Here is a 144,179-nt window from a genome sequence, read left to right as displayed (position 1 = left end):
ACTCAGCACCCTGTCCAATAGCTCAATTTCTGGTGCTGAACACATGCATGCACCAAGAGGAAGTAGATCTTAGTGAGGCTCTAGGGATGTTTTCTGTGGTGAGGAAAAATATGCTGAGCTGTTGGGTCAATGTGTTTTGTTTATCTTGATAAAAGTAGGCAGTGAGTTGTAGGGATGGGAGTTTTTAATCTGCCGTATGGCAGCTTTTCAAAACCATCAATGGCCATTTTGTTCTTTTATCACAACGGAAACAAGGACAGTTACAAGATAGTTTAAAGGTGGCTTTAATCTCCTCTATTAGTTAAGCCACTTTATTACACTGCTTGCTGAAATACTTTATTCTGATTGGACAATAACAGCATTCAGCGGTCAAATATAACTGTCAAACTGTACATTTAAATGTTGTCCCTGGGAACCAATCTCTGTTGTAGTTTCATGTCTGTGATATTCATAAGCATGAATAAATATGTAGTTTCATGTCTGTGATATTCATAAGCATGAATAAATATGGACGTACTGACAGCATTTAAAACTTTAAGTATGCAAAGCTTCAGAAATGTGAAAATCTGGGCTGACTTACAATATCGCTTTGGATCCAGACCCTGTGACCTCTCTTCATCCCTCATATCAAGTTGCTCTTATCTACAGACTAGTGCAGAGAGGATGAAAGGAGAGAGGGATCATTTAAATCAACAGCAGCTGATCACTGAGCAAATTCACATTTTTCTCATTCTCTGTGCTATTCAGAGCTTACAGACAACAGATTTTCCACATAGGCAGATAGCAGATAGAACAGATAGCAAAACAGTTAAAGGCCAGTGTAGAGGTTGGAGTAAAACACTCACTTTATTTATGATTTATTTATACAATTATGACAACATGTTATGACAATAACATTATTAGCATATATGCATTAAAATGAATAGAATATCATATGCATGATATTCTAAGTTGTTTTCATGATAAGAGGCACTAATATTCAGGAGATAACAAGATTTATCTGTTTGTGAACACACAATACCATGCACACTTTAAAAGAACATATGAATACTAATCTAAAGAACACAGCCTAAAGGCAAGACAATTTAATTGACTTAAGACTGTACATATGTGATGAGCCATATGGATCCCGCTGCTGTGCATGCTAATTCATTCTTATACAATTATAGGGAGGGGGGGGGGGGGGGGGAATCTTTGAAAATGCCCCTGCCCTTGCCTCAAGAAAAATGAAATGATCTTGAAATTATGATAGCTAGGCTAGTATTCTCACAACATATCTCCATATGTTATATTGCTAACCAGAATGATGATTAATTGCCTTGTGCAGTTTTCAGGCAATGTAAATGATGTAGCTGCCACTGAACTCTCATCAGCTTTTAAATCACTTCATAGGCCTGAATCTCTTCAAAGAAACAAAGCAGCAGACACGTAACAAAATGTCGCTATGTGTTGTTGTGCGAGACTCTTATGATCTCCCACATCTCTCTTTGCAGTGAAGTCTTCCTCAGAGATTTGCATTGAGCATTAAGATTCCAGAGGCGTCTCCCAATCTCTTCACTCCTTGTTGGGTCAGAGAAATCAAAGCGGCATACATCAGACGAATATCAGAGCAGGACTCAAGGATTAGTGCCCATGGGGTCCGGGCACTAATTAAAAAGAAGTGGGAAAAGGTTCCCATCGGCTCCTGGTGGACACGGTACGGAATGATTAGCTGTAGGTGATCGATACATCCCATCAGCCCATCACAGGTGTACTACAGGGAGTCGGAGAGCGTAGACCAGGCTCATCTAGATTCTAAATAAAAACAAGCAAGTGTGCTTGGCAGCGAGGAAGGATAAATTATCAAACTTTTGCAGGGGAATGGAAAGAATGAAATCTGAAACAAACAGAGAAGCCTTGAGATGGGCCGTACAGACAGATCAGATAGAGTGCTGCTGTAAATAGGCCTTTAAGCTGCCTGATGCCGCTGATGTTTCTGTCTGTAGATACACAAGTATTAATGGGAAGCTCAAGTAGAATCCATTAGACCAGTTTCCTGTGCAAACATTATAGACAGCTCTCCTGTGATGCAGTTAGGCGGCTTAGTTTAACCCTCATGGGAATACTTCCAGAATTTCTTCCAGTCATGTAACACAACTCCAGACAATCAAGCATATGTCATAACCAAAACTAATATATAAATATATAAATATATAAATATTATATATATATATATATATATATATATATATATATATATATATATATATATATATATATAAATATATATAACTGTATTTATTTATATATATATATATATATAAATAAATACATATATTTATTTATTTGTATATATATATATATATATAACTATATATATAACTATATATATATATATATATATATATATATATATATATAACTATATGTATATATATATATATATATATATATATATAAAACTATATATATATATATATATAAAACTATATATATATATATATAACTATATATATATATATATATATATATATATATATAAAACTATATATATATATATAACTATATATATATATAACTATACACACGCACACACACACACACACACAACAATATTATTTAATTATATTATATACAGTATCTCACAAAAGTGAGTACACCCCTCACATTAAAGCAACATTTTTTGTATATCTACTCAAGGGACAATACTATAGAAATTAAACTTGGAAATATTTTAGAGTAGTCAGTGTGCTGCTTGTATAGCAGTATATATTTACTGTCCTCTGAAAATAACTAAACATACAGCCATTATTGTTAAAATAGCTGGCAACAAAAGTGAGTACACCCTAAGTGATAATAGCTGTGCGTCGTTTAACCCTGCAAAGCCACATGTCCTATTCATCATGTTCATGTTTTTGTCTGCTTGACAGGACCGTACAAATTGTTGTATCTTGTATTTGAGCAGTTAAAATTAGGTTTTCCAAGATGGGTTCCATTCGGAACAGGCTTTGCAAGGGTCAATCAAAGAAGTTGAGTCCTCGTGCTGTGCGTCCAGTGCAGAACCTGGCTTCAATAACAGATGCATGAGTGCTGCCAGCATTCCTTTAGAGGTTGCAGAAGCGGAAGGTCAGCGGAAATGCTCAGACCATACGCCACACACTGCAACAAGTCGGTTTGCATGGCCGACGTCCCAGAAGGAAGCCTCTTCTGAAGCTGGCTCACAAGAAAGCCCGCAAACAGTTTGCTGAAAGCAAACCTGTCTAAGAGCATGAATTACTGGAACCATGTCCTGTGGCCTGATGAGACTAAGATAAACTTGTTTGGCTCAGATGGTGTCCAGCATGTGTGGCGACACCCTGGTAAGGAATACCAAGAACATTGTGTCTTGCCTACAGTCAAGCATGGTGGTGGTAGCATCATGGTCTAGGGCTGCATGGGTGCTGCTGGTCCTGAGGAACTGTGCTTCATTGAGTAAAACATGGATTCCAACATGTACTGTGACATTCTGAAGCAGAACATGATGCTTCAGAAACTGGTCTGAACGGCATGATAACGACCCCAAACCATCGCCAAGATGACAGCTGCCTTGCTGAAGGTGAAGGTGAAGGTGATGGACTGGCCAAGTATTTCTCCAGACCTGAAACCTATTGAACACCTGTGGGTCATCCTCAAGCGGAAGGTGGAGAAGCGCCATCCAGCAGCTCCATGATGTCATTATGGAGGAGTGGAAGAGGATCCCAGCAACAACCTGTGCAGCTCTGGTGAACTCCATGCCTAGGAGGAATAAGGCAATGCTAGATAACAATGACGCTCACACAAAATATTGACACTTTGGACACAGTTTTGACATGTTCACTTAGGGTATACTCACTTTTGTTGCCAGCTATTTTGACAATAATGGCTGTATGTTTAGTTATTTTCAGAGGACAGTAAATATATACTGCTATACAAGCAGCACACTGACTACTCTAAAATCTATCCAAGTTTCATTTCTATAGTATTGTCCCTTGAGAAGATATACTAAAATGTTTGCTGAAATGTGAGGGATGTACTCACTTTTGTGATGTACTTTTACACACACACCATTTAAAGGGTTAGTTCATCCAAAAAGGAAAATTATCACACAATTTACTCACCCTCAAGCCATAGGTGTATATGACTTTCTTCTTTCAGTCAAACACAATCTGAGATATATTTAAAAATATCCTGGCTCTTTCAAGCTTTATAATGGGAGTGAAGAGTACCTGAGATTTTGAAGCCACAAAAAAGTGCATCCATCCCTCATAAAAGAAATCCATACGGCTCGAGGGGGTTAATAAAGGCCTTCTGATGCGAAGCGATGTGTATTTGTAAGAAAAATATCCATATTTATAACTTTATAAACTATAATCACTAGCTTTCGGTTACGGCTGTACGCAAGTCGAGTTCCGGCCGAAGAGTGACCTCAGACCCGACGCATGACGTAAAATGTAGGCGTAGCGTAAGCTTAGGTACGAGCATCCTACGTTGTACATGCAAAATCTTCTTCATAGAAAAGCACAGGGCTGTAGGTTACCGTGGTAACATGCCAGGGTTTAGATGCTCCCCCCTGTTGTTAACAGCATGGATCTTCTGAGCAGACAACAATGAGGCAGGTAATTTCCTCTGGCCCCCTGGAGTGCCTATCATCTCTCTTTACTGCCTCCTACACATCTCAATACAAACCTGAGCTTCTGCGCTTACACTGAAAACCAAAGAACACCTGCAATCTCAAGCACAGCACAGTGCTCATTAGCTAACAGGCATTTTACAGGGAACGATACCAGAGGAGTCAACATGTCATAGAGCGACGTTAGAAAAAACAGCGGTCTGTTACAGCCCGTGCTAAAAGTGTTTCCAGAGACATCAGGCCTAATTTGCCTGTAAATAATTGATTTGCTATCGTTCGGGTCCCATCGGAGACCCTCACTTTGTCAGTAGACTGCAAAGCGACATCCACCGAAAATTAGCCTTTCAAATGTGTCTAACCCACCAGTTCATGGACATCACACACAAATACACATTCACACAAGCACACAGCATGCACAGCAAACATAGCTCCTTTCTCTTTTCATAGCTTCCCGTCAGAAATAACCTTCAACTAACCTTTAAACCATTCTGAATAATTTAGATCTCATTTTCATATCAATGCAGGAGTCAAGCCAGGCAATTATCTTTTATCTGTATATTTCTCTGTCAGACCAAAGCATAATAAAGTTTTCCCAAGTGGGCCTGGAGAGAGAGAGAGAGAGAGAGAGAGAGAGAGAGAGAGAGAGAGAGAGAGAGAGAGAGAGAGAGGAAAACGAAGAGGAAGAAAGCATAGTGCGCTCCACTGTTATCTTAAGACATTAATGATTGATAAATAATGCTATAATACCTCTAAAACCTTTTGTGAAACACATACCCCACCTGCAGTTAAAAGAAGAGAGAGAGTGAGCATCCTGAGTGCAAAGATAAACAAGAGAAATTGTCAGATCACATATTCAATTAGGCTAGAGGAGCAGGTGTGTGTATGCACCAAGAGAGAGTTTCACCATTAATAGACAGTGACACACTTACAAGCCAATCCAAGAGCATAATGAGAAACACACTATTTAATTGACAGTGTTGAGGGGAACAGTATTTAGGCATCTAAAATAAATCAATTGATTTCAAAAAGAAAGAAATGGATGTTCTAAGGTGATTTGATTCCAGCGGAAATTGACTGCAATGTCCAGTCACATAGACTTTGTCTAAGAATGATCAATGATGATGACAATTTATTTAGCGGTGTCTGAGCTGTGGCCTAGTGATCAGCACACATGATCTGACATTACGGTGCTTATGAGAGCAAACATAAGGTCAAATCTAGCTTGCATGATTGTTCTAATGCTGCTCTTCTCCCTATCATCTCATGGAGTCTATACTCTCCTATAGATAAAACTGGCTGCAGGAGCCAAATTAAGAGTTTGGCCCTTTAATGGCCCTGGGAGGAAGTGGATATTGGCGTCAATGGCTTTGCCAGTGTTAGACAAGAGCACGTTACTTGAGGACGCCAAGCCAATAGTTTGCCTAAAGTATCACCTTTCATCATTACTTATTTGATCTTACTTGGAATACCTTGTTTTGAAATGTTAAAATGTTAAATGTTAAAATCCTTTGTTTTGATCTTTATTTATTTCCATTTTGTTTATATCACATTTGTGGATATAATCACATGTCAAACAGACAACAACTTCAAAATACAACTTCATATTCACCAATAACTTCAAGCAAGTTTTTAAAGAGTCAACAGAATCAATGGCGCTGTAAGTAAACCACCCTTGTTATAACTCGCATGCTTGGCTGATAAAAATATGGCAGATAGAACAACCAATGTCATAACACTGGCAAACGGTCAAATCATGCCATATCATGGAAAACTGGATTTACACACAAAGATCTCTCCTCAGTCCACCAAGTCCAAAAAGGGCTGCAAAAACAGGGCATTTAGAAATCATTATGGTTACAACATCACAACCATGAGATTGCCCAAATTGCATTGATGACTTGGAGCATCTTTCACTTGTCACTTTTGCACTCACTATAGTTTTATTATCACCATTATTGTTCTATGTGTAATGTGGATGGTATTTGACTGTATACATGCATGTAGATAGAAACAATATACCAACTTGACTTTAATGCACTGATACTTGAGAACAAGTATCAACTCAACCCAAAGAACATTTAGGTGAGGGTGAGAAAACATGCTTTGTGTTGAAATTCCTTTTAAAAAAGCTTTGCATGAATGTGGCGCTTGGCAAATTAATGTGTCAATTTTTTTCATGATGGAGCTCAACATTACGTTACTGGGAACAATTTTTTCTCCCGTTTGACAGGACCACCTGAATGGTACTCTGAGGTCTTTCTTTCTCCACTGTGCAGTGCTCTCTGGATAAGGAAGCGAGTAATGATATAGCATTTCCTTAGCCTTATGTGTGCTGTGCGTTCACGGCACTGTTAATTACAGAGGTGCATATAATATGCATACACAAAGGAACAAAGCCAATAACATGCCCACAGTCAAACAAACACACACACAAAGCTCATAAAAAAATAAAAAATAAAAAACATATATACTTTAGTAGAGAAGTATAAATATCATCATGTGGTATTGTGGGTAATTCATTCACTTGAATAAGGGAATATGGTTGCATATAAAAGATGAATCAGAAAGGCTTGCTGTAGTGTTTGACTGTAGCTCCCTGCTGAGAGAGTTATAAAAACCTCAGCCTAGCATTTTCTTGCCATAATAACACAATCTCTCTCTCTAATTATGGAAATTGGGACCGACATTAGCATATCGAGCGGAGAGATGCTTAAGAGAATCTGGCAGCTGAATATAGTTGAAACTGGCGAAAAACAAGTGTATGTGTTTGGCTTTCTACAAAGAACAAATAAAGATGTAAAAATATCTTTATCTCATTATCTAATCCATCAGAGTGGAATTATTGAGTGCTTGTGAGTAAACGGCATATTACTGGAATTGTTAGCAGATATTTTAAAATGGTAATGGCGGCAGCAGTGCAAATTCAACCTTCTTCGAACAGTCATTACCATCAGTTTTTTTTCATGATTTTTTCAAGGATTAAATTCAGCCATCTGTTCATAAACGCAAAGCTAATTCAGAGGGTCCAAGCTGTGCTGTTTCAGCAAGTAAGGATCAAAGTATGGTGGTGGCATTGTGGAAAGTGTAAAGATAAATGACTGCAGTGTTTAGCAGGCCTGTAGACCACACACATACACATGTGTCGACGGAGAAATAACAAAAGAAGATAAATAGACAGAAACATAAATAAAGTTCAAAATGTCTGATAGCCATGTGCACACGCAAAAACTTTACAAAGATACAGTAAAAACCCAGAGTGACACAGACTTGTATTTTGTTTAGTTCCTGTTTCTCTGCTTTTAGTTTTGGTTACTGATTATCTCCTTGTTTGTTTCTATAGTTACGTATGATTTCACCTGCAGTCATTTGGTTCGTCTTTTATTTAAACTCCCTGTTTTGTTCAGTCCCTTGTCAGTTATTTTCTAATGTAAATTAATGTGTTACTCTCGTGTTCATCGTTAAAGTCTATTTAGAGAATTCCTAGAAATTCCAGAAATTTTACAGAATAACGATCCTCAAAACGAGTAAGATTAAAAAAATGGTCTTACCAGTGTGGTGCCTTCTCCTCCTCCCAGAACACCAGAATGTCCTGAAGCACCCACCAAGCTCATCCCAGAACCATCAAAGCATCGGAGTCTACACGCGTGCTGCTCAGTCCATCACAGAGCCAGGAGTGGACCTCTGCCTAATCGATCTGTGGTCCACAGATCCAGTTCCCTCCTGAGTCCACGACCTCGAGTTTTCACCTTTTTCGCCAGTCCCCGTCCAATATTTTTGCCCGACGTCCTGGTCCCATCCGTTTCCAGTGTTCCGTCCAGTCCTCTGGATCCGCCAGTTTCACTGGTGTCGTTCAGCTCCTCGGCTCTGCCCCTGCCACTATTTCCGTGCGGCTCGTCAGCTCCGCCTTCCCCTCCACCAGCTCAGCGTGAGGCTGAGTCCCCGGCTGCACCTCGGGCTTCCAAGACCATGTCTCCACCACGGCCTGTCAGCCCATTGGCTCCGCTCCAGCTCTGTGTTTCCTGGCCCGTTTTCCTTCAGCTTCCACCACGGACTTCCAGGTCCCTCCATCCCTTCAGATCCTCCTTCCTTCGGCTTCCCCGTCGTCCTCGCTCACTCCATCGTCACCCCGGTTAGTCCCGTGAGCCAGCAGCTCCACCTTGGGCCTCCGGGCCAAGGATGTTGCCCTGTTCTGTCGGCCTCTCTGCTCTGGTGGATACTCCATGCACCCTGGTTCTGCCAAGCCCTTCAGCCAAAGCTTCACCCTGGCTCCTACCGTCAGCTCCACCATGGTGTCTGTCTACACCGACTCCTCTTCATCCAAAACTAGTGCCAAAGCAAGTGCGTCACATTGTGTCAACATTTTTATATTTAGAAACAAACTATTTGTGGAATCAGATAGTAGTAACAGTTTTTCGGATATTCCGTATCAGCACTTATAACGTGTCAACTGCACCCACAGCAAGGCGTTTTGAGAAAAGCACAGGTGGACTCCAGTCTTCAATGACACATGATCCTTCAGAAATCATTCGAATATGCTGATTTGGAGCTCAAAAGGCATTTTTTATTATCACAGTTTAAAACAGGTTTGCTGCTTAGTTTTTTTGTGGAAATTGAGATACATTTTTTTCAGGATTATTTGATGAATAGAAAGTTCAAAAGAACAGCATTTATTTGAAATAAAAATATTTTGTAACTTTATGTCTTTACTGTCACTTTGAAGTAAAAAATAAATAAATCTTATTGACCCCAAATTTTTTAACTGTAGTATATATAAACATATTCAAACATTTGGGGTCAATAAGATTTTTTTATTTTTTTTATCTGTGAGCCAGCCAGAATGATCTTTCCTGCCTAAAACACCTATTCTTTTGAATGAATAGAAAAAAAGGAATATGTATCTGAATAAATGTAGGATCTGTGCACAACAACCACACACCTCTACATATCTAATGATACACATTAACACCTTTGACACGCTCTTTCCACCTCACATCCCCATATTATCACAGGTGAAGTAATGAGCAGTGGGAAATTCATTTATTTCTCTCTCTATCTCTCAGTTGCCGCAGGCAGTCAGTGAGGGTTAGCATTTCTCTAATGTGTTCATAATTTAAATGGCAATGCTGTCTGTTGGCAGAGCGTGCCATGAATTATGCAACAAGACGTCTCAGTCTTCAAGCTGACAAATAGAACAGGCTCATACCTCTGCAAAACAAACAATATTCCAATCAAAATGCCACTATTAATTAGCTAATTAGGGACCTCAAACAAGTGTGAGCTCGTGACAGATAAAGAAACAGCGTTAACCAGTGATCATAAATTAAAAAGATATATTAGCGCGTGTTAATTACAAAAGAGCATTCAAACAAATGTGAAAATTAGTTTTCAGTAAAAAATTATTCCCTCTTTGCTAACTTCTGGTCTTGATCTCACTCTATGCGGAGCCTATGATGACACACACACAACAGGACATAGAGAGGGGGAAAGGCAGAAGGCATTTGTTATGAAGAGACGCTGATTTTGAAAACCCTCGTGTCGTAGTGAAAAAGGAATCATTACTAATGAATGAAGGGAAGATAAAAAAGAAAAGATTTCCCTCAAATCTTTCAGTGTTATGTGAATCTTTAATGCAAATGGAATTTCAAATGAGCTGAAGCTATCTTCAGAGACCTCTATGGTTTTCCACCAGCCCTCGATTAAAATTTATATCACCAATGATTTATAAATTGCATTAATAGCCAAGCTTTGAGGAAACAGGAGAGACAGCACGCATGCTTACATGCTCTTTCTCTCTCTCTCTATCCCTCGGTACGGAGTCTGACGTCTCTTGCACCCATTCTCCTCCAAAAGTCGTACTCTCCCTCAGTCTCCCAATCTCCAATTTAATATTCCATTTTCCTCACACATTATAGAAAAATCTAGTCTTGCACTGTCGTCTCCTTCCCTGATGTCAAAATCAGAGTGATTTTATAATTGGGCCCTTGCTCATTGTTATTCAAAACCCAGTAGAGCCAATTAGTTTTACCCTTTCTGACCTGTTCATGCTTTGCATGAGCGCTAACTAAAGACTCTAAGTGAGGGAGCTGCAATGGAGGTCTTATCTTCCCCCCCATTCTGATTAATAATCCTGTCACAGCCATCTCACTCTTTAAAAAGAAAAGCCTGGTTAAGGCCCAGCCTTTCTCCATCACTCCCTTCCCTTTAATGCCTTTCTATTAATCTTTAATGGTGGCTGGGTCACTCACTCCCTTTTGTCTTGTTAGATAAATGTAGTGTTAACAAGATAATGAGCGTTCTGGAGGATGGGGAAGAGAGGAGCTAAGCTAGCTGGGTGACGTGACCCCCGTTCTAGCTGAGATGGGTGGGATTGGGGGGAACAGAACAGGGAGTGTGGATCAGGTTCTGTAGTATCATGAAATCTGCATGGTTTCATCATCTTGATCATTTCATAAGATGAGCGAGAAGACAGCAACGAATAGCCCCGTGAATGCACAATCATTTCAATACAGCTCAGTATACAGTATGTAGCTCAGTGGTAAGAGCATTGCGTTAACAACGCAAGGTTGTGGGTTCGATCCCAGGGGATTGCACATACCTATGTATAAATGTATAGGATAACACAATGTAAGTCGCTTTGGATAAAAGCGTCTGCCAAATGCGTAAATGGTAAAAATAGAGCTTCCCCAATGGATACTGATGCAATCATGTGCATTGCTTTGCATTCAAACAATGAATTTAAATTTATGCATTTGGCATAAATTTGGCCTATACATTTATACATAGGCATGTGCAATCCCCTGGGATCGAACCCACAACCTTGCGTTGTTAACGCAACGCTCTTACGCAATGCTCTGAGCTACAGGAAAGCTACTGCATCTTACTGCATGAATTCAATGCAGTAAGATGGTATCTAAATTATGGTGTGGGGGCGATCTGACACAGATGAAGCTTGGTGATGCACCAAAATATTTAATTTATGAAACCAAACTTTTCATTAAGCTGAAAACTGACACCAAAAAAAAAAATGTTTTAATAATTGAACTCCTTACGCTTTTCAGTAGGGTTGTCACGGTACCAAAATTTCAGTAGTCGGTACCGATATCAGTAAAATTACGCAGTTTTTGGTACCAATTTTCTGTACCATGCAGAGCAAAAACTATTGAATTAAGTACTTTTTTTAAAAAGTTGTCCCATTTTCTCTGGTCCGTTGGATATCACAGTTTCCAATTCAATCATGCATTTAAATACAGTTCTGTCATGACAACTCTCGGAGTCATTGGCATGGTGATGGGCATGACAATGTTGTTTGTTTGGTCTTGGCAGAATAGATCTGCTACGCTGCTGCTGCTGTGACAGAGTAAGTACAGGACTTGCTACTGCAATACATACACGACACGATTCTGTGAGCAAGTAAGACATACAGCTGCTGTACAATATAACGTACATGAATTATCCGTAGCGAATCTATTCAGGTGGAGCTGGGGAAGGTGGAGGGTTTCTGAAAGCATGCAGCACTGTGCTAAGGCAAATGCTACCCAAGTATTTGAAGGTTGAGCAGCGAGCTCATTGGCTACTGATACAGCAGGAACCAATCAGCTGTGCCCTATAGATAACAAAGGACCCATTAGCCTGCACTATCTAGAGTTTCATGCCAGAACTTTGTATTTGTCAATCCAGAAACTTTGCAGTGTAGCAGCATGAAAAACTAAACTTGTATTCAGATTGTGAATGGGTAATAAACAGAAAGCAAGAGAAGAGCCTTCCCTTTATAATCACTAATGGCGCTTTTCCACTGCATGGTACGGCTCGGCTCGGTTCGGCTCGGTACGGTTCGACTTGGCGCGGAACGGTTCGGCTCGCTTCGCTTTTCCACTGTGTGGTACGACTCGACTCGGTACGGCACGGTTCGGTTCGCTTTAGCTCGGTTGCTTTTCCACTGTACCGCTTCAAAGTGGGTGGGACTGATCGTCTCTATTGCCATTACATCATCATATTAAATGCGAATTTTTCATTCCGTGTTTCCCCATAATCCGCTCCTCGGCAACCAACGAGAGGAACGTCTGCACCTCGTTCACTGACCACGATTCAGCCATTTCTTTTTTTTTTAAGTTTATACTATTTTTTTTAAGCAAATACTTTTAAAACAGGCGCTACAGCGTTGGCTGTTGTCTACTGTAGGGATGGGACGGTATGAAAATTTCATATCATGATAGTAGTGACCAAAATTATCGTGATTATCAATATTATCACGGTTTTGTTAAAACGAGATGAAAGGTTAAAAAATAACTGCTCACACTGAAAACATTTCAACAAGTTTTATATTTGAAAATCAACAAACAACAAATAAAACAAGCAGCTCTATGCACTTTTTTAAGCAAGATTATATTCTGTGGCATTTCCTTCCTTAAAATGACCGTCGTCAATAACAACGCATTATAACACAGCGCACATTTATCACAATGGATGCGCACGCGCTCTCTCGTTTCATTCAAATACAACTTGCCGTCTTGCGTCTCCGTTTTCGATTGTATTGAAAATGAAATCAGAGTTGATTTATTGTTTACTGCACAAAAAAATGAACTAGGAAGGTTGTGCACTTTACATGATATATTTATATTTAGTTTACTTATAATAATTGTGTTTGTTGACTTGAAATGTTTTTTTCTATTAAGGTCCACATAATTATGTCTCAACTTAACAGTACAAAATCCTAACGTGTTGTCTAAACACAAACCATTTATGTTAAGTAAAAAAATTCTTACATCCAGCGGGTGGCAGTATAGTGCGACGCCAACTGCCATTTTGCCCTAACTTAATTTGATTGTGTTCAATCTGCTTAATATGTCAAATTTAAGTTTACTTAATCCGTTTGTGTTGGATTACATGAATGATTTGTGTTGCATTAACTGAAACTGGGCAGTGCTTGTTAGTTCCCAGCATGCTTTGCATATGGTTGAATTAAGAGAGAATAAATGTTAAAATTAAGTGTTATTTTATGTTTTTTTGAGAAAATGAGAAAAGGGGAAGACTTAATAGTGTGTAATTGTGTTTAATGTTCAATTACATTGGAATTATTAGAACCATTTAAATTACAGTGGGTTACCCTTGTGGAGAAGTGTGGCGCATTTTGATTGGGTGTGCTTTGGTTGAAGGAGCATGTAAATCTTAGTGTTTAAGATGCTAATATGTGCTACTGCTAGCAAATAACTAGCTATAGTCTATCAATTTAATTATGTGTCATTATAATAAATGAAATATTAATGGATGAATGAAAATAACAAACACATACAGTAAGTTGGATGCAAATTAAAGAGGCTATATGCAACTTTTTCCCCAAAATAAACGTAACAATAGCCTTTTTATTTTACCATTTATGACTCAAACATCTCCTGATGAGCATACTGACACCTTGTCCGCTCACAGTGGGTGCACCTATAAGCCTGTATCCTATTTTTCCTATTTTCTGTCGGGTCGGATTTTCGCGCGCTGTCTGCGGATGTGACGTCATGTTAAACGTTTCAGATCACTCTGCCACCACCGCTAGTCAGCAAACAAACTTAGTTTCTCAAACAATATATGTATTTGACTGTTCTTACCTCTGTAAACATAATGTTGACTTCTTTGTAGCGGATGACTTGTGAAGTGTGCACGTACGAGAGCGAGCAGAAAGGAAGAGCAGTTCCGTTTTTTGGCCACAGGTGTCAGTCGCGAGTTTAAATTTCAGAAAATCGCATGTAGCCTCTTTAAGTAAATTAGTTGGGCTGACACTATTAAATTAAGCTGTGTCCAACCATAGTAAATAAGTTGAATCAACCTTAATAAATTAAGTTGACCCAACGTAAGTACATTAAATTGGAATAACAGAATTGCATAATGCTGAAATAAAGCAAGTTAATCATGTGGAAATCATTTCCATGATTTTTTATGTTCATTCAAAGAGTAATTTTTTTGAGTGTGAGTTTGATAATATTTTTTGTGATTATCTTGTCTGGACGATTGTTTTGTACGCTGTACAACATTAATTTATAAACGGGTAAGATTTAAAACATTAATCTGCCTTCCGCCATTCCTTCTCGAATAAAAAAACAACAACATTGCGCGCTGCGCCTGCTTCAGCCTGTTGCTGGCTGGACATGATTTACAGTGAGTTATTAAAATCACGATAATCAAACACGGTTTTAAAGATAATTCAATTTTAAACCATAATACTAACCGTCGGTACATTTTATCGTGGTTTATAGTGAAACCGGTAATCGTCCCCTCCCTAGTCTACTGGCTATTTAAATCTAGCGGGTTTAGTGTCTCGTGTTGTAAATACAATGACACTGGTAGTGATGATTCTGTCTGACCAATCAGTGATCTGCAGTGTTTTCACGTCACATTTTAGTATCGGTACGGTACACTCGGAACCTCAACAGAGGTGGTACCATTTAAAGCGAGCCGTACCGTACCGTGCAGTGGAAATGCGTCATAAGTGAGCCGTACTGAACCGAGTCGTACCGTACCATGCAGTGGAATAGTGCCAAAGCGTGCCGTACCGAACCGAGCCGTACCGTACCATGCAGTGGAAAAGCGCCATAAGGCTGTCAATTTCTAAAGCGCAAGCTCACTGAATTCTGCACTCTCGCAAAAACTCACGTCATAATAAAAAAAGGCTGTCTTAATTGTACAATGAATCTCTTATTTACATCATGTTTACACTGTTGGTTATAATCAAATGATTCTGCGTTGAACAAAACAAAACCTTGTTTTCAACTTTTTCAGCTGTGTTAAGCTGACTAACTGTAGCCTGGTTAAAACCAGACCATTCTCAGTAGTAACTGAGTTATGGTCTGGCAAAGCTTCATTAATAACTCATTTCCAAAGGGGCGTCACCAACGGACGTCGCTCAAATGCCTCTGGGTGCAATTGGATAGACCTAAAACCAATCAGAGCGATCGTCATCGTGTAAAGCCATATGCTGCGCCCCAATTCGCCTAAGTTACACTACGCCATAAAAGTATGTACTCTTTTTGTGAAGAAAAGGTATTTACTTTTGAATGTGTAGCAAAAAGTAGGCCAGCTTTGGGACATACTACTTCGCCATCTTCATCGAACGGATCTGTTGCGTGCATTCTGTCACTTAAACTGCCCTGTCAATCATCTTGTCACAGTTAAAATCCTCTATTAAAGGTCCCGTTCTTCGTGATCCCATGTTTCAAACTTTAGTTAGTGTGTAATGTTGTTGTTAAGAGTATAAATAATATCTGTGAAATTATAAAGCTCAAAGTTCAATGCCAAGCGAGATATTTTATTTAACAGAAGTCGCCTACATCGAACGGCCCGTTTGGACTACATCCCTCTATTTCCTTCTTTAATGACGTCAGTAGAACAGTGTTTTGACTAACCTCCGCCCACAGGAATGCTCCCTCAACTCTACCGAAATTCGTTTATGTACTTGTGCACTTCTTATAACTTACTGTGTTTACTCAGCTCTTACGGTGATTTTCTTAAGTAAAACTGACGCTTCATCTTTTGTGTGATGTACAAAACTCATCAGTGTTTGATCATCATTCGGACCTGGTCCGAAACAGCAGACTTGTAGCCTATTAATAAATAATGGATACATACAAGCAGATGACAAATACGTTATAATAACCGTAATTAAACTACTAAACTATACCTGTTCCATCTCTATACAGCACTTTGACTCTATAGGCATTATTGTCCGACTCGAAATGAACACAGTTACTGAGAGTTTATGATATTATCATCATTCCGTGAGATGAAATTGTCCTGAGAGCGCGAGCTCGTGAAGCTCCGCCCCCTGTGCCGTGCAGCAGCAGCTTATTTGCATTTAAAGGGCACACACTAAAACAGCGCGTTTTTCTGAGCCCCAAAAAATGACAATTTAAACATGCTGTAAAAAATTATCTGTTGGGTATTTTGAGCTAAAACTTCACATACACACTCTGGGGACATCAAAGACTTATTTTACATCTTGTGAAAAGGGGCATAAAACGGGACCTTTAAATCTAATTTAATTTCCTACCGTTTCGGAGAGAAATGTAGTGGCACGTTCATCTGCCAGTGGGTCTTTCATGGAGACTGTCCTCATGTGTTTGCAATTGAATATAATAATGTGCGCTTCACCAACGGAAGTCGCTCAAATGCCTCTGGGTGCAATTGGATAGACCTAAAACCAATCAGAGCGATCGTCATTGTGTAAAGCCCACCCCAACGTTTCTGATTGGTGCCGCGATTTCGACGGATTAGAAATAGGCTTGAATGAGCTCTTTGCCAGACTACTTGTAGAGCAAATCTAAATTTGCCGGAAGTTGTTCTGGTTTTCCCAGGCTAGACTAGCACTTCTGATTTCACATTCACACGCTCAACAGATATGATTGTGATTGGCTACAATGCTCAACATTGATGAAACCCTTGATGTTCAGAGAACGCTCGAACAAATTCGTACGAGAGCGGTTAAAAGCAGCGTCTATCGGCAGGTTCTGAATATCCCCTGTACTATTGGTGCTGCAGAAATACTGGCACGTCAATTTTTTTTATTTTATTTTTCGCACAACCCTTTCTCAAACTGTCGTTCCCTCAGATGATGCATTAAAACAGTTGTGATCAAATTCTTCTGCAACAAGCCGGCTCTCAATAGTTCAGCTGAACAAATTTCACATAGCCTATTGCTATAATCCAATCATCATTTTTGGTCATGTTGAAGTGCATCAACACTGCTTTTTTTTTTATTTATTTTTTTATCTTTTAAATGTATCTTTGTTTGCTAACATTTCAGTGCATCACAAGTGGATCTAAGGGATACAGTTAAAAGCAGAACATCAACAGAATTGATCCAGATCAAAAGCATTCAATTTCACAAATATCCTTTTCATCAAAACCAGATGGTGGACAAACTTTTATCCTGTCAGTGTATAGTAATATTTAAAGGAAATGAGAAATGCATCCTATCTACCAGTAAGATGCAACACAGGTGTTTTTCATTGTGCATTTTCATTAAAAGTGCATAGAAAAACTCAGTGAAACTTCAGTCTGGGCTGATCACTGTAGGAACAATAACTCTGAGAGACTGAAAGGAAACGAATATTATGTCCAGGTAGGATGACTGACATCCCCAAAATAAGTCTGTTTGGCTAAAATCTTACATATAAACCAAAAAAAAAAAAAAAAAAAATTCTGATTAATTTAGTATATTTACACTCTCACAGAATTTTAAGGCTGAGATTCAGAGCAAAAAATCTGAGTAAATTTGTTTTCTGACATCAAAAGCAATGCCACTGGTTCTGATTTTATCATGCCTGTGTCCCATTTAAAACAGGCCTTCCTGAGCCATTGCTCATCTTACAACTACATGTTTGTCTATCTGTATCGTTTTAAGCAACAGCCCTTTGTTCATCTCTTCTATAGGAACAGAAGAGGGGAATGTAAAAGCAATATGTTGCAAGAATGGGAAATGAGGGACTTGATCCTTTCCTGTTTTTCTTTTCTCCTTCGCTCTCCCTCCCTTTTGCAGGATATTGCAATGAAGGGATTGTGGCTAGAGGGGAGAGAGGGATGTTAAATGATGAACACTCATGGTCTGGCCTTGTCTTTCAATGACAACATATTCCACACATTTGTCCATTATTCAGTCTCTTATACTCATATATACTCTTGTATGGATATATATTATAAATGAACTATTTATACACACAAACACTCACATAATGCATTTGCCCTCAGGAAAATCAGGCTGAGATGGGGCCAGTCTAATTGTCTCCCCTGCCTGGGCTGGTCACCTAGAGGCCTCCTACACAAGCCATTACATTAAATCTGTTATCCAACCAGCCGAAAGTGCGCCGTGGGGGCATCTTTAAACACATCCTCCATTTCCGCATGTACGCAGACCTACTGCTGCTTCTTACAAACCACATAACAGTCAGGCTGACTGACCCAAACCAATCAGTACAACCAGACCAAACGCTGTTCTGAAAATTAATACAACAACATTGATTTTCTGGGACGTTAATGGCCAACATGGTATGAGGTTCTGTCCGCAAAACATCTCTGGCTTGGACTGCAAGTGTTATGTTAACTGTGCTGTGTCACAAGACTAGTAGAGGTTGGTGTGGTTTCGTAAAGAGGAAATGGTGCTTTAGCTTTGAGGGTGGTTACTGTGGCCAGCACTCTTGGGTCTGACCACGGGCCAGTGAAAAGAGAACTTGGGGCTTTCAGAGCAGTGAAGAAGTCAAGGGTGAGAGTGTAATGGTGGAAGGAAAAGAGGAATGAGTAGAGGAAGGGAAGATGACAGAGAGGGGAAGAGAACAGCATGCTACAGCAAACAGAGAAGCAGGAAATGTCATTGAAAACAAATGTCTGTGGTCTGCCTAAAGTTCAGGGTGGGGCAGAGTTTGTGGCTATGGCCATTGTCAACAACATGCGCAGACATAGTTCTCATACGGTTCCAGAACAACATGCCGATTGAGTCACATGAAAATGAGAGGGCTGAAATTAATGTCAAACCTTCTGGTCCAATAATCTGCATAAAACGCATCTCTCTTTCTCTCCCGCCCACGTGATTTTCTCCCAAACTAGTTCAGCGGAAATCCCGCCCTGCAGATCATTTCATTGGTTAAGGTTACGGGTAGGTTTAGGGATCGGGGGGAGGGGGGGGGGGGGGGGATCACTCCGCCCCCGCACGCACTGAGAGCATGCGCAGAAAGTTCTTCCAATAAAATAAAGTGAACTATTCTAAAAACTTAAGACACAATAAACAGTTATTAAATTGACATTGACTACACTCGATCGTATATATAGAATACATTTAGTTCAAATGCATTGATGAATTATGATTTCTCTGTGAAAAGATAGCAGATTTTATGCACAAATCGCTGGGCGCGGGAAGATGTTTTCAGTTGGGGGTGCTGTGGGATTGGCGAGGATGCTATTCACCACATTGAATTAAGGAACAATAATGAGTTTATAAAACACGTTTAAAACTCAACGAAGCACAACAAGCGAAAACCTTGAGGTGAAAACCTCCTTAAAACAGCATTTCACACTGTTCATGTGATAATGCTTGTAACAAAGTCCAACTGAAGTGCCTTGAAACAGCGTTATCCAATGTGTTGATGTAATTTCCAATGAAACAGGAAGATTGGGCGGGACAAACTGAGCAACTCCTTCCCTTTTTTAGCTAAAAGACTTTAGTTTATCACAGCTCGACCAGAGCCGTTGCCGCATTTGACTGCTTATGACAGCCACAGTCTAATACATTCTTCTTAATATGAAACTGTTATTTAACCAAACCCATCATATCAGAATTTTACCGGAAATACTGTAGGGCACTCGGGTACTTTTTGCCTACACTTTTATGAGTACTGGAAATTCGGACATTCGGACAAACACATAAATACGAGTCTGATCCATGAACAGCTCCGGGTAGAACCTCACGGGCTGCCATCTCATAATTACAGTTACGACATGGCGTGAACTCGGCATAAGCTTGTTGTTTTGGTTCAGGAGGAACTGTAAAAGGTGACTGCTGTTTCTTTCTGGCGCTCAGAGACTGTCTGTCTACAACTCTGCATAGCCTTACAGAACACACTGATGATGTGTGATGTCTACGCAAGCAGGGAGTGCGGAGGAAATATATATATATATGTTGACATAGATTCGGACCGAATGCAATGATTGGACGAACATTGTTAAGTCTTGAGACTTATGTAAGATATATGTTCATGTTTTAATATTCCGTCTACTTATTGATTGCTATCAGAATGAGAAAATAATTTAAACCATCATTACAAAAAGTGTTTATAAAACAAATCGCCTACCCTACCTTTAAAATATAGCATTCTGTGTAAAATTCAAATTGGTCCGATACATTCTGTTGTCTGCGTCGACTCGCACACATGACCCACTATAGTGTCTCTGGCCCGGAGCTGGCTGTGTGTGCACTGCGGCAGTTTGCGTGACACTAATGCGAAACCAAACTTTCACCCCCAATGGAAAGCATATTTACACTGTCTGAATCGTTCCCTATCCCCTATATAGTGCATTAAGCATCATGTGTGTGTGCGTTAATTAAAATTCAAAAAGGAAAGATATGATAGGCTAATCCCGTTTCGAGAAATAAAACATCAAATGTAAAATGAATCCTATTAAAAAGAACATAGCTTAAAATTCACTTACAATTTACATTTAAAGTGTTTATTTAAATAAATAAATGTAAGTGGACAAACATTTGCACTGCATTAACAATCCTGTGAAATGGGGGTGCTGCACCCTACTCCTCGCACTCCGAGATACATGCATGCAACTGTTAGTGAAAGTGACCCATTGCTTGTATAATTGTGAGCTCCTTTTTTTTTTTTTTATGAAATAACGTTTTATAAAGATGCAAATGTTCATTGGTTGGTCAAAGCCTGAACAAAATATGTGCACAATAGATAAAAAAATAAATAAAAAAATCTATGCTTACATTTAAAAAAAAAAATTGTGTAGAAAATGGGCAAGGAGTCAGGAAGTTTTACAGCCCAGCTCTTTTCAGTGAGTGCTAAGTGAATCATAATTAACTGGGAGTTAGTTACAAAAATCAGCTTGTGACCTTTTTCCCAGTTAATAGTGTCTGTCTGTCTCTGTCTCAGTCATGATTTTCAGAATAGCAAGCATTGCTAATAAACAGCATTTCTTTAAAACAGGAGTGTTGAAAGAGAAGCTTGAGTCAATGAATTCAGCGTTCTTTGTACTCATGACAACCCTGACATAGCCAAACACTCACCCTTGACCAGAACAATCCAATACGGTATCTTATTTTGCCAATGAACACATCCTTTAAAACCAAAGGCCATAGCTAAATTGTGTCCAAACATGCATTCAAAACTAGTTAAAACATTTCTCTGGAGCTGTCTTTTTTTTAAATTATTATTATTTTTTTTTTATATATATGGTGGTCTGAAATTGCAATACTTTTGATGTCCTTAAGCTGACCAATTTTTAAACCCATGCTTGCAGTACCCATCAAAAATAAATGAGTTGTCTCAAAATATTTTTATTGTAATCCAGAAGAGCCACTTTTATATAGTCAATTGTGACATCATGATACCACAGGACATCTGAGAACTACAATTGCCCAAGTGCATGGTACCAAAAAGGTTGACTTTTTTTTTTTGTAGCACAGTGATATTGTGGTTTTTGCAACCATTTCCTCTTTCTCCGCACAATCCACTTGCACAGGGGCTTCTTTCACTTCTAGCTAGATGTTAAACTAGACCCCCACTTGCCTTTAGATGATACTCCACTACTCAGGTCATAAATATTTCATCCTTCAAACTACATAAAAGTCTTTTAGTATTGGAAATTTCTACATTTCTGCTGGTCTGTGTCCTACCAGTCTGAAGCATTATAGCATTAGGATCAATCTGGATGGACCTGCCTGGTGGGTTGGTCTGAGGACAGGGAACATAATTAAAATATACAGTTCAGTAGTGTAGCTGCTGTCAGACCTATACGAATGGAGCAAGGAGAGCCAAGAATGACAAGAGATGGAAGTACCCTAGATTAAAATTAGGTTTTTACATAATTTTCCTTCTGCTAGAAAAAGACTGCCAACAGGATCATACATATACGTATGCCAGTGCTCACCAAACAAACTCACATTTGAATAATCATTGTCATCCCCTGAGGCTGACAAGACTTTGGAGTGGTTGCATAAGCATCATATTTTAATACTGCTTCAGTCAATGTTCAGTCATGTTCTCATATAAACTTAGATATTGAATACAGTCACTTGTACTGACCCTCCACTATACTGAAAATAAATCACTGTTAAATGAATAGAGGGTGATACACTGACAAAGTTGTGAGCCTGTTATGACTGAATGAAACCTCTTCATTCTCATATTAACAAGAGAGCTAAATTACCTCAATGACTATGTTTACCCAATATAATTGAAATAGACAGATAAACGACTCAATCGGGCTCAACTGTCCATAAAACCTTTGAATCGGGTGCTGGCTGCTAATGGCTTGATAGACAGGGCAAAGAGTAAATAGTCTTGTGTGGCCAAGGACGCCCACTTAGTCAGGAAAAGGCTGTTTGACTGACATGTACAGTGACCAATCAGAGTTTTGTTTTGTTCTATGCTCTGAAGCATTCATTGCCAATCAGATTCAGACTTTTGCCCTTGTGAAAGTGTGTCCAGTTTTGTGCGTCATATAGCATACTATCTTAACATACTCATACTGTATGGTGACCAATTACATTCACAGTGCACAGCAGAACACACTGCAATGAATACTGAATTCCACAATGCAATGCATTTGACTTTATCCTCCATTGCCAACATAAATTAACTAAAAGCAACATCTATCATGCTTTTTCCAACAAAAAAATATTACTGTAACAATGTGGTCAATAAAATAGCTGTATTCCTGTAAAACTATTTCACATACAAAAATAAAAAAAGCTATAGTATGCATGGTATAGTATCCAACGTATATTACAGTCAGTAGTACACTATTATTCCACATACAATACCAACATATTTATTGATTCCACTTTCTAAAAACAACCTACTGGAATAATTGTTTCCTCCAATCCCTATCTATAGCACAGAAGTCCTGTCAAGATGGACAACCTGGGAAACAGGGAATTTGTCTCGTCACATTAACATGAAGGAAGTAGACACTGAGAGGGAAACAAAGCACAGTGCATGAGAAGAAAAGGTCGAAGAACATTCAATAAGGTTAGCAGCTATTACACAGGAACACTCAATAAGATTAGCTTTAATTGATTGGTTCCATTTAGTTAATTATATGGGGTTAATCAAGTTAATTTTATGAACTGCACTGATGGCGCAGTTGTAACCATGTATATGCTGAGACCATTTCCACTGGAAACACAAACTTTCAACTGTGCACCCAGGAGAGAATAAAACTGAATGCAGCTTTTGAACTATTCCATAATGTTGAAGAATGTGAACACTGACATTTTTACCAAAAATAGGAAATTGGTCCATTCCTGAACAAAGCACAAATGTAAGCTTTGGTATATGCAGCAACATCAAAGAGAGTCTAAATGAACAATGAAATTCCAAACACTGGAGGCAGGTTGACCCAGGTTCTTCTCCCTTGAGAAGGAAAATATCAGGTGGGGTCAGGATCTAACAACCACCTGGGATTCATTAGGGTCTCCATTATATCTGGGCTTCTATTACTTTCCCAGCTCGCAAAGCCTCTGAAGTGCGAGTGAGCACTGAGATTGCACGGCTGCCAAGGTTGTTAACCTGCAGGCATTTGTAATGTCGAGCGGGAGTTGCTTTATTAGCGGAGTGAAATAATCTCTACCAAAGTGGTTGAGATGATGACAGATCCAGATTTATGACCCCTGTAAAAGCCCCGGCATTGCAGCTGCTCCAGCATGCATCATGAAAACTAATAAGTGGGACTCACTGCCAATGGCATAAATTCATGCAGATTTTGATCTCAGAACATCTGCAAGGCTAGAATAATTTATGTCATACTCTCCACGAAGGGGCTTACAAGCCCTCTGATAACTTGTTTTGGTCTATTTTGTGAGGAGGCCTCAGGTAATCCTTCGCCTCAGGGACAATACCTGTCAGAACCGCATCCAAAACCACAGAAAGTGCACATCAAAAGCCACAAATTCAGAAGCAGATTCTCTCTGCTCTCCACAGCATCTGAAAAGCCAGCATTTATCTACCGTTGGTGTAGCAGAAAGAATCTAATAATGAATTCTCCTAATATGATTTGAATGAAAATCCAATCCAGTTTATGCAAATGACAGAGACTGACAAGCAGGCAGTACTTATATACATATGCATTCTTATACGCTCACATGCATAGCTCTCTTTTTATGCAGACATATTGAGTTTTGACATCTAACTGGTTATGAAACGGCTCAATTACTTCTTTGTACACAAACACACTTCTCTGCATGTGGGATCTCTAGTTTCACTGCAATGTGGCTGGTTGGGAATCTCTGCAGGCAAAGGGAATAGTTTGGGATTGGCACTCAAGTCTGAAGGCAGCCAACAGCCAAATGCTGATCATTTAAGCATTGTTGTTTTCATATGATGATAATAGCTACCATATACATCCACTGCCTTTATAATATATATACAATTTTTTTTTTGCCATGCAGATTAAAACAAAACAGCAGCAGCTCTGTATATGCTCAGATGCCTCGATCCCCACCTCACATCTCTACGGACCCTTTACAATCATTTTAGCAGATGTGGCAGCAGGTGAGCCTGGGTAAATATTCACAGAGGCATTATGATGAGAGCTGGCATGTTATTGCCCATCTAGAATGGGAACGAGTGGCCATGACACACCAGCAAATTTAGTAGATCACCTGCCAACACCTCAGCAAATGAAAATCAAGCATTAACTCACACAAATATTTGATGATAGACCATCTCACCTGTGTAAACGGATACAGGGCCAAAATATTCACTGCAGATGAAGCATGAGCTCAACTTGTACATTGCAAGAACAGAGATTTATATCCAAGTATTTCCAAGGTACTCTGCTGAACTAGTTGGCTTGTATTTAAAGACACTGGATTGTTTCATGTTGCTGGACAGGAGCGCAGTAGCTGGATCCTCAGGGATGAATCTATTTATCTATCTATCCATCTATCATTTCAATCGATCATATCATCCATTCTTATCGTATCTTATCTTTTCTATCTATCTGCCAATTTAATGGCAGACTAATCAGATCCTGGATTCTAAAAGCATCAGTGATCATTCCTGCTAGATCTCTTGAATCCAAACCAGTCTTAAAACTTAATGTAGGTATGCCCTCTGGATGATGGGAGTGGAACTACATCACACTCCTGTCTGACTGCACAGTCAGTAACTCCTGAGGGAAAGTCTTAAAATTCAGATATAAAAACTGGGGAACCATTCTGAGCCCTGATTCATGATTATGACCCCAGACAGTGATTCAGAGAGGACAACGCTTACTACCAATAAAATGCACATCTCTTGACCATTTAGCCTGCAGAAGCTAATGAGGCATTAGCAGGAGAATATTTAATGGACTCTGCTGGCGTGGTAATTAAGGGCAAATGACAGAACTGAGGAGCGGAGCAATGGGGCCTGTGCAGTTATAACCACTTAACATGATAGAGTCTGTTAGGCACAATATCTTAATTCTAAAGAATAACTTTTTTTTTTTTTTTAAGCAAAAAACTGGATTGAAACTAGGCCATTAAAAGAAAAGCATATGCTTATGCAATGTATTTACATAAATGGCTATTAGTTGTAGGTCTTTAAATTGTCATCCCGAACACATTACACTTGCAGAATAGTGCAAAAATAGTACCTAGGGACATCTTTGTATCTTATTTACCTCTAAAAGGTTCCTAGTAGTACGTTAAGGGTACATATTACTTCTGTAAGGTACTGATATTCATATTTCATAGATTTTTCCCTTTAAGGATACTGGATACTGCCCTAGTGACTAGCTGTTGTACCCCTAAAGGTACACATTTTTCACATATTTTCAGACAGTGGCAAATTTGAATTTGTGATGTCATGATCTTAATTGTTCATTAGCACATCTGACTGGACCATTCCTGTGCAGCGAACCCATGTAATGTGCCATACATGATTTGTTAGACATTTGTCTCTCTCTGTGGGCACTGACACTCAGGATTCAGTCGTTTGTTGTGTAGATGACTAAAAAATATTTCTTTGGGTTTTATGAAGCAGGTGTGAAAGGTAGAAACTGGCTGAGTGAAAGTCAGAGGCATCAAAGGCTGGACGCAGCAGCCACTGTTCCCAACAGGATCCTACTAACTAGCACCTGCAAGCATCCGGAAACTGTTATTCGAGGGATCTGCATTACGATCCAGGGCGTGCTGCAATCTTTGCGGTGGAATCAAAGGCAGGCGACGCAAGCAAATCACAGCAACACAAACCTGCAAAAGCTACAGATGAAAGGGGGAAGATTAGAGAGATTTAAAGGACATTTAAAGCCATTAATCCAATACCTTGCCTTATAAGAAGAGTGAAAAGCAATTTAATTAACATCTAGAAAAAAGCGAGATGAAGGCTACTTACACACTTCATTCCAACATCAAAAGAGCCTGGTCTTGATTAAAGACATTTTATAGTAAATATCTGTTAAAAAAGCAGGTAAGACAGTTTTTATGGAAAGATCTTTAAATCTGACATTACAAGGTAAATTTGGTTATAAAAAACAACAAAAAACACAATTCAAAGTGATTAGAATGTTCTTGCTTGTTAAAATCTTCCAAACTCTCACTTTAGGCAAGCTTGTCCCTTTAACTTAACACTACAATAAAGCCTTGTGTAGCTCTCAAAACACATGGTATTAATTTAGCTATCCTTTTTTTTTCCTTCCAAATTGTTCAACAAGGGTTTGTTAAAGTTGACCAAATGTGGCTGAATTTCAAGAAAAGAAACAAATGCAGATGTAACTTTCCACTTTACAGCCTGTTTATGTATTGCAAATTCCTTCCTATGAGACGGGGGCTTTCATGTCTTAATTGGATTGTGTGACTGCGGCTTTGTCTAACAAATGCACATTTTCAACGCTAATGATCGACAGTCACAACCCTGATTTTTGCCTAAAGCACTTTGACTGTGAGCCTAATGAGTAATGAATAAACTAATACCTTATGTTCTGCTAGCAGGAAACTCTCCAGGAACATTAACCATTTCAAACACCTCTATAACCGCACCTTCACCCTGCCGGAGGTATTAAATGAAGGAAGTAAACACTGAGAGCTGGGTGCAAAGGACTGCAAAATGAAAAGACAAGCTAACGCAAATCAGTAGATGGATGATCAGCAAGAAAGTGTCTTGGTTCATTAGTTCAATGACAATAAAAGTCATTGGCAGTATATGGTTAACACAACCAATATACAAGTATACAGTATACTATAGATGCACAATATATCAGAAGCATTTTGGTTATAAAACTATTATTAGAAACTTTTTTAATTTAATCAATAGATAATATGTGTGTATACATATATTTATATAAACTCACTGTTCAAAAATTAGAATGATTTTTAATAATATTTTTTATTTAGTGAGAACACATTTAATTGATCAAACGTGTTAGTAAAGAAATGTATGTTTTTGATAAAAGATTTATCCATTTCGAATGAATTCTGTTCTATAAAATTTTCTTTTCAACAAAGAATAAAGCAACTGTTTACAACATTGATAATAATAATAAATATTAATAAGAAATAAAATAAGAAATCTCCTTCAATATTACATACTGTTTAATAGTGCAAGCTCAATTATCCTGTTTTCATATTTACAATCTCAGAAAAATGGTACCACCCTGTCTCCTGTGGATTATTGAATTTTTAGAGCATTTCCTTGCATTCTTCATTTTCATGCGCTCTATATAAAGCCACCTGTTACAAGTACAAAATGTATATTTTACACTTGCAAGTATAAATATTAATATCTACTATTTATCAGTTTTCAGCTTATTAGTATATAATATATTTAATATTGGTGCTTTTCTATTATAAAGACTCTCACAAATGAGTTCCTAGACCATTATGTATAAATTATTTAAAAGTCTGCATTAATAAAAATTTTCTTCTGTGACTTCAGACTGTCAACCAGTTGAGGTCCTTAATAAAATGAAAATATAGCAAAGACAGGCAAAAAGGGAAGACATAACGCTCTCCTCACCTTTCCCCTCAATTTACCTCTTAACAAGCTTGTAGAGTACCACAGCCCTGCACCACAGAGCAAGAAAAGCAGACAAAACCAAATGCTTAAAAAAAAAAGAAAAAAGAAAAAGTCTAGAAAGTACATTAGTTGCAGCACTATTTCCAAGCAGCCAACCATCAATTCCGCATGCTTATTCTGTTAAACCACGGACACAGCCCCATGTGTCAGCTCTTAGCAGACATGTGAATGCAGTCGATTTTCCATCGAGGCCTGGGGATTATTAAGAGGTTGAGCTTGGAAGAGAGGACGACCACATGTTTCTTGTTTGACCGGAAAAGGGGGAGAAAGTAAAAATGAGTTGATACACAAGGCATTAGTGGTTAACCGAGAGCTAATGAGGGAAAAAGAACAACAATGAGCTCAGATGTAACCGTTTAAATGGGCAGTTTAAAATTTCAACTTTGGAGTACAACACCCCTGCACAATTACCTCGCGGTTTAAGAGTCTGTTTGAAATGTGCTCAACAGTATCAAGTTTTTGTACCTGTGTGATCTAAACAAACCCACCTCACCCTCAAACAATTTTATGGAGGCAAAACTTGTTCAGAAGGAAGATCTGGAGGCCAAAATGTGCAGAACACAACTCTATGGTCTTCCCTCGTGCATGAAAACCCAACCACGGATGGAGAGAGCCGCGGCCTGGCGATGGTAGTGGGACTCTCCTGTGGCCAGCCAATAAATCCTACAAAATAAAAGCGTCTCTTATTTTTTCAACCATTTTTTCCCCTCATCCCAGGTGTTAGATGATGGATGATGAGGTCAGGGAGGCACGGATCACATGGCAAGGATCAGAGAGGAGCTGGGCAGGAGACATGTTGAATCCATCTAGTCGAAATCAGCCCCATGTGTCCTCCAGAGCCCTGTTATCCTATAAATGAACTTTATTGAGGCAACAAAGTGCAGGGACCTCTGCAAAAACATTAAAGGGGTGAGCGGAGGTGACCGATCCAGGGTGGCTAATGAGAAAAGATGGGGTTTTTTTTCCATGACATTCTTTTAAAAGGTACTAATACAGAAAGCACAGCCAGCACAACCTAGGAGACCCAGGGTGAGAGACCAAAACGGGATGTTGTGCACATCTGCATTTGTTAAACTATTAAAAGGGAAGGTAAAAAAAAAAAAAAAAAAAAAAAAAAAACTTCAGATCCACATATCAAAAAGAAAAAGAAAAAGGACAGAAAAGACGTGCAAGAAAGATAAAAAAGGAGAAAATCATTCATGACAAGTGGAGGGCTCTGCAGTAAAAGCAAGCTTGAATCACGACACAGAGACTACCAAGTGAACAACTAACCACATTAAAGCAACCCCCCACCCCACCACCACCACCTACCAGGGGGCCAGCTAAACGACAGGGTTACACTGTGATCCTTATGGACATGATTAATGGTAGAGAGAAAGGGAAAGAGAGAGGAGTGATGGGAGGATGTCTGGTTCTGCTTATGGTCCTGGAAATGAGATTAAAGGGAAAGCTCCGAACAGATTGAATTGTATTTGCCATAATTGCTGAGAACAGCTTATGCAGGGCAGGCCACAAATAACAGACTCATAAAAACTATACACTGCTAAGGAAGGGGGAGAGTCATTTAAGCAATCAAATATACAAAAATGTGAAATTAATTAGGTGTGGGATGAGTTTAGAGCTTTAGAAAATGACATTGTTACATAAGTGACTGAGACTACATAAAATGACAGGCACATTGTAGAAACTAAGAGAGGAAAAAAAAAATTGATTATGTTAGAGTGATAAAATGTTTACTCTGACCTTAATTTATTAAGAAAAACTATGACCTTTATAAAAAAAAAAAAAAAAGTAGTATTTTCTTTGTCTTTGTAAATCTCATTTTAAAGGCAAGTTAAACACTAAGGTACAAATCAATGCAAACCACATGAGGAAAAAAACTCTCAATCTTGATCTGATTGGATTTAAAGTAACAACATGTGCGTTCACTTCAAGGAGAGCGAGCGGGGCTGGAAAGGCCTGCCAAAGGCAAGGTTCACCTCATGACACTACGAGACTGCTTGGATTAATCTTTTTCATTTGCACAGAGACAGTTTAGTCTAAAAGAGGCACTTTTATTGACGTTAGACTCAAAATTCTGCAAAACAAAAAGGGAAAAAAAGGAGAGAAAATGTCCATGAAGGAAATGCACAGACTAACTGATAATCATAAGAGCAGTTAGAATGTAATACTAATAAATAATGAAACCATTACAATTAGTCATTCCCGACAAAGAGAACCAACAGCATCAGTTAATTCCAATCAAACCAAACGGCACTACAGTGGTGTTTTTAAAATAAATCAAATGAATACTGAAAAGCCATGATTGGGAACTCTAATTCATTTTAGAATATCTGATTGGAAACTCAAAGGATAATTTGACTTAAAAATGACAGTTTAGAAGGGAAAAAAACAGATGCACAAAGTATAAAGTGTGTCAGTCTACAGTCATGTTCTGAAACCTGAGCAGATTATTGTGCCTTTCCATTCCAGTCCTGCTGAATTCTGTAATAGTTACCACAAACATGGTGTTCATTAATCAAAAGTAGTACAAAGCCATGTAAAAGGTGATATATCAGATTTGGAAAGCATCAAAAGGGAGAATTCCTAAATGCATCACATTCTCCTACAACAAAAGCACACATCAAACTTGGCCAGCCAAGTCACACCACTAGATGGCGATATCTGCCAGGATACAGGAACATGAAGGATGGAGTGTTATGAAAGTCCTCAGTGTTAAATGCTTTGCTCATTGGATCATCCATGAGATGTGGTCTGCTGTTGTCACTGCAGAAGCAAAGCAATTTTACATAAACACTTTATTAAAGACCTACTCCATCCTATATCACCCAACCCAATAGACACTCACTGACTCAAATACATCACACGCATTTGAAACAAATGATCCAGTTTATGGACATATGCTCGGTCAAAACTGCAAAAGATACGTGTAAGATGAAGCTGCAGTAATGTGCTCTGATCTTTCATGATGTCTTTGGACTATAACAATTTTGGGACCCTCCAAAACAAGTGTACCAATGATTTTTACTGTGGTACTGTGCTGTTACTGTACACTGTATGAGCATAAGCTTACATGTGATCATTTAATATTATTACTGTGCAGGATTGCAGGATATTCAACCACTATGCCACTGGCATTTCATAAAACACAGACGGCCCAGGAAATGCCTCTGTGCCCACCACTCCACTAAAGCCTTAAAGCTAATTTCCCTAGTGTTGAAAGATATATTTCCCCTAACCAGATCATTACTTTAACCATTACAGTGGACACAGTAATGCTGGCCTGAAACAGCATGTTAAAATCTCTCTAAAGGGATGCGTCCCTTATTAATACACCACACACGTAGCTTAGATCGAGGCTAAAATCGTGGAGGGAGGGAATGTTCTTCTTTAAACTGTAGTTAGGTTATTTCAACATGAAATAAGGAGGTACATGAGACTCAATCACTGAATGTGCAGTTTACATCTTCACTACATCCTGTACTTCTTGACTCTATAGCATGTAGCAATGACATACATAGTTGAGCCAATATGCTTAATTATGATTAAATAATTATCCATTGCCTCTCATGTTTATGATTTATGTGTTTTTTGATGAGTTTAGTTATCCCTAGTGCTATATTTAGTACTGTCACTAGGCAAATCAATAATACAGATACTATATTTCATACCGTTAGAACATACAACACCGAACCTAATCAGAAAATATCAAACATTACAAAACTTGACTTTCTGAGTGAAATGCTCCAGAGCAGTATAAAACTGCACTGAGCTGAATGGGAGGTTACTGTGTGAATGATGAATTGGAGTCAGTGTGGTCTCGGTGTGTTGACTTCAACACACAAAACCTTGTCTCATTCGAATGATCTGCAGTAAGGCAGCTTGGACATCTTCATCCATGTGACCCTGAAAGAAAACAAGTCACAGGTGTTCAGTCAGGATAAATCCATCTTCAGAATTGCATCCAGAAACTTCTATGCAACTACATGCTATGACCTGTACACTTTTATAATGTCTTACTATAATAGTACTGTTGATCTCTATGTCATCTGTGGTACACAGAAGACCATGCGCTATAATATACCTAAGAGGTATGAATGGCCTGTTATAGGAGCAAAATATGAGGAAATGCTACTGCAAAAGAAACCTTCACACTCAACACACATTCATATACAATTACCTGTGCTGCACTGAGAAGATGAGTTCGATAAATTGAAACAACTTCTCTGTGTTGCCTCTCAGCGTCCTGTTTAGATGGAAAAAGACAGGGCATATCAGGCAGTGTTTTACATGAATTATATAATAAGATCTTGCAAGGTTAGATGGTCAATATGTTTGTAAACACAATGCACCCTCAGTAACACAAAATTACAAAGCAACTGAGCTGTACACACACATGTACACAAACATAACATGAAAGTAAAGGAGGGGGGCTGGAACACATTGGGTTCATCTAAACCTACATCAGGGGTCGGAAACCTTTTTTCGTAATTTTTATGTATTTTTCGTTAATGTATTTTTTTCCTGTATTTAAGAGCCAATGCAATAACAATTACATGATTTAGGTCCATAGCCAACTCAATAGAGATAATAGAGAAAAATAGAGAAAAAGCAACAAACAATAGGTAATGGGTCATTTCAATTTCAATTTGGCCGAATATGAAAATAAGGTCAAACTTAAAAGTGGCGTTTCCATTCTAATTATGCTTTTAAACGAAAGTTTGCCTCGGGTAGATTAACAAAAAGACCCTAGGTTGCATTTTGGCGAGAGTTACGCTTTAAGTCCCTGTCTTCCATCGGAGATGCATAGTGTGTGGTCTGTGCGTGACTCAAATGCTTCGCTTCTCCACTCGGGTATAAAAGCTGCTGTTGGCTAATTAAGATGTGTCTGTAAACAACTTAAAGAGCGCTGACTTGTACCACCTGACTGCTGCGGATTCATTTCGGCATTGATAGAGTTGCAATAGAAACGCATACGTCCTCGGACGTTCAGTAATTACGACATGGCGTAAACTTGGCATAAGCTTGTTGTTTTGGTTCATGGGGAACTGTAAAAGGTGGATGCTGTTTCTTTCCGGCGCTCAGTGACTGTCTGTCTATAACTCTGCATAGCCTTACGGAACGCGCTGATGTCGACGTGTGATGTCTGCGAGATCAGGGAGCGTGGAGGTATGGAAATGCATATGTTGACCCCTTGTTAGAGGAAGAGAGTTTCAACAAGTATAACAAAAAGTGTTTATGCAAAGCATTGCCTACCCTAGCTATATGTAAAAGGAGACCATTTACTTCAGTATAACACCAAATCTTGGAAGACTTCATAATAATATAATTCAATTACTGCTGAAATCACCTGAGGGAGAAAGAAATCGGTCCCTCAGTCCATTCCATTACTCCCAGTTTTTTTTTTAAATATTATGATTATGATTTATATTATTATTTGTATTATATACGCAAGACAGTTAGTAAGTGGGTGTATTTTTCAGTCCAAGGTGATAGCATGTAATATTTGAGGGCAAACAAATCCATCGGTATGTGCATATGAACAGAGTTACTCACAGCCAGCTGCTGCTGGAGGCTCTTGACCTGGGCTTGGAGTGTGTCAATGTGTTGAGTCTGTCTCTTGTTGGGAGTGTTGCCAGCATAAGCCAGCTGGGATAAGCCATTCAGAGCCTGTTTCAGCCTTTCAACATCTGCCAACAGTTCTGTGATCTGAAACAGAGAACGCCTTGCTTATAATCAGACAAAATATCAGGCACTTATCGAAAAAACACTTCATTTATATCAAATGAGTATAACCTTCTCACCCTTTTGTCTTTAAGCTCAGTCTGCTCTGAAGACGCTTGAATCCTCTTCTGTAGTTCTCCAATGGTGCGGAGCGATTCCTCATATCTCTCTTTCAGATCTCTGATCTCCTTCTCAATGGAGGCGCTTTTCATCTGCAGGGCCTCGGTTTCAGCTCTTGCCCTCTTTTCACCCTCCCTGGCCTGGGTTGTTTCCCTGTACAGATCCTCATATTGCTCATCCAGTCCTGAAAGCCGGTCGCCAAGTTCACACACCTTCTCCTCAAGCTTGTGCTTTTCAGCTCTGAGCTCGGTCACCTGTTCTTCATAGCTGCGGACGTCATCGAGAGCGTGTGTGGCTCTGAGGAGCTCAGTCTGCAGAGTGGCTACATCCTCAGCCCTCTGTGCGCTGGTTTCTTCCTCGTCCTGCAGTGCCAAGCGAAGCTTGTTGACCTCATGCTCAAGAGCCTCTTTAACCTGGCTATACTGGGTCTCATCACAGCTCTGACTCTGGAGTTGTTTCTCTAGTTCATGAACACGCTGGACTTCTAGTTTATGAGCTTCCTGTAAGCCCTCGCACTCCTTTTGCGCCTCCTGCAGGCTCCCACTCAGAGAGCTCTGCATGGCCTCAAACTGATCCAGATGGATATACTCACTGTTCAGTTTCTTCTGGAGACTCTGGATCTCAGAGTTGCACAAGGCGTTTTGCTCCTCTAGTTCAGCTCTCTGGATCGTAACCTCTTTATATTGCTGCTCCAGCTCCACCAACTTTAGACTCAGCTCCTCCCCCTGGCTCTTGCAGCGGTCCTCCACTTCTTTGTACTTCTCGTGGGACACAAGCCCCATCTGAAGTTTTTGCTGCAGAGGCGCCATCTCTTCTTTCAATTTTTCATTCTCTAGCCTTTGGCTTTCCCCTTTGGTCTTTTCGTCATTGTACATCCCCTGCAGTTCAGCAAATTTATCTGCTAAGTCCTTCAAAGTGCTGTTAAAATACATCTCTTTTTCCTCCATAGCAGTCAATGGCACAAACTTCAACTGCAATGCCTCATGAATAGTATCCAACTCTTTCTTCTGTGCTTCGATTTCCTCGTGTAGTTTTGATGCGCTCTCTTGAGCACACTGGTACTTTGAGTAGGCATCTCTAGCTCGTCCCTCTGCTTCTGATAACGCTTTGCTCATTGTGCTTTTGAATATCTCATGTTCCACAAGGCTGATATAGTCATTTGCTAACTTGGTCTGCACATTCTCAAACTCTTCTTTCAACCTAGCATTTCCTTCTTTCACCTTCTGTAACTCCTCATCCCGAACTCTACAATAACCCTCCAACTTTGCGATTTCAATCTTAGCTTTCTCCAAAGCCTCATCTAACACCATCTGCACACTCTCATACTCCTTCTTTGTGACAAACTCAATGTCAAAGTTCTGCTTCAGTGTTGCTTTTTCAGCTGCCAAAATTTCAATTTCATTGACTTTCTCCTGGTACTGATCTTGAAGGTTATTAAGATCTCCTTCCAGATCTGTGTTGCGTTTTGTGAGTGCAGCTATCTCGCTCTCATAACGTTCACAGGGGATGTACGTGCTCTTCAGGTTGGTAATGTTCTCACAGAGAGAGGTCTTCTCCTCCTGCAGCCTCTGTAGCTGCTCCTCAGCATGCTTGCTCCTCTCCGTCTCCTCTGTTAACCTAATCCTCAACTCCTCCACAGCGAGTCCCATAGACCTCTTCACCTCCTCGTGGTTTTCTAAGGTCACAAACTTGGTCTTCAGATTGTTGCCGAGTTCCTGCAGCTCCTCTCTGAGTAGTTCTCTCTCATCTTCACCCTCCTCCACTTCACATATTAATGACTGACACTTTACAGTGACATCAGCAAGTTTCTTCTTCAGGGTTGAGCTTTGCTCCTCCAGAGCAGCCCGGACTCGCTCATGCTCTTGCAAGGGGACAGTTTGTCGGTCGTCCATTACACGGTGGAGCTCTGCCACTTCCTCCAGCACACGGTCATAATCTTCCCTTAACTCAGCCAACTGTAGCTCCTTCTCATCCACAGCATTGGTGAGGAGGTTCTTCATGTTGTCAAACTTCTCTCCGGGAACCATTGACGTCAACCTGACCTCTGAAGTCTTCACTTGACCCTCCATGTTTAAGAGCGTCTCCTCCATGACTTTATGGTCCTCTTGCATTGCACTCAGCTCTGCAGTGAGCCTCTCAACCTCCACAGCCAGAAGTCCTTCACTTTTTTTATACTCCTCCAATGCTTTCTCACTCTGCTTCAAATGGTTCCTGACCCGTCCAACCTCGGTAGAAGCTCCCTCATATTTTGCCTTCATCTCATTCAGCTGTGCTTTGAGGTCATCAACAACTTGGTTATTGAGATGATCCTTTACCGCCACCACATGAGCCTGAAGCTGTTTCACCTTTGCCTCAGAGTCTATCATTCGCTTCTGCACATCTCCCATGGCTTCCTCCAGCTCATGTACCTGCTGGTCTGACTCACGTTTGATGGCTTCACACTTCCTGGTCAGCTCCTCACACTCCTGGGACCTGCATGCTAGAGCCTTTTGGAGTCGGCTGACCTCCTCTTGTGCAGCCTCTTGCTGTCGGCGGACACATTCAAGCTCTTGCCGAGGTGACTCAGGATCACCAGCCACCGGCCGAGACAGCTCCAAAGGTCGAGCCACAGATCGAGATGGTCCTGTAGACTGCAAGATCTGAATTCAAACACAAGCGGGCATTAATTATTATGCACAAAAACAGAAGACTGAATGGATAGTAACTAAGCTAAATGGGAAAAGACTGGAAAGAGCCTACAATTTTTATTTTTCACAGCTTTCTTTCTCCTCATTACTATAAGAACAAGAAATTAGGGAAAAGAAATCTACTCTGTAAAAATACATGGCCGGCATTCTGTTGAGGAACAGAAGATGGAATGGCTCCCATCTTTTTTCTCACATGGGTTCATAACAAGGGGTTAAAACTTTCAAAGAAAACTTTATCTAGGCCACTTCCCAAGTCAAACATCTGATCCTACTTTAGCAGGTGAATATTTTCATATTTTTAAAACGTGTAGTGACCTCTAACGTAGGTGAGAGTAAAGTCGTCTCTGGTGCTATGTGACAACAAAATTGCATCCACCACATCTGCCCAAAAGCTGAAACCAGGTATATTATATCCCTTCAGAGAAAAGTGCTAATAAATCATAAACCCGTCTGACGCTGAAGGCTATGGAGGTTCCGAAATGAAATGAGAGAGAGCAACTTATCTGACTTCCTCTCCTAAGCTTAACACAGCTGACATAGACAGCCTGCTCGCTGCATTAGTGAACATAAGTAAAATTCCAAACCTTAGGAACCTTGTGCGTGCTCAGCAAACCTTTAGAATTATTTCTTGATTTTGCATTTAAGCATTTGCACTTGTAGTCTGATGTTGTTGTTGGACTTCATGAGGGAAATCAGACATATAAATGTCTGTGTATGTACACTGAACTGACTAGTTCCTGGGTATTAACCCAAGTACATACAGAGTAAAAACATTAAACTGTTTTTCACTGTGTAACCATTTTGTAGACCTGAATGTTACAGATTGTTATTTTATAGCAATTAATTATAATATTTTATTAGTAATTACTTAACAGTGCCCATGGAATATATGTTTCATGCATAAAAGTGTTACCCTCTTTCTTAATATCTCTATAAGTATATATTTACTTATGGACAATGTTTGATATACACACATATTATTTTATTACCAATTGACCAGGGTTGGAATATTGGAACAAGGTCAGCAATTTTAATATCAGTAGTTTCAGTAAAAAAAAAAAAAAAAAAAAAATTGTTTGTTTTGGAGGTGGTTTACACCAAGTTAATGATATATTAGTTATATAAATAGCTAATATATAATTTTATATAAATATAATTCGTTTTTAGCATCAGTAGATTTTTTTTTATATTTATGGTGATTAAGAAGAATTTAAAGAAATTTTTATTCACCTGAGCAGAGTCCAAGCTGTGTGACTGTCGAACAAGTACATTGTCTTTTCCTGCAGAAAATAAGAACCCAGAATGAAAACACACATGTGACTGTACTGTACTGTAGAAATATGACATTTTAGACTAGTTAATTAACATAATTTCAACATCAGCAGAGTTTATATTGATGTCTCTAACATCAAGGTCATACTGTACTTAATCACAGCCTAAAAACCCAGATTTTAAAAGACAAAATCACCTTTGATCACGGACTGACCAGGGTAATCTCCCTGTAAAATAAAAACATGCAGGTTTTTTCATCATTTCAACACTTTAATCATGAGTTCTGGATCTGGAGTTGACAAGCAGCAGCCCTTGATGAGCTTCTTGCAAAGATTTTCACTGACCAAATGGCTCCGCTGCTGGACTCTCACAGTCTCTATGGCCCGGGCTCCTTCTTCCTTCTCTTTGGCAGAAAGTAAAAGCTTCAGCTGCTCTCTCTGGTGTACAAAACAGATACACATGCATATTCAACAGCAACTCACACCCAACCTTTAAAAAACAAACAAATAAACCATTAAAACTTTGATAGGATGATCAGCCCTGCAAACTCAGAGGTGAAAAAGGTGACATGGTTACGAACTATATTGTTGTTGGGTGGTCAGGAGGCATTCTCCCCCAGGAGAATTTGTATTTATTTTTTGTGATTTTAACATGTAAACAAAGTATTCTGGTGCACTCTGACAAGAAAATAAAGGGAAAAGACAACATTTGCACAATATTTTTTTTACATAAATATTTATATGTTGGCTGTCATAAAACATAATCAAACATACATTAATTGAAGAACAGGTAAAAATACAACGAATGTGCAATATTGTGCATATATATGGCAAAATGCTCATCTCTTAAAGGAACACTCCACCGTTTTTTGAAATAGGGCTTATTCACCTTCTTTCCCACATTTAGATAGGTGGGCAAATGCATTTTTGTCTCAGTGCATGCATTGTTTTAGTTTGACAGGGTCGGCGTGAGCTTAGCTTAGCATAATGAATGGAATCCTTTGTTGCCAGCTAGCATGTCCTAAATAAAAGTGATAAAAAAAATATAAAAAAACCTACCTAATTACTTCTTGTGGCCTGCGTATTCACAACAAGTACAAATAGTGATGCAGATTAACACTAGGCGATTTCCTAGGCAGATATTGACTTATATTTTAAGGACTATATTAGGGGGAAGCACAGGCGAAGCACTGCTACTTGGGCGTGATATCTCTGCGCCCAAGTAGCAGTGCTTTGCCTGTGCTTCCCCCTAATATAGTCCTAAGTCAAAATCTGCATAGGAAATCGCCTAGTGTTAATCTGCATCGCTATTTGTACTTGTTATGAATACGCAGGCCACAAGAAGTAATTAGGTGGGGGTTTTTTTTTTTATATCACTTTTACTCAGGACATGCTAGCTGGCAACAAAGGATTCCATTCATTATGCTAAGCTAAGCTAGCGCCAACCCTGTCAAACTAAAACAATGCATGCACTGAGACAAAAATGCATTTGCCCACCTATCTAAATGTAGGAAAGAAGGTGAATAAGCCCTATTTCAAAAAACGGTGGAGTGTTCCTTTAAGTAATTTTTTTTTTGCTGACTAACGTTTTTGAACATCGAATTTTCTGAGGTAAATGTGACGTTATATGACATTGTTTAAGAGCTGTTTTATTGATGGCTTTCCGCGGTTGAAACTAATTGAGGGATTACATGTGACGTGATTTGGATTTCAGTAAGTCATACTGTATCTTTCAACATATACCTTCTGATGTTCATTCATGTTTATTTCGTCTTGTAACTAGTTAAGTGGAAGAGATGATCGGTTCATGTGCGCGCCGCACTGCCACTTCGCTTGAACTGAGGCGCCAGAGTGTTCCGTCACACCACAAAAGATTGTGGCAGCAAGAGAGAGACGTCTATGGTCTCACTCCAGTCTATGGGAATTGGGAAATTAGCCCATTTCCGACTCTTGTGAGGTTTATTGAGCTTGCAATCCAACCCAATCCAATTCAACAATGACACTAGGACAGAAGAAAGTCTCTTCCAGGGCAACACATACCTCCTTGTGAATGTCCTCCACTGTTGACTTTTCCTGAAAAAGGAAAGAAAGAGAGATAGAGAAAACATGCATTACAAAAGATGTCTGCAAAGCAACTGCAATATAAATACAAAACTGCCTGCTCAGATAAATACAGAAGAGTATTTTGGCTTCAATGCTGAAAACACCTGTGTAAGGCGCAGACTTGCAAATAAATTGGCCAATTATGAAAAGACTGAAGAAACACCTGGCTGAGTTGTTGCTGAAGCATATTAACTTTGTCAAGCAGCGTCCTCTGTTCCTGGTGGAACTTCTTTAGAGATTCCTGTTGGCTCTCATTCTTTTTCTCCAGGTCCTAAAACACATGTACACAATTCACACAGTCACTAAATGCCCACTCATTTGTAATAAATGTACCGCTCGCGATACAAAAAATATCTAGGATCGATGTCTTACAACCCTAAAAATGCAGGTAAAAGAATGTGTAAATTAACATGTAAATGGAATAATAAGACAAGTCCTGGTCTAATAATAACAACATCAAAAGGATGAACAATTTACTGGCAACAGTCATGGAGTTGAATGGCCCTCACCTGTATGATCTTCTCATGGTTAGAGGTTTCAGAGACCATCTCCACAGACTGCAACTGACACAGACAGAAAATAAAATTATAAATCCAACAAAAATGGTGAGGTATAATACATAATTTCAGTCCTTGGTAAGAGCAAAAAAGAAAAAATATATATATATTTGTAAATCAGTGGAGTGGTTAGGAGTCTGAGAAATGCAACTTACAACAATAAAATGTTGTATTGTTAAAATTTTAGTCCTAACAGATGGGCTAATGTTTTTTCTATACACTAGAGAAAACTATTATTCAGATGCAAAACTGTTCTGTGGGCTGAGGGCAGAAATAGCTGCTCTTCATACATTTCTGACAAATCCCAATGTTAGAAACGAGTGGCTGCAGTTTATTTCAACCATGATCCCTGATAATTACAGCTTGACCTCAAGTTTTTTGCAGCACATTTAAGGCATTTTTCAAATTATAACTGTTTAGTGCATAAAAAGTGGCTGAATTATAAAAATGACTGGATATGGTTTTAGAGAAAATATTATTTTGCCTTACTTTCATCGAACACTGGCTGGCAGTATTGTGTAAAAATTGCTACAGCACTGCAGCCGCTAATGCAGGTGGGGTCAGATTAGTGCGTCAAGACATTGAGATTTGGCATGTGATAAGGAATTATATTAGCCTGAAATAGTTACTTTCCAATTAATATGATAGATGCACAAGTGCTGAAATGACACAAAGAGAAACAAAGAGCCTCTCTGCTCATTAATCATAAATCCCATTTGTATAATTCCAGTTCCACTTCTCTAGACGGCATCAGTGAAATTACAATGAGAATGAAGGCAGCCTTTCTCTGTGCAATGTGTGGGGGAAAAACACTGTATATCAGTCCATTTGTGAGTCGGTGATAAAACAAAGACAGTAACAAAAGTGAATCAACAAGGGGGGAAACAGTTTTAACCTTGTGTGATTGAGTACAATCTGTAAAGTGTTTTTTAAAAATCTCATCCACAGGGTGATGCTCAGAATAAAACAAAGGTTAACATGTCTCTCATACCTGTCTCTTTTTCTGTTCTATTTTGGCAGCTTCTTTTGCTGTAAATACAAATGAGTAATCATTAAATAGCAATTCATGGAGCAACCAAAAAAAAAAAAAAAAAAAAAAGTGAACAGGAGGAGAATTGAGATGTTTTTTTTGTTTTTAAGCTATGACATGTATGAGTAGCTTTTTCTTTTCAGTTTCTAGACACAGGAGGTGGATTGAGATGTTTTTTTCCCCACTCATGAGCTATGACATGTATTAGATTTTTTCTTTTCAGTCTGGAAGCTGAAAAGACACTGCTCTACACCCTGCTTAAGAGAGTGTGCGTCATAAGCTCTTGGAGCTTTGATCTCTATAAACTTACTATATGTTAAGGTCTATTCACATCAAAAATGATGCAACAAAGTAACTGCAGGGGGAAGTAGAATTTAAAAACCTCACAAAAAAATGCATTCAACTGATTTACACCAAGAATGGCAGAAATTTTCATCAGCCTCTGTAAAAAGTTTCAAATGTGTGAGAGAAAGCATTCACATACTGGAAAATAAAAACCCATCACTTAAATGAAATGGATAATGGAATGGAACATTGGAAGTAATGAGGTGACATGTTACAATGATAACTGGTCTACTGTTCAAATATCGTCAGAAATTGCTTGGCATATTACTTCTTTTCGCTCTGCTCGTTTATTGCCATTATGGCTATTTAGACTGCTTATTCTGGACACATCACCCAAAAGGTTATCGGTCTGTAAATCTACAATGAAGGCCTACATTATAATCTTTTGTGCTTTCTCTCTCATTTACATCACTGACTGTCCAGCATATTAGATTTCAGACTACTATCTGTTCTGATGTGACAATACCTGATGCAAATAACAAAATACAACAACCATAAAATTGTACGTTCAATCTGACTTTACAATCTCTGGACACAGAATATTAATTCAATATGTGGTCCAGTGTTTGTTCTATGTCTTTGGTATGGTGAATCTTGTTGTTCATGCATTTACCAACATTCTCCATTTCAGTTTATGTCATGTTAGACATTTTGAATAGTGTTGGGGCAATTCAGTTGAGGCACATTTTAATTCCTTTCAATTTATGATTTTAAGCACTGCTTTACAGTGCTGCTCACATATGGGAGAGAGAGATTTCATAAAAACATGAAGCATAACAAAACCTTTTGTGGCACTGTCCAGGTAACTCTTGACAAGAGAGACAAGCTCCTGGTTTTTGCTGAGTCGAGTATAGTGATAACTGTCGTGGCCGAAACCATCCACAGCAGTGACATCAGCCCCATGTTTCAACAAAACGTCCACAGCATCCTTACACGCATATTCACAGCCCAGAATCAACGCTGTTCTGAGTGAACAAAGACACAAACACATCTTTAATAGGACTGACAATGACATCAAAATACTAAAAATGCATCTGTAATTTCTTTAATATCCCTCTATCCACTTTGTTTTGTCAACACAAAAGTAAGCCATTTCCTGTGAACGTGCGAGACTTCAGATTAATTAGCAGTGATAGGTAAATAACTGGATGAATAACAAGATGCCGTTAAAAGTAAAACTGCTTGCGCTATAAACCAATGTGTTTATGATTACGATAATAAATTAAAATAATATGATAAACAGCAGCATGAAATAACTGGTAGCGGATGACACCAGTAGTCTTGCACATTCATTTTAAATGGCTGTGTCACTGCCAACTACTGCATTAAAACTAAGTTAGATAAAGATAAAGAGAATTCAGAGAATTCAACATCTGAATAAAGCATGCATGGCAAGAATAACAAGAAAAGAGAAATATGAATGTGATAATATTTACTTATTCTGTTTGTCTCTGACTGTGATGTCACTTCCTCGTTCTAACAGCAGCTGACAGATGTGTGGATGACACATTTGAGTGGCAAGCACTAATGGGGTCCGACCATCCTACAAACACACACATATAAAAGCGTACATTTGCATAAACTCAAACAGAAAAATCTAATCAGAGAGAACATTTGAGGATAAAGTACATCTGAGGGGAAATAAATACAGAACATTTGTCCAGGAAAAAAAATAATAAAACAATATAAAAACGTTGTCAGTATATTAAATATCCCACAAGCCACATATTAACTCACAAAGTCGCTGGCATTAACTGATGCCCCGCTGTCACAGAGCAGCTTCACGCTGGAGGAGCAGCCGGCCATAACTGGAAAGACAAACAATAATAATATTCCTAACCATTTCCCCCAAGCATCTGAATTAGATTCAGTAGACTTATCTGACATCACACTAAAAAAAAAGGAAAAATAAAATAAAATAAATAAATAAACCCTCCACTGGGCAAGAGCTCTAAATCTTACATGAAAGCCTTCCGAGGAAAGGAAAATAATTCCATGAACTACATCTTATTGATTTCGACTGGTTCTGCCTCAAAGAATCCCTTTCAAACGTTCATCCACTACCCCTTGCCTCCATCCTCTGATTCCCTACTCACTGAAGGAGGCACTAAAATGAGCAATGGAGACGCAAGGAAAGTGGAAGGAGTGGGAAACCCCCAAATCAGGATGAATGGAGAGGACTGCAGAGTTCAATTCCAACAAAACCTCAAAATGTACAAAGCTTTTTGCTTACCAGCATCATGCAAGGCCGTCCTTCCCTGCAGGTCCACATTTCCCACTGGGCAATTGTGCTGAAACACAAAACACTGGTCACACGCTGTCAGGCCATTCAACACGTTATGGCTATTAAGCTTTAAAAGGTCAGAGGATGACCATTCAAAAACATCCCTGATGACTGATTTCTTTTAAAAATATGAACACAAAACCAAAGAATGGACCAGAAAGACACGGGTGCGTGAGACTCTTGTTTGAATCTTTGAAATGATTCAGAACCCAAGAAACCAGGTCAAGCAAAGGAGACTGTTGCTAAGATACTGGCCTCAGTGGTCTGTATCCCACCACTCTCTGTGCCCTCATTTCTAAAATCTTTTTTTTTTCTTCTCCATATTGCACTCTCTGTCCTACTTTCTCAAGCCCAATACTTTCTGTACTGCTTTTTGCTACCTATAACAAAAACAACTCCTCTGACTTCAGTCACTATAAAAACCCCTTATACTCTAGCAACAGCCTCCAAAACCAGTAGCAATGTCACATGGTCCTGCTGGCTAACTGTGTCCTGGGTAACTCTAGGAGCCAGGCTCAGATTGCACATGATGACGGCATTAGAAATATAGACTGCAGGTTATAGTATGGGCAGCCTGTCAACACTGCAGACACCCGGAAAATACTCTCATCCAGCCACTCAATCCTGTCTGCATAAGCATTACGCAGTCAGAACACTGGCAGAGCATTATTGTGGATTACACTTTAGCTGGCAGCTAAAGGTGTTGCACCAGTGATTTCAAAAACAAGAGTTACACAAACTTTTTAACTAAGATTTATTTTTAGTCAGACTTTTTCTTTTCTAGTTTTGCTCCCTGTGGTACAAGTAATTAACACCAACAAATCACTGCGACAAAGAGGCTGTTGTTGGAGTCATCAACAAGCAAGTGATAGGAATCATTTCCTATCTTAATTATCTTGAGTTGTACCCTCTTGCAAAACGTGTTTGTGGAATAATTGATTCAAATTTGCCCCGTGTCTGCAAACAAGCTCTACCCAATTTGCCTTAAAACAGCATAATTGTCCCATAATGACAATCTCAGGTTCAGCATTATGCAATTGAGTTCAGGTCATCATCAGTTGATTAGTTTGTGAAATAAGCACTGACTTTGTTTATGAGCATGTGGGCTTGAGTAGGCTTGCCAATAGCAATAAAGGTTTGCAAACTTTTTGCTGCCTTTCCATTGAAACACTTGACAATGAAGTAGGGCTGGATTGTCCTATGATACAATACATCATCAATTATAATACATACACTACAGTTCAAAAGTTAAAATTTGAATAGCATTTTTTTTAAAATAAATTAATATTTTTATTCTGCAAGGATGCATTTAATTGATCAGAAGTGATAGTAAAGACATTTACAATGTCACAAAAAATATGTTCCTTTGAAAAGCATATTCAAAGAATCCTAAAAAATATACATTATGGTTTCCACAAAAAATATTAAGCAGCACAGCTGTTTTTAACATTGATAACAATAAATGTTTCCTGAGCATCAAATCTGCATTTTAGAAAGATATCTGAAGGATCATGTGACACTGAAGACTGGAGTAATGATGCTGAAAATTCAGCTTTGCATCACAGAAATAAATTATATTTTAAAACATATTAAAATAAAAAAACTGTTATCTTAAATCATATTAATATTTCTCAAATGCACCGATGTACCAGTATGTTATGATTCAACATACTGCTATGTAACACAATATCAGAAAGAGTGTTTCTCTTGTATTGTTTGCTTTATTTTCAGCACTGCATCTCAAAAGGTACAGCTTTAACGGCACTGAATGATATAGTTTAGAAAGCGCTTGAAATTCGGGGAATGATACGAGTCAAAGTAAATCGTGCAAATATATAACTATACAAATTGTGACGTGAAATATTGACAATATAGTGAGAAAAAGAACCGGGACACATTAATATATGTTTGTATTGGCAAAGCCCTACAATGGAGACTGCAAATTATCCTTTCTGAAGTTCATATCACAGTCCTCAGAAAACCTCACTTACAAAATATGATTCAATATTTTTCCTCCACATCAAAAAGAGGATACAATAGAGCAGAAATTGTCTGGCTTAAAAAAAAAGAGTTTCATTGAGTTACATTGCTCTACTTTCAACTGTGTTGACTGTGAAAACCGCTTTACCTGGAGTAGTTTCTGCACGCACAATGACTGGGCATTTCTGGCTGCCAGGTGTAAGGCATTTTTTCCTACAGGAACAAAACAACAAATCAATAAATCACTAGGAGCCATTAGGTAACAAAAGTGTTTCAGATGAACCAATCGTAACTGCTTGTATTAATGTCAACAGTGAGAGTATACCAAAAACACACCACATTAATCCCATTTTACATAAAACAGTTCTTCTATAGATTTCAGTTGATAATGACATATTTATGGCTTGTTTGTCAATACAATTCTTCACTCTCTGGTTCTCTCTCACCATTTACATAAATTTTTTTTTTTAAATAAAACTGAAAATTCACTCACGTTGTTCCAAAAAAAAAAAAAAAAAATTCATCTCCGAAACACAAATGAAGATTTAAAAAAAAAAATGAAAACAGAGATTTATGTGGTCCATTCCACCAAAATGTTAAAAAAAAGAGACCGTAAAAGAAATCTATACAAATAAAAGATCAATCCAAGTCTTCTAAATAAGCAACCACTTTATATACCATGAACAGATTTATTATAGGCCTTTATTCACATATAAACACTGATCAATGCACTAACATGGAGCACATCAAATATGGCAAACGGAAGCTAAATTATATTTGCTTGACATGTGAGAACCTCATTGGTTCTTGCAGAAGCTCCTTTCAGCAAAAGCCATTTCAAACATTTGAATATCTGATAAATGTGGAATGCATTAATTAATTTAATGAACAAAAGACTCATTGGTAACTAAAACCCTCTAGCAGAAAATTTACTAGTGATATATATTCCTTACTGGTCGTGCATTTTGCATTAGTTTCCAATATAATAATAATAATAATAATAATAAAAGTCTTGGCCTTTGAGATATGGGGTAGTGGATATGGGGTAGTGTGTTACTCCCAAATCCTGTCATATAAAGAATTGTTGTGCTTCTATATGGACCTGGATGCCTGTTAATTTAGACTTTACTATTACAGCATTTATTTATTTTTAAATTGATTATATTTTCAGTTTTCATTTCAATATATTTGTGTATTATTGCAGTTAGTTACCAAGGCAGCATTTCTAATTTTAGTTTAAGTTTTTGAAATTTAACTTTTTCATCTTACATTTTATGTACAAATTTCAATGACCAAAATGACATTTTTAATAGTTTCAGGTTTAGTTAACAATAACACCACTGTTTTGAGTCCTGCTAGGGTCACGTTCCCACTCTCTCTTCCTGTACTTTTTTGTTGCTTGTGTGATACAAGAGAACAAACCTCATCCGCATATTTAAGCTTCAGTTTACCAAACTCGGTGTGTTCTATGCAGGTGTTTTTAACAATGTTTAAATGTGAATAAAAGCTTAAAACTTAAAAACTATTACGATCTCTTCACTAACTTTTTAAATCGTCAAAGTTTTGGTGGAACAGACTTTCAATGAAGAGACAAAAATCTTTCAGGTTTCATAAAAAATATCTTCAGTTGTGTTTTGAAGATGAATGAAAGCCTTATTGGTTTGGTACAACAACATTTTTGGGTGAACTATACCTTTAAGGAAATTCACACTCTTACACAAAATGACACTGATATGTTTTAGCATTATGCGTGTTCTCTGGTAAACCAACTCATGATCTAGGTGAGCACACTCATCTAGAGCAACATCCTCACCTGTGGCATCCGTGGCTGTGACATCCACACCATGATTGAGAATGATACTCAGGCAGTCGAGATGTCCTCTGGAGGCAGCAAGATGGAACCTGGAGAAAAAGAGAGAGAAAAACAGAAAATGCTGAAAATTGATGCCTGCTCTTACACCCGTCATCAGCATTATAGAGAAGGAAAGGAATACCATCAGAAGAGAAACTCTCTCTCCCCTTAAATGCATCTGCATGCAAAACTCTTCACTTTACATTACATAAGCATACTTCTTATTCATACATATCTCACATTAACATACTTCCATTATTGTAATGCTGGCCATGTAGCTTAAAGTGTCTATAACTGCTTTAGATGCAAGGTGATGTTTCTATTTAACTGATTCACATTCATGTAAGATTCAGAACGGATAAAAATCAGCACTTTGAGCTCAGTTTAAAGAGGCGAGAATGTCCTCTGAGACATGTTGTAAAGATAGATGTGCAGATGTTCACCTTTCTTTGAAAAGTGTTATTTAAGACCATGTTGATGGCGAGAAGTCAAACATGTAGACAGGGCCCTGACCTGAAGCTTGACGTGTGAAGTTGTAGATAACTCCACACACGGTCCCAAACAACCACCCATGGAGACATGGATGGGTGGCAATTGACTTATTATTAGAATTGAGGACATAAAATATGTCTTTTGTGTTTTTAATACTGTTTCAGCAATGGGGTGACTCAAACATGCCTAGTGCAAATGACTTTTTGAAACTTAGTAGTTATGATAGCTTTTTTGTAAGCCATCAAAACAACATTTGCCCAACTACTATAAACTTACATTTGATTCTTTCAAATTTAATCTAAATTTAAACATTTTTAAAAAAGCACACAATTTCCAGCCAAAAGGGAGCCACAGCTCATTGATCTTGCAGGTTCCTGCAAATATGATTTCAGAGCTAAAAACAACTCAATGCAATAACGTTAGGTATATGTAAAGAAGGTGGCTGTTATTACGGTAAGTGACCCTTGGCGATTAGAAGAGACTGAAGGGCTCAGATGGTCATGAAGACCCAGACATGTCATTCTAGCTTGGCTCCAACTCCTTGGCTGACTCGCATATCTACGGCTCCAAGATACATTATGTATTTTTAGAGGTGCCAGAGAGGTGTGGTGGGGGGCAGTTTGAATTCAAAACAAGACTTTTGCATGCTGCACCAGTCTCACCAGAATCTCTGCAGTTCAAAACAACTGAATATCTGATATATGTGGAACGCATTAGGAATTTGAATGCTTTAAATTAACACAAGACTCATTGGTACCTAAAAGCCTCTAGCAGCAGCAGAACATTAAGTAACTCCAAAAACAAAAACTGATCTTCCAGAGAAATTTCTGTGGATATTCAGGGTCCAAAATGAACTTTGAGAAAATGTACTAATGATATATATATTCCTTACTGGTCATGCATTAGGTTACCAATATAATATTCAAAGTAATAATAATAATAATAATAATATAAAAGTCTGGCCTGTGTTACTCCCAAATACGGTCAAATGTTGTACTTCTAGGGACCTGGAGGCCTGTTATTTTAGTATTATGTATAGACTGTACTATTACAGCATTTATACATTTTTTTACTGAAAGCTTTTCATTTAACATTTTGTGTACAAATTTCAATTCCCGAAAATGAAATGTTTAATAGTTTTAGGTTTAGTTAACTATAACACCACTGTTTTGAGTCAGGACTCAGGGCCACGTCCCAGACCCATTTCCCTTCCCCCTCTTTTCCTGTACTTATGTTGCTCTCAGCTGTCATATACAGTGTGTTAAAAGGCAAAAATTCCAATAAACAACAAATCAATCCCTTTACCTAAAAGAAATTATTTCATTGTTTTTCTATTGTAACATTTGTCTATTTTCTATTGTAATCTTTGACAAACTAGAAGATGTGTGAGCTGTAATAGACTGACACTTTACTAACATCAGCGAGGGGCATATTACCATTTTTGCGATGTGATTTATTCCATATACAGTATTATGTTTCAGTTCCTAATGAAGTTACTGGTCAGCTTATTTACTCATCAAAATCAATTGTGCTCTCATTTGGCACTTGTCAAGTTGAGGTCTGATCTCAGATCTCAGATCTTCAAAAGTGGGGGTGTTAAAGAAACAAAAGTCAAAACAAATGTTTCCTGCGAACTAACCATCGATTAGCAAGCTCTGTCAACCAGGTGTATTTCATGCCATACTCTTATCTATACATAAACACACAGATAAATCTGCTCATTTCCATCTGCCCACAAGGCAAAAATGCTGTACTAATGCAGGTTACCAATTTATCTACCCGAACTACTATATTACACCCTACAAGCCCTGTGGTCTGCCCTCCCTGTGAGCTATTCTGACTGGTGAGGAAAATAACAGGCTGGAGATGCAGTCTGCATGTGAGGTCCTGCTATATATGAACAGAGGATTTCCACAAATCCAAAGTCATGTGACCTGTGTATTCCACTACTAGACAAAAAGGCTACATACGCTCATGTTCAGGTCACTTGGCAGCCATTAGGATGCACAGACATCCACAAGCATGTTTCATATAACAGGCTGGTGTTTATTAATTGAGCTCTGTTACACTAAGGACGACTCGACGACTGTGACGGCGGCGAATGCACTTGATTTAGTCCTGAGAAATTCTAGCACCTTATTACAAGTCAAGCTCATCTCCACCCAACCGAGCAAGAAGAATCTCACACTATGACAAAAATACCCAAAGGGGAATCTTATGGACTAAATGAAACAAAGCTGTGGTTAAATCAAGCTGAAATGAGTCCATCTATGCCCTACATATACCATGTCAAAGCAGTAAAAACATAAGGGATGGACGGGAGGCCAGCTTGGCTTTCTAAAACAGGAAAAGACGCAATTGATCTGATAGTGTTGAAGTCTACTGTGTGGTCATTTAATAATGTGGAACATCAATCAGGGATACTGAATAAGAGGGTTCAGCGAATCACCTCTAACTTAAAATACTTTTCTTGCATTCATCCCAAAATAAAGAGGCATCATCTAAAGCTCTCTGGACTGGGAGCTTTCAGAAGATTACATAAGCAGTTAACATGCCAGTTTAGGAAGGAAAAAAACTCCTAGCTCCTAAATTTAGTCAGTGTACACAAGCATAGATTTACTCACTGAAGACCCATTTCCAGCCCAGGAGGCCCATGCTGTTCTGCGCCTGGTCAAGCTTCTCTGACCACATGTTTTCCAATCGTAACTTAAACCCTTGGTCAGGCACAAAATACCTCAGCCCAGAATGGACAAAAACATATCACCTATCAGTGCCAATCAATTTCTGTAAAAACCAAACCATTTCAAGTTGTTCACAATCACATGCTCTCAAGCACACCTCTACAACCAATATTGAAGAAAGTGCCAATTTGTTTTAAAGGATCTTATATGTACTCAAAGTTTTAATAATCATCATTACTAATAATAAAACAAAAGTGAAAAAATAAAAGCATGAATAAAAACAAACAACAGTATAAACAAATGCAAATATATGCATAAATAAATACCCTTGGGCAAGACATGCTAATGAAGTGACAATCAGCCTGCTGCATGATAAAGCAGTGTAATATTTTGAACGGGTTAGTTGAAGATCATATTCAAGACAAGAAATTATTTTTTTTTTTTTCCTATAATGAAAACTCTTGAACACAACTGTGTCTATACTATTACAGAAACTACTGTCTATACTATTACAGAAAACTTTATTACAGGTTTAAGAAATATGCAGACCTAAAGAGTGTGAAAGTATGTAAGATGAAAAAGTATTACAAATAATCCTGCAGTTTCTATACTGTATGTGACCGGCAGGGATGTGCAAAAAAACCCCCACATTTTTAAAAGCAGACTAATATGTATGCTGCCTAGTCGATTAATCTGTCTTAAGGATGCCCTGTACAATTAGGCTGATTTTGGGTTAATCCCACCAAGAGAGGCCACGTTTCTTAGGGACGTGTTCTTATGTTGAACAGTAAGACAGCACGCAAAGAAGTGGATCAGAATACAGGGTTCTAGAAAAAGGTTTTGAAATGTAGGACTGTTTAACTTACCACGCTTTCTTAAACGCACATACAAAAAATCTAGATAAACTAGTTGACCTTAACAATAGCCTAGTCAGTTGTTGGGTGACTAGTCGACAATCGTAACCCATCCCTAGTGACAGGAACTTACGCAGAGCGGCCCTCTACATCGAGTTTGGTAGGGATGATGCCCTTTTTGCCAAGCACTGCTGCAACCTTGTCCACCTCCCTCCTCTCCACTGCCTTCATCAGCCTGTCATCATATTTATTCCAGTCTGTGTTCTAAAGGAGAGAGAGAGAGAAAATCAGCACATTCATAACATCAGCATATATACAAAGACAGCAGTGTCATGTTCAATAAAACTGCAGAGGTGACACCTATTGTTCATGAGTCCTCTAATGATCAGGGTGGTGATCGCTAGTGTAATTAGCTGAATGAAGGAATGTGAACAACTGTACACCACATATTCAAATATTCAAAAGCACAACAGGAAATAAAACGCTTGAAGGAAATGGAAAGGCTTTATATCTTTGCAAAATAAAAAGGGATGACCGAATTAGTCAACCATGAACTGGAAAAATGGGTTCACTATTTACTAAATGGTGCAAGACCCCCATGGGCCTGATTTTATTTTGAAGTAAAGAAAGATCACTCCCTATTTCTACATAGTCATTCTTTTTCTTTTTGTGTGTGTGTTAATGTGCATACTTTCGATAAAGTACCATTTCGAGGAGTATGGTAAACATGAATATATGATATATAATATTTCTGAAATCTGCATCTGATGGAAAGGTTTATTTGATGTTGAATGTCAATAAACACCTGGGAATGATAAGAACTGGTATATCAAAACAACATCTGAGGAAATAAATAGCCTACTTTGTCTTACGTTTCGCAAACCAAATAATAATGTAAGGGAGAAAAAAAAAGAAAAGAAAAATTACAACTATTGAATAAAAAAATTTAAAAATGCTTTTAAGCCTGGCATGATCACACAAGTTGACACGCTGTTCAAAAGACCTCTAAGCTCCAAAGATCAAGCAACAATTCACTCTCCAAAGAATGCTGCAGCATTCCTGGATTCCTTGAATTTATGAAGATTGTCATTCTCTCACACGGAGACAAAACAAGCACACACACACACACAGACACAATGAAATAACAGCCTCTCTCCCTCCAGCCTTTGCATAGAAGACAAAAAGAACAGAGCACAGCAAAGTTTAAGGTAAAATCACTACTAATAATCTCTTGATACCTACAAAGTACATGGAGGTGCATTTGAGCCATCGACTCATCCTGGTGGTCCTTTTGCAGTGGTCTTGAGAAGTACAGAAATAAGAAAAAGTTCTTCTTTTGCCTGTCTGACAAAATGAACACTCAGCCAGCGAGTGTTTGTGTGTGTGTTTGTGGTCTTCAGAAGAATCCCCCTCTCCAGCAGGCAGCCAGCGCCTCGCAGGGGGACCAGAAACCTCGGCAGAGTCCTCCAACTTCACTCCAGGCCACAGCCTCTCCCCGAGACTTCATCACGGCATGAGAAACGATGCAAACACACAGAGAGAGAGCCGCTGTAGCGCAGGGACCAGCCCCGGGACAGCAGCTCCTCCTTTCGGGGTTGAGTCTATCTCTTCCCCTCTCTGTTAGACCGTCCTCCTGTCTGCACAGGCTCTATCTTCTAAAGCTGGGCTGCTTTCAGTTCCCTGCTCCTCTCCTTCTGACTCGATCTTCTTTGCTCATCTATGCCAAATGTTAAGGTTGTTCAACCTCTGGCGGTAAATATGTGAGCTCTTCAAGATCTAAAATATCCCTGTAAACAACACGCAGACAAGCCGTTACCTCTTTATTTTTGACCCTCGGACCTTCCTCCAATGACTGATTGAGGTAGAACTGCTAATAATAAACCATCCTAGCATATCTAGTCCATGAGTAACCATTACAGTGACACCCGTGAGCAACAAGGCCAGCCAAACGAGAGGAACCTCAGTGTTGCCGGCACATACTGCATCCCCCTCCGCAGCCATGGACGCACATAAAGCCACAACCATTAATCTCTGGGAGATTAAAGTCTCAGGTCCAGACCAGGTCATCATCTGGCGGTCTGACGAGACGCTTCCAGCCTTTCGCTGGGAGGGGTCTGAGTTGACGGATGAAGCACAGAGTAGCAGGATTAGGTGTCGGCTTTTTACAATCAACTGTCTGGCATATGGAGCATGGAAGCCTGTTTACTATCGCCCCCTGCCATCTCTGTATCTGCAAGACAAACACTAAACAAAATATCTTTTACCAAAGGCAAGATGTCAGATTTTAATTTGGTAGATGAGAGATTTGAAAGCTATTCAAAAGGCAGCAGGGACATGTTACATTTTCACACCAGCGCCAGTGAGGGAGTTCAGTTACTCCTTAAAATGCCCCACTACCCCCACCAATACAGCAGCATACATGTGAGAATACCCACACATATAGAATGTCATAAGGGGGTGCTGGGTAGGGTATCGACTCTCAAAACCTGCTCGGCCCCATAGAAACAATGAAACTGAAATGAATGCATATAGGGTCTAGTCCCTTAAATAGGCACAATAGAGAGTGTGTTGATGTGTAAGAGTGAGGACTATTTCGGTTTTGTCTTTTGCAGAGGACACTGGGTGAATAGACTATAAACATCTCGCAACTAATTCAGTGCCAAAAAAAATCTTAAAGAGCAAGACCATAGAAAATATACATTACATGTCTGTTTGGTTGGACACCATTGACTGAATATTATATTAATAAATATTTATCGTTTAAAACTTGAAATGAAGTTACTAAATGTTACTGATGTTTTGACAAAGAGATTACTTTGCGAAACTTTGAGGAAGTTTATAAAGTAGTGACAGAAAGGTCAAAAGAAAAAGTGGCCAACATACATAAATTGTGTGTAGAGCATTAATCTATTCTCAGCAAAGGGTGGCAAAAAGAAAGTTAAACTATGATAGATGTTTTTTATTAGTTCAACTGTCACAACATTATTCTCATACTTCCATTTGTGTCATTTCATGGTTTTGCTGAACTTACTATTGTTATAAAATGTAAAAAAAACTGGTGTGACTGTGTACGCACTATTATACATGTAAGACGCATACATAAACATTACTAATTCCAGTAATTTTAGCTAAATAAAACCATTTTTTGAATGTCACTGTACGATGTAGCACTATGTTGCAACAGTTTGGGGTGGGCCTTAATGAAAGCAACACCACTGTAGTGTCAAAAATAATTATAAATGTAATTCCATAATAATAATAATAATAATAATAATAATAAAAACCTTCCCTTCTGCTGTAGCTCTCAAATCAAACATGGCAACTTCTTTCAAATTACCTCAAGATAACTTGCATTAATAGCTTGAGTGGTCTATTATCAGTTGTGGTGGTTGTCATTGTAAAATAACAGACCACTAGATTGTGCGATTGAAGAAACAGAATTGAGTATTGCAGGGGGCAGTGTAAAAATATAAATGAATGATGCATGGACAAGTTTGTGAAAGGACTGCCAGTGCCAGGTAGACAAAGAAGACAATTAATCTACTGCAAACGACCACTACCAAAACAACGTGTCTACAACAGACAAAAGCAAATAGAAACCAATTATAATCAGTGATGCTTTCTACACTGGATGCGGTGCGGCATGACGACACATTCCTGAAGTTCTATTTCTGGCCAAGAGCTCACGCAACTTCTGACGCAAGAAACAAATGGATCTGCTACGTTTTCTTTGTCACGTCCGGTGTAGACAGTGATTTTATAGAAAAGGTAATATGATGAGGCATATCTTGCCCTCAGATTCTGGGTAATGAAGAGAGTGGGTCTCAAAATATTAGCTTCTGACAGAATGAAGCCGAGCAAATTAAGACGCCACTTATACTTTACATCACAAACGCAATGAGAAGCCCGTTAAAGTTGATTTGTTGTAGTGATGTATCATTTACGATGTTTCAAATAAATCCTGTAGAATTTTGCAAGCAAGGTCATGTTTGAGAATGTCTTTATGTGGGTGCATGTTGGTGGGGTGGAAAAAGTTTGGGAACCACTGCATTAAGAGAATAGTTCACCCCAAAATTAAAATCAAATCTACTAGGGCTGGGTATAAAATGTGTGTCAATGGTCAGCCCTATCATTTACTCACCCTCATGTCATTCTAAATCTGTATAACTTTTTTCTTTATGGACCACAAAAGAAGACATTTAAAATGTTTCCTGACTTTCATACATGAAAGAAAAAAAGAAAAATGAAAGTCATACAAGCTTGGAACAATATGAGGGTGATTCAAAGAAGTTTTATTTTTGGAATAAAATATTGCTTTAAAGGATACATCAAGAACTTTGACAAGCTTAGCATTCTCACTGTAATCATTACACCTGCGAAGATCAGTGCACTCATTTTCTGTTCCAGAAAAAGTAAAAAATGAACAAAATCATGACATCCCCTATTTGTATGCATTTACTCAAGAAGAGTCTTAACCTCTGGGGACAGTAAACGAATAGTGTGTGTGTGCAATGCATGATCAAAAACTATTTGCATACAAGGGGCAGGTGCAAGCAGGTTGGTTTTTTAGTTGAGCAACAGGGTGTGTCACATTTAGTGTTGATTTTACATGCACCTGTGAAATCTACACAAACACACACACACTCTATGGTGTGTTTTCAATGTGAACACGTTAATAAGACCAACGGGGAATGAAGTGATAAGCTCTCTGGTTGGACAATGTATCTAGGTTGAATCTTGGCTGCCGGGCAGTCTGGATGACTCCATGTGTTATAACTCATGTCAACACCTTGTAAAAATGAAACCCTATCCCTCATCCCAAATCACACCCACAAAGTCTTGCCTGGCAACAGCAAACGTACATGGCCATAAATCAAGACACACAGAAGAAAGCTATAGATACTTGTGTACAGATATACTAAGATAACACAGAGAGAGAATAAGAGACTGAACATAACCAAGCAGTTATTATGGGTGTGACATGTATGTATGAATTTATAATTTTTTTTAAAGAGTAGTCAGTGCTTTAAATACTACCTGCACTAGCCCAGGGCCATATGTTGACAACTATGAATTATTAAATGGCATAAGCTGAAATCTGCACAACAACTCACTCAACAAGCTCATCTTCTCTGCTGCTCCCACATAAGGACACCTGCAGCTATGACATCGCATGACATTTAAATCTGTTTGTCATTTTACCATAACTCTTACACAGAAAATCTCTCATCCCATCAGACATGTGACATGCCATCCAACATCAACAGGTCTGATTTAGTGCAGCACTGACCACAGATGGATGAGTTGCTGTTGAATTAGCCCCCCTGGAGTGGAGCAGAGAGCGGTCACGCTGTATTAGAAAGTTCTGGAGGCAGACGTAACCCTCTCATGTGACTGTAGAGGGTGGGATTGCTGAAGGTGGGAAAAGAGAGGGAGAAACGGTATTCTTGGATTTCAGCCTACCCCATCACTAATTCCACATCAAAAACACCGCACAGCTGGATATCACAATCCTTAAGCAGAGCATACTGATGGAATATACTCTTTTTTTTTTTTTCTTTTTTTTTTTAATGCAACCAATGTAAAATTATGCAAGAGGAAAAACATCTTGGGTCACATTTTCAATGCGATCCAAATCTTTAGTGCTGAGCATGACAAACTGGTTTAACGTTTTAATGGATACAACTACACACATCAGTGTTGTTGTTGTTGTTATAGGACAAGTTCGGTATTTTACACTTAAAGCCCTGTTTTCAGATCGTTTCTGATGAAATAGAACGGTTAAGATTGAAATTTGGACACATGCTGCTGGCCCGAGAATTTTCGGTTTCTGTGGTAGAAACGAAAGTTTAATGCGTTTTAGGAAGGATTGTTCCAGTGCACCTATGCAGCCATTGTGGAGGTGGGGGGGGGGGGGGGGGGGGGGGGGTGCTACCACAGAAACCGAAAATTCTCGGGACAGCAGCATGAGTCCAAATTTCAATCTTAACCGTTTCATCAGAAACGATCTGAAAACAGGGCTTTAAGTGTAAAATACTGACCTTGTCCTTTAACAAACTACTCAAATCATTAATTTATTGTATCATATATAAATAAAACACTGGCCCACAATCAAAGAAACGTATACCTTATGTTAAAAATATTTTTAAAATAATTTATTTCACAACAGCTACAGCTAACACATTCAGATTATATGCAATATCTTGATATTGTTTTATGAACTATTTAGTGAGTCACTGGTGGTTTTAAAGTTGTATTATGAGGGTCTAACCTGTATTACTGTGCTCACTGACTGTAGTTAACTAGAGACTATCTGAAGTTCTACGGCTATGCTAAGACCCAGTGTCTGTTGTTGAGTACTGGGATAAACAGATGCTTTAATTAGGGCCTCTATCTTCCCAAAAGGCATCTTGATGATCTCAGCGAAGTGTGTCGGTATGCTAAAGAAAGGCAGAGAGGAACTGTTGGAAGACGTTGTGTTTACATCTACAGTATAGCTAAACGCAGACAGCTACTGGCTGAGAGCAGTCTCGGGCCCACTGACGCGCCCGTTAATATGATTGACAAGGCATACTGCTGCCATGGCAACACCGAACATGGTTAATTGAGTTAGGGCGTATCGGTTTCTCACACATTATCTAATCTTCGGTTGTAACTATAGGCTAGTCGGCACTGACCCCACCAGTTAACATCAGTTATCTCCTATGGTGTCATTAGAGTCAGCGAAAAAATGCTACACTAGGGAGTAGAGATGCCAGAAATACAGGACAGTAGCAAGGTAATGATACCATGGTCATAATCATTTCTTGGTTCAAATGGCTGGTTGGCAAGGTATTAATTTAAACACTATGTCAAAAGTGAATGTAAACAAGAATAAATAAATACTATAATAAATAAATATATAAAAATACTTATAAAAAGTAGAATTAATAAATAAATAAAAATAAAAATGAATAGCCTATATAAAATACATTGGGGTCAAAACATCAGATCAGTGCAACACAGAGACACACTTGGGTCTCGTCCAGCTGTTTGATCACAATGTTCTGATTTGACCTTTGACCCAGTGCCCAGACCACTTCCTTGCTATTTTCCTCCACTTCCGACAGCTGAGTAAAGTGCAAGATCAGATTTCTGCTGACCTGTACAGTGTCATTCTCAGGTTTCATCCTTCTGCAGAGCAGAACCCCACTGCATAATTCTCAACACATTCTAAACCATCATGGGACAATCTAGCGAGATTTCAGCGACACTATTAAGAAACTTCATACATTTAAGTGTTGCCTCAGTCTCTTATAAATATTTTCTTATGAAGTCCTTGACCATCTGTCAAAAAAAGCTTCTCAATTAAAACTAAAAGAGAGTCATGTCTGAGAGCAGAGTGCTCATTATTCTGCAAACACTTGAGAGAATATCAACAGATAAGAGGGGAATGAAAAATTTACATCTCGACGGCATGCCAGTGCCTGTATTTGGGTAATGTGCGAGCATTTGGCAACAGTTCAAATAAAAAAAATGTCAGAGGGCAAGATACTTTCATTAATTAAAAGCAAACATATTCTCACTACTATTCTAATATGCTGATTTGGAGCTCAATGTTGTGCTATTATGTGGAAAGAAACTGGTCAGGATTATTTGATGAATCGAAAGATCAAACGAACAGCATTTATTTTGAAACAAATATTTTGTGTAACATTATAAATGTCTTCACTGTCACTTTTGGTCAATTTAAAGGGGTCATGAACTGAGAAATCCAATTTTCCTTGATATTTTGACATATAAGAGGTCATTGTACTATAAAAACATCCTGTAAGTTTCAGAACTCAAAACTTCCTTGTTAGTCCAAAAACAGCTTTTACTGAAACCTCTGTGAAAGCTCTGAAATCAACTTGTTTCGGAAATGTCTCGACGATCCTCTTTTGAAGAAATATTGTAGTATCGTGCCACAGTGCATTCTATCAGTTGCAGTTCTAGTGCCTCCGTCTCAACATACTCTATAATGCGATGTAGGCTACTTCACATCACATGTTAACGCAGAGGTACAAAAGTTCATTATTTGGATGTGCTTTGAAGCCTTACTGATTAAACAATTTAATTTGCGTGCTGATGCGCTGTTCTAACATGCGCTTTTCTGAGCGCATACACCCGAAACACACAGGCAATAAAAGCCTGTCAAACAGCACCTGGTTACTAAGTTATCTTTTGAGTCTTATTGAGCTAATACTGTCAAATACACACAAGGTTCACATAAACGCATAAACGTCTTAAGTTAAAGCAAACATTTGAGAGAAAATCGGGTGCGTGTCATATGTATGTTTATTAGATGCGTACTTAAAGTGACAGTAGCCAAGTAGTAAACATGCTGCCGCTTGTTCTTAAAGAGATAGTTCACCCAAAAGATTAAAATTCTGTCATTATTTACTCTATATGTTGTTCCAAACCTGAATTCATTTCTTTCTTATGTGCTGAACACAAAAGATGATATTTTGAAGAATGTGGCTCTCCAAACAGTTGCTGGTCCCCATTGACTTCCATAGTAGGAATAAACATGCTATGGACGTCAGATGGGACCAAGCGGCAACCTCCGTGTCTCTCTCTTGAAACCAACACGGAAGTGAATTCAACGGCAATTCATCGACTGGCCGCTTGAGGCTGGGTGCAGAAGTGAGTCAAATCTGTATGTCCCCCATGTTAAAATACCCAACTTTACAGCACAAAAAAAAAATACGTTTACAGCCTGGTGCAAAAAGTGGCTTTGGTCTATATAGCTTATTTTTCCCTTCATGACAACTGTGAGGGGGGTGAATTTTTTTATAACTCATCCGTTTACATTATATTAAGCCTATATTAAAGTTCTGCATAATTAAGGGTGTCCACTATTGAGTGACGGGTGAATTCCCGCTGCAGTGGTCATTAGTCATCATTAGCCGTTTGTCTGCTGTTTGTTAGCCGTCATGTTACCTCAGCTAATTGTCTGACTGTAAAAATAAATAAATTCGGGAGTGACGCACTACCAAGATGGCGACGGTCGCCACGCCCACTTTAGGCTTCAAAAACGGTCTTCAGAAACCTACGGGTGACGTCACGGACACTACGTCCATATTTTTTTACAGTCTATGGTTGGGACCAGCAACTGTTTGGTAACTCCCATTTTTCAAAATAACTTTCCTTTTCAACAGAAGAAAAAAAAAACTTCTAATAATGAAATAATAAAGAAATCTAATAATGTCAGTAGACATTACTGAAAAAAAAAAAAAAGTGTCCTATGTCTTCTGTAAATAAAACAAAAAAACCTGCACCCTTCTGCATAGCATAGATGTTTTATTTGTTTTGTTAAAGCATTGCTTTTTCTTTTGCTATAGATATTTATTTTACATTTCAAAATATAAAGCAATATTAATTATGTAAAAAAATATATTCCTTTTTTAATATAACAAAAAGAACCGATAAGAATACCGTTAAAGTACCGGATAGATAAGCAGTATCGGTAAGAGTAGTAATACCATTAAAATCTTAACGATACCCATCCCTAGCGATTTCTGATATGTAACGATTCATGTACAGTCAGACGTTCTTTGTCTCAAAATCATTTTATTGTGTTTATGAGTCAGTAATTCAAGCCTGTGGCTAAACGTCAACTTCACATTGTTTCTCTAGCATGAAAATAATCTGTTATTAAAATTGTGATTAAATTACATATAGAAAGTGATCAAAGAACCTTCCCTTTATAATCGCTAGAGCTGTCAATCACACAGCGCGAGTTTATCAGTGACTGAGTTCTGGACTCACACCAAAACTCCTGTTACAATCAATGACACAGTCTACACTCTTATTTACATCATGTTTGCACTGTTAGTTGTGATGAAAGCATATGTAAGAGTGCAGAAATCGAGTTGTAATGACGAGATCACTGCATTCATGTGCTCAACGGACATGTCTGTCATCGGCTCATCGTTGCAACCTTTCATGCGACAGAAGTAGATCAAAATATAATGTGATAATCATCAACACCATTAGTCAATCTCAACCGCTGTAATAGTAAAAACTTAGTAAAAGAATTTGAGAGTCTTCAACATACTTATTTCATTTGCAAAGATGTTAGCCAATCACAGCCGTGGGCTTTTACATTAAAGTCTCAAAGCAGACACGGCCCTTCAAATCAGAGGGCTAAAATCAGGGTAGGAAAAATGCATTTTATTTCTAAATTATGACAAATTGTGATGTAAAAATCTTACTAACATTATAAGTGCACCTCAGGAAACAAAATATATAAAAAAAATAAAAATAATTTGCAGTTCGTGTGTCTTTAATGTGTCCTTTATGAATATTAGTATTTGTTCATATATAAAAAAAAAATATTACTACACTTACTGTATGACACAAATGCAATGGGTCAATGCACTCGGAATGAGTGAAATGTCAAGATAAACTTTCAACCAGACTGAATGCAGTCAGATCGGATGCCTTATTCATCATTCTATCAGGAGGGGCAAAAAGAGACTGTGGGTGGCACAGCATATCTAAGTGGATGCTAGGGGGAGTCATGACTTCTGAGTTCATCCTCTGTTGGTTGGCGCCAGTCCGTCCAACGTCTCTATCAAAGCTGAGGCATCTTATTCCACCAGAGCAGAGTCCTATATCACCACTCTGATGAATGAGGATGAATTCCAGACTAGAAAACTCCCACTATAAGTCTCTCACACAGTCACCCCTCTTTCAGTTGTTATTTCAAACTAAATTAAATACGGCTCCTTCTCATGTCAAGGGGCCAAAATAAACAGCCTCCGCACTCACATTTATTTAAAAGTTCAAGTTTTATGGAGCTTTGGATTGAGCCTTTCTTAAATGTGCAAGCTGTCTAAACCTAAACCATGAAAAATATGTCCTAGAAACGTGAGCTTGTGGTGCTCTGATATTTCTACAGATTTGTTTATGCACTTGCTGATCTTGAAAAAAAGTTCATAGAAATAATGAAAAAAGCTGGATAAAAGTGACTATCAAACTCATACGTTTGATTAAATATCTATAACATCAGAGAAAAAGTGAAAATGAAAGAAAGGGGTGAAATATCTGAGAAGCCAATAAAGTGAAAAGGAAATGGTCTCTTTAATAACAGTCATGGTGGGGAATGCTTTGGATTTTTGGCATTACATTACAGTGACCTCGCCTGCTCCCATTTCTGTGGATTCTGGCGAGAACAGCAGAGCTTGACAGCACTTTCTCTCACACATTTCAATTCTTTCAACTACAATAACACTGGAGCCCCCTAACGGACTGACTTAACCATGGAGATGGACAACTGTTCCTGCAGTCCTTTCATTCATACATTAAACCCAGCACAAATTACATGCACATTCAACTTCTGATTAGAACTACAACCTACTTAGATAACTAATGATGATTACAGTCATTGGTTTAAGAAATCAAAACTTAAATTGTAGCTTTTATTGTCTATTAGCTCTATAGACATAATTTGCGGGTAGAACGGGTGGGATATGTCCCCACTACTTTTTGAAACATCTCGCGGCACAACTGTACCTAATACAACTGAAACATCTCCAGTGAACTAGCACAGTATTAATTTTGATCGTTGTGTAAAATAAGAGGCAATCTGGTGCAGGAATGTGTTGTTTTGAAATCATGCCGAGTGCTTGTTGCCGCTGTTATCTGTGGCCGTGGATACAGTGTTATCCTGTGGCTCGTCTTCACACACACACACACACACACACACACACACACACACACACACACACACACACTTTAATCTATCATGTGGGGACTCTCTTCGTTTTGGTGAAATCACTTACCAAAATGCACACAAACGCGTTCTTGCTCTTGATAAACAATCACTGACAAACATCTTTGGTTTTATGAGAAAAAAAACACACACGGCGGATTAGAAACCAAAACCTCTGACATGCTGGAAAGTTCTACCAACAGACCATTAGAGCAGAAACGTTTAATGTGGAACTATGTATTTATGCACTGATGTCAAAAACCTTGGGACTAACAATAAATTGTATTTTCGTAAATGTAAGGATGAAACTATCACATTACTATGTCGATAAATTAAACTCAATGTTCTTTTGGGATTGATTTCTGGACAACAATATGTTATTATTTCTGCAATTGTTATTGTACATCTCTGATAGCATTGTATTAGCAAATAATCCCCACCCCCAACCTCCTGGCCCACCCACTTTTTAAAACAAAGTTACAACACTTAACAGCTCTGAAGCAGACTGGAATGAGAACATGACTAACAAGTACCATGTAACTTGAGCTATTGTCAATGCCTTTACGGTCTCTTCAATATGTCCCACCCAAACTTACATCAATAATTCTTTAAAAGAACTGAATGCAAAAATTGCTTACAGCATTCCAGAAATTCACTGGTCCACATATTTCATTAAAACAATATTTGCCTGACCTCGATTATCTCATCTATGTCTCAGAAAAATCCCACTGGAAAAACAAGAGAAGAAATGTTCATCTGGCCCAATATTGCATTTGCCTGAGAGAAACACCTGAAACAACATAAAACTAAAACAACACAAGGTACACAAACACTCTGATGAGAACAATAAGAGTTGATCAGTGCAGACGAAGAACAGAAGCACAGATAGTAAAAGATGAGTGTGTGTGTCTGTGTTTGTTTGTTTGTGAGTCTGAATGTTAAGTGAAAGGACAGTGCCAGCAAAAGCCTAGCAACCCCCCGCTTGGGAACCAATGTTGAGAATGGCAGGTTAGGACTTGTCTCACTACACCCTTTGGAATCTCCTTTCCACTCCCCCTCCTCCTCTTACATACCATACCACACACACACACTGCCTACTAAATGGTTCTCAACTTGAAAAAAGAAAAAAAAAAAAGTATTCTTTGCATTAGTAGCTATATCTGGGATGGTAGGCCTCCTTAAGACACTGCCAGGCACTTCTGGGAATTTAAAATAATAATAATAACAACACTTTGTCTAAGTTAAATATTAAATTAAACATATTTCACCCAAAAGTTGCTCACCCTCATGTCATTCCAAACCTATATGACTTACTTTCTGTGAAGCATTAAAGATATTTTGAAAACATGTTTTTGCACATAAAATGAAAAAAAAAAAAAAAAAAAAAAAAACACTACACAGTTTTGTCTTGCATTGTATGGATGAAAAACAAGAGACATTCTTCCAAATATCTTATTTTGTGTTCTACAAAAGGAAAGAAAGTCATACAGGTTTGGAATGACGAGATTGTGAGTAAATGACAATTTTCATTTTTGAAAGCCTGTCCCTTTAAGAAAAAACATAATAGCATAATATTATGTCAAGTAAACATTTACCAAACATAAATAACGGGGGTTGGATAGTCCCTGCAAGGGGGAGCTGGTTTAACAACAGTTATTTCATGATGGAGCAAAGTAGAAACTCAAGCTCTATGTAAGGGAAATGCATTCAAGCTAATGCCATGTCTATCCTCTAGGAGGCAGTCCTAAATCCTTATTTCCAAACTATTGTATGAAACCTGAAGTGCATTCACAAGTCTTCTATGATGCATAAGGCAAGCTTGACTATTGTGGATTTGATCAAATATAACCATCCAATGTGACTGACAAAATTTAAATCTGCTTCTATGCTCCTGTAATATTTTAAATAATTTAGGGGATCTGTCTGAGAAACGCCTTTTGTCAGGTTTCTTTACTGCTGATCATTGTGAACCAACGCAACTGCAGTTAAAGTTACTGTGGTTCAGTGCTGAGTTTGTGTTTGTGTGTGTTTGTGTTTGTGTTTGCTGAGGTCAGCTGAACAAGAGCCACACAAAATCAAAAGCTGTCACACAGAGTGTTTGGAGACCCAGTTTCATAGTGTCTCTTTCCAAAACAGCATGTATACTGTATACCTGTACCCAAAAAACAGATCATCCGCTAAAGCCTCAATGTTTCATAAAGGAGGCCAAAATTTTTTCAGCATCAATAAAATCAACAGTAAAAGCACTACTCCCAAATTATATGAACACTTCTCTCAACACAACAGGAAATTGCTATACATTTACTACAAATGCTTTGCTAAAGTCGGCATGAAACAGAAGTTGTGATAGTCTTATCTTCCCCGTTGTGACATATTTCATAGTGAAACAGCTTTTACAGCTTGTTTTCGAACAAGAAAAAATGTGGTACGGGAGTCGGGACTTGATTTTGTCTAACGGGAATTGATTGGATCCATTGATTGGATTTTTGTGAGTGACAGATTGAGAAGAGATAAAGAAAAGAGATGTCACTGAAAGTGGGAGGGGAAGTTACTTTAATTAAAGATACGAGGGCACATGATTTTTAATTTTTTTTTAATAATGACGTGCATGGACAAATCATTTCTAATAAACACTGCAATATTCCATAAAAAAAAAAAAAAACAAGAATGGTAAAAAAAAATTATTTCATGGTGACCTTAAAATCAAATCAGCATCTGATAGCTGTAATAAATAGAACCAATGCAAAGGTTTTGGGATCCCAGACCCCCCTTGGGGGTGAAATAGCCCAGAATTAAAGAGTATTCTTTCATAAGCATCATCAACATTGTGAATGCCGTCTCTGCATGCAGGACTGTAGCCTCTTGTTAGTCATGTACATTCCAAACGATCAATATGCAGCAACACATTTAGCTCATTATCCGACTCTCCAGCTCCTGAGCTGGCACTAAAGTGTTTTCTTTTGCAGATTATAAAAAAACAAGGTATTATCACCTTTTTTAACCGCCACAATAGTTGCTTTATGTTGAAACATTAAGCAGATGGGAATAAATAAATAAATAAATAAATAAATAAAAATACATTAAAACATGATTTATATACAGTGATTTATTAACAGCCTGAAAAAAAATTTTTTTAGGGATGTGCAGGAGCACTCGAGTACTCGGGCGTGACAGCAACGATCAATCATGAAATCAATGATCGTTGTGATTTAAAAAATATATATAATTAGTTTTTTCTGATTGGTTATTGCGGCATTTTTGGCGGTACCTAAGGTCTGATTGGTAAGCATTAAGACAGCATGCCATCCAGACAGGCGAAATACATTGAAACTGTGGCTTTGAAAGCTTGCAGTGATACCTGGAATCACTTTGATCATGAAAATACAGTTAAGTGCAAGAAGCGCAGCTAATGAGAGTATAATGAGAACACTATTGTAATGGAATGCCGTAAATTCTTTGTGCTTTAGTTGCCCGTGTTTCAGCGTTGTTGTTTCGGGAAGGGCACATCCACAACGGAAGTTATGCATTTAGACAAGCACAGTCAAGTTCATGTGTGCATGCGTGTCCTTTTGTGCAAAATATTACTTTAATGTTCATATATATCTGATGATTAATCTCATTTAGGATGTCCTAGAAAGCACTTCAGTTTACCGGTGTCATTCACTCTTCAGCGTCAGCTCAAATGCAATGCCCGACATTGACTATGATTGGGTTATTGGAGACAGTGATATTCCTTTTAGATGTTTCTTTTTCAAAACCTTTGATGATATTGTTAATAATCCAGCAGTGCTACTTTTCATCATATTTTTCAACCGTAGGCCAATTAAAATCGTTTCTGGTCATGGCTTTGAAAACGCAGAGGGATGACTGGAATCACTTCATAAAGTAGATGAAAATACAGTTAAGTACAAGATGTGCTATTATATAGAATCCTCTATATAATTTTTTTTTTATTCGCTTTGGTACCATTTTCACAGGTAAGGTGTACATTTTCAAAACTCGTAGTACAAAAATTCAAACTGATCACACTTGTTACACAGCTATTCATTCTTTCAAAACCTGATCCCATCACATTTCAGTCCACATAATCATTGTGTCTCAAACGCAAGATTATTGTAATATATAATGAGAACATTTGGTTTAATCACCGAAACACAACAGTATGATCTTCTTTCAGTTTAGTACTTTTAATAGCAAACAATGCAAGATTTGTGTTTCAAATAACCCTTAGTGCTGAATTACAGTAATACAGGCTAAATTTGCAACATTAGAAAATTCATTACCTAACTTATGTAATTGAATTCATAATGTTATACAGTGTGTTATCAAAAGGTGTGATGAAGTATGACACAGCCACAAGGATTTGATGCCATCTGTTTCCCTTCTATTGATGCATCTCTGGTCAATCTGATGTTACTGTACACAGTACAGTTTCCTTTGACTGTTTCCTCTTCCTTGTACTCTATGTTCACAAATTCATTCTCTCTCTCTCTCTCTCTCTCTCAGTTGCAATTGCAAACATAGAAACTATGTCTATAGAATCAATACCTATAGAAATCTATGGCTGCACCAAATGATTCATTCATTAACCATTAGGATCAGTTGGATTAAATAATAGACAAATGTATTCAACTGAACGAGAAGAGATGCAAATCAAAAGTTTGATAGTAAGAGCTTTATGAAAGGCAGTGAATGGAACATTTATATAGATGAAACGGTTATTTTGTGTAGTGAAAAGGATACTTTGTGATTTTGTTAATCAAATTAAAATGAGCATAGGGTTAAACTGTGCTGCTGTTGACTGCCACAACAACAGCAATAATCTGAAGAAATTACTGGAAAGTACGTGTTTTTTTTTTAGCACCAGCAAACCTGAAAAGAATGTCCGTATATGCCGCCATATGCCTTGCATTTTATGACAAAGAATGACAAGAGAAAATGAGCATGGCTTGTAGCTCTTAAGTTAAAATACTCTCCATAAATGGTATATGTATGCTCATAATTTTGAGGACAAAACCCCCGAACTTCACCCTGGGAGCTTTGTGTAGGATATGAGAGCCCATACGTTTTCAATGTAGCTAATTTCAGTCAGCTTCTTGTCATCTACGCTCTCATTAAACTTTGACGGTTGAGGCACTGACAAAAAAAAGGGTCATTGCGACACTGTAAAGTGACCGTTAGCGTTATTGTGAGCATTTACCTTAAGTCACTACATGACAGTTTCATGCATTTTTTGAATTTACTAGCGTAGAGCAGATAAAATGTTTCAATAAAATGTGTAGAGCAGTTTCAATAAAATAAAAAAAGTTCATATCGGACTGCTTGTATGATTGACGAAAATGTAGCCATGTGCAGTAATATTGCAGTAATATTGCACTGTGATATTTAACTGAATCGTTGACATAATAAAAATTGCAATCGAACTGAATCGTGAGACCAGTGCCAATTCACACTCCTATAGGTTTAACATTAGATTATAAGCTCGGAAAATACACTAATTTGACTAGAAACACCGACTGGAAATGTTGTGGATTATTTGTGCTCCAGTTGCCTGTGTTACAGGAAGAGCACATCCACAACAGGAGTAACACCTTCTGGCTAGCACTTGCGTTACCTGGCTACCTTTTGAGCAGATATAAGTTTATGTTTATATTGTGCATATGTTTATGTATGTTGTGCATCTAGGATATCTGATTAATCTCATATAGGATATGTCATATAGAACGTGCTTCAGTTTACTGGTGTTCATTCACTCTTTAGCTTCACCTCCGCTATTCCTTTTAGATGTTTATTTTTCAAAAACATTGATAATATAGCAGTTATTTTTCAAGTCATATTTTGATAAATTTGTCATTTTTATTTGTCAACATTAATTTTCATAACAGAGTTTTATTAAAATATTTTCATCATCACCATGACGGGCACGCCCAGCCCGAGTAGGCCTACTCCTTTTTGAGAACTATCAGTAATCAAAATGAAAAATTGCCAAAACTCCCATCCTTGATTGTTGTGTACATTCACTTGTATTAAAGGAAAATATTACACTACATTACATCTTTAGAGCAACAACAACAAAATTTATGAATAATACAATGAACAAAGATTTATTTTCTAAAATGACCGACAATGGTCTCAAATTGTTTTTCAATCCCAGTCCATTCCTACGGAGCCCCTAAAAGGACATGATGGTGGAAGAAATATGAGACGGTTGGAAAAATGTATTTCAATGCTTTTGCATTATTGCGCATTTAAGTTTTGCGTTACTCAGAGAAAAAAGCATTGATATAATTATTTCAGCCATGATAGTTGCCATTTTTCTGTCCAGAAGTTACATTTACAGACATCTCAACACAGTGACAATTAAACCACTTTTCATCCTAGAGTCATTTACTGAGGTACATTAGTACTAAGTACAAATGAACATGCATGTAGTAAACACTAACACAAATATAGATCTTTCTTGAGTGACAAAACACTAATGCTTTGTTCAGCACAGATCTTTCCCTGAATCTTGTCCATTCTCATATTTTGTTTTTAGTGCCAACCATTAATGAGATTTTGGGGCCATTCATGACTATTTCTGCTCCTTTGTTCGAATTAGGAGCCAAGTGAAATAGAAATAATATGTGAAAGTCGGAATACCAGGAATACATTAAATGTCTCAAAGTTATGTCATATGAAATTAATACTCAAGGCATTCAATAGAATCTCTGGAAAAAGAGCCAAGTGGAAAACAGGAGAAGAAAGAGCAATGGATGAGTAAAAAAACAAAAGTATTCTCTATCGCATCATGTCTACAGAGATACATACTGTTATCTGATCCCACTCTGGGGAGATAAAGAAAGACAGAGGAGAGTCCTGCCCTACTAAGGTCTCAAAATCATACATCAAAGTCATGGAAGTGTGTTGTTTGTACGCGTTTTGAACACACATACTCTAGTGTACAAGACGAGTGTGGGCAAGCATGGCTGTATGGCTCAACTGAAAAACAGCTGCTTTACTGCTTAACAAGCGCATCTGCTTTAAAGCCCTCAGAAGCAACAGTAAAAAAATTAAATAAAATAAAAAGAATAGAATAGAACAAAAAAAAACACAGAGAAATATTAATACCGAGAGCTTTAAGCACATATATCTGTAGCAAGCCACTTCAAAACAAAGCCAATTACTGGTATTTTTGATTAGCTTCTCAAACTCAAAAGTTTTATATGCATACAATCTTGAATCAGTCTCTTATCCTTTAGCAGGAAAGTGTCTGCTTTGGTTATGCAAGTTGATTTCAGAAAGGGTGAGGCAAGAAATGTCTCATGTCCTTTCAGATCCATTCCAAGACAGCGAGACTGATACAGATAAAGAGATTTGGTTTCCAATACAGTGGAAGGGAGGAGTGAAAATAATTCAAATAGGGGACGATGAGAAAATGTGCCAGATGTTATGCTGTCAACAGCAATCATACAACTGGGTGACATCTGGTACACACATCAGCTCATTCTTCTATCTCACTCCTTTTCCAACCAACCTCTGGATGACTTCTGCGAAAACGGAATGAGGAAGTGCAACAAAAAGCCTGCATACAACCAAAAACTTGCTGATAAGCCCTGCGTTTCAGGATCAATGATCAAATGGCATTAAACATTTGCTTCTTGCTTCATTAGCTTCTACTATTTTCAAATGAGCATATAAGTACATAAAACTTGCTGAAATAAAAAGACTCAATTCACTTCACAAACTTCATAATAGTTTACCATTCATTGACAGAGTGTGCTACAACATAACTTGGCCACAAACACACATTGTAGTCTTTGTTTCAGTTGTGTTAAAATATGTTCCCAGGTAATTTGATCTTGATCCAATCATAAGCTGAACTGTGGTCAGAAGATATAATACATAAAGGCTGGAGCTGCTGTGCAACTCCACATAGGAATGAGATGTCCATTAACTGAATGTGCACCGCATTGGCTGGTTCCTATGCAGACAGCTTTGTTCACTAATGGGAGCAATCTAGTTTTCTGCTGTCTATTTTTGTGTTGCGTCATTCTTGCAAGACTGTTTTGAAGTTTACTTTGTGAAAACATTATCCTGCCCCTCCAAATCCTGCCAATGCAAATGCTAAAACTAAGCTGCATTAAAGTGCACACTTATTAATCAGTCTCTGAAATTCATGCAGTGGATCAGCTTAATAATTTCAAGTACAACATAATGACATTCATGTTATCAAAAACTGTCTGAAGACAAAAACTGTCTGAAACATCATCTTTCTCCCTTTAGTCAGCCTTCCTGAATTAATGAAATCAGATCAAACGAGGCAATTGCACATGTTCAGAACAGAGCACAGATGGCTTTCAAACCACAAATAATTTATAATGCATTGACTATCAGGTTTGAATATTTCTTCGATGCATATTTCTTATCTAACAGAGGATCATAATCATCTGATATTGTGTGCGGTTCACATACTTGAAACTGAACCTGCTTAGGTGGTTTTCTTTTCCACTTTGAAAAAGCTAAAACCTTGTTTTGGACTTAAATTTACCCCCTCTGTCAATATAATTAATACTTCAGCTCCACATCAAAGCTCAAATGAATTCTCTTTGAGGAATGAAGAGAGAACTGGACTGCAACTACATGTTAATCAAATGGTTCAGTAGAAACTCATTTTACTGCGGTAACATCAGCTCTGCCATGTACTGATGACTGGGTTCCGGGTTCCTGTCTTTTGAGCTGTACAGCCTGAGGGCTTTCAACTACAACTAATTCCCACTCCCTGAAATCCCCAGCCGTTTATTCATCCTAGGATAACCTTCAATCCTCACTGTCAGTTTCCCACTACATTGGGGGCCCGAGCTTAACACAGCAAAGCTTTCAGAGAGGCTCAGTGGGCACTAGAGACACGGACACAGCAAAGCTTTCAGACAGACAGGCACAAACACTGATACACTGTTTATACACTCCTGAACTTCCACCGATCAATTCGGAAAATAAATAAATAAATACTGCACGATATTCCTGGTGGACTGGATGATTGATTCTTTTCAAAACATTTTACTGATGATGAAAACTAAAACTCTTTATACCATAGTCTGACTAAATACTTGATTCTGTAAGGTGTGTATTGAAACTGTGTAATGTTTCACAGACATGTTTCAGTCGGTTTAATGACTGTTCTATATTAATGTGTTGCCTTCATTGAAGCACACATACACACAATCACACATAGAAACATTCATACACAGTCATAACCTGTCAATGCAGCCCCGCAACTTTTATTAATGAAATACCTCTGCTATTCACTGCATGAATAATTTGCCTCCACATCGTGGATTAAAATTGTGTAATGCAAAATCAGAATTGAAACAAAACGAGAGCTTGGAAATTATAATCAAATCATGAAATCAGATATTTTCTTCCACAATGTGAAGTTTTGACTCAATTCACAAGTTGCAATTAAATTGGAATTAAATTCAATTTGATTGGATAATCAACTAATCGTCAATCAGGAACAGTACATGGCATATTTCCTCAAGAAAAAAATTTAAAAATCTCTAAACTAATGCTGTAAGCAATACAGGGAACACCAGTTGGTAACATCACTATAATATTAAAGGTTAGAATTAACAGATGTGTAGGCTATGTAAGGGATAATGTAGAGCGAGGCGGTTGTTATAGCGAATACAACCCCGACAGGCTGATCAGGACCCCGACGCGAAGCTGAATAACTTGTAACTATATTTGTAATGTACCTAATAATGTACCTGATGTACCTACTGTAATGTTTCTAGCTTGTTTCTTTCTAGCGGACTAAAAAGTTTTAAATGGGTTTTCTGAGGTAAATGTAACATTATTGTTTACAAGCGGTTTTATTGTCATCTTTCAGTGGTTAAAGGTCCCATTGCATGGATTATTTTATTATTTTAGAATGTTTCCTGGGGTGCCCTTATAATGTTAGTATGTTTTTTAGATCAAAAGCTTGTTATAATTTAGAAATAAAAAGCATATTTCCTAGCCTGATTTTTGCCTCTGATTTGAACGCTCTATTTGAAGGGGCGTGTCTGCTGTGAGACTTCAGTGTAAACGCCCACTGCTGTGATTGGCTGACATGCTTGCATATGAAATATCTAGCATTACATGTGGAACTCTCTCGAAAACTTTTACTATTACAGCTAATAGCCTATACGTTTTTACTATTACAGCTATCGAGATTAACGAATCGTGAGAAGTTTAAGTATTTAGATCTATTCCCATCACATAAAAGGTTGCAGTGATGAGCATTGAGCAGATGACAGCCTGCTGATCGCATTAATGAAGATCTTATCATTGCAACGCAGTTTCTGCACTCTCACTAATGATTTCACCAATGCAAACATGAGGTAAGTACAGTAAGAGCTTCGTTGTGCAGTGTAACAGCGTCATTGATTTCATAACGAGTTTTGGCAAGTGTCCAGATAATCTCGCGCTGTGTGATTGACAGCTTGGGCGATTGGAAAGGGATTGCTCTTTGATCGTTTTCTGTATATATTAATCACAGTTTAAGTAAGATTATTTCATCCTACTAAGAGAAACGATGTGAAGTTGATCGTTTAGTCACTGGCGCATAAACACTATTGAACGACTTTGAGAGAAAGAATATCTGTCTGAACTTGAACAATTACACATCAGAAATTCACATAACCCACTGGTTCTTCAGAGACTCGGATGAAGGAACTGAAAAAATACTTTTGTGTTCATTTGTACACCCAAACACTGAGCAACTGCCATGCTTCGTTCGTTTGCAGGCCATGATGTCTCTCGAGGAAAAAACAATAATCGCGCTCACGCAGCTCATTTTCTCATGGGCGGGCCAAATTCTTTTTGCGGGCAAAGAAGAGAAAGGGGAGGTAACCTTTCCCCTTATGACGACATAAGGAGAAGATTTCTAGATTCGGCCCTCTGAGCTTTCATTTTCTCAAAAATACCCAGGGCTTGGTTAGGGAAACTCATATTAAGGTTAAAAAACCTCATAAAGTGAAATTTTCATGCAATGGGACCTTTAAAACACTGATTGAGTGGTCACGTGATATGAATTTCGGTAAGTTGTACTGTATCTTTCAGCATTCCTTCTGATGTTCATTCATGTTTGTTTCGTGCTGTAAGTAGTAGTAAAGCGGAAGAGATGATTCTCATGCGCTTCGCGCTGCTGCTTTGCTATAGCGATCTGTCACACTACATTAAGAGTGTCAATACAGTATTTATTCTTTGAATTTCATAATAAAATTTACAAGAATTTAAGAATTGATATCGGTTTTTCAAAATGACAATTGATTAAAAACAAGTAATCAATATTTTAACCCAGCCTTCAAAAATATGATTTTCCAAACAATATAGTTGAATGGTGACTGAGGCTGTTAATCTGTGTTTAGGGGCCCTATGATTTCCATGTTGCTGGAATGTGGACAACAATCACAGAATCCAGTCATAAAATTGGAATTTCCTGTGTAATATGACAAAATTTGGATGAATAATCACAATTGCGATATGGACTAGTGCAAGAGAACCACGAAAAGACTGCTAGTCTGCATATTGACAAAAAAAAAAAAAAAAGACAATCCTCAAAATATATTCTTTTGTGTTCCACAGAAGACAGAAATAGTCATACAGATTTGGTATGTCATGAGCCGGAGTAAAAGGATGACAATTTTCATTTTAATGTGAACTGTCCCTTTAAGCAGTGTACAGATGTCCTGATTTCACCCTTTACAGCTGGAGAACAAAGAGGCCCTTAAAATGGTTATTTGTAATGCAAACAGCTTCAGTGATTAAACAAAGAAACCCTACTACGATATTTTTTCCTCCATCGAAAATCAATAGCCAATCTTGAAGATAACCGATGACGGTCATGTATAATACCACCAGCAAATTAGGTACTACAGAAAACTATTTGATGATGTTGAGAGGCAGTGGATGCAGTAGTACAATTAGATTCATCAGTTTATAAATTAGCCTAGATGTTATCAAAAGTAAACTGTGGAATTTGCACTCAGCTAAAAACAAAATTAAGGCAGAGAGTTCTGAGAAATTGATGTCTAAGGGTTGATAGCTTTAGGTAATTTGTTAACTTTATTGAAAAAATGAAAACAGAAACTGCAAGTGAGATGCAGTACTAGGACATCGTGCATTCATTTAATTCAGGCCTCAGGCATGCTTCAAGGGCTCCACAGAGCAAGAAACACCACTGTGTGAACACTATGATACTTTTGAAGACAGAGTTGAGTAGAATGTAAACATGGAAGTGCGCTTCAGTGACTAAACATCTTCTCCAGGGTTAGTTCACCCCATATTGAAATTTGTGTCATCGCTTACTCCCCCGCATGTTGTTCCAAAATCGTTTGACTTTATTTCTTCCGGGGAACATAAAATGAGATGTTTGGCTGAATATTTGGTAATGTTCTTCAAAACAATTCAGGTGAATGGTGACTGAAGCTGTTTGTATGCGTTTAGGACACTATGACTTCTATGTTGCTGAAAATGTGGACAAAAACCACAGAATACGGTCATAATAATGGAATGGAATTTAGGATGAATAATAAATCACAATTGAGATATGGACCAGGGTTAGTGTACGTGAATGTACGAACGAGCAGCACAATTTACACTCAGGCAGCATCTGCGGTCTCACTATATAGAGTTCACTTCATGAGCATTTCATCATTTCCTTAGTCAAAACTATTTTTTATTATTAATTAAAAAATTAAAAAAATTAAACCATGGACCCTTTTCACAGACTGTGATGACGAGTTTTAATGCTCATCAGCATCGTAAATCCTGCAACATTTTTTAAAGGCTATTTTCAATTAATAAAAAAAAAATATATGTACATTTATAAACACTAGCCTATACTTTGTATTATATTACCTTTGCATCAAATGACAAAAAAACGAGTTAACACTAGGGTGTTTCTGATACAGCAGCTGTGGGAGCGATGGTAAAATTGACATTTCTCTCTTCTGACTGCCGTTATCATTCTCTCTATATTTTTTTACACTTTTTGTTAGGGAAACACTAGTTTAAGTTCTGAAAACACTATTGTGGAGTTTTTCTTTTGCTATTTGAGAAAATGGGAACACACAAAAAAAAAATATTGAATGTATTCTCATTCACCACTATAGAAGTTTACCAAACTATGACAACTTCTGCTTCTGCTCCCATTATATTGGAATTCAGAAAATTCAAACGGAAAATACAGAATTTGGGAAACAATAAAATAGATTGGATTTCATAGGACCCTTATGCATTCCACAAAAGGGTTCATATGGGTGTGGAACAGCATTAAGGTGACAACATTTGCGTATACTGTAGGCTACATATAGCCTAGTGCCAGTATGTTGTAAAGAGTACAACTACAAACAACTTATTTTGATGTTTGACCCAAAGACACATTCTTTTTTTACTCTTTCCTCACAGACAAAAAGTCAGTAACCATGTTAACAAGCACATTGTTCTGATTAATGTCTATTTTCTGGTCATGCTTTTATTTTAAATAAGATTTTAACATGCTCCACGGCTATTACAATATTCCATTGGTGGTGGTTGAGGAGATTCCCCCTTCCATGTAAAGCGCTTTGAGGTCTCAGAAAAAGCGCTATATAAATGTAACAAACAAATTATTATTATACACCAGCATAATCCAAATAAACTTAGACGTGTTTATTATCGCACATTCTTCTTCTGGAAAAACTAGAGATCCTCTCTCTTGCCATTTATCACTTTAGTAAATTGGGATGAATTGTAAAATGAATGAACTGCAAAATGTAGATCTTGAGACTCCTGCAAATGTGTAAAAAAAAGTTGTAATTCCAGAAATGTTTCTTCCTTTCCTGCTTGACTTTTCACACTCGTCTATTTCTAATACAACCCAAAATTACATTTGTTTAGATATAAGATATAAATTGTTCATTTATAGGGGATATTTTGAATAAGGCGCTTACATCGAGACAAAATATTTGCGCGCATATAAATTTACTGAATGAATGATGAAACTCTGAGAGAACTCATCCAGCCATCTACACACATGTCACAAAAAGAGAGGGTGTGCTCCCATGGTCCTTTGTGTTATGTTAAGTCAGAGGGCAACCAGTGACAATAGTCCAGCTCTGAAAGCATGTGGAAATGCTTCTTTCCTATGTGTCAAAAAGGCATCAAGTCAAAACAGAGCTCATAGAGTAAGAAAGCAAATGCTGAGTGAACATGACATCAGTTCCTCTGAATCATCTTCACCACGCAGTGAGATCCCTTCCTTTTAAAGCCAATTCAAAACAAAACCCTTGAAAAAGCCCCTCAATAACTAACCCCCCATGCAGCTTCCCACACGGTTCTGTGTGCCAGGCTCTTTGACATGGAAATTAAAAAGAGGGGAGGGTAAAGATTTCAAGTGTTAGCTGCATCTGAATTTAAGGTTGTTTGCGTTATTTTAGACTGCATGTTCGAGGAAAATAAAACCATTTCGTCATTTTCAAAAGCTCAATGTGATTCTAATAGAAAATTCTCTCTTATCTACAGAATATGTAATACAAATTTGAAATACAAAATACAACAGCAATGAGAGGCAAGTGTAATTACAAGTTTCCAAAGTTCGACCAAAAAGTTGCACCATGCAGCACAAAGATTACAGTGCCATGTTAGTGAATGAGACATGACGAGGTGTCAAAAGATTTGCCTTACTGCAAGATGATCTGAGTAAAGCCTCTGAGAACAAAACAACTATGAGTAGTGCATGAAATGACACACCGGAAGATATATTAAGTAATTCAACTATGCCAAGAAACAAATATCACGCAATTTCGATTCAGTCGTTTTCATAAAATAAAACAAACCAAAGCAAATCTGTTTCAAACTCTTAACTTACTGTGATGGTAACTTCATGCTTTTTCAGTCGATACTTCAAACTCTTCATGTTTTCTCTTTAGTTGAATAAATAAAAAGCAGCGCGTATATTAGTATTTGAATAAATTTCAACAACAGTTACGGTTTACGGTTTAGTTTGATTAAGCAAAAACAACTTTTAACGTCTGACAACACACTACGATTTTTCACCTGACGCGAAACACCACCAGGCTTATCTGGACCCGTTTCCTTACCGACAACTCCGTAAACCAATAGTAGAGAGGCATAGCTGAATAAATTGTGTTTTGGCCAATCAGACGTTAGAGGGAGCGGGACTTCCTCGTGGTCCTAGCAGCGTTTGAAATTGTAGCAGGGAACAACAGGAGACGCTGTTGGGCGCCTGACGTCACCCTTACCTGGGAAAAGGCTGGACTTTGTCTCAGATTCAGGGCATTGAGAGAGATAGTTTGGAAAACATTTATTTGATATCAACACCTCAGTTGCTTTGGGTGGAGCTTACAGTTCAGGAAAGATAAAGGTTACGTAGGCTGATAGCTAGCCTATGTATAATAGTGATTTTCATTATAGCCTATAGCCTACTGATTACATAGTCAATATTTATTATGATGCTAGTTATAGTATTGATAGTATAGTACTATAGTATAGTACTGAATAATTGATATAGTATATTGATGACTCAAAAACAGTCTTGTTTGAAATATGAGTTTGTAGTAATAGCTGGTGCAAAATAATAAATCACAATCGGAGCTAAATTTAGTTTTTTAGTTTTACAATACCAAAAAATAAATAATAATAATGGTTTGCGTACCTTTAATTAAAAAAAAATAATATATATATATATATCTAAATATATGTTTATCATTTGTTATATTTTATGCAATTTAAGAGATGTGTTGCCCCCTTCTGGCCTTGAAAAGAACAAGAGAAACGAGAAGCTCGTTGATGAAGCAGGTGACGTCATTTGCGCTTCTGCGAGGCTAGAGCAATGTCAGATTACAGGTAAAACACACACACACACACACACACACACACACACACCCTTGTTTTTAAACGTCAGTCCAGATGATAGGCTATGCTTCCCACACTTTATGCTGGAAAATGTTTGCATGTTAATCATTTGCAATCAGTTGAAATGATTTGAACGTGTTACCGCAACAAAAGTCTATTTTGCCATAAATTGAATGTATTTCATTTTGTATTTTTGTATTCTCTCGTTATTTGGCACATCTGATCAAAATACATTTATATATTTACAGTATAAATTGATAGGTTGTCTTTTCCCATAAACCTGAGCGAGACCTTTCCCATAAACCTTTATTTTTTTCTATACTTGTTTATAGATTTTGTGCAAGAAGTGAAAGAGGAAGAGGCGTGATTGTCCTTGTATAAGCCCTGGGGTCAACGTCATACAGTTATTTAGCAGGAAATTTGACTCTCTCGCTGCCAAATTTTGGTTCCTGGACATACTGTCACAATAATATTAGCAGAACAATTTGATGAATGACTACGGTTCATATATTAATAATCTGCCTCTGAAAGATTGTTGACGACCATTTCTTATACCATAATTTGTAATAATCGTTAATAAATTATAATTTTGAGCCAGGACAATTTTTGAGCCAGGAAAAAGTACTGATCAGTGTTGTGGTCAAGAATACTGTAAGTATTATTTCCCCTTTAGACCATCAGCAGGACTAGATTTTCACAAAATGTGACTTGTCATCAAGGATGACACTAAGTGTTTCGACACTCCTGTAGGCAACATCTGTGCGACCTTCAGCTGATAGTGAGAAATTTGGTGAGGTGGATTTTAGCTGGAAGGAAGAATAATTCCCTCTTGTCAAGTTTAAGTTTGAGGTGTCAGAGAGGGATGTTGACTTTCTGACAACGCATATGAAAAAAAAAGAAAAAAAACTGTAAGGGGGGATGAGATGTATAGCGTCATGTTATCCACTGTAAAAAATTTGGAGTAGGATTTACTTGAAAAAAGCTTGCTAATTTTTTTCACTCTGAAAATGCTAGTAAATTTACAAAGTTTGCCAAGTAAAAACCTAAACATTTATTAGTAGCTTTAATTAGAAATCTTTAAGTTAAATTTACTTGGAATATGGAATTAAGTAAACTTTACTTAACCTAGTTAAGTGAAAGTAACAAAGATAATAAGTAATTTTAACTTGGCTAGTAAAAGGTTGATTGATATCGATTTAGTTGAATATTCCTTTGCATTACATTTCACTCAAACAATAATATTGAATTATACCAATCATTTATAGTATGTGCTTTACTTAGATTATCTAAGTAATTTATAAGACATCATGTCAGATGTTAAGTCTCATGTGAATGCAAATACAGTACCTCAATACTTCGTAGACAATACACAATGACGGTAACATTTGATGGATCATTTTTGTGTTTGAATGTGTCATTTTGAGCAGAAAATTTACTCAAAATGTCACAAAATGGCAAGTTACTAATCCTGACAACAAAAGCAATGATAAAACAGTGTAAATACAGCTGGAAAACAGTGAAAAATGAACCTCATTAATTATTCAAGGTCCAGTGCATGATGGGAACCCCAGTATCAGAAAAGTTGAGTAATTTTTACTTAATTTTATTGAGTTGATATTTACGCTTTCATTTCTACTCGCTTGAAATAAGTACTGATATGGAATTTACTTAGTTTTTTAAATTCTTGCCTGGACTAACTTTTTCATGTAAATTACATTGTTTTTTTTCAGTAGTATTTACTTCACCAAAAAATCATTTTTTACAGTGCACAGCAGTAGTCATGAAAAGAAGCGAGCCTGGCTAGTTTCTCGTGTTGGTGATAATGGGGTTTCTTGAGTACACTGTTAACCCTTGGTGTAATTTCCAGGGTAAATATATGTAAAATAGCTAGTGTTTTGCTGTAATATAGGGGAACAGTATTTTACTGTAAAAAGCCTGGTAAGGTCTAACATTGTATTATGTTAAGTAGGGAAGTGAGATGGTACAGCACCAATACATAATGATTTTACATCAGAAGAGAGATTACCACCAGATATCTCTCAGTAGACAGGGGCTTTGGATGGGATCAAGAGGGCAAGTTCACAAGGTTTAGTGAAGTGCTTAAATGATCTTCTTGTCTGAAACAGTCTTATAAACAAGCATGACATATGAATGCTGGCCATAGTTATTGTAGCTCAACTGATTGAACCTGGTCATGGGTTCAATTCCCAGGTAACACACACACACTGATAAAATATACCCTAACTAAGGTTTATGAAATCCTCTTCACTATAGACGGTGAGAAAGGATCCATTGTGTGTTCATTCTGCAACATCAAACAGATCTTTCGTTTGCCTATATGCAAATAAAGTTCAAGCTTAATTAGTCCCTTAATTGTTTGAAATCATTTCCTGATATATCATATTTCCATACAACACAACGGATGTTGAAAATATGATTGGATTTTGAAAGCCTGTTCAAACTATTCTATAAAACTTTTATAGAATTTATTATGAGTCTCTTCGAAGTCTCACTAGAAAGAGCAAAACAAAACACAGACATGATCAAATGTATTTCATTTAAAAAGGTCAAACAATCAGGCCTAATAATAATAATAAGAAATTACAACAACAGAGATAATAACTGTGCAAAAATACAAGCAAGTCAATTACAATACATGTATAGTACTGTACATTTACTTCTACTTTTTGTATCATTGCTGAATAAGTCCAGAGGCAGACAGCAATATTACTGAAATGCTGTGGGCAGAATACAAGAGGGCAAATTAAATTTTAAATGTGGGTGAAATTCTTATCATAATGGGAATATGTTGATATGATGATGTGCATTAAGAAGTGACTAACATAACTCCTAACTCACTCGGTAATAGGAAACCATGTATCCACAGGAAATCCTGTTAACAGTGGGGATCTGATTATATCAGCACACTCAGCGGGAGACCAAAGTGAGTTTTGTAATATTGACAAACATCCATAGGCAAACTAGTAGATTTGCATCCACAGCACAGCAGTGTAAATCCTGGATGAAACAAAGAGCCGTTTAACAGAAAGGGGAGGTAGTCCATATATACCATCACATGTGACCACATCACATCAAAATACAAGGAAGGATTGTTTTAGTAGCAGCAGCACTGGTCAAAACAAATAGGCTACTTTGAATAGACACACAGTGTGTACACAAACAGGACCTTCAATGACATTTCAAATAGTATTCAAATGACATTTAAGTGCACAGATAAAATGAGAGCAGAAGAGTTATAAGAGCCATAATAACTGTGCCACTGCTTTGTTTTTAAAGGATACTTTTGGTTAGTCTTCGATGGGAAATGATATGCATCCAAAAAATATTGACTGCTGCCCAGACTGTTCCTCACAGTCCGTTGCCCTCTCTGCAGTCTGAACACGGGAGTGTGACGCATCATAACCAACAGAACATCGTCAAGAGCATCACTTCTGTGCCGGGTGTCCATTAAAAGGCTCCTGTGCGAGTGTGACGGTAAACAGCAGCAGATGTACTGTCTTTTCAGATCTTCCAAATTGCCTGCAAATGACCATCATTAGCTTACTATGTAAGTGATTTAAAGCCACCACATTTAACAAGACGTTAAGCATTCTCATCAGTTATGAACCTGATCGCCCATTTCAGGGTAATTAACTGCATGCCGCAGAGCTGTCATTTCTACAGGATACAAAAACATGTTCTGAAGAAATTTATATGGCCTTGCTCGACTAAATGAAACACATTTCTGCTTATTTTTGCCTAATGAATTCCAGAATGCTCTGATTGAGATGGTGATTTTTCACCATTTTTCATTGGAGCTTGTCTGTCAGTATTGCTAATTGAGAATGAGACAAAACTGGATATGGAAAGCACTGCAAGAGGGAACTGTAGAGAGAGTGTGTTGTCATTCAGAATGTGTGAGGGAGAGAAAATAAAGTTGACAAATGGTTGGCAACTTAACTTAGCCTTTTGGTTAACCAGGTGGTGTGGCCGTCCATCCTTATTAAGTTCTCTAAAAATATGAAATGAATTGTATATTTGGTAATATCACTAATGTAAAATGCTGAGAATGTGTATTTACATTTTTTTTTTATAATTCTAAATGGCTTATGATGAAAATAGGTACATATGGGAGACTGATGCTAGTTTTCGTTACAATGTTTATTCTGATTAATATTTCTCTGCAGGCTATTCAATTTCACAGTTCGTTGCCCAATAGCGGGGCAAGTTGTCACAATGGAACTGGCCATTAAACAGCCTATTATAGGCATCTCAGCTAAATTTAAACAGTAAAATATATATACAATAATTAATTGAATTGCAAAAATGGCAAAGGTAACATCCTATAATATCAAACCAAAATTTTGACCAACAAATATTGTAATTAATATGCTGTGTAAACTTGGGTAACACATTATTTTACAGTGTCATTGTTACACGTTACATGTAGTTACTGTAGTAATAACTATAAATTATGCAAAATTACATGCATCTAACCCTAAACCAAACCCCCAATCCAAACCCTATAGTAATTACATTATTATTACACAGTACTTAAATGCATAATTACACTGTAACACGGACACCTTAAACTAAAGTGTAACCTAAATGTACATGTACAAGATGTGACATCTTGCCCTGGCCTGACATTTATGCAAAATACTCCTGAAAACACAGTTCAGCCTTTCGGTTTAAATCTAGTGTCAGTGTGTCTATTTATTTCACTTGTTACCCAACAACTTATATAGCAAAATATGACATTGGAATTTTGAAATTTACACACACAAAAAAAGGTGTATGAAACCAACATACAAAAACACTGATAGGGAAAACACATTTGTGTAACTGGAGTTTTGACTCAAAGGCTAATACTGAGGAGTAATCCTCCCCGACAACATCCCGTGTCTCATAGGTTATATTCTGTGTATATAGTCATATATATATACCAAGTCATATTTTAATGTATTTTATAAATTAAACATGTTTTAATTTAACATTCAAAAAACAATATAGGCTATAGCCTACACAATTACCCCTGGAATTGAGAACTAAAGTGCACAATAATGTATTAATTAAAAAAAAACTTCCATGGAAAAGAAATAATGAGCATATCAGCCATTGAAGTATAGTGCATTGAAAGGTAGGCTATTGCCACTAAATTTAATTTAGCTGCGTTTTTTTAAATTGTTGGTTTTAACTGTAATGTAACATTTTATATCGAGAATTAGCCTATTTGACAACAATGTTCCACAACAATACAAAGACATTCACACAATTCAATTGATGTACACCAAGCGCATGAGGCAGTTCACCCAAAAATAACAATTCTGTCCTTATTTACTCACCCTCATGTTGCCACAAACCTGTGAACTGACATCTCCTTTTGATCTCCACTGAAGGAATAAAGTCAAAAATGCTTGAAAAACATGAGGGTGAGCTTAAATAACGACCGAAAGTTACATTTTGGGTCAAATAACTCTTTAGGACTATACACATTTGTTCCACAGGATAGAGTCGCGGGAGACGCGCGTGCACTTCTTTAATTCTCAGACGCGGAGAAACAGGTCCTTTAGTTTTTTCCTGAACTCTCTGCGCATCAGACAGTAAATAAGTGGATTTAAACAGCTGTTTGCGTGCGCCAGGCACACAGTCACCGGAAACACATAGGTATGAACGATATAGTACGACTTATCCCAGTGCACCACGTTGAATTTCACCAGCACGCCCCAAAACGTTATGGCATGATTGGGCATCCAGCAGAGGAAGAACGACAAGACTACTATGGTGACGGACTTTGTGACTTCGTGCGTTCTTCGCTTCGAGTTGCTCACCATGCTCCGCTGTCGGATGAGCCTCAATAGCAGCAGGTAACTGATGGAGACTATTCCCATTGGCAAAATAAAAGCGATTAGTATTTTCTGGAGATGATAGACTGCCAACCAATACTGTCCCTCGGGGAACCGCAACAAACAAAGTTTTTCTCCGGCCACGTTAGTGACTGTGGAGAAAATGGATGTTGGCGCGGTGGCGACGGTTGCCAGGGTCCAGAGGACGACGCTGACCCACCTGATGGAGCAGCTGGTCCGTCTAGTGCTGTCCTTCAGAGCCGAAGCCACTGACCAGTAGCGTGTGATGCTCATCGCGGTCAGGAAGAAGACGCTCGCGTACATGTTCATCACGGTCACCGAGAGGATGATCTTACACATGGCGTCTCCAAACGGCCAGCTGAAGTCCAGCGCCGTGTCCACGGCCCAGAAAGGCAAAGTCAACACAAACTGAAAATCGGTCACGGCCAAATTGAGGATGAAAAAGTTTATTTTGGACGTGCGTCTGTCTTGTTTCACGCGAATAAAGAAGAAGACCAGCAAGTTGCCAATCAAACCTACGACGCAAACCACCGAGTAGGTGATGGAGATCAAGCACCTCAACACCGGACTCCCATCGGCGCTCACATCTATGTCTTCCAAGCTTTTAAAGCGCTCCCGATCACTGATGGATCTGTTGATTACACTACTCTGATTACTGTCTCCCATTGAATACAGCGATTTCACAACTTCAGTGTTGCCCATGACGACAGATAATGTAGGCTACTTCTATACACTAGATTCATATATACTTATCTATAAGCAGAAGGGCTTTGGTTATGCCTATTATTTAGTCACATTGATTACTTAGTTTTAGGCTTTTTAACTGCTAACTGACAATACATCACTGATCCTACCCTACCATACAAACAAGTTCAATGTGCAAAAACTATGAGCACAATGCGGCGGCGCCCAAGAATTTATCTCGGGCGCTTCTTTAATGTTCCCGCCCATCGAGAGCAGTGATTCGTCTTCCTGTTTGATTGACAGGACGATGCGGAGTAAAGGCACACACAACCTTGTTCCGCTTTTGCTGTCTAATTTTTTTATGCTCAATCCTTTATAAAATAGCATATATTAATGGAAGAAAAAAAAAAGAAGAGTTTATACAGAGATGAGGTTTATTAAACCGGCTTTGTGTGGAGTTGCAAGGGAACAGGTGGATCTTGTCTTCTTGGTAAGTTTTCACTGCCATCTGCTGTTCACATGTAAATTTACACCATTTTCTCACGGTTTCTTACTACCACTTCAAGGCTTTGGTTTAGATGTTTCAAGGGACACTTCACCCCAAAAAATAAAAATGTTGTCATCATCATCAAAATAAGATATTTTAATGCATGTTGGTAACCAGACAGTTGATGGTAGCCATTGACTTGCATAGGACTTTTTTTCCTACTATGGAAAGTCAATATCTTCTTTTGTGTTCAACAGAAGAGAGACACTTCATTCAGTTTTGGATCAACTTGAGGGTGAGTAAGTGATGACAGAATTTTTTTGTGTGTGTGTGAACTATTCCATTAAGTTGGGATCTGATATGACAGTTGAATGAGAGGATTCATATGAATCTATGATTTGTTCTAAAGGATTTAAAGGCAGGAAATATTTAAAATGTGGCACTTGAGACACCATGGGTTATTAGAATGAGTAGTGAATAGAAGGTTAAAATTGTGAGAAACCATCTATTATGTTAATTTTATAGGTTTTAAGAGTTGGTTGGTTAGCCTCATGTGTGGGTTTTATCACTCAAAAAAAGACAACCAAATTGATACATTTCATATAATCTTAAATCTGCCTTGGGCCTGTGTGAATTGAAAATGTGCAATTTTGTTGCCCCAGATACAGTTTCTGAAATATGAACAGGCATCTGGTTAGTTCTCAATTTAGAATCTTCACCTTTTCACAGATTGATCCAGGCTTGTCTGACCTTTATACTGAACAGTATGCCATTCAACTCAAATGGCTTATGCCCATCTTGCAGCGCAAGTTACTTTTCAGTGAGCAAGTTAAAGTAGCGGAGCTATTCAGCTCTAATGTAAAGGAGTGAATTCCAAATTCTTAAAATGTACCAAAAGAAATGTAAATTCTTATACACATCATGCATCTCATTCTCAGCCAGCTCTTTTTTTTTTTCTTTTTCATCAAGACAAAAGCCAAAGTTAGCTCAATGCATTTTATTACATCTAAATGTCTCTACATAAACATGTAACATTCAATAGGTAAACAATTTCTTTCAATGCATGTAATAAATATTTTTTTTACTTAGTACTTTATACAAACTGACATTGGTCTACTGTACAATATGTCTTCCACATCTTAAAAATCTTTTTTTTCTTTTTCATAAAACATGCCACAGACACAGAGTGGATGAAATTTAAGGCAGTGAGCATAGATGTCTGCTTACTGAACTGGAAAATAAAATAAACTTGGACTTTGACACCAAGCCCACTCATAACACAATTCTGCATCTAAAATATATAAATTAGTTCGTTGTGAAGTTGAGGATTCAACTTTAACACATAAATGCACATCACTGGAACATCCAAATTTGCACAATGTTTGCCTTACATCAAAAACAAAAACATGCACACACGCTTTCATACACACATTCATACACACACAACTTATCCCTTTACCAAAATGAACAAATTAATAAAAACTATTCTGTTTGTCACTGAACCTTTCTTCTATACCCTTGGTAGCAAACCTTGTCAAATACATGATGTCATGTGAGACAGACACATTGAAACAAAGGACAAAAACGGTCCAGATTTACTTGTTAAAATATGGTCAATCATTAACACTGCTAGAGATCTAACAAGTAGTCAATTTGGTAACAAGGATTTTGCCATAACAGCATATGTATTTTTGTCGCTGTCATTTTTATCTCGTTAATTACTTAAACAACTACATTTCAAACCGATCTAAGAGTCAAGAGACAAATCGACTGATAAACATCTAATACTTTCAGAAGAAATGTATGTTAAAAGGAGGTTTAGAGGGCAAAGGAAACAGAGTGAGACTCAGTTTATCAAATAATGCAAGACGCAATAGCTAGATTCTTTCACAGGCAATTACCCCAGTCCCAAACCCAATTAGGCTTTAAAAAGAGGTCTGGTCAACACACTGAGAGCCACACCAGCAAACACACAGACACACGGACGTGCACACACACACCTTAGCCTGTTTGATGTAAGTACAAATAAAAAAGATCTGAACTTCCTAATTTAACTTTTATTTTTCCAAAACGTTTTCTTTTTGAAAACACTATTTTTTCCAATCTTCGTTCTAATTTTCTCAAATATTGTTTGAACAAAAAACTTTTGCAATTAATTTCCTCTGTTAATCCCAGGCAGCACTTGAAAGGACATCCATCGGTTACTCAATAGGATTATTCATTTAGAAACTTTAAGTCTGTAGATAAGAGCTCCAAATCTGGTGGGTGCCATGAGGAACATTTGAATACAGGCGAACTGAAGTACAAGAAATAACAGGTCCAGTCGTTCACATGCAAAAAAACACTCATACAAGGCACACGTGACAAAACGGTAGAAGAAATGATGAGTGGCTTTAGGACTTCCCACACAGTACCAAGCACAGATGACCTAATAGACAAATGAACAGAGACCTCAGTCACTGTTCAATGTTGAAACAAAGTTAACAAGTTAAGGATGCACGGCAACATCAAAGACACCGTCACCTCACCATCTACGCCACTGCTGAACCTCCCAACAAATCATTCCTTCTGAAAAATGTTAAAAGAGAGGGACGGAAGGACCGAAGAAAGAATGAGAGAACAATCAAGCATGGTAGCCACAAAGAGAGAGTAAATCTTTACTTTCTACACAAGGTATACGTTTAAGTTCACTGAACTCACAAGCTCTCACTCTAAAAACTTCAACACTAAAAAGTGTTCTTTTGGCATCGAGCAAGAAAAAATATGGATGTAAAACTGTTAGAGAATTACATTGTTTTAAAAACAGTCATGAATTACATTTCACATAAGAATCATGAGGTCAGATATTGGCAATCTGTAACAATGCTTTTACTTCCAGTTGTTAATCTGAAGGTGAAGGAATGCTTTTTAACGGCCCACCAACATAAAGGGATAGTTGACCCAAAAATTTAGTTTTAGTCATAATTTACTCACCTTCATGTCGTTCCAAACCTGTATGACTTTCTTTCTTCAGTAGAACACAAAATATATTTTTACGAATGTTTCAGTGGGGTCAAAAACAACACTGGAGCCCACTGACTTTCATTGTATGGAGAAAAAAAAAAGTGATGACAGAAGTGTCATTTTTAGGTGAACTATCCCTTTAAAAGCATTATATAAAATAATTCTGCATGTATTGGGGAAATGTGATTGGCAAAGACATGTCAAGTTTTGCTGGGAAGAGAGAAGAACCAAGGGTCCGGCAGACGGTCTGATCGCAGCCATTGTGCCCTGTGAAATCAGACTAAATATAGACAATCACAGAATATGATGGGGAAAGGACATAAAAAGTGTTCATATTATGTTAAAGGGGTAAAGCTGAAGCTGTGAAGGGAAAAATAGCGTCAGTTTCCAAGGAGCTAAAACCCAAAGTAACTTAGCAAGCCGTGTTGGGCGAAAACTCTTTCAAGTTTACATATACATTAGATAGCTAGATAGATAAGTATATACAAAAGTAAAACAAAAAATATATTTGTTCTCTGTACACGGCAACGATTATCATCGTTTACAAAAACACCCTTTAGTCATCCTGCATGTCCCGTTTTCTTCCCAATGTTTGGAAGTCTCTTCAGTCAGTTTCCCATACGAGGGTTCGGTCCTGGGTCAGTCTAACGAGATGACGTCTGGGACGGATCCGTATATGGCAGACATGGGGGCCGATTCGGAGTTGGGGTGTGGGGCAGGTGGATGTCCGAGGCTTTCCCGTAGGCTGCTGGAGGACACCAGGCTGCTGCCGTTGACGTTAATGGGAGGGAGGTTGCTGCTTACAGGGGTGGAGGGAGGGTCCAGGAAGAGCTGGGACGAGCCGTACGGGAGGAAACGACTCAGGAGGAGGTCGTGATCTTCCGATGCAGATGCAGCCGCTGCCATCACCATGTTGTAGTGCTGGAAAGACACAGCAGAAAAACAAAACAAAAAAAAGAGTCAGGTAAAGAGAAACCATTCACTAGATTAGCAGTATATATTATACTGCTAATCTATTTCCTATTAATAGCTATTAATAGTCCATCACAGCGGGCTGATAAATGTTTGAATTGTGTTACCTGATGATTCTCCCCTTGTAAAAAAGGGAAAAAGTTGAGATCTGTAAGAAGTAACAGGGAGAAATCAGTATATTGAAGTTTAAATGAAACATTGATGTTTAAATGAGCACATTTCCCAAATTAAACATTTCTCTAAATATGTTTGTGTGTTGTACCTGACAGGTCAGTGGGCGTAGAGTAGTAGTGGCGGTAGTCCTGAATAAGGGGAGGAGGTGGAGGAATGTAATTGGTGTCCACCTGAGGCATGCTGGGAGTTCGGCTTAAAGGAGATGCTTGTCTGTGGAGATTCAACACCCTATAAATACACACCAACAAACAAGTTAGCTTGAGAAAAGTGTAGCACAAATGACCCTTTGCCATTATTTGTGCATATTCAAAGAGTTGAAAAGAATTTGACATGTTTTACTGAAATTATAATTTACCCATTATCCATCTGAGGAGAAAGGCTAGACAGCGAGGGGCAGCTTTTCTTTTGAGGGGGTTCTTCATCTTCCTCTTCTTCAGACGAGCTGTCAAGAGTCAAATCAATCACCTCCACTTTTTTGCTGTTGCCACCACTGTTGCCGTTTGTATGAGAGTTTTGCTCCGACACTGTCGTACGACACCCACCTGATTACATATGCACACACAGCGGGGTTGTAAACAAAATAGTTTCAGGGTGAAGGTTAATGTCACATTCATCATTTTTCCACCATCTAACAGATCAGAGATATTAATTTCACAAGCCCCATTTACACCTGGTAATAACATGAATCATCACAGATGAACGGTGCCAGCAATAGGTGTACATGGGGTCCTAAAGTTTTTTTTTTTTTTTATACTATTGTTCAAAACTTTGAGGTGGGTATGATTTTTTTTAATGTTTCTAAATCATTCTAATATGCTGATTTGTGCTCAAGAAATATTTCTTATTATTATCAATGTTAAAACATTTGTGCTGCTTAATATTTTTGTATAAATGTGATAATTTGTTTCAGGATTCACTGACAAATAGAAAGTTCAAGATTTTCTGTAACAATGTAAATGTCTTTATTGTCACTAAACGTCTTTTGATCAATGTAATGCGTGTATGTATAGATAAGAGTTATATATACATTGAAAAAAATATATAAACTCAACACTTTTGTTTTTGCCACCATTTTTCATGAGCTGAACTCAAAGATTTAAGACTTTTTCTATGTACACAAAAGGCCTATTTCTCTCAAATATTGCTCACAAATCTGTCTAAATCTGTGTTAGTGAGCACTTCTCCTTTGCCAAGATAATCCATTTCAGGATTATTCCGAAAAACCAGTCAGTATCTGATGTGACCACCATTTGCCTCACGCAGTGCAACACATCTCCTTCGCATAGAGCTGCTCAGATTGTTGATTGTGGCCTGTGGAATGTTGGAGTCAACTCCTCTTCAATAGCTGTGCGAAGTTGCTGGATATTGGCAGGACCTGGAACACGCTGTTGTATACGCCGATCCAGGGCATCCCAAACATGCTCAATGGGTGACATGTCCGGTGAGTATGCTGGCCATGCAAGAACTGGGATGTTTTTAGCTTCCAGGAATTGTGTACAGAACCTTGCAACACGGGGCCGTGCATTATCATGCTGCAACATGAGGTGATGGTCGTGGATGAATGGCACAACAATGCGTCACGGTATCTCTGTGCATTCAAAACGCCATCAATAAAATGCACCTGTGTTCGTTGTCCACAACATACGCCTGCCCATACCATAACCCTACCGCCACCATGGGTCACTCGATCCACAACGTTAACATCAGAAAACTGCTCACCCACATGACGTCAAACTTGCTGTCTGCCATCTGCCCTGTACAGTGAAAACCGGGATTCATCCGTGAAGAGAAGAATCTCTCCAAAGTGTCAGACGCCATTGAATGTGAGCATTTGCCCACGAGCATGCAGATGAGCTTCCCTGAGATGGTTTCTGACAGTTTGTGCAGAAATTCTTTGGTTATGCAAACTGATTGTTGCAGCAGCTGTCCGGGTGGCTGGTCTCAGACGATCTTGGAGGTGAAGATGCTGGATGTGGAGGTCCTAGGCTGGTGTGGTTACACGTGGTCTGCGGTTGTGAGGCCGGTTGGATGTATTGCCAAATTCTCTGAAACGCCTTTGGAGACAGCTTATGGTAGAGAAATTAACATTTAATTCATGGGCAAAAGCTCTGGTGGACATTCCTGCAGTCAGCATGCCAATTGCACGCTCCCTCAAAACTTGCAACATCTGTGGCATTGTGCTGTGTGATAAAACTGCACATTTTAGAGTGGCCTTTTATTGTGGCAAGCCTAAGGCACACCTGTGCAATAATCATGCTGTCTAATCAGCATCTTGATATGCCACACCTGTGAGGTGGATGGATTATCTTGGCAAAGGAGAAGTGCTCACTAACACAGATTTAGACAGATTTGTGAACAATATTTGAGAGAAATAGGCCTTTTGTGTACATTGAAAAGTCTTAGATCTTTGAGTTCAGCTCATGAAAAATGGGGGCAAAAGTGTTACGTTTATAATTTTGTTCAGTATATATATATATATTCTTACAAACCCAAAACTTTTGAATGTTAGTGTATATTTGAAGGTAGCCAGAAACAAACATACACACAAACCAGAAAAAACGTATTGCTAAAGAACCCTGGACCACAGCAAATAACCAGCTACTTGCCAGTCAATAATTGTGTCAAGTATGTCTTTACAAGAAAACTGTGTTGATATTTTTTCTTACATTACTCACCAAAATACAATGCTGTGCAAAATGACCAGTGCTAAATTAGGGGTTTTAAGATGCCTTTGAACAATTCTTAATTTTCAACAATGCACCCAAAACGCCTCCTGCAGCAGTTCCTCAACAATATGAGGAGATGATCAGCAGTGACTGAAACTTACCATCGATGCCATTGTATGAGGCAGACACTTCCTGCACTTCCTTTTTCGACCTCATGGGGGCCCAGTTGCCATCTTCCTTGAACTGAATTTCATCACAATCTAAACAGCTGTTCAGAATCTCCATAAACAATCTAAGGATGAACAGAGAAATGTTTGGGAATAAAGGAGAGATTAGAGAAGAGAGAAAGTGAAAATTATAATAGAAAAATAAAGGTGTGAGTTCATACATTGTTCACTAAAACCTAATTACTGCATTCAATGGTCAAATGTAACATTTATGCATGATGTCCTAATTATCAAATCAATTTCATGTGCAGTTTTGTTCTATTATGGTTGTGCATACCCATCAATGATGAGATGTTCATAGGGTGCTTTTTTGTCACAGACAGGACACACCCATGTGGGCTTCTTTTCATTCATCTGGATGTAGAGCGTAGCATCAAAACACTGCAGGTGTGAACACGTCAACGCCCGACACGGAATCATTAGCCGCATCTTTCCCAGCTGTGTAACGCATGCAAAAGCACAGACAATCATAGAGAAATTAACACACATGGACATACTGCATGGAAACAATCCAGGCAAACGCACGCACACGCACACGCACACACACACACACACACACACACACACACACACACACACACACACACACACACACACACACACACACACACACACACACGTTTGGAGATGGACCAAAGAATGAAAATAACAAGAAGTGAAACATGAACAAAACATATATAATCACAACAATATACAACTGACATTAAACAGTCTAACTGTTTTAGACAGATTTATGAGTCATAATGTACAAAACATTCTGAATCTGATTTCATTTTGAGTTTAAAATCAAAAACATCTGTATTTGCTTTGTGTGATCTTTAACTACTTTGAAACATTAGAATCCTAAACAACAACGTATTTTCTAGCTTTGGTTCTCATATGGTCTTTGTAAGGTCCTGTAGCCGACTGCAACAAACCTGTTAAGCAAAGAAAACCCTTGGTGATCATTCATTTCGAATTGTAATTAAGGGTTTTCTTAACTTTAAAGGTTTGTTGCAGCTGGTCCCTGGGCTTAAACTAACATTTAGACATTCAAAAATATACATTACCGGATGTGTGTGTTTGTTTGATTTTGATGAGTGATCTGATAAAATGCTTACCGGACATAATAATGAAACTCTTAAGCTGGTGGTTGCTATTTCACTGTCAGGGTCTGCCGTTAACTTTTCCTTTACTGCAGGACATGAACAAAAGCACACATTAGCAGCACAAAACCCACAAAGATCTTTACAACTGCACTGCTATTAATACATATCTGTGAGTTATTAATAAAACTGGAGGAATATGGTCACATTTAACCTGACTATATTCAGTGTTGGGGTAACACATTACAAGTTATGTGAGTTACATAATCAGATTACGTTTTTCAAGTGGTGAGTAAAGTAACTCATTACTTTTAAATGAACAACAAACTAAGTAATGCAAGTTATTTTGTTTTCCCATTTATTGACTGGCAGCTCTCCTGACCCCATGTTGACAGAAATTGTAAGTAAGGTGCAGAGGTGTTGTGTGCGCTGTGTAAACATGATGGTTATTGTAGTTCTAGACTAAATGTGAGCAGGCATTTACTCATCTCACATGCACAGTTTTGATTTCTAAGGCATGTTTATAAAAGCTGCTTAAATGTTCTGATTTAACTAAGGCCTAATCCTGGCTTAATCTAAACCCTGTCTGTGAAACTAGGCCTTTATGTATTTAATTTCACTTTATTAACCAATGTTTTTGCTGCTGACCTTCGATGATCCAATTCAAACATAAGCAAAAATGACTTTAGGTAATCATCCCGTTTGTATTTCTTTTTTTCTCTCTATCTCTCTCTTTTTTTTTTTGCTTAAGTAAATGTTGAACTTTCTTCTCTACATTTCAGAATGGCAGCACAGCTGAAAGGTTTATTTGATCTGCGCCCTCTACTGTAAAAGCGTGAATTTGCATATCCTTATTAATTTCACTTTTGGTGTGAAAGGGACTTTACATTTACATTTTAATCAAAAACAAACAAAAAAGCCAATCCCAGGTGAGAAAAACTAATGCAAAAGTAACATGTAATATTATTCGGTAACACTTTATTTGACAGTGTCCTTGTTACATTATGTTACATGTATTTACCATAGTATTTAAAGGTGCATTGCGCAAGTCTCTGAGTTTTTGCAGAACTATGCCCCCTCTGGCGGCAAGCGAAACTGCAGCCAGAAGTGTGCACGCTCACGGACAAAAGTTTTCTTTTTTTTATCTTACGTGGAGTTTGCGTTGGTGTTTGAAATGAACTACAAGCCGGTCTCTTAGAATCCATCTTCTACGGAGAATGGCGGCGAATACACAAACCTGCCAGACAGCCAGGTGAGCGTGCCGTGAACGCACATGACGTCACGCCCAGTCTAAAATTCCGGCCCGAATCCCTCTTATTTATTTTACTTTACAGGATTATAGAGACAATCTCAGTGATCAGAGAAGGGCTCATTCAGCCCATCAGGCAATTGTTTAAGCATGTATGGGTTAGAAAACGGGTATTTTTAACATGAAAAGTTGCTTAATGCACCTTTAACAGTAAATTATGCATAATTACATGCAACTAACCCTCAACCAAATCCTAATCCTACCCTAACCCTTTAGTAAGTACATGTAGTTGCTTAACATTTCTCAGTACTTAAATATTTAAAATAAATTTTAACCCATTATTCTCCCATAAAAAGTAACTAAGTAATGCAATTAGTAAATTTTTTTAGGGAGTAACATAATATTGTAACGCATTACTTTTAAAAGAAACTTTCCCCAACGCTGGCTATAATAAAGGACCAAACACTCCAAATTAATACATCAAATTAATACCCACATTACCGCTGAGAAGGTTGTTATTAGTACGATTTATTTTTTCTTTTTGAATAAAATTCATACCTTTATTCAGCAAGTATGCATTTGATTTTTTCATTTGAAATGCATTTGAAAGTGTCAGTTAAGACATTCATAATGTTACAAAACATTTCTATTTCAAATAAATGTTGTTCCATTTAACTTTCTATTCATCAAAGAATCCTGAAAAAGAAATTTCCACAGTTTCCACAAAATATTAAGCAGCTGTTTTCAACATTGATAATAATGAGAAATGTTTATTGAGCACCAAATCAGCATATTATTTTGAAGGATCATGTGACACTGAAGACTGGAGTAATGATGCTGGAAAACAAATGTTAGTGCTTCAGAATTTGTTTGAACTGCCTTAGGCTGGTGTGCTGTAGCTTGTATACAACAAGGACATCAGGGCGTTCTTTCAGTATTAACAAGCCTCTTTCAGACAGTTTATAGATTGATGCATAAAATCTTAAAGTATCATGGAAGGTTTGAAGGGCAAACAAGAACAAAGAGCAATCTGTGTAAAGCAGAACTGTGATATTGGATCTCTGTCAGTTTTAGAGCAATCCTAGATGAACTCTATCACTACGCTATCTAGACTGAAACATTCTGGTATATATACACAATCAAGCACTACTTAGTTCTGATAGGTTTAAGAAAATCATTATTGACTGTAGTCCATGAAGCACAATTTTTAAGGTTTTTAAATTGGATAAAATAAGATGCCAACCATTTATTAGGCCACAATCTAGTTTATATTTGGTGTGAGTAATATAATATTGTGAAACATTATTACAATTTTTTTTTAAATAGTTTTCTATTTTAAAATGTAAATTCCTGTGATGACAAAGCAGCCATTACAGTCTTCAGTGTCACATGATACTTCAGAAATCATTGTAATATGCTGATTTTGTGCTCAAGAAACATTTTTTATTGTTATCACAGTTGAAAACAGTTGTGCTGCTTAATTTCTTTAGTTTTTTTCAGGATTCTTTGATTAACAGAAAGTACAAAAGAAAAGCATTTATTTAAAAATAGAAATCTTTTGTAAAAATGTAAAAGTCTTCACTTTTGATCAATTGAATGCATCCTTGCTGAATAAAAGTATTAAATTCTTTAACAAAAAACAAAATAAAAACAACAACAAAAAACAGTCGTGTAAATCAAAAACTACTGTTCTAAAATCCCAGTGGAAACTCCAGAAGGAACCCATGGCTCATAAATGTAACTTTTCTTTTAGGACAACAAACTGAACAGCTCTATTCCTATGGAGAAAGTGTATGCTTACTGAGTGCTCTGGAGTGATCTGGGTTTCTGATGCCTTTAGCCCGTAGCCTCTGCAACAGCAGTGTGGATGACAGCTGCTTGACCAGGTACACTGCCATAGAATAACTCTGAAAAAGAAAAACAATCCAACCGTGGATACGTTACTAGAGACAAAGTGACATCCCGTAACATCCCAATGAGACAATGTGATGCTAGTACTAGGATATAACAGAGTGCGAAGTAGGTTTACTTCTAGGCATCATTTATTTATATTTTCAGGTCAGATCTTACATCATCGTTCTATCAGTGCCATATGAACAGGTTCTATAATAAAGCGCCTTTCAGATTCAGTGAGAGAGTACAGCTCATATAATTTTCACGACTCCTGAGAAAGAGTGAAAAATTTAAGGAATCTACCACAGAGAACGCTAGGATTGCTTATTGCTTGCTGAGGCAAGTTATATGATAAGAAATGACATAATTCATGAAGCTGAATATTACTAGTAGGTGCAGTGATGTTTTATGCGCGAGAAGATTAATGTGTTAGCTTATAAAATATAGGGATCTGTGGACGAAGTAATGAACTCCTGTCTGCCTGCAGTAGTCTCCGAAGTAAACAGTGGCCCATTTGATCAAAATCTAGATTATTTTTCTTAATATGCATTAACTGCTAATGAACAGGAGCAGTCATTCATCACAAATGCATTTCCTGAACATATAAAAAGTAGATGAGCATTCACAAAGATCACAAAGTATTTCAGATAAATAAATCTGCAGGGAAATATATACATTTAGTGTAGAGCACAAAACCCAGAATAGACATAAAGCATTTAAATGAATATAAAGCTCAAGGGTAATGTTTCTGTTTGATGTCATATCCATCAATATTCAACAAAAGGTCTTGTTTGTCTGAAAAAAAGACTGAAACAAGGGCAAGTTTATTTTGATATTGGTTATTTTTAGCTGTCCCTCAACTCGTCATTCAGAGAAAACACTAAAATACTGCATACATGCCGACCTTTTCACATAAACTGCATAAAGCCAATGCTATAATTGGCCATCATGTGACTGCAAATGGCTGCAAGACACGTATGAGGTGCTAAAAATACATTTTCATTTCAACAAGAGTTCCTGTAATGGGCTGAGGTGAGGAAAAAAAAACATTTGAAAACAAAGTACTTGTATTCACGAATTGGGACGTGGGGGGATGGGGATTTTTTTTTTACCTACCCGTCCAATTTCTGACGTCCAGGACACTACAATGGTGTTGGGAACAGTTGTGGACAGTCTGACCAGTGAGGTAATGTTGATGGGTCTGCTTGGCCTCTTTGGTTCCACGCCATTTTTGGTAGGAGGCAGATATCCCTGGTGAAAAACAATAGGATAACAATAAATGAAAAATGAATAATTTTATTTATTATTATTTTTACGTTAAAATTCAAACAAACAGCATTGTAAAAAAGTGTACTTTAGTGTAGAGGTCAACAGTTTGGACAATTTCATCATTCTTTAAAAAAGCTAAAGAGACCATGTGTCTCAGTTTAGAGTGATGGATAGATAGACAAATGGACTGTAGTTTAACTTACTGGGAGATTACACGGTTTCCCATTGACCTTAACACAAAGATTAGGGGGAAAGTGGTCCTCCTGGGGGCAGCTTGTCTCTGATAGACAAAACCTGGATAACGTGCATATTTATAATATAAGCAGAAAATTTCAGGCTAGTGCTCCAAATCTTTACATCATATTTATGTGAAACATTTCAGTGCATTAAAACATGAATGGCTTACCGTAACTGTACTTGCACAGTAAAGTCACATTTGGGCCCCGATATGTCCCTGCAAAAAAGAGAAAGTAAAAACTATTAATTGAGATAACAATTGAATCCCATCACACAAGCAGTGCCTTATAAAAACTCCTCTTCTTATTTAGGGATTTTGCTTTGTTACACCATTATATAATTTCTGAAAGAAATATAATGGAAAAAAAATGACTTACATTGAGCTGCTGACTTGTTGGACTTGCTGTGGCGTCAATGCAAATGCAAAACATGTTTCCTGAAACCTCTGACTGTTATCTGAAGCTGTAGAGACAGAGAGAAAGAGATCCAGAGATGAAAAATAACTACACTGAAACAATGTACCACATGTAATGCTTTCTGTAAATAATTCCCCAACTATATTATACATGACTTTGAGATGAGAAACCATTTCATTCAAGGTTTGTGGGCTATGAAAAAGCTCAGAACAAGTTCAAATGTGCAAAGTATCTAATTATTTAGATCAAGTATTTTTAATGTTTCATTTTCAATAGCCAAGCGAGATTCTTATCCGCATAATTCCACCCATATGTGAGGGGGCTACAATCAAAGCAAAGAGTAATGGTACAGTCTTCTCCTCCCACTCTGACCCATGTCCAGCTTAAATAACATCAATATTTCTTCAAAACAATCTTTTCTGGGAATGTTCATATTATTCCTGCTCAGTTCATTTCAATTGTCATCAAAGGAAGAGATTCCAGCTGTTTTTTTCCAAAGGTTCAAGGACAAGATAAATAATGTGTCAGAAACCATTATGGTTACAGATGACAATCTGAAACAGTTGCTTTGACGGAGTGTATATTTGAAAACGAACTACCCTGCTGAAAAATCACCAGCATAAGGTATGTTTTGGATGATGGTATCCAGCATGGGAAGCCGGAGTGCTGGTGGGTCAGCTTCACCAACTCAGTCATTCAAGCTTGTTTATGCTGCATTTTTCAGCAGGTTACAGATTATGTGAGGATTGTTGTTATTGATTGAAAACATTTGTTGTTGCACTACCAGATTCAGCCTGCAACAAGTCATGCAAAATTCATTTGGGACTATGGTGTTAATAAAAGATTGTAATAAAAACTGACAGCAAATCACAGATCAGCATCTGTTTGATAAAGGTGAAATAGTCCAGTTGATTTTTCTTACTTTTGTCCCACTGTTTTTAGTTAATTTTGTGCTAGTTTCTAGTTGACATTCCAACATAGTAGGTGGGGGTACCTAACCTTAATGCTGGTTTCCAACCCTCATAAAATGGGGAAAAGAAGACTGCGACAACAAAGTGTGTGGCTACTACTGCCACACAAAATCTGAGGAGTGTCTGAGGAGATGACAAATTAATGCGACTCTTTGGTTCGCACCAAAACTGTCTGTTTCCCAACACTCCTATTTGGAGTTTGAGTCATTGACCAAAAAAGAGAAAACACAACATAAAGTTAAAGATGAATTTGACTGATAGCATTTTTATTTTTATTTTTTACTTTTGTTTACTTTTATAGATATCGTAATAACAATGTTATCATGAATTCTTCTGGGCACGATGATCGTCTAGTGAAAATCTGATATTGTGACCGCCCTATTTTAAACAAGGTTCCTGCCAGAACTGGTGAACATGAGGAAAGCAGATCATGTAACAAAGGAAGGACTGTCTGCAACTCATACTGTCGTTCAGTCACATACTCAGATGAACACTTATCCACTCGCAACATTAAATAAAATGTAAAAAAATATTCTGTACAATTTATCACACTAGTGTGCTTTAATGTTTAACCAGAAAGTTTGTTTTGAAATGCTTTTATCTTAAGTCACACTTAAGGTGGTGTTCTCTGTCAGAAATGAACGGCCTAAAAAGTGCTTATAAATCTCTCGTTATGCTATATTATCATCAAAAATGGGATTCAATCTTTTTTGTCAACTTGTTTTCTATCAGTTAGGACATGTTTTGTATTTATTTTTGAAACTGACTGATTGTAGGCCTCGTTGATCTGAGCATATATTGGTTGAAAATGACTATCCATTGAAAATGAATGGGGGAGATAAAAAATTAAAGAAACATTTCTTATTTTCATTCCTAGACATTCATAGGCTTCAGGGAGCATGTTCATCATTCATGTTCACATATTTACTGTGTGTTTGAAAAGATAAAGGCCTCGGACCTGTGCATGCGTGGATACATGCACACCCGCGCTACCGCACACACACACAGACACACACACACAGACACACACACACACAGACACACAGACACAGACACACACACACACACACACACACACACATTAATTTGCACAAGCAAACTATTTTCAGTATTACAGGCTTTCTTTTTCACAGAGGTGAACTTTATCCTCAGATCAATGAGGCTCAGATCAATGAGGCCTACGATCAATCAGTTTCAAAAATAAATACAAAACCTGCCCTAATTGAAAGAAAACAAGTTGACAAAAAGTTTGAATCCAATATCTGGTGATAAAAAAGCATAACAAGAGATTTACGAGCCATTTTTGACTGGGAACACCACAAGTGTAACTTTGTTTCATTTCGAACAAAATAAAAGCATTTCAAAACAAACTTCCTGGTTAAACATTAAAGCACACTCCTGTAATAAACAGTGCAATTTCTATATTTTATAGAATATTGACAAATTCATCCACAAATAATGCTTTTTTCACTGAGGTGCATAAGCTCAGATAAAGGAGGCCTACGATCAGTTCCAAAAGAGAAATGCAAAACCAGTCCTAAATGAAAGAAAACAAAAACAAAAAGATATAATCCAATATTTGGTGATAATATAGCATAACAAACGATTTACAAGTCATTTTTTAAAAGGCTGGTCATATTTGACCAGACACACATAGGGCCCTATTTTAACGATCTGAAACGCAAGTATCAAGCGTGAAACGCAAGTATTTTTGGGTGGATCTCGGGCGCTGTTGCTATTATACCGCCAGGTTTTTCCTGGTCTGTGGCGGAATTGTTTTCTGAAACTGCAAAATAGCACCAAGGAACGTTTGCGCCAGAACACGCCTCCTCTTTTCGCTGAACCGCCCCCGGAAGCGCAAGTGTATTCCCTAATTTACCGACGTAAGTCTGTCGAGGGAAAAGACCGCTGTGCGTCGGGAGCAAAATAGGAATGATACATGCGTCGGTGTACAAAGTCAATTGCGCTGGGTGCAAGATAGGGCCCATAGGGGCCTGTTTAACCAAAGCTAATGTGGGTGGGTTTCTCCCATCCCCATACAATGTCACTTCTCTGTCTTTTACGGCACTGACGAGAACATCGGTCTCCTCGGCTGTGAACCGCTCCTGGTGTGCGCCTGGCAAATCCGCCGTTATAATAGCAAACCGCCATGGAACAAGCGTGCCTGCTTTTAAAGGGAATGTGAGATGACTGATTGGTTTATTTCACGTTACGCCCACACCACACCTATGAGTAATGTAGCTACTTCAGACCAACCCATTTTAGATTGGAGTCGGGAGAAGAGTCATTTATCCCGTCGGTATAATAGCAACATCGTCCGAGATCCGCCCACAAAGTTCCTTGCGTTTCGCGTTTGATACTTGCGTTTCAGATCGTTAAAATAGTGCCCATACGGTGTTAGAGGGTTTTCAACACAGCAAAAGGGTTAACTGTCTCTTACACATTTCACAAATACAGATAAAGAATGATCTTACTTACGCAAGTGCTCTCATCCAGAGAAATCTTCCCTAAAATAACATTCGCTGCAACACACTGACACACACCCAGCAGAGCCAAACATTTGTAATGTCTCTAATTTAGTAATTTAAATGTCTCTAAGCACAGAAGTTGTTTTCCATGTAAAACTAACACAAGCCACACACTCACACCTCATTTCCCTCTTGATCTTTCCTGCTCAGCCTGATTAATTTAATCATAGTGACATTACAAATATCTGATATTCTTAGAAATATAAATAGACAAATACAAGCAATGATGCAAAGCTTAATATTGTTTTTATACAAAGGTTCTACTTCTCGAAATTGATAGGTCAAGCTCCGTTTCCAAGACTTCTGATACAGAGTACAACAGCACTGTAATGTTTATTTGCAATGTAACTGTTTGTATCACTCCACTTGTTTGTGTTTGCATCGTTCCAGTGGAATGGACTGTAATATTTATTCTGAATTTACATTAAAGGTGAATTTTGTAGTTTGGTGCCAATTTAAAAGGTTTTACACATTAAGAAATAAATTGTGTTTTTGTGAAGAGTTATCTGAATGGTGTACACTTAAATGATAAGACTGTAGGCTACTCATGATAGTTTCTATAAAAAGTGTTTTAATTATATAAGCTGCAGGTCACGCCTCTTAATCCTCTCTCTTTCGCCATGCTGAAATGACGAGAGAATCCTCACACACACAGGCTGCCGGCTCTGTAGATGTGCTACAGTAGCGTAGTGTTATTCAGTATTGTGAAGAATGAAAATTATAAAACGGAACACACGTATTACCATGCTTTACCAGCGTAGACAATAGGAAAGTCAGCACCTTTGAGGCAGATAAGGTCTGAAGCCAGAAGGGAGAAAGACCGGCAAAGAAAAAAAATACAAGGGTGAACATCACTATGGCATATACAAGGTGATCTCCTGACTAAGTAGTGATGCCCAAGTTGCTTTGTTTTGGCTGGGAATTAATTCTGGTGTACACTGCTCTCTAAAACTCACTAGTATCAGTGTAATTTACATAAAACTGATAATTCAATGATCGTCAATCACGTCAATAGATGGCAGCACCCAACACCATTGTGGTATTGGAATCTAATGTACACGAAGAACAGCGATGTGAACGCTAACTAAAGAACTACTGAATGCACCTTTAAAGGGTTAGTTCACCCAAAAATGAAAATTCTGTCATTAATTACTCACCCTTATGTCGTTCCAAACCCGAAAGACCTTCCTTCATCTTCGGAACACTTTTTGATGAAATCCAAGAGCTTTCTGAACCAGCCATAGGCAACGACGTAATTGCCACTTTCAAGGCTCAGAAAGGTAGTAAAGACATCATTAAAATAGTCCATGGGACCATGGTGGTCAGAAAGCTCTCGGATTTCATCAATAATATCTTAATTGGTGTTCCAAAGATGAACGAAGATCTTACAGGTTTGGAACGACATGAGGGGGAGTAATTAATGACATCATTTTCATTTTGGGGTGAACTAACCCTTTAAGAAGTACAGCTCTCTTGCTCACATGATATTGCAAAAAGCTTAAAAGTAGTTTTGCAATCGTGATAATTCTAAATGACGGAAATGTGGGTGGGCATTTGGCACCTGCGATTCGTAAGTGTTCTCATGCTGTTATTTTGACAACGGTTATCCTGTACACACACAGCTTCCACAATTATACAAAATGTCTTAATTTCCTGCTTCTCTGTGAACCTGTTTTTCAAGTTATTACCATTTTACTTTCTCGACACTTTGCTCTCCCCCTCCGCTTTCATTCTCCATTCATTTTATTTTCTCCATTGCCTTCATTTGTTTTTTTCCTTCTCATACACGTACAATACATCATCCTGTTGACAGGTCTATTGACTTGCTCTATTTCATCAGCATAGACCAAAAAGAAAGAGAGAGAGAGTTTTCTGAATATGAGTGTGTGTGAGGCATCGTTATGGAGCTAATTACTTCCCATTTAACTCTGAATATTGACCAGTGCCATGCTGAGGAAAGGCCAAACAGGTGTAGCTATACACCCACCTACCCATTTTCACAGGCCATACCGTTCCTGCTTTGCTTGTATTCAGTCAGTCACTTGTTCTCTGCTTCACCTTCATCAAATCTCTCGCTTTCCTTAACATGAAACAGCAGGGGTGCAATTAGACCAGGAGAATCGACTCGACGACACATAATTAGCCTGATCTCTATTCTCACAATCAACACTGTGGAGGTAAAAGACGAGAGAGCAAGAGAAAGAGAGAGACAGGAAGGAGGAGACACAGAGAAAATAACAGTGTTGAGATGGAGAGAAACAAAGGGAGATTGACGGGGAGAGGCGGACAGGGGTATATGAGAGAGAGAGAGAGAGAGAGAGAGAGAGAGAGAGAGAGAGAGAGAGAGAGAGAGAGAGAGAGAGAGAGAGTGAGAGTGAGAGTGAGAGAAAGCGCAGGCTCTAGTTCCCTCCCCCATGTCTAATCTAAAAATAGCACAGCAGTCTTCATCATCTGATTTGCTTCAACAGTTGGATGAAAAGTGGACATGAAGGCCTGTGTGTTGCAGTTTGTTTCTGACAAACCTGCCTCTTCATCTGCATACACCTAATTAAGACATAAATCCTGCTCTGTAACCATGTGCGAGGTGCAATCCTTTTTCAGGATACGATTATAAACGTGTGCAATTAAAGGTTTTTAAAATGTAAGAATTTTACAATAAAATATCCCAAAATCACTTGCACAGTGTGATATTTTTCCTGCAGTTGTGTACTTACAATATCCCATAAGTTCCCAAAGATTTTTAATTTCAGAGAAATTCCAATTTAAAATAATTAGCCGTCCCGGAATCCCTGTTCACTTGTCGCCTGTCACTGACGTAATATCCGCGTTATCCCTGGTTTCCGCTTGTACTGCCATAGTAACCATGGCGACAGACGTGGACAACAGCGTTATGTTTAGCGGCAAGCTCACGCTGTTGTTGTTGTTTCGTTCAAACATTATGGATCATGGCAAGCAGACTTTGGGAAAAAAGGAGAACTAAAGCAAGGATCAATATCAGCGTGGCGTTTTCGAGATGCGGAGAGCTCCATTTCTGCAACTAACTTCGACTTGACAGAGCTCTTACATGTACTTTATTAGACAGGTGAGCAAATGTACATAAAACTAATACAGCTCAACATGATGAAATGTTAGAATATGATCAGTATGTTATTCTAATGTTGATCTAGCTTAACGTTACTGCTAGTTTCATACAGCCAAACTAACACATAGAATAACATTATAACTTTCAACACACTCAAATTCAGTTTAGTGTGATAGTGTAGAAACAGTGCTGCGTTACCTCACAAGTTTAATTTGTCTAATAAACTAACCTGTGTGAGTATTAATTCAGCACTTGCGGGTAGTTTGGTGAAATGAAATGTCCTTATTCCTTTATATCCGCGAGGCTCGCGGGACGCGTGTGTGGCGCTGATACCTGTCTCTTATTAGCAATCGTGCCCTGCTTCATACCACAGTCATGATAAAAACATCAATGTATTCACTCATCCCAGGCGGGTAATCCATCGACCGGAAGTTGAAGCCGGCCGCCATCTTGTAGCAGAACTTCACTTGCGTTAGCATTCCATTGACTCCCATTCATTTTGGCGTCACTTTGACAGCGAATAACTTTACATCTGAGGCTTTTAAAGACTCCATTGGTCCATTATTTATTTCGAAAGAAACACGACAATGTATAAAGGGCTCCATTACCTTCTATGTTACATTATGGCCCCGTAGAAATAGGCTATCGATTGCGTCATAACCACTCGACTCTCTGTCGCACAGTAGAGAAATTACCGTACAGACAGGAGGAGAAGCTCGCAGGCAATCGGGGGACGTCAAGGGAGAAGCCCATAGATATATTATACTGTCAAAGGAATTAATCAGAATACTTACTCCTGCTCACTCACGCCAAAGAACTCTTTGCTCAAGCTCGCCGTCTCTGCAAGATTAACGTTGGCAGTTTGCACGTACAGCTACTAGAAGATTTACATCTGTCAGACAGGCTGCTCACGCCATCAAGCTTAGTTTGAGTCGGTTTGATGCTGCGTTCCAGTCCAAAATTGTCATGCCCTTCACTCGCTAACTTCCCTCCGTCTCGTTCACTCGGATGTACGTCATTGCTTACGTTGCACGAGTGCCCACTACTGGCGGAAACTGCAATGGGCTGAACTGGAACGTCCTAAGACCTTGATCACTTGGAATCAGCTATGGAGTTTATTTATTATTTACATTTGTTTTCCCTTTAATAATTTGTTCAATGCATCATCCAAATGTATATATGGTGTTTGGGTTGTTTTCAATAAAAAAATGTAAAAAAATTATATATCATAGAGTTGTCTGTTGTGGTGGTGATTAGACGAGATATGTGGTGACGTCACAATCGTACTGCATTGTGGGACATATAGGGGCCTGAAGTGTACATATGAAGTAGACTCGCTCCCTCGGTCAAAATCGAGGGAACGAGGGTCTGTCCATTTAAACTTCCCTCGTCCACTTCACGAAGTGGAACGCACTTCAAAATGGCGGCAGGGATTCCCCCGAGGGGAAGTTCGCAAGTGCGTGTCTAAAAGTGGACTGGAACGCAGCCTCAGTCTGCGCGTCAGGAACGGAAGTGCTAAAAAAATAAAAAAAAACACTAAAAATGGGCTTCACTTGTCTCAATTGAGTTCCAATGAGATGGCTCTGTCCACTTCTTATACTATCTATGACTCATCCATAAACATTATTAGATCCATCAGCTTGACGACAAGTTCCATAATTCCGCAGGAAATTTTGCATCATCAACCTACGCCTTTGTTATTGTAAGAGGTTAGCGACCCCTAGCGCCGAAAAAAAATACATATTGTATCTTTAAGTGAAGCATTAGGTGAACAAAATGAAGCATAAAGACCCAAAGATATGCATGTGTTCTTGTACAGTATGACAAAAAGCTGTGTGTTTATCCTAACAATAACAACTCACAATTATTGTTATTTGTAGCTGAATTTACATTAGAAAGGGCTAAATAAGCATTTTGTTTTCTCTTCTTTCACAGGAGGGTGTCTTGTGGATTAGACTCTTCATTGTGTTGACTGCACGGCTGGCTGTATTGTGTGATTGATAGTGATGTCTGTGTGTTTTCCTTCTTCAGAGAGCTGGCTGAGTCATGCTTCTGGATACTGAGTTAAGTAATAGTTAGACTGACACTCACTGTGGCTGCACAACTTGCCCTGGAATTGGTGCAAAATCAAACTAACAAACCAAAATCTCGTATCATGATGTGAATAATTTGATATTGCAGTTACAGTACCATGATAGTTATTTTTATTGGCAATCTAGCAAAATCTGTATATGAAATTACAGTGTGGCAATGCTTACAGTATATTTGTATAATCCAGTTCAGGAATGCACTAATATAAAAATTCTGGCAGACACTGATAAGCTGGTAATGTAATGGAATTGGAACGAAATTGAATGGAATACAAATGAAAGGTGCTGCCATTGAATATATACATATTAATTCCCTGCACTAAAATTGATTAAAAGTGACATCTAAAGATATTTATCATGTTACAAAAGATGGAATAGAAACCACAAAACAGAATTGATTTCATATATATCAAATCATCCTGAACAAATTTGTATATATAAAAAATTTGTTCCACCAAAACTTTAAACTGTTTTCAACATTGATAATAATTAAAAATGGTTCTTGAGCACCAGATCAGCATATTAAAATGATTTATAAAGGATCATGTGACACTGAAATTGACAGAGTGTGTTAAAGATATAAAAGATTGGATGACGCGTAATTTTCTTTTATTAAATCCAGACAAGACAGAGGTAATACTTATCGGTTAAAAAAAACGCCCACAAAACCTCGCACAATACAACTTTAACATCATAGGATGTCCTGTTACTTTATCCTCTACAGTAAAAGACCTGGGTGTTATACTCGATTGCAACCTGTCTTTTGAAAATCATATTTCATATGTTACAAAAACAGCCTTTTTCCACCTTAGAAACATTGCTAAGCTACGTAATATGCTATCAGTTTCTGATGCAGAAAAGGTAGTTCATGCATTCATGACCTCGAGACTGGATTACTGTAATGCTTTATTAGCTGGTTGTCCTGCATCCTCAATAAACAAGCTACAGTTAGTCCAAAATGCCGCCGCTAGAGTTCTTACGAGATCAAGAAAATATGATCATATAACACCGATTTTATCATCACTGCATTGGTTACCTATAAAGCTCCGTATTAATTATATTGCTACTGACTTATAAAGCCCTAAACGGCTTAGCTCCAGTCTATTTAACGGATCTTCTATCGCCCTATAATCCATCGCGCTCTTTAAGATCACTAAATTCAAGGCTTTTGGTCATACCTAGGATATCCAGAACCACCAAAGGAGGGAGAGCATTTTCACATTTGGCTCCAAAACTCTGGAATAGTCTTCCTGATACTGTTCGTTGCTCAGACTCGCTCTCCCAGTTTAAAACTAGATTAAAGTCGCATCTCTTCAGCCAGGCATTCATATAATCCTACAGTTCAAACTACAATCCGGCCTCTAGCTCATAAATGCCAGAGGAGAACTGGCCCCCGGCTGAGCCTGGGTTCTCCCAAGGTTTTTTTTTTCTCCATTAGGTCACCTGATGGAGTTTTAGGACACCATTAGGTCACTTGATGGAGTTTTTCGGTTCCTTGCCACTGTTGCCTTTGGCTTGCTCAGTTGGGGATATTTTGGGGATATTTAATTTAATTTTATGAATCAATAAATTCCTCTTGAAACAAATTTTGTTGTATTATTTTAATTTAATACTGTGAAGCTGCTTTGATACAATCTGTATTGTGAAAAGCGCTATACAAATAAACTTGACTTGACTTGACTGAAGACATGATGCTGAAAATTCAACTTTGCCATTACCAGAATAAATTACATTTTCCATTTTAAAAGAAAAGGGGGGGGGAAAAGTGTTATTTTAAATCGTAATAATATTGATCAATATTACAGTTTTTCCTGTATGTTTGTTAAAACGAACGCAGCCTTGGTAAGCATAAGAGACAAAACGTTGTTGTTTTTTTATCTTAAAGGGATAGTTCACTTTAAAATTAATTTTTGGTATGTTTTAGCTTACCTCAAGGGCATCCAAGATGTAGGTGTCTTTTTTTACGCAGTAGTTTCAATTTTTATATTTTTAGGTCAAACTGTTCTTGTCTGTCAGTCATATAATGCAGGTCGATGGTCACTGTCTCAAAGAGCATGCACAGAGTCCAAATTAAAACAATTCCCCATCGTCCAAATTAAACAATTCCCCATCGTAAGTACACATTGATGGCCCAAGACAAGAAACGAGCGGTTTGTGTGAGAAAACGAACAGTATTTATATCGTTTTTACCACTTATACGCAGCCACGTCCGAGTGATCTGATCTGACGTGTGCGCAGACTGGTGCATAGATATATACACACTAGATGTCGCCTTGTCTACGGCAGTTCATTGGAACGAATGTCTTTAAGGCGAGTTCTAGTGTATATATCTATGCACCAGTCTGCGCACACGTCAGATCAGATCACTTCGACATGGCTGTGTATAAGAGGTAAAAACGATATAAATACTGTTCGTTTTCTCACACAAACCGCTCGTTTGGTGTCTTAGGCCATCAATGTGTACTTACGATGGGGAATTGTTCAATTTGGACGACGGGGAATTGTTTTAATTTGGACTCTGTGCTTGTGTTTTGAGATAATGACCATAGACCTGCATTATATGACTGACAGACAAGAACGGTTTGACCTAAAAATATAAAAATTGAAACTACTGCGTAAAAAAAGACACCTACATCTTGGATGCCCTTGAGGTAAGCTAAAACATACCAAAAATGTATTTCAAAGTGAACTATCCCTTTAAAAGGCCCCAGACTTTTGAATGGTAGTGTAAGGTTCATGCATGAGAACTCCTACAGTGAATCATGTGAAGGGGAAACAAGTGTACCACCATTGATTATACAATTAATATGATATGCATGCGTTTATTTTAGCATCTGTATCTGCATATCATACTGCGCATTACTTGTAGTGACTGTTTTATTTAGTCATGATCTGTATGGGCAGGTAAACACCCTAACCAAGCCAACATCCACAAGACCCACCTGACTGTAAGCAGATCTGTTTACACGCACGACCCACTAATAGAACGCCTGAGATCAATTTAGGTATTCGTGTAAACACAGTCGTTGATGTTTTAAGTGAACGTAAACAGGAAGACTACTAAAAATAAAAATCAGACCCCTATATCCCATCACTACTTGAATACGTCTATTTGGCCAGAGAGTATAAATACAATACAGGAAGTGGTACGCATAGATTGAGTATTGTAGAATGCTAGTTAGAAGAAACAAAATTGTGAGGGTAACTGCGCTGTAGCTTTAGTGTGCCCACACATACAGACCCATACTACGCCTCTGTAGATCATTCATTTTAATGAAAACACTGCTAGGATACTCTAAACCCGACATACATGCCAATAAAAATTCCTCTGTCTTTCTGCAGAACATGGAGACAGAAAGAGAAACACAAAGAAATGGAGAGACAGAGAGCGAAACAGAAAGGAAGGCTGTGTGCAGCTGTAACTAATATTTACTAATCTAAGCTATTAATCTGTTACTGTCTGCTAACATGCCTTCTTAGCTTCTGCAATATCATGTTGTTTGTGGTCATGCCGTTAAAGCTAAACTGAACTTCAAGAGAAAGTGTCTTCTAATGCTAAATCCGTTTAACTCCTTATTTAATTCACAAAACTATTCTGACAGCCCTGAAATGGTTGTCAAATGATGCAGTCTTTATTCAGAAAGTGCATATATTGTTTGGTTCATAACTGAAGAATGCACACCGCACTGCTCTCATTGTGTGGGTGTATGTTCATGCTGAGAGCAGCAGCAAGACACATCTCAGCTAATTAATAAAAGACAGTGACATCCTTTATATGACGAAAATACGTCTAAAAAGTCCCATGTTCTTTAAACGCTCCTATATGCCAGCATGCCAGAGCCGTGATTGAGATAATGACTAATGTATGCATAGAGCATGAATCGCTCTGATGAGAGCAAAATAAGGATGACAATGATAATAATGTGATTATGGCAAATAAATAAACACTCGCTTCCTGTGGTGTAAGAAGCGGGGGGCAGTGCAATGCTGTTAGAGCATTGATAGATAAATATGTTGCTAAAGCACAAGGAGAATCATACACAAGACAGGAAAGGACAAATAATCCCGGAAAAAGAGCTTTGAAATGGACTTGAAAGTTTCTCTTCAAGTGAAACTTTTCAAAGACCTTGATAACAGGTGTAACTCAATATAAAAAGCAATTAACAATTTAGTTTGTGAACATTTTGTGTGCTTTAGATGGAGAATAGCAATAGCAAAAAATGATAGAACATTGCTTTATGAGTAGACAGACTTAAGTGAACAAACTACATTCCCCTTTATTCTCTGTGACAGCTCAAACATGGTAAAATATATAAGCATCAATTGCACAAATAATGTGCATCCTCTGATTGTCATTATGTTGTATCAGCTTTCTACCTACACTACCATTTAAAAAAAAAGGTTTATATAAAATAGGCTACTTTTTTTAGTGTGCACATTAAATTGATCAAAAGTAAACACTTTTACAACGTTACAAAAGTTTTCAAATAAATGCTGTTCTTTTGAAGCTGTTCTTCTATTCAAAGAATTGTGAAAAAATGTCCCAGTTTCTACAAAAAAATTAAGCTGCACATTTTCAACATTGATAATAATAAGAAATGCTTCTTGAGCAACAAATCAGCACATTAGAAATATATCTGAAAGATCACACTGAAGAGCTTTACCATCACATGAATAAGTGACATTTTAATAATATTAAAAGTAAAAAAAATAATTATAATGTTTTACAATATTACTGTTTTACTGGACTTTTGATCAAATAAGAACATAAAAGATTTTTCTTAAAATATATATATTTTAAAAAAATCTTACAGACCCCAAACTTAGGTAGTGTACATAAGGAAAGGGAAAAAGAGAATGAGAAAATAAAACAACTGTCCACTGAGTTCATTTTATTCTGACTACAGTCACCAGAACGTTTTCCGAATTTGTAAGTAGGAAGATCTCAGAATGATTTAAACACAGCATTAAGCAGGGTGTGTTGGCATGTTGTGTTAAAGGTCCCATGACATGCAACTTTTTGTAGGCTTTAATATAGGCCTTAGTGGTCCCTAGTACTGTATCTGAAATCTCTTTCCAAAAATTCAGCCTCAGTGCAGAATTATAGCCACTACAAGCCAGTCCCAGAATGAGCTTCCTTCAGACGGGCCGTTTCGGTGTCTGTAGCTTTAAATACTAATGAGGAGGAGAAAGGCGGCGCAAGGTGGAGGGTGGGTGTGGCCTTGACCATCTTGCGCAACGGTAACGTGGCGTGCATGTTTACGTTGGATATAGCAATGGCACGAAGACACGTAGTCTTTCAAGCATTTCAATTTGACCCAGAATCTGATCCAGATGGAGAAGCAACGGATGAAGAAGTTGCAACTCAGCGGCTCCAGCAGGACGTTTCCAAATGGTTAGTTTAAAATATTATGTCTGGATACGGTACTTTATTCGGATGGTTTACAGTTATTATCATGTAGCTAACGCTAACCTACTGTTGCCTTTTCACGAGAGATCTGTAACGTCTGTATTTATCTTATTACAATTACATCAAGCTCTGTGATCTTGAAATGCGGATATCGCGCGCGCCATATAACCAACAGGAAAAGGGTTATCCAAATAACAAAGACGTGTACAACACTCGCGTTACAGTGTGTGCAGTGGTGTAGTCTAGTTTTTTATAGTGAGTATACTCTAATATAACACCCCCAGTTTTATTTTGGTGGGTTGTAGACATTTGAGTTTCTGTGTGTTTTAATAAACTATTATTATTATTATTATTATTATTATTATTATTACGCCTGAAGTATACTCTGTGCAATAGTAATATATTTCTGTTATAATTTCTTCAAGTTATACAGAACTTTTATTTTGACAGGTTGTCGTAAAGACATAACAGTTTCTGTGTGTATATGAAACGAATGAATGACGATAGTTTTATCAAATGAAATGGTGAAATTCTCATCAAGTGACTCTCATAGCAGCTCTGCGATGAAATGCACATGTGTAGCCTACATCATGTCTCAATACAGTGAAACGCTGAAAACACCACGAGCGTGAGTCACGCGTGCTTCTGTGTGTGTGTGTGTGTGTGTGTGTGTGTGTGTGTGTAGTGGAGCATACACTGAGCGCTCATTCCCAGAGACGCGTAGAACAATTGCAGTCTCTTTTAGCTTTAATATTCATAGACACTAGTCCATATCGAGATTTGATTCATTGTACAGCACTACTTTTGATTTATTCATTCAAAAATAGCCTAATTCCGTGACGTTCTGCTTTATATAGCAAGTTCCATTTGTGACTGGATTCCGCGATTCGATCCGTCGCTTCGCAAACACAGACGGGGTGAATTTATGAATGAAAGTGTGAAAGTTCTGACACAAAACGAAGTTGATACGTATCCTCACGCTTTTTTTAAGTGGGTATACGCAAATCCTTGGCCTTTTCTAGTGGGTATACGGCGTATACCTGCGTATCACGTAGACTACACCACTGAGTGTGTGTATTCACACACATAAACTGCATAGCTAATGTTACAGCCACATTCTACGTGTAAAATCTAGGTAACCATAAACAGTAAAGCAACACACTTATATCATTAGTTGACTTACTTGTCCGAGGTGTGTAGTTGAGCCAAAGAGAGTGATCCAGACTTTAGTTTCAGACGTTCAGCAAGCCCAGCTCTGTATTGACCCTTCGGTGTTCATTTGTACATCCAATTATTGAGCAATTGTTATGCTTCGCTCGCTCAAAAGCCATGATATCTCTCGTGGACAAACTAAAATCGCGCGCGCGCGTTCTTACTTCCTAGCGCATTTTCTCATGGGCGGAAAATATTCTCTGAGCGGGCAAAGCAGAGACAGGGGAGAGGTAACATTCAAGATCAGCGCGTATGAGCCTCCATTTTCTCAAAGGCAGAGAAAGATAGCAAAAGCTCGATTTACACCGATTGAAATTTTTAGAAACTTGGGGACCATATACAGGCTAGGGGAACTCATATTAATGTTAAAAAACCTCAGAAAGTGAAAATTTCATGTCATGGGACCTTTAACATCATTAATTCTACCATTAATTTCTTATACAAATACCTAACCTAAAGACCTGTTCCCGGAGAACTAGCACACAACTGCTAAAATGGTCTTAAGCACTAGCAACGAAGACTGGGATTGAAAGCCATTGGAATGTAATCTATGATTCAATAAAGCTCAATAAAAATTCAAATATGCACAGACTGATAGTTTGAACTTTATTGTCCAACAATGTGGAAATTCTCCTTCGGCTTCTCATAAAAACACAATTATACACATACACAAGTTATACACATATACAATACACATAGGAAAAGTTATTCTCACAATGAGTCAGACACATAATTTTTTTACCCAGACTGAAGGTGTAGGCTTATTTATTTAGCGTTTAATAACTAAACACATATCTAACTTGCCTGCTTATAAATTTAAAATAGGCAAATTTACACTTTAAATATGCCATACTATACAGCAAGGTTAGTATAGTGCTCTCTTTAAAAAGGCCACACTGTCACGCTAGCACTGCTGGGATTGAGTTGTCTGTACTGCACCTTTCACATGTGCAATGCATAGCCTATATGACTGTGAAACAAACTGTGAAACATATCAGTTGGTGTGTGATCCAAGCACCTTATTATGCTTTATATTGTGTATATATTTATTATATACATTTTAATTACTATTATATATAGGCCTATATGTCCCTGGCTGTTTGGACCCCTGCAGTGTGTGTTCTAGAAAATGTTGTGGTAGTGTTGTAATGGTGTGTGTGTGTGAACTCATGGTTCAACACTGTATGTAAATGAGCGAGAGACAGTTTAGGAAAAGAGAGAGAGAGACCAGGCTTGGTTGTGGGGATTGGCAGTCCATTTGAACAACACTCCTCAGGCAAAAGAACACGCTGATGCCAAACCAGCCAACACCATAAAAATGCTAATGTAGGGACAAACGGGTCTGCACATCTCTACGGCTGCCATACAACACACTCGGTTCTAAAAAACAAACCGCTAAAAATGTGCATGAACATACGCACACACACACACACACACACACACACACACACACACACACACACACACTTCAATAGCACACCTCAAAAACTCACCAAGACTCGTAGGTTTAATGAGCTCATCCAGCACGTCATAGAAGGGTAGCCGTTGCAGTTTGACATCAGGGTGTACGGGGTGCAGGCTGGTGGGGAGATGGGGCAGGCCCAGCTCGTGTTTGGGCCCGAGGAGGGAGATGGGAAGCAGAGGGGACTGGGGCGCTCCGTGCCCATCAAATCCCAGCTGCGTGAGGCCGGGGGGCAAGGAAGCAGCGGCGGGGTGGACTCCGGGCAGGGCCAGTTCTGCCGGGGAAACCAACTTGGTGGGGAATCGTCGTCTGTAAAGCTCCTTGACTTTCATCTGAACGGCGGGGCTGCAGCCGGCTTTAAGGAGGTGTAAGGCTTTAGTCAGGAGCTCGTGCTTTCGTCCATGTTTGTTTCTGCCTGCGTAGCCCAGAAGAACCTGCAGCTCTGACACCCGCAGGCTCATCACCATTTGCTACAGGAGAATGAAAGAAAGAGAGCAGCAGAAATTAACACGCACATTCTGAGCCAACTTGATGACAACATCACACTTCCAGCGCCAAACACAGTTAATTTGCATAGGCCAAACTGTTTACTGGGCAAACACACACACACACACACACACACACACACACACACACACACACACACACACACACACACACACACACACACACACACACACACACACACACACACACACACACACACACACACACACACACACACACACTCACACACAGACAGAGTTACTCACAGCTCAGACACTGATACACACATCTGAAGGTACACACTCAAATACAAACACATCTCTCACACACACTTTTCCTCAGGCTAGGATAGTTCAGTAATGGTCTAAGCTATGAAATATGCAGGAACAGCCCCAAACACACACAAACACAACGGAAGTGTCACATTCCACAGGCTTAAAAACGAGACAGAGAAACCAAACAGGATAGGGCAAATAATGCAGAGTAAAGACGGCAATGTACACACTAACATTCTTAATAATAAACCATTCTTCTCCAGAATGGCAACACATGCTTGCTGTCTAGTTTGATTGATATGCGTTTCCAAATCATTCTAATTCTATGAGAATAGGCAAGTCCACAACACAACTATAATGAACAACATAGAGGACTTTCAGAACTATTTTTGCAGCTGATGAATGATAAAAAATGAATAGCCGATCAGAATCCATCCTGCTTTGAAGAGCTTGAGCATTTAAAGTGGCAGACGCCATAACTGCAGTGCGCTGTTTGCTGTTAACGTCTGTTTGCGTTCATTCCTATTTAAATATATATTAGCGTCTCCTTTGGACAAGATATTGGTTTAGTATTAACCAGACAATAAAAAGCTAACAATGCACTGATTAACAACTCAATCCCTCCCTGTGCATCATCACAAGAGAACAAATCAGAACAGATGCTCTTACAACTAAGAGCCTGCAAGACATTCCTGAATAAAACCCATGATGCATTTCTGCTTTAAAATGAGGAGAGGAGAGGAGAGGAGAGGCGAGGAGAGGAGAGGAGAGGAGAGGAGAGGCGAGGCGAGCAGAGGCGAGCAGAGGAGAGGAGAGGAGAGGAGAGGCGAGCAGAGGCGAGCAGAGGAGAGGAGAGGAGAGGAGAGGAGAGGTTGGTTCAGGGGGAAAAAAAGAGAATGACAGTGGGTATGAGAGAGAGAGAGAAAGAGAGAGGGGGGGAGGGAGGGGGGGGGGGTGCAGAGACAAGAGCTGCTCAGCTTCCAAAACAAATGAAATTGAACACACACACACACACACACACATACAGAGATGGCTCCAGTAAAAATACTCAGCAGGCATGATACTGTTTGAAAGTAGAGTCTGCCGACAAAGATACCATGGCTGCAGCTTACAAGAACAACACATTTTTGCCTATAATGACCCATAACAATGCAATCAGTCATTTATTCACTTACTGATCCATCATATTCCAACAAGTGTCAGGAACAAATGCAAAAATGACAATCAATAATTGAGCTATTCAGGTGAAGGGATGGAGAAATAAGAGCTAAAGCAGATGCAGACATTCATTCATGAAGAAATCATTCGGTCTGGTGAACACACTCAGAAAAAAAGCTAAAGAAGCAGGTGAAATACTGCAGACCAGCCAGTGACATCTCACATAACAAACACACAGACAGCACAGAAGACTGTGCGTGTGTGTGTGTGTGTGTGTGTGTGTGTGTGTGCGCGCGCGCGCGTGTGTGTGTGTGTGTGTGTGTGTGTGTGTGTGTGTGTGTGTGTGTGTGTGTGTGTGTGTGTGTGTGTGTGTGTGTGTGTGTAAAACGGAATGAGAAAGAATGTATGATTGAGCTTATGAATCTGAACAGTTCAACTGAAAGGGGAAAAAGATAAAGAGAGAGTGAGAGACTGTGATGGAGGCTCCGAATGCTTCACATGTAAGACTGTGTGCATGTCGGTCAGTTCTCTCTCTCTGAGTCACACTTGCTTTTTCACATGCCCAGAGTGTCAAAGTATTAACTTTAGTAAAAAAAAAAAGTAAAGAACTTTGAGTGTCTTTAATTAACCCCTCCCCTTCTTGTTCTCCACAATTAATCATCTATTTTCTTGGCTTCATTTCCAATAGCAGTGAGCCGGCACCTGGTCTATCATCAAAGTAACATATAAAAACTCTATTTAATGCATGGTTTACAGTGTCATTTGCATCATTGCTCTTGATATACGGATATTCATATTAAAACACTTGATGTACAGTTTCTACAACTAGCTGAGTGTTTTATGCCTGCTACAGACTGCGATTTCGGCAATCCTGTAAGATCATTACAAATCACACTGTGAGACATGGATCTAATAAACTTGGGTACGACATGTAAGAATGACTTACGGTGTTTCATGTAAAAGGAATTATGAATGAATGCACCATCGTCATTCTTATAGGTTATTCATAGTTCAGCCTTTTCAATAACGTGAAAAACGTATACAATGTCATTTGCAGTGATGTTTTAAATAAAACGAAACTAGATGTAAAGTCTTACTGATGACAAAACAGAAGATGTCGCTCACTGAAGCTTATATTCAGAATTACAGCGGATGGCTTAGATCAAAACAATACCAAAAGCAGAGTTCTCTACATTCTCTTCGATAATTCAACGCATTAACCCCATAAATTCTGAAGCAAAGAAAAGAACAGCAAATCACAACTATTCACATTTGACTGTGACGCTACACTATAACTACTCAGTAGATATCAAATGATCTGTATCAAACAAAGCAATAGTGACACATGGTAAAAACACTGTTACTCACATTTGTGTTTTGCAACATTACTGTTGGATCCAATATAGTTGTCGCTGCATTATCTTTTATTTTCGGTCTCTCTGAAAAGCCTGCGTTGAGCTGTGTCTTGTTTAAAAACGAATCCACAGTCAAATGAAGCGATCCAACAAACAGCCTTACTGACTCAATCTGACTGGAGCGTCGTTAAAATAAAAATTCATCTAGGCTAAGCTTCCTTATTGTTAGGATCACAACCATGGCAATGCAAAGACTGTGTTTTTCCACAACTTGGCACTTCAAAATGTCTTGTAATCCTCAGAGGCATCTCTATCGTTTTGTCACTGGAGTAATCCTGTGTTTGCGTCTCTCTCGTATTTACTACTACATGACATGCATGAATAGGTGGGCGGGGCTAAAGAGGCAATGATGTAGAAGTAGGTGTTGATCTTTCACCGCACTATGATGTAATAATGTGACAAAATCCAAAACGAGTCACTTTCTGAGCTTGGTTTCAATAAAAGCTGTTTTTGGACTAATGAGGAAGTTTTGAGTTCTGAAACTTGCAGGATATTTGAAATAAAATTTGATTTCTCAATTCAGAAAACGAATGGAAATTAATATGCCCATCATATAACCTGATATATCACATGACAATTGCAGGATTTAACCTTGAAAATGATACAAATAAGCTTAAAATACAGAATTTACCAAACACTTTTGTGAGCAGCCAAGTGTATATTGCATTATATTCATGTCTTGTTTCCCTAATTTTTCTCACCAAAGTCAACCGCCCACATTCTATCCTTCTCCTACACTCAAACCCCTCTCCCTCATCACAGTCCAGTGGGTCTAATGCTTTAGCCCACAACCAACTAGAGCACAGTGTCACACACAAAATTCCAGATGTCAGAAAGTAAATGTCTTAGTTGCACCAGTGTCAACGTCAGATTCGGCCACCCTGCTGAGGTTTAATTGCACAACACTGTGTCATAGGAGTTTGAAAGTGGTTCAACAACACCAACACTCTAAAACCCGCAGAGAGGAGAAACACAGATAGAAGTATACTCACTGTCTGCAGTGAAACAGTCAGCTTCATTCAAACAGGCACTATAAACAGGTAATGCTATGGGAATAACTTCCGTTAAACTGTAAACAATAAGTGAAAGGCTCGCTCTATGAATGCATTAATAAGCTTTTTTTTTTTTTTTGGGGGGGTACAATGAAGTGACATTATTCTGTTCACCCTTCAATCACTGAACATTAAAAGGAAACTTAAAAGTGTAAAAGCATTGAAATTGAAAAGTGAAAGTGTAAAAGCTGAAATTACTTTCAACAGACCATGAATTACCACAAAAGCTTGATTATTTCTGCAGCAATATGACAGACATGTTAGGCTAAATATCACTGTAGTGAATGATATATGTCTGGATTTTGTAACACACGTTGCCTTAATCAAACATGTTCATTAACTTAAAATAGAACATAAAGGCAAACTAATGGATAATGATTAATTTGTTTTAATCTTTTTGAGTGGAAGTTCCCCAACATTGTTGACATTGTCTTCCATTGTATAGACAAAAATCTATATATTTATACAGATTTCTCAAAATATCTTCTTTTTCTGTTACACAGATGAAAGAAAGTCATACAGGTTTGGAACATCATGAGGATGAGTAAATGATGGCATAATTTTCTCTCTATAACAGCGTATTTTGCCATCTTAAAGCTCCAATGAAATGAAAGTAGCGAGAGATCTTTTGTTCCACATTGTGACGTTATTCTGAGTTTAACAGATTATTGAAAATAAAAAATGCAGGACGGTTCTATGTTCTTCTGCATCGGTTGTTGTGCAGATGTGGATGATGAACGGCAGTTTCAGCGGCAGGGTTTAAGTGGACTAAATGATTGGAGAAGTCCTACACATGTCACCAACATTTTTTAGAGTTTATTTATTTTATATTTATTTTCATTTCATGCCAGATTTAAGAAAGATTCCACAACATGTTCAGGCATGTTGAATGTATGTTCAGGCAGTAGAGTCCTGCATATGAATACGTTTGCAATAATCACAGTCAAGAAATAATTAATGCAAAAATGTCCATTATATTTGGCTATTTCACTAAACGCTGTATTCCCTTATAAAACATGTAATTTAATCATCATAAATGTAAGGTATTTTGCTATAATTTAAGACATTTTAGACTTCAATACATTTTTTTTTTTTTTAAATATACCTCAATAATACATTCAACCAGGGTCAAATAAACGTGCAGAAAATAAAGCGTTTTTATTCCGCTTTATTGTATATAGAAGTGGTACCTAGGAAGTTTTGTGAGCATAAAGCGCAACAGATAGGCAATGTGATCGTTAAAAAGCTGATGGGTTGCATAACAGCCAGGTAAGATGATGATACATATATACTTATATTGAACATTGCAGGTAGTGATTTGATGACTACATTTAATTTAGAGGTTCCAAGAGTAACAAATTATAGAACTTGAATTTATAATATATGCTTTTTTACATTATACCCTCAAAAATATAAAAGTATGGTAATCATGCTAATGCTACATCATCACACTCAAAACACCTAATCTGTGTGACTCGTGTTGTCTGAGTTTGATGAAGTTCCAAACAAATAAATTGCGCCAAGTGAAATTGTAATAATCCCCTGCTCAGTGTTCAGGGAGCAGTGAACACAGCTGGAATCTGACCATCTATTGAAGGGCTTATTAAACAGGTGCACCTGATTAGGGGAGGTCCGTGTATTAATAAGCGCACTCAACACAAACAGCACAAAGGTTACGACTGTTCAGAGCATGAGCAAAAAAAAAGTGAATTGTTTATTTATGTAATGCAAATTTATGGGTTAGTGTATTTGTCTCCGGGCAGCAGAAAGAAGAGTACTTCCTTCTCATTTCTTCTGAAAAACATTTAAAATCTTTTTTTTTTTTTCAGCGTACGCAAATGTGTTTGTTTTTGTATATTTTGGCTCCTGCTGTTCAGGGTAAATCTGTGCCAGGTACATGCTCTAATATAGCCTATTGCTTCATGCGGGTGATCCAGCCAAATAATCTTCAAGGTCATGCAGATTTTCACTTAATAAAAACAGAAAGGAGAACGTAAAATGCCACATACACCAGCACAAAACAATGTTTGTGGGATACAATGCAAAAACAAAAGCATTTTTTGGGGCTCAGGTGTGTAACACATGTTAATTTGAGCATTTGTCTAGGACAGGTGTGTTTGTGGTCTGTCTTTTGGGCTCAGGTGCACATGGGCCCATGATGAAGAAGATCATCTTTCCTGAAGTGCTATTTCAGAAAATGAAGGTGATTCAGAGACCGAATCCCTTCGTCCTTTCGAATGCCTGTCTGCCTGCTTCTGAAGACCAACAAACCGTTGAGGGGGTCACAAACACACACCTATTCCCAATTTCAATTGCATGCACCCTCTCTTTCTCTCTAGCTAAGAGCCCAGAACACAATTAGTGTGCCAGCTTTTCCTCCAACTCTCTCTCTCTCTCTCTCTCTCTCTCTGGTCCACCCCTCCCCCACCATCTCCAGCCCTGCAGCTCACTGGCGGAAGATCAACACTCACATACCTCAGTGCTTTGTGTTCCACCAACACAGCTCAAGCGGTGAGCGCGCACACACATACATTCATGTAACCATACAATCATAGCATGATCTAAGGGTTTGGATATGACAGCAGTAAATAGCAAGTAAGTCCCCAACAGAGCCACTTAACTGTCTACAAACACACTGCACACAAACAGCGCTACTAATGCTGTGTGCGCTACTCAATGGTGCTCCTTCAGAAAAGAAGGAACAAGTGACTGAACACTGACACCACAAAACCCCAAAATATAATGAACAGGTGCTGTTTAATGCTGCATTATCATTCGTAAAACATGTCAAATGTTCTGTTCTATCAAATAATTAATTACAAGTTAATCTTTTGGAGAAAGAGCACAACACAACACCGATGCTGATATTTTCTAATCTATACTGAATATTTGTATGTTTATGTCTGAAAAACGATATGCAGAACCGATTTTTAATGTAACTGTTTTTGTTCAATTTTATTTTCATATCACATCAATGTTTTTTATAACAACAGCAGCATCAATAACATTAAAAATAGCTTAAATAAACTGACAAAGTGTAATGTTTTCAAATTAAGAATATAAATAATGGGACTTTGCTTAGCTGTAATAATTTGTTTTAAACTACAGTTTTAAATTAAGGTTTAGGGGTTGTTTATTAGGCTAAAGAGTAAATACAACTAGACTAAGTTCACTAGAATAATTAAAAAAACAAAACAGTAAATGCATTACATTAGAGTAATCGTAAGTTATAAAAAATATTAACTTTACAAGACTTGTTCAATTTCAGTAGGATTAAAGCATTTAAAGGTGACCTATTATGCAAAATTTTATTTTATACTGTTTTTGAACATAATTACAGTATGTGTCCGAACAGTGTGAAGGCGAAGAACTGTAATGTCACGTGAGCCAAACGGATGTTTTGTTAGTTTTTGACTGAGTATGCGAGGCACCACTGTACAGGCTCCGCAGCAGCTCATTTGCATTTAAAGATACATGCACGAAAACAGCATGTTTTTGCTTCAACTTAAAAATAGGCATTTACATTGTATAGTAAATGATCTGTAACTATCACATTTTAAAAAGATGAAATAAGTTTTTTGTGAGATTGAAATCGAACACTTATTTGGTATTTACTCCATAAAAATGATGTTTGTTCAGATATTTTACAATATTATAATGGAAAATTGTGCCTGCAGAAGCACGGATAAAATATTTAGATTTTCCAACATGTAGAAATAACAAATTTGGTCCAAAAGAGTAGTGGTCAATTTATATGGCAAGGCCTTCGCAATATCAACAGTCAATATAACGGCCATGTACAGGAATTGCTGTTGTTTTAAAATTGATACACAATACCGATTTGCTAATAATCTCCATTTCACTATACAGATAAAAAAATAAAAAAATATGAAATACAAAAACTTAAGTCCCATTAAGTCCCATTTTACCTTTACTCACATAACACAATTTAAATGACAGTTAACGAAATATACAAAACATTGCTGAATTGAAACACATTTTTTCTTGAAAATGCACTCAAACTTCACACAAAAATCGAAATGTTGTATGCCTTGACAATACTTTAGGTAGATTTTTAAACTGATAAAAAAGTTAACCAACACTGCCGTTAATGGGTCAAGCAGACACAGTTATCGACCAATGCCAACAATTTCCCAATAGCCACATAATCAGCCTGATACATCGGTCTATTATGATCATTAAGTTCCTGAGTCAATTAAGTTTGGTTTTGAACACTTCCAAATCATTTGTTTTTAACAAGAGGACATTTTCCAGAGTTGAGGCTTTCCGTTAGTTAATTAAACAAGCAAACATGTAAAACCAAGGATATGACAGCTTTCTGAGCCCACAGGCATTCATACGCACGTGTTGATGAAGCAGGTGCAAACTGCAAAGGCACTAATCACTAATGCATTGCAAAAAAAAAAAAAAAAAAAAATTCCTCAATGTAATTATGTGTCGGTGTGTAATACATTCACTTCAGTAACAGCCAGCTCTATCACACTTAAATAATATCTGAAACATACAAACGTTTATCCCTACAGAGTCCAGGACATTCAGATTGAAAGGTGTCCCATCTCTTCATGCTCTAATGCCTGGACACAGTCAGACTACAGAGGACTTTTTGCAGGAGACATCACACATTTTTGCAAATTCAGACCAAAACTCTGAATCCAAAACACAAACAAGTGTCAGTGTAAATCTGAGTGTAATAGATTATTGAAAAAGAAGAAAATGTAAGGCGATGTTTTGGCTCTATCCATCGGTTGTTGATTGGATTGTGAGATGTGGCTGTTGCACCCAAAAATTAATGTAAGCTTGCAGTCAATATTTCGGGTTTAAAACTGACTAAATAATTGGAGAAGTCCAGCATATACATGACCAGACAAAAGTCTTTTTCACCAAAATAACGAATTATGATTAATTATTACAAGGTCTAAAAAATAATAATACAATATGAAACATATACAGGGATGAATGGTTCACAATAAGATCTATAACCTGCATTTACAAAAAACCCAAGTACAAACAAATCACAGAGAGAGCGAGAGTACGAGCTTCCCAGCATCCTCTTTATTCAGTCAGTCTGAATGTGCATCACTGTCACTTGGCAGCTTTAAAAACATAAAATCTAATTTGTTGGGCATGTGGATCTCATCGTGTCTTAAATCTAAACCTCATTCATCTATAATGCTGTGATAGTGTGAAGTATGCTGAGTGGAGACAGGGAGAGTTTAATACACGATTTAGACGACAGTCCAAACAGAGCATGATTGCTGAGCTGACTACACATATTATAAGCCATAATAGCAGCAAATGACCCCAGATCAGTAGGATGATTCCACATTTTAGAAATTTCTATTTTCCAGTATTTGGTTATGTGCTGCATTGTGTGTGAGAATGTGCAGTGTGAGCTAAACCCCCAGGAAATTGGTACAGGAGCTAGAGCCAGGTAAGAGAACATCTGCTGAAGGGAGATATAATAAAACACACACACACACACACACACACATAACCACAATCCCCACCTTAATCACCTCTGTGTTGATGGAGGCTATTTGTGTGGACGGATATAGCTGGCTACAGCCTGAGAGGGAATGAGCACATCAGTATGAGCGTGTGTGGATCTTATCTAATGGATAAAATAATGAATCGAGGAATGCGTGTACACTCAAAGTAATATTTTCTTTGTACTGACATACAGCAACATTCAAAAACACTACAGTAAAACATCTAGACCCACAACTGATAATTCCTGCAGGTAGGCAACAGGACTATGCAAAACTCGCATGTTTTAAAAACAGCTTAGTTACATCAACTCTTACCTAATCACTATTATATAAATCAGCACCAGATAGATGCGAATATCATTCTCCAAATCCTCTGACTGAAAATGTAAAGAAGTAAAGGTCTAAGGATTTGTGAAGTTAAGTAAGTAATCTGATCCATGACTAAAAAGGAGATTCTGTTGCAATTATCAATTCTTAAAAAAATTTAAATAATAAATACAGTCCTGGGGACCCCCTAACATATCACTACTGAGTTAATTCAATGGACTCTATGCACAATCGCTTTCATATTTTGTCACAGCAGCCAGCGCAACCTCCGGTGCAGAGAAGTGTAAGGAAATTGTCGAGAAATAAAGCACAGGAAGTGTCCAACATCAGAATAAACAAATCAATGTTGAATTGATATGATCCACCTTTACGCAAAAGGTATTTAGAGTTTCTGGAACTCATTACTAATATAATATACTAAAATGTTGTTTACTATAGACAACATTATAAATATTGTTAAAGACGTAACGATGTATTGGCTGCCGATATTTAGAAGACGTGAAAGAGAACTCAATTCTACTCACTGAGTGAGAAGATTTGTGTGCGCACACATCCAAAGTGAGCGCCCGGAAAGCTGCAAATACTGAATTGAGTTCTCATTCACTTCTTCTAAATCACACAAACTTATGTCAAAAAGCCTGTCTTTGAGAGTATCCTTGTAAACATATTAGGTTATGTCTTAAATGAACATAAACAGTTGAGAAATAAAACGCTTGTGTATCAGTAAATTGGATCCGTGCAGCTCTTAAAGTGTCAGCAGCCTAATATTCCTGCTGCACTGCTGTCTGTTTTAAAGGCCCACTGAAATGTCTTGTAACGCGCAGTGTTTTTCAATGTGTTGATGTAATGTCCACTAAAACAGGAAGCCAGGATGGGACATATCGAGCTGCTCCTCCCCTTTTTTTAAATAGCAAATAGCGTTTCACTTATATCACAGCTCGGCTAGAGCCTTTGAGCTCGGTAAAGCCGCATTTGACAGCCTATGACAGCCACAGTCTAATAGATTCCTCTTTAAGATTTAATATAAAACTGTTACTAAAGCAAAACAATGATCATAATCATGCTGAGGGTGTGTAGTTTGAAAAGTGTTATTTGTGTAGTCTTGAAACTTATGTTGGTGCATGGCACCAGTGTTTTTACATTTACATTTAATCATTAAGCAGGTGCTTTTATCCAAAGCAGCTTACAAATTTGGAGAGCAATAGAAGCAAACAATCAAACCAACAACAGGGCAAAAATGTGCAAGTGCCGTGTCCAGTCCCAGTTAGTCCAGCACAGCACACGTAGCAAGGTTTTTTAGTTTTTTTTATTAATAGATAATGAGAAGTAGTAAGTGTTAGTATTAATGGGTCAAGTGTTGCCTAAAAAGATGCTTCTTCAGCTTCTTGAAAATGGCTAAAGACTCAGTAGTTCGGGTAGAGTTGGACAGGTCATTCCACTAGCTTGGAAAAGTCAGGGTAAAGGTCTGTGAAAGTGATTTTGTTCCTCTTTGGCATTCGTCAGTGCTGTTTCTAATGCCGAGTCTATCTAACCCTTTCTCCTCCTAATCATATCGCTTTAAAATATAGCATGCTGTGTTGAATTTAAATAGGTCCGATATGTTTTCCGGTATGCGCCGACTCATGCATATGATCCACTCTGTGCTATCGTGTCTCTGGGCCGGAGCAGACTGTGTGCGTGCTGTGGCGGTTTGCGTGAGACTAATGCAAAACCAGACTTCATTCACCTCACTGGAAAGCATAGGCCTATACACTTTACATATACATAACACTGTCTGAATTGTTCCCTATCCTCTATGTAGTGCACTATGCGCCATTCACCATATAGAAAATGGTAATAGTGTGTGAACAAGTGACCGATTTCAGCTGCAGCTTCAGTGTCTATTTATTGTGCAGGGGGCGGGACGCTTCAGATTCTAGAGAGCATTTGATTGGACAGAAAATCTGATGAGAATCTTAAGTGCAGCGTGATGTCAAAATCGTTGATCCATATTGGTTAGAAGTGAGAGACTAAGTTTTGAATGCTTACATCTTCTAAATGCAAATTTTGTCATTGTTTTGGAGAAAATTAGCTTATAGATAACATTAAGGCTAATATATTCATACTAAAAGCCAAAAAAAATCAATTTTAATCTCATTGGGACTTTAATGTTAATCAAAAATAAAAAGACAAAAAACAAAACAAAATTGCTCAATATTCTTGACCAAATAACTTTATTAACTTAAATAATGGTTAATGTATAGGCCTATTTCATTTATTCAATGAAGAATATATTTTTAATTTGATTACTTTATTTCTGTACCTGAAAATTACTGTTGTACCTTCCTGAAAAGCTCGGCTTATTTCATATTTATCTTTGTTCTGTTGTATTTATGTTGGCCTGCTGAATTTTAAATGGATCCAATCCATGTTCAATATAAATGATTTGGTGATGCAGCAATATACTAGTTAGTAGCCTATAACTTCAATGCATGTGTTTTTAACTTTGCTCATTTAAAACATGATCAAAACACAAATCTATTTTAATTACAAAAGTTCAAATAAGAGAGCAAGTGACAAATATTGTTTACATATACGTATTAATATATTTAAATATATATGTATGTGTATATATGTATATATATATATATATATGTGTGTGTGTGTGTGTGTGTGTGTGTGTGTGTGTGTGTGTGTGTGTGTGTGTGTGTGTGTGTGTGTGTGTGTGTGTGTGTGTGTGTGTCAAATTCGACAAAACTCAGATAGGCAGTCACATGCTCAGATACCATTTTACACCGTGGCGGTTCTGTAGCGGGTTTCCGGCCTGTGTCCATTTTCAAACCGTATAGTTTGCCGATAGTGATGCGCAGATCACGGTTATATCCACGGGTCAGGCGAGCCAAGTATTAAAAAAATAACATTCCAATTAGCCTAATCGCGGATGGATGAGAGATGAATCATTAATGTGTTAAGTTTAATAAAGACACGAAACTCTCATCATCACGGTAAAACGCAATAACCGTGCGTCACTCTTTTACTTTTGTTTTCAACAATGTAGCCTAATTCTCTTCTGGGAAAACCAATCAAGGAAAACATATCAGGGTTCGACATAGAGTTCGGGATCGTTACGTCACGTCACAATGCATTGTGGGAATCACGGTACGGAAGTAGATGTACGTAGGTAATTAAAATTGTGCGGGACACGTGGATTTTTTTGAAGGAACAAGTGAAAGAGAATTTTACTTGCCCAACTGGACAAATGGCCTGATTAAAACGTCTATATATATACAGTGGGGGTACGTTAAGTATTCATACCCCCGGTAAATATGATCAAAAATGGCTGTAAAAAATAAATCTTTCATTCAAAAAACGTGATCTTTCATTCAAAAAATTAGCAAAAATCTAACCTTTCATTGAAGTAAAAGAATTCAAATTGGGGGGGAAATCACATTATGAAATAAATGTTTTTCTCCAAAACACATTGGCCACAATTATTCATACCCCTAGAATGTTTTATGAATAAAATATCTCTTAAGTATATTCCCATTAATATTTACCTTTTTCAGCACACCAGGGGGACTAGGAACATGAAATTGTCCAGCCATGACTTCTTGTTTCACAGGATTTTAAATATGAGGAAACACAAAGGCCAAATTCCCTTAATCATCCATCACAATGTGTAAAACCAAATAATACAGTTCTGATTTGCAGCAAAAGATTGTTGAGCGTCACAAAATAGAAAGTGGCTGTAAGAGAATAGCTAAATAATTGAAAATATCCATTTTGACCATCAGGGCAATAATTAAGAAGTTATAATCAAGTAAAAATGTTACAAATCTGCCAGGAAGAGGATGTGTGTCTATATTATCTTAATGCATGGTGAGGAGGATGGTTTGAGTGGCCAAAGACTCTTCAAGGATCAAAGATGGAGAATTGCAGAGATTAGTTGAGTCTTGGGGTCAGAAAGCCTATAAAAAAAATCAAACAACCCCTACATCCCCACATGTTGTTTGGGAGGGTTTCAAGAAAAATCCTCCTCGCTCATCCAAAAACAAACTCCAGCATATTCAGTTGTCTGACACGACTGGAACTTCAAACGGCACAGGATTCTGTGGTCAGATGAAACTAAAAAAATAGCTTTTTGGCAGTAAACACGCTAGATGGGTTTGGTGCACACAAGGATAAAAAGTACCCCATGTGTACAATTGAATATACCATTGGATCTTTAATGTTGTGGGCATATTTTTCTGCTGGAGGTCCAGGACTTCTTATTCAGATACATGGCATCTTGGATTCTATCAAATATCAACGGATAAAAAAATCCAAACCGGGCGGCTTCTGCTAGAAATCTTATAATGGGCCGTGGTTGGATCTTCCATCAGGACAACGATCCCAAACAAACATCAAAATCAACACAAAAATGTGTTCGGGAGCACAAAATGAAGCTTCTGCCATGACCGTCCCAGTTCCCTGACCTGATGAGTGGAGTGAACTGAAGAGAAGAAGCACCAACATGGATCTGGGAATCTGAAGGATCTGGAGAGATTCTGTATGAAGGAATGATCGCTGATCTCTTGTCAGATGTTCTCCAAACTCATCAGGCATTATAGAAGAAAACTCAGAGCTGTTATCTTGGCAAAAGGAGATTGCAAAAAGGTATTTACTAAAAGGGTATGAATAATTGTGGCCAATGTGTTTTGGTGAAAAACATTTATTTCATAACATTAAATGAAAGGTTAGAATTTTGCCAATTTTTTTAACGAAAGATCAACATTTTTGAATGAAAGATTTATTTTTTTTACAGCCATTTTTGATCATATTTACCGGGGGTATGAATACTTTCCATACCCACTGTAACCCCGTTTTCATTACTTAATGATTTTCAGCGTTTTGAACGAATCAGTTGAGTCAAAGATTCAATTGCCTATTCATAAACAACCGCCACATTCTGAATAAATCAGCTGTTTGAAAGAATCGTTTGAACGACTCAATGACTCACTCATTAAGACAGTCACCTGCCGCCACCTACTGGCACTTTAGTTTCAAAGTATCATTCTTTTCGAAATTTCTTATTTGTTATAATATTATTATTTTCCAAACAATCACATAATCTCATTTAATACGGTTTAATTTTTCAGTGTAAATTATTTAATTTTATTGGTTACAGCCATGTAGTGCCTTATTACTCTAACTTTAATAAAATGTCCCCCCTAATTTTATTAAATGTATGATTCGTCTTTCATTTCAAATTCTTAAATCTGAAATTCAATTAAAGTACTAAAGGTCCACCAACGCAAATAATGTGGGAAAGACAATATATGATAGCCTTCCAAAATTAAAAATCGAACTATCTTACTATTAAAATACGATCAGTAGGCCTACACATATGATCGCGGTTTTACCACCTCCGCCTTGTTTTGAGACAGGAAAAACCCTGCATATTAATATATAGCCGACACACACATATTATATAAACAAAAACTTTTATTAATCGATTAATCGATTTGACAGCACTAAATATAATAATATAATTTGTTGTGATCTACAGTTATTAGAAATACAGAAAGAGTTTCCTACTACCACAGTCTGCTATGGGAGAATACTAGTATAAAGGAAGCTAAGAGTCGATTGAGTTTACCAGGAACACGGTCTGAATTTTTGTCAAATGCCTCAAAGCACAAAAAAAGCTAACTAAATATAGGCCTACAGCTCAGATTAGACTGTAATCTGCATTCTAATCTAAAACTGAGTTTAAGACTGCAGAAGTGCAGAGAGACAGATCTAGAGACCTAGAAGGCATGATGAAAATCAGTCCAGTAAGCAACATGTGGGCAAGTCTACCTCATCCACACCTTCGGCCAAACCCAAAGTAACAGTGTGTGTATCGTTGCTCATTACTGCCTTTAAGTAACTATTACATATTTTTGCAAGCGAAGTAAAAAGAGAATCTAATTTTTGCTTACAAGTTCATCTTTGCACTTGTAAGTGGACCTGCTAAAGACACTGACCAAACAGAAGGTCAGTATGTGAGAAATGAATAAGTAGAAAGACAGGACCAGAGGACTAAATCCTTTTTTTCCCCTAAAGCAAAAAGACCAGATGAAACCTTGAATGAGAATGAATAAAAGAGAACAGCACAAATCACAAAAGCACAGACATTTAAACCAGTGTGACCTTATTCCAATGTGCAGAGGACTTCAGTTTCCATAGACACAAATCAAAAAAGCTTTATCAGACATGCACAGCCTGCTAGAATGAGAGAGAAAAACTTGTTGTGGAATATTATTTTCCAGTTAGGACCCTCTTAATAAAGATTCAAGACATCACCAGAGCATCACAGTCATGCAACACCTGTCATTAACATATTACATTAAACTTAAATGGTTAGTTCATGCAACCACAACAAAATTCGTTATAAATGACATAGGCCTATTGTCTTTTGTGAAACACAACAGAATCAGCAAGACAGCTTCAGTCACCATTCACTTTCATAATATCCTTTTTCCACACAATAAAGCGAATGGAGACTGAGGCTGTCATTCTGGCTAAAATCTCATACTTTTGTCCCACATTAGTTTTTTACATTTCGGGTCAAATAACACTTTAAATTAATGATGCAATATTGGAACTTTCTTTAAGAAGACAAAGCTTGTTCAGCCTTATCGACTGGTATCGAAGCTTAAGGACGGTGAACTTAAATGTTCACTGAGCATCTAGCCTATGTAATAACATCTGACTGAAGTTTGATGATCGACTGCAATGGTCAGTTGTTGTTTCGGTGCTGAAATCTGAGTGACGGTGCTCGTGCACTTCCTCTAACTTGATTGACAGCACGTCAACAGCGCTCGCGCCCAGCACGCGAAGCGGTGGAGCTTTCTAGCAAATCCACAAGTACAGGCGACTACATCACATATTAACCATAAAAATCCACACATACGGTCTACTAGCAGTAAATATTAAAATAGCCAGAGCCTGAGACTGATTTTCAACAGATACTCTTAGCGTGAGTTTTTAGGGAGAAAAGAGTTAAAGTTAGTAATTCCCCTGAGGAGAGCGGTGGACAGACAGCTCCCTCTACATCAACAATAACACGCTGAAAGCTTTCTACAAGAGCTCCACTGCAAAATCATTTCTCATGCAACTTTGGCTACGAGAACAGAGGTTAAATGCATAATAACGGCCTCTTGATACAGCAGGTAAGTAGTACGCGTACTTCTGAGGGTACAATAAGATATCCCTACACACTATCCGACTGGAAATTGAGCGCAGCGTTTTACCTTTAGTTCCGCACTCTCCGCCATCTTGTGACTGCTAGCGCAGGCGTGACGCTATCGGGTCACGTGGTATGCACGCGCTGCTCGTTGCCGGCGTAACCGCTCACACGTTTTTCAATGAGTAGTGCCTAAAATGCTGCGTGGAAAACTTCTATTACGTTCGGAGAAAGCATGCTTACTACAAGTATCATGTCGGAAAGTGAAGCCTTTAAAATGCATGCATTTAAATAGATTATATTTATCCAAACGTTGTTTTCAGTCATTACAAAGTATTTCTTTGAATCAGCATTTTGTCTTCTGTATTTTAATGCCCCACAAGTATAAATACCTTTCTACAGAGGTGGGTGCACATGCCAGCATTGAATTAGTGGATAATCAAATTAAACGCACTGTCTGTAATTAAAGGGTACCATTGCAGAAGTAGCCTATCACGTGTTTATTTGACAATAAACAAAGTTGAAACAACTCCCGCCGAAGCTAATTTCATATTCAGATGTATTTTTTACTGTCGTCTTTGAGAACGTAATTCAGATCTTCTATGTGAACCATATATCTTACTTTCATAACCCTGTTTAACAGAATAGTGTATTCGAACGCTCCAAATAGAACATTCGTGCACGAATAAACCCATTGGAATGTGCAGTGTCTGTTTTCACCACTAGATGGAAGTGTTGTATTTCACAACAGTAATAGACGCTGAGTGCGCTTGCACCGGTGCATGACCGTCTATAAAAAATAGTAGCCTAGGCTACTGAACACATTTTGCTGGCTAAACATATATTTATTGGAAATTATTAAGCTGTACTGTTTGGAAAGGACCAATAGGCATAACATATTTAAATATTGCTGTTCAATATAGGCTTATATATTTTATTCGTCTTAGGGTAGCCTATGCGTCAGGCAAATGTTTTCAAGTGGCCAATAGGCCTACAGTTTCTGGATTTTGAATTTGTGTGATAAAATATTTTATTTAATTCGTGACAGTTAAAAAGAATTACAAAATGTGAAGGAAATAGCTTGAATTCACGAGTCAATACTTGTGGCTTTGATCGAACTTTTTATTGAAGAATGAGGCAAGAGATCATTTTATTTTTTACAAAAAAAAGAAAGAAAAGAAACTCTCCAGAGGTCTTATGACATTTAGTTTGAGCACTGTGGTGTGGAATAACAACTTTTGCTGTATTCTCAATTGTTTATGGGAAATGTGGGATAAGTGCTTGTTCAAACTTGTGTTTGTTGTATACATAAATATGACATACAGCTGATTCTGAATAATTTTGGGGCTGAATAATTTTGGATAGATTGGTCTGAAATGGTGCTTATTTAAAGTGCTTAATATTGATGATACACAATTAATTTGGGATAGCACATCAGTGAATTCATTTAGAGAAAAACAATTACATGTTAAAAACACATAAATAATGAGAATAATCAATTCCAGTTTATGAAATTTCACATTATACAGTTCATTGCACATTGCCACATATTATGGATTGTATTTGTTTAAAAAAATCAACCTATTTACACAAGTAACAGTATAATTATTTGAACGTTTATTGTAATCCTCTGGTTAGTTTTACTCTGTTTTCCTTAAGTAATCCTAGACACGTTCATCCACAGTAGACTGTTCAAATGCCACTTGCCATGGATGGATTGAGATTCAGCAGTCCTCAGTGTTCAGTGTGCACACCGTGAACCTCTCAAACGGAGTGTAAATGGAGAATTCCTTTAGGGGAGGTTTACAGATGTCACTGGGATCCTGGGATGCAGCTTTAAGTTAAGGTGGTAAGAGGGGCGACTTAAAGGTGCAGGTCCCTGTGCAGTGGCGTGGAGTGAGCATTTTGCAGGAGAAATGGTGAAGAGCGTCGTGAGCTTCTAGGGAAAAGGTTGGTTGAGTTCAAAGAATCACAGCACAACAGCTAATCCTTTACTGAGTCATGCAACTACATTCTCCAAACACTGTACGTCACACAATGACATGTCGAATACATGAAGATTAGAAAGCTATCATCACACTCCTCTCAAATCATTTCTATTATTTACACTTAATCAAACCCGTGTTTTAATGCGTTTTAAGTAACTTGAGTAATTCGTTTAAAAAGTAACACTTGCATATTTCTTTTGTAATTCTCTTAGAACAATGTGAAAAAATCTTTTTCATTCCACTTTAATGGATGATAGTGTATTGTAGCCTATATTTCTAAATTACCTTTAAGCTTCTGCTGAATTGCATAACGAGCCTTTCTCTCCTGATCCAACTCGTTGCACAATGTGTCTAAATAAAATAAAAAGAAAAATGAATAAATCATTTGAGGTGGGTCACAAACATTAAATGTTTTAGATTCCCTGTGACCTAATATTTTTTCTTTAAAATTCAGTCTTTCTGAAAATATGCAAGTGTTACTTTTTCTAAACTGACCTTTTTTTTGTCAATAGTACAAAATCTGCATTACCTCGTACAATCTGCAGCTGCTGGACCATCTCCTCTCGATAAGACAGTTCCCTCTTCATTTGATCCTGAAAATTATCTGTTAGAGTCAACACGTGTTAAGTTATAAATTGAAGAAATCATGTAGGCTAGCAAATTAAATCATGTTGTGAATATACTATCCACTTCTTACCTTTCAAACTTTGAAATTCCCGTTCCAGTTTTTTTCTCAACTCCACTTGCTCCAAGAGCTGCTTTTGGAGCTCCTCTGTGGAAACCATAGAAATCACATAATTTATCATACACTGTGACTTTTAATCACCACACATATCTCAATAGCTTTTGAGTAAGCTGCAGTCTTTTTTCTGATTTTTACTTTTTTTATCATGCATTTTCAGTCTCTGTTTGATTTTCTTGTCTAATAGCGCTATTTAGGTTACTAAGGCTAAACACACGGTCCCCGTGTTCTCAAGCATGACATTGCAAAATAATTAGGACAGTTGCCTGAGGGGTGTGTGGAAAACGAGCCTGGCAATGTGGATCGTCTGCAGTTCAAGGACAATTCTCAGTAATACACAACCGTAGCGATTACACTCATTTTTAAATGCATTCGGAGCAATTACTTATTTATGGACGCATTGTCCATAAAAGGGGGAAACATAGCTACACAAAAAGGCCTATTTGCCTTAAAAATAGACAATGCCTTGTTGAATCTGTGTTTAAATAATGAATAATTAAAACTATTGGCATCCAGTAGGCTATTTGTAATTGGTCAAGTTATTTTGTAACACCTTGGTTTAGAATACAATGCAATAACACAGCTCAAAATTGTCTATAAAACGTCTAAATGTTAACTCTCGTGTACCTTTCGCCATATTTTCGATGTCTTTCTCGAAATTAAATCTGTTATCAGTTCTTCTCAATGCAGCATCGCCTGCCATAAAATAAGAAATATATTATTATTACAAAGATGTAGGCTAATATAGAAAAAAAAATATTTTTTAGATCTGCTACTCACTTGGGTTCTCTTTGCTAACGCTAATTTGGTCCGAACAGGATTTTTGTGATTCACATTCGTCGTCAGTTGAAATGTGTGAATCTAAAGGGAAATATTTTTGTTAGCAGGTCACTTATTCAGAGTGCATAATTCAATAGCCTATAATTTCTCTATAAATTGATCAAAATAAAAGTTGTTAAAATGATATAGAATATATAAAACTAATGAATTATAGCCTAGGCTACATTTAAATCTCAGTTTATTAAATTGCCTTACCATTTGTTTCCGGCACGGCGCGAGGAAGTTTAGAGGCCAAACATGGCAGTGTGCTTTGAAGAGATGCTCCCTCCTTTTCATTTGAGTACACCTGCAAAAATTATCCAAACATTAAAAAATAAATACAAGCCCAATTATGCATCATTTTCTTTTTTCTTACGCAACCATGCGTCAGACAACAGACTGCGTTTAATAGTAGGCCTAGCTACTCTTATAATGATCTACAAATAGGCTATTTGGCAACATCAAGGCAAATTACTCGTATTACAAGGTAAATTCGGTCAGATGGACAGACAAAGAGAATCATTTGTGCAGTAACCACAGGGGAACCCTTAAACCAATGCACTAATAGCCCGCGGGCGACAACAGAAATGACCATTCATTCTAAACATTTAATTTACTATAATTACGCGCCGCTGTGTTCTTTTATTTAGATCGTTCTACACTAATAAACATAATTTAAACGAGCTGTATCCATAACAACACAAATTACAAAGTGCTTACAAATAGAAACGTATAAATGTAGAGTCCATGCTCATAATAAGGCGTCATCATCACTCGCTATTAGAGCTGTATCAGACAAGTGCCATTCGGAGCAATTACTTATTTTATTCAGTGTGACAATTTGTTCATTTAAAATCATTTTACACTAAGCTGTAGATATGTATTTGATGTTTTAATACTGGATAGATTCAGATGGTTTCAAAACCACTGAATATGATAGTTTATGTGACTCACATCATTCTTCTTTGCCACCTGCTTGTTCTGATTGTGTTCAGGGGAGCCCGCGTCACTGTAATCGTCCGGCTGCGGCGTTTGACTGTTTTCTCCCACGGGACTTTGCCGATCATCCACGGAAAGTTGTATAGACTCCTCATCATCTGGAATTCTGTGTGTCTCTACGTCCACATCTGGTTCTTCCCCGCTATCCACACACGGAGAGGCTGATCTGTAGCTGGAGCTCTCACTAACAAAGTCTGGCGACAAATGGCCAGGATGAGCTCCGCTGTACGCGTCCCTGTTTCCGTAGAGCTTGGCTATGCTCTCTGCATCTTTAACGACTGGTCTGAACGCAGAAATATAGCTCAACTTTCTGGGGGTGCTGGGTTGACCCTCACTTGACCTGGCCTCGTCCCCAGATTTGTCCTCGTCGTTCCTTAGGGATTGCGAGCTGGAGCAGCGCTCGCTGTCGAACAGACTGTCTCTAGGTGTGTTTCCTCCCCGTTCGCTTTCTGACATCTCAGCTTCGGTTTGCCGGGCACTCATGAGCTCCGTGTGCGGTTTTAGTTGTGTTGGTTGATAGGATGAGAGCGGCAGGCTGCCCGCGGTGGGCCAAAACATGGGGAACGATGGATAGATACCGTCCTTCGCACCTGGCCAGAACACACCAGGTACATTAGTCTTGTTCTGCTCACCAACTCCATCATCCTTCTTTTGACACAGTCCAAATGCTGGGAAGCTATACGGATGCGGGAAGATGGGTGGCGGGATCTTCTGGAGCATGCCGAAACTTTTACTAGGCACAGGAATGACCGGGTAGTTACGCACGCTGTTGGTTAAACCGAGGTTACCACGGTTGTCGTCGCAGCGCAAAGTTTTGTGAGGAATGTCAGGGGAAGCGGTTTGCGTGATGTTACCAGAGGCCTGCGGTTTGAGCGGGGAGGACATTTCTGATCCACTCCCCGGCATTGCCCGTTTCCGGCTCCCGCCGTTAAACATGGCCTTGACGTCCTCCCACGCGTGACAAATGTCATCAGACAAGCTTTTGTCGGTGAGTTTTAGATGGCGTCTCCATGAATTAAAATTGGCCGCGTCCGGCTGTGTGTATTTAGACTCAGGTGTGCGGTGCGAGTGAAATATAAATTTGTTGGGTGAAAAATACATATTACAATAGGTGCACTTGATGCATTTTGCCCTGGAGCTGTTGTACCTCGCAGGTATGAAGCTTCCTCGGCTGCCCCAGGCGCACTCGTGTGAAACATCGAATGCAAAATTCTCGGGTAATTTGGGAGGGTTGTGAGCCCCGAGGAAAGATTTGCAGAGGCGCTCGGCCTCGCGTTTGGTAATCATGCCACAGCGGCGCGAGGAGATGGGCATGGCCCCTGCGCGCCTCAGGATCTCCAGCTGCACCGGTGTGCACTGCACACACGTAATTCCAAGCGCCACGCGTCTGTTGTGGATTTCGTTGTAGCTGTAATTCTTCAGTAAAGTGTTGGAAATCTGCGCCAGACACAGTCTTTCCTGGCCGTCGATGACCAAAGAGACGATGGGCACTCCGTACAGCGCAGCCTCACTCACTTGATTTGGCTTCAGCGAGCTGCTGCCAGAATAAGGCTGCAGTTCTTGCTTCGAGTTAGGGGAAGAGCAAGCATCTCGTCCCGTGGAAAGCTGACCGGGTATTGACTCCATTCCTGGAAGTCTGTGAAGAACGAGTCAGAAACGTAAAAAAATACACTCCAATTCAAGAACTGGGTTGTATTTTTTATGCAACTCTTGAGTTGTTTGATTTGTGTTGCCTAAGCGTTATCCTAATATAAACACGTTATTTGTTATAATTATTATCTTTATATCTTTTTGTCATAATATTGGCCTGCAACATTATTTCAATAAAATGGCTAAATTATAACAAAATTAAAACGGCAGTATTGGCTTTTTTGTTTGTTTAACATGTCTCCTTTCCAATTAGGCTAGTTCGTTTTTTTTTATTATATAATTACCGTTGTAAGATAATAGCCTAAATGTTATTTTTAAAATTACAATAATTATTTTAGAATTGTGTTACAGACTGTAGGCTACATTTACTTTTAGTTAGCACTTTTAACAGCTATTATTAACAGCTTTATGCCTACTAATTAATATTTAAAATTAATACTTGGCTTTTTAGGTTGACAATATTGACGGCTCTAACACTATCTTTAAAAGCTCGCACTCTCTGACCTGAGAGCCTGCATCATTGCTTAATGTATCCAAATCGGCTAAGAAGCCGGAGCGATTACTTAAAGGCCTCTTACGGCGCTAATACGCAAAGGGGCAGAAGGGAAGGATCTTTTAGCTACTCCAATAAGCTTAGCAACAAGGAAAAGAAGCTGTAAGCCGCTTTCTGTGTAGGCTAATTACACAGCCTGTGTTGTTCGACTTTGATCCGTTAATAAAAGTTTTTCATTTATAATTAAACCACTGCGCAAGGAGCCGTTATATTTCAGTCCTGCACATATTTTCGTTTCCTATATTTCTCCGTAATATTTTAATGTTTACGTATAAATATGCTATTCTTTAGATTTGTCGTATTATTCTGAATCGCCTGATTTAGGTGCTATAAATTCTCTTTCGTAATCAAGGATCAGCATATTTTAAAACATTACAGGCTAATCTTTCTTCCGAGTCCTAATCATTTCGTTAAATGCAGACCAGAAATTGTTTTGACAATAATAAGCGCGTTAATTTAAGAAAATACAAGGCTGATTATAATTTTGAACAACTTATTATAAAACATAAATATAAAAAAGAAACCTACCTTTTTATGAGGAAACAGTGTCAAATGAGCGAGTGTGTTTGCGTCAAATTAACAGGCCTAAAACAAGTAGGACAAATCGTCCGCCTGTAGTGCGTGATGAGAACTGAGAGGCTGGATAGAGTCTTCCCTCTCAAAACAGCTTTAGAGTTTCCATCCCACTCAGCTCTCGTGCGTGGTGACGGGAGCGCGAGCCGAGTGACCACATGGCAGTCCCGGAGCTCGTGCCTCTTCTTAATAGGTTGTGCGCGATCTACTTCAAGAGAGGGGACGCCAAAAAGAATAAGAAGGCACACCCACTGTGATCAAATCCGATTCTGGTATTAACCGTTTCCACTACTCCAAAACAAAGATCACTGCCAATTTATAGTTGAGCTGCTTGATAGATAGATTAGTTGAGCTGCTTGATAGATAGATAGATAGATAGATAGATAGATAGATAGATAGATAGATAGATAGATAGATAGATAGATAGATAGATAGATAGATAGATAGATAGATAGATAGATAGATAGATAGATAGATAGATGCCACCAACAACAGGGCGCTTAATGTAATTTAAGCGGTTTTGCGCATAGTCGATTGCGCATGAATAACGGCGGAATATGATGGGTGAAGAACAATGAACAACGGTAAATTATGATGCTTATCCCCCCCACCCCACCACTCATGTCATGTACACCTGCGTCTTTTTTCTCAGAGACTAATAGGCCTAAGTTTCCCATGAATTTTAGAACTTAATAATGTTCATGTTTGAGTGACACTTCTGAAACCAAACAATAAATCATTATGAATTTGCATTGAACATTGCCTCTAGGCAACATGTCCACAGGCCATGCAGTAGGCTATAAACTTAAGCTCGCGATCATCGCATTTTACGTCACGTCTCCCGGTGAATGAATGATGCACATTTGTTAAACACACCAGCCAGTGAGAGCGGCTAGTGTGTACAAACAGTGATATATCAGAGCAATGGACTGAGGTAAGTGGTGCAACCTTATATGGCCGTATTAACTATTTAAAACCTGATCAATGCCCTACAGTTAACCCCACTATGTCTTGACGTAAAGATATCAATATCGAACCGGGCAAAGTTGTGCTGTCTACTTTGGAATACGACACTGGAAAAGTGTTATTCTCTCAGAAATGTTTTGGCGATGTGTTCAGGACAGGTATCATCATCACTCAGTCACGCGTTTCAGTCCGCGTCTTCCACTTATGAGGGTTCGCAAAGAGACACTGGATTAAAAACAAAGCAGAACAAATCCACTATAGTCTGTTTTGAATAACTGATAGTCTATATCTTGTTTTCATTTACCTATTATTTTGTAAAGTATTACCAAGTTATTTTAATTATTACATTTTCAGCTACGGTCCATTTTTTTAAGCTACATGCAGTCTTTCAAAAAAGAGCTTTGATTGAACGGTAATTAATTATAAAAAAATTTAACAATTAACCGAATCTATTAGTTATGTCAAAAATTGCCTTAGAGGAATGGTTAATCTCAGCTACATTACATCAGAACTGCCTAGTTCGAGTTTACGTGTATTGTGCATGAACTGAACATGTATAGGCTATATGTTGTATAAGGCTATTTGAGAGATGAATAGATGCGTTTTTATTCAAACCTTTTTTTTTCTTTTTTTTCTTTTTTTTTGTGTGCAAAATATTCGAGCAATAAATAAATGAAAATAAATGTCGAAGGTATAGTTAACTTATATCATCACACAGAGTTGAAAACATGGGAAAGATTAAAAATGCTCAGTATGTCCTGTGACCAAGAGGCCACGGCTTAACCTAATTCAACATTAATAGGAAGGGAAACTTTAACCAGATCTGCTTTGCCGTGTCTTCTTTCACAACCAAGAAGCTTCGTTCTGGCCCAACAATAATTACAATTTTATTCTGTAATTATTCCTTTCTTGTGAATTATTTAGTGGTCAGACTCTGCAGCATTGTTAGCGTTTATGGAGGGGAGACAGGGGCTCACATGTCCTACAAGACTGGATCCTCCCACAACACCCTCTTTAAACAAGCCCTGCCATCACTTAATCAGACCTTAGAAGAATATCCCTTTAAAATGTGCAACTCACTCACGTTAATGTACCTCCTCACAATATTGAAATCTCTCAAACAAAAAGGCATTTATATTAATTTAAAGGTTGCCTATAGCCTATTACGATGTCCTATTAATTTTAGTACCGACCAGGTTACTGTATTAAACTTGATGTGCTTAGTAACCTCTTTGACATGCTATTAAATAATCAATGATTGTTTTTACATAACGGTTGAATCAATACGATAAATATTGTGTTTCAGGACGACATATGCCATTATTGGCTCATTAATATACGCGCTATTATATTACACGGGCATGAGTAAACTAATTAAAGAAACTTTATATAGGCCAGTAGCTATAGAAAGAATTGGGGGGGAAAACGTCTTTATATCGCCCTGCATATTATCTTTTTGCATAGCATTAGTATTAAATACGTTAAAAAATTTAAAATAAAAATAA

At 38.0% G+C, this 144,179-nt stretch overlaps 4 protein-coding genes and 2 long non-coding RNA genes across 7 annotated transcripts; 1 reads left to right on the top strand and 5 right to left on the bottom strand.

Annotated features, from left to right (window-relative positions):
- Positions 1-30,422: 30,422 nt before the first annotated feature.
- On the bottom strand, positions 30,423-79,207 carry uacab (uveal autoantigen with coiled-coil domains and ankyrin repeats b). Of its 2 annotated transcripts, none has more exons than XM_082162233.1 (19): positions 78,982-79,207; positions 52,503-52,633; positions 48,304-48,392; positions 46,639-46,703; positions 44,460-44,517; positions 43,964-44,034; positions 43,663-43,769; positions 43,010-43,191; positions 41,843-41,880; positions 40,804-40,857; positions 40,458-40,565; positions 40,232-40,264; positions 38,537-38,629; positions 38,389-38,419; positions 38,151-38,200; positions 34,194-36,872; positions 33,946-34,098; positions 32,570-32,635; positions 30,423-32,295 (listed from the first exon to the last, which is right to left on the bottom strand). In XM_082162233.1, exons 1-19 carry the CDS (start codon positions 79,027-79,029, stop codon positions 32,224-32,226), a joined length of 4,128 nt encoding a protein of 1,375 aa, XP_082018359.1. In that variant the 5' UTR covers positions 79,030-79,207; the 3' UTR covers positions 30,423-32,223. The 2 variants fall into 2 exon arrangements, with proteins under 2 accessions (XP_082018359.1, XP_082018360.1); XM_082162234.1 differs by lacking the exon at positions 78,982-79,207 and adding an exon at positions 53,612-54,809.
- LOC309490234 lies at positions 61,628-64,450 on the bottom strand. Its single transcript, XR_014202645.1, has 2 exons — positions 64,111-64,450; positions 61,628-64,072 (listed from the first exon to the last, which is right to left on the bottom strand). It is a non-coding gene; the product is annotated as an uncharacterized lncRNA (long non-coding RNA).
- A 3,454-nt stretch (positions 79,208-82,661) lies between the features above and the next one.
- On the bottom strand, positions 82,662-87,250 carry rxfp3.3a1 (relaxin family peptide receptor 3.3a1). Its single transcript, XM_082162281.1, has one exon. It carries the CDS (start codon positions 86,555-86,557, stop codon positions 85,535-85,537), a length of 1,023 nt encoding a protein of 340 aa, XP_082018407.1. The 5' UTR covers positions 86,558-87,250; the 3' UTR covers positions 82,662-85,534.
- A 758-nt stretch (positions 87,251-88,008) lies between these two features.
- pias1a (protein inhibitor of activated STAT, 1a) lies at positions 88,009-134,515 on the bottom strand. The gene is made up of 14 exons (XM_082162269.1): positions 134,452-134,515; positions 117,004-117,442; positions 100,179-100,263; positions 99,971-100,018; positions 99,768-99,858; positions 99,412-99,546; positions 98,204-98,309; positions 95,169-95,242; positions 94,346-94,506; positions 94,003-94,133; positions 91,531-91,717; positions 91,264-91,403; positions 91,109-91,149; positions 88,009-90,950 (listed from the first exon to the last, which is right to left on the bottom strand). Exons 1-14 carry the CDS (start codon positions 134,473-134,475, stop codon positions 90,669-90,671), a joined length of 1,944 nt encoding a protein of 647 aa, XP_082018395.1. The 5' UTR covers positions 134,476-134,515; the 3' UTR covers positions 88,009-90,668.
- LOC309493170 lies at positions 132,035-137,023 on the top strand. The gene is made up of 3 exons (XR_014203821.1): positions 132,035-134,370; positions 136,069-136,334; positions 136,885-137,023. It is a non-coding gene; the product is annotated as an uncharacterized lncRNA (long non-coding RNA).
- skor1a (SKI family transcriptional corepressor 1a) lies at positions 136,198-143,241 on the bottom strand. Its single transcript, XM_082162268.1, has 9 exons — positions 141,664-143,241; positions 138,888-140,568; positions 138,150-138,240; positions 137,895-137,975; positions 137,742-137,810; positions 137,070-137,144; positions 136,902-136,976; positions 136,658-136,723; positions 136,198-136,323 (listed from the first exon to the last, which is right to left on the bottom strand). Exons 2-9 carry the CDS (start codon positions 140,556-140,558, stop codon positions 136,226-136,228), a joined length of 2,226 nt encoding a protein of 741 aa, XP_082018394.1. The 5' UTR covers positions 140,559-140,568; positions 141,664-143,241; the 3' UTR covers positions 136,198-136,225.
- Positions 143,242-144,179: the final 938 nt, after the last annotated feature.

The sequence above is a fragment of the Leuciscus leuciscus genome, assembly GCF_965113295.1.
Source record: "Leuciscus leuciscus genome assembly, chromosome: 2".
Taxonomy (NCBI): domain Eukaryota; kingdom Metazoa; phylum Chordata; class Actinopteri; order Cypriniformes; family Leuciscidae; genus Leuciscus; species Leuciscus leuciscus.
This window is presented reverse-complemented; position numbering and strand designations above follow the sequence as displayed.

What these genes read in the sequence shown, in the direction of transcription:
- uacab (XM_082162233.1), bottom strand. Translation starts at nt 79,029, where the DNA reads ATGAAGAGTTTGAAGTATCGACTGAAAAAGCATGAAGTTACCATCACA. An exon ending in CCTGGACAGTGCCACAAAAG is followed by an intron (nt 41,881 to 43,009) that starts GTTTTGTTATGC and finishes TTGTATTTACAG; the next exon opens with CAAAAGAAGCTGCCAAAATA. An exon ending in TGGTCAGTCCGTGATCAAAG is followed by an intron (nt 38,201 to 38,388) that starts GTGATTTTGTCT and finishes TATTTTCTGCAG; the next exon opens with GAAAAGACAATGTACTTGTT.
- rxfp3.3a1 (XM_082162281.1), bottom strand. Translation starts at nt 86,557, where the DNA reads ATGGGCAACACTGAAGTTGTGAAATCGCTGTATTCAATGGGAGACAGT.
- pias1a (XM_082162269.1), bottom strand. Translation starts at nt 134,475, where the DNA reads ATGGCGGAGAGTGCGGAACTAAAG. An exon ending in GAACATCTCATCATTGATGG is followed by an intron (nt 94,134 to 94,345) that starts GTATGCACAACC and finishes GTTCATCCTTAG; the next exon opens with ATTGTTTATGGAGATTCTGA. An exon ending in TCTCCTCAGATGGATAATGG is followed by an intron (nt 91,404 to 91,530) that starts GTAAATTATAAT and finishes GTGTATTTATAG; the next exon opens with GGTGTTGAATCTCCACAGAC.
- skor1a (XM_082162268.1), bottom strand. Translation starts at nt 140,558, where the DNA reads ATGGAGTCAATACCCGGTCAGCTTTCCACGGGACGAGATGCTTGCTCT. An exon ending in CGCCGTGCCGGAAACAAATG is followed by an intron (nt 137,976 to 138,149) that starts GTAAGGCAATTT and finishes ATTTCCCTTTAG; the next exon opens with ATTCACACATTTCAACTGAC. An exon ending in CGTTAGCAAAGAGAACCCAA is followed by an intron (nt 137,811 to 137,894) that starts GTGAGTAGCAGA and finishes ATTTTATGGCAG; the next exon opens with GCGATGCTGCATTGAGAAGA.